The sequence below is a fragment of the Pangasianodon hypophthalmus genome, chromosome 1, assembly GCF_027358585.1.
Source record: "Pangasianodon hypophthalmus isolate fPanHyp1 chromosome 1, fPanHyp1.pri, whole genome shotgun sequence".
In the NCBI taxonomy this organism is placed as follows: domain Eukaryota; kingdom Metazoa; phylum Chordata; class Actinopteri; order Siluriformes; family Pangasiidae; genus Pangasianodon; species Pangasianodon hypophthalmus.
This window is the reverse complement of record NC_069710.1, coordinates 25,113,729-25,231,475: the sequence shown is the minus strand read 5'-3', so window position 1 is coordinate 25,231,475 and position 117,747 is coordinate 25,113,729. Positions and strand designations below refer to the sequence as shown.

At 38.9% G+C, this 117,747-nt stretch overlaps 4 protein-coding genes across 11 annotated transcripts; all 4 read left to right on the top strand.

Moving 5' to 3' along the window:
* Positions 1-4,164: 4,164 nt before the first annotated feature.
* si:dkey-92i15.4 (aquaporin-10) lies at positions 4,165-32,823 on the top strand. 5 transcript variants are annotated; one of them, XM_026940206.3, is made up of 8 exons: positions 4,165-4,266; positions 9,415-12,759; positions 13,294-13,498; positions 14,021-14,119; positions 14,375-14,609; positions 15,521-15,637; positions 16,070-16,284; positions 30,112-30,238. In XM_026940206.3, the coding sequence occupies exons 2-7, from the start codon at positions 10,040-10,042 to the stop codon at positions 16,225-16,227; spliced, it is 3,534 nt and encodes a 1,177-aa protein (XP_026796007.3). In that variant the 5' UTR covers positions 4,165-4,266; positions 9,415-10,039; the 3' UTR covers positions 16,228-16,284; positions 30,112-30,238. The 5 variants fall into 5 exon arrangements, with proteins under 5 accessions (XP_026796007.3, XP_026796008.3, XP_034161051.2 ...); XM_026940207.3 differs by lacking the exon at positions 4,165-4,266 and adding an exon at positions 7,974-8,091; XM_034305160.2 differs by lacking the exon at positions 4,165-4,266 and adding an exon at positions 8,126-8,580.
* A 1,149-nt stretch (positions 32,824-33,972) lies between these two features.
* atp8b2 (ATPase phospholipid transporting 8B2) lies at positions 33,973-76,575 on the top strand. 3 transcript variants are annotated; one of them, XM_026940079.3, is made up of 29 exons: positions 33,973-34,186; positions 40,622-40,689; positions 48,883-48,941; positions 49,126-49,239; positions 50,213-50,311; positions 50,916-50,977; positions 51,104-51,176; positions 51,497-51,567; positions 52,269-52,348; positions 53,176-53,334; positions 53,431-53,519; positions 53,642-53,838; positions 54,475-54,683; positions 55,583-55,617; positions 56,050-56,218; positions 56,579-56,767; positions 57,368-57,483; positions 57,905-58,069; positions 63,215-63,326; positions 64,366-64,471; positions 64,598-64,805; positions 64,919-65,102; positions 69,358-69,581; positions 70,133-70,216; positions 70,314-70,559; positions 71,833-71,971; positions 72,216-72,346; positions 72,805-73,289; positions 73,826-76,575. In XM_026940079.3, exons 2-28 carry the CDS (start codon positions 40,659-40,661, stop codon positions 73,282-73,284), a joined length of 3,831 nt encoding a protein of 1,276 aa, XP_026795880.3. In that variant the 5' UTR covers positions 33,973-34,186; positions 40,622-40,658; the 3' UTR covers positions 73,285-73,289; positions 73,826-76,575. The 3 variants fall into 3 exon arrangements, with proteins under 3 accessions (XP_026795880.3, XP_026795879.3, XP_053090631.1); XM_026940078.3 differs by lacking the exons at positions 33,973-34,186; positions 40,622-40,689 and adding exons at positions 42,762-43,796; positions 43,913-44,237; XM_053234656.1 differs by lacking the exons at positions 33,973-34,186; positions 40,622-40,689; positions 73,826-76,575 and adding an exon at positions 42,762-44,237 and having other exon boundaries at positions 70,314-70,389; positions 72,805-72,937.
* A 304-nt stretch (positions 76,576-76,879) lies between these two features.
* Positions 76,880-88,292, top strand: LOC117599025 (interleukin-6 receptor subunit alpha). Its single transcript, XM_034310455.2, has 10 exons — positions 76,880-77,162; positions 78,556-79,227; positions 79,345-79,468; positions 80,376-80,548; positions 80,659-80,813; positions 81,045-81,198; positions 84,426-84,466; positions 85,281-85,335; positions 86,828-86,936; positions 87,454-88,292. The coding sequence occupies exons 1-10, from the start codon at positions 77,075-77,077 to the stop codon at positions 87,644-87,646; spliced, it is 1,764 nt and encodes a 587-aa protein (XP_034166346.2). The 5' UTR covers positions 76,880-77,074; the 3' UTR covers positions 87,647-88,292.
* A 7,362-nt stretch (positions 88,293-95,654) lies between these two features.
* il6r (interleukin 6 receptor) lies at positions 95,655-112,499 on the top strand. Of its 2 annotated transcripts, XM_053236953.1 has the most exons (11): positions 95,655-96,011; positions 96,655-96,726; positions 97,694-98,365; positions 98,483-98,606; positions 99,838-100,010; positions 100,221-100,375; positions 100,546-100,693; positions 107,764-107,804; positions 109,889-109,940; positions 110,330-110,438; positions 111,113-112,499. In XM_053236953.1, the coding sequence occupies exons 3-11, from the start codon at positions 97,786-97,788 to the stop codon at positions 111,303-111,305; spliced, it is 1,575 nt and encodes a 524-aa protein (XP_053092928.1). In that variant the 5' UTR covers positions 95,655-96,011; positions 96,655-96,726; positions 97,694-97,785; the 3' UTR covers positions 111,306-112,499. The 2 variants fall into 2 exon arrangements, with proteins under 2 accessions (XP_053092928.1, XP_034166377.1); XM_034310486.2 differs by lacking the exon at positions 96,655-96,726.
* The last annotated feature ends 5,248 nt before the right edge of the window (positions 112,500-117,747 follow it).

Sequence of the window (117,747 nt, the reverse complement as noted above, 5' to 3'; positions counted from 1 at the left end):
GGCTGTGGTGATGACTTGTCACACAGTGGCTTATACCCTGCTTATACAGAAGAGCAGCCTTGTGTTTTGGCATTGTAACAGATGAATCACCGCTTTTATGACTACATAGATGTAGTGTTTCTGAAGGCTGACATTTGTAGACCAAAAAAAAAGGGCTGTCTACAATGATACCCATTCCAGATGAGTTCCCTGAATGGCTCCATACAGAGAGGTCTTAAGGGACATTTCCTAAACTGCAATGACATAGTCATTACCAAGGGGCCAAACCCATGGGCGCAGATAGCCTGGCCAGGATTACCACACTTTTCCAATCGTCTGTGACAATGAGGCCCTCTTCATGCCTTGCATTAAGATGCATCCTGTATGATCTGATCGTAAGTGGACAGCACTAAGTACAGGTGTGAATGGGATCCAGTTTGTCTCAGAGACCTTTGGAGGTGGTCTGGGATGCATGCATGACAACATAAGATTTGTAGTGAGAATGCAAGAGCATCCTGATGCATCCTGGACAGCAATAATGGACCACCTAATCAACTGCATCATTGCCCTAGCTGGAAAGTATGTAATCCCTGCAAGACTGTTTGGAAATTGAATAAGAAGAACTTGAGGGCCAGCCAGGCCATCCTCAATTCTAACAAGTTGATATACACTCTTTCCTCCAGACAGTTTGGAGTTTGTGTTCTTCTCACTTCCTTAATTCTAACAGCCCCTAGGGAGGCCTACTTTTGCAGCTGCAGTTAACAGTCCAAGCATGCTAGCAAGAACTGGAACTACCCATAATATTCTACCTAAATTGGCTGGCAAGCATGTTAAAATATGGATGACCTGCTCCCTGGTGGAGGCCCATCAGAATCATCCAAATATGGCAGTTCCCTTATGCATCAGAGGCCATCATAGACTTGAGTCACTGTCTGCTTGCATTCCCTGGACACCCTTAGCTCTAGAGGCAGGCTAGAAATTTAGACATTGAATTGGAATGCCTGCTGTTGAAAGGCAACCAAAAAAAAAAAAAAAAAAAAAAAAAAAAAACTGTTCCTGAATTATGAGGGTATGAAGAGTGCATCACACAGCAGGCTAATCAATGTGACCCAGTCTGTAGCTGCACAGCATAGTTAACATCTGATAGCTTACATATGTAATGGAAGGGCTTTAAGGAATCAGACAAAGAACACCATTTTTCTGAATTAAGAAGTATGTGTAGTAGAGCCCATTGTTCTGATTATGTGAATGTGCCAGCTATGTCACAGACATATCAGTAGCTGCAGATTGGAATGATCACTCCAATGTGACCAGCAAAATTGCAGTGAATTGCCTGTATGCATCATGAATGAGGCCATGTCGTAAGACGTCACAAGAATATTGCCATGCAACCACATTCAGTGTTTGGGTATGAGTGCTCCATCCAGTTAAGCCACCAATGACTCACTGCAATTGTATGCGGATCAATTGACACTGGTATGCAGCCCAGGCCAACCTGTTAGCAATCCATCCTGTTAGCTATAGAACGTGCAGTGCAGTATACAGTTTAAAAAGCCTACTTGAATGCTCTCATTCATACATTGAGGCACAGTGAATTTCCCTGTGGCTGGGGCTGTGCAGAACAATGCATTCTGTACTATGAGCTGCTCCACTGCCTCTGGTCAACTCTACGCCATTTCCCTCATCATTGCTCATTTGGCCCATGAATAACACCCATTCTGACCATTTTCTCTCTGAGATGATCAATGCAGAGGTATCAAGCACAGAACTGAGGCACGTTTTCAGCTCCAGAGTGTTCAGGTAGTTATCACACGAGTACAAATACTGCATTATCGCTGGTTATTCCTTTGGAGCCGACCTTATGTACAATATAGTGGGAACCAGCAATTTGGTGATTTACCACAAGGAGCACTATTTTGAGCGAAGAAGCGAAACAGCGTGAAGAACAAAGGGACAAATAGCACCCCCACAACATGATGCTGCCATTCTCATGCTTCGCAGTTGGGACGGTGTTCTTCGGATTAAAAGTCTCACCCTTTTTTCTCCATACATAGCACTGATCTTTATGGGCAAATAATTCAATTTTAGTTTCATCTGGCCAGAGAACACTCCTCCAAAAGGCTGGTGATCACCTGCTGGTGATCTGGCTTTTTTATGCCAGTCTTTTAGTAGGGACTTCTTCCTTGAGCGACAGCGTTTCAGGCCATAGCCATGTAGAATTGTGTTAATGGTGCATGTACATTCCTTGGTACCTTATGCTTTCAACTCCTTCACCAGTTTCATTGTTGTTGTCTCAGGGTTCAGTTGAACTTTTCAGAATGAAGTTCATTCATCCCTGGGAGTTTGCACCTCTTTCCTAAACGGTGCAGTGTGTGTGTGTGTGTGGTCTGAAGATTTTTATATTTGCATACAATTGTTTGTACTGATGCCTGTGATACCGCCAAAGTTTGTTCATCCTTGGGAGTTAATTTGTGCCTCTTTCTTTTTTGTGCCTGAGTTATGAGGTGTCTGTGTGGTCTCGGGAGTTTTATATTCGCATACAGCTGTTTGTAAAGATGCTTGTGATACCGTAAGTTGTTTGGAAATTGCTCATAATTGGACTTGTGGAGGTCCACGATTTTTTGTATCAATGGCAAAAAGGCACTGGCTGTAAAGATAGGCCCATTTACAACCACAGGTGTGCTCCCATTAATTCCTAATTATGACAAATGGCCAATGAAAAGCTTCTAAAAGTCATTACATCAGTTTCTGGAATCTTCCAGACTGATTAAAAAGAGAGTCATCTTGCTTGACTCACTGGAATTCTGATATAGTGAATTAAATTTGATATATATCTGTCTCTAACCAATTTTAAATGACTTCTGATGTGAACAAATTAGAGGCCCTAATTGACTTGCAAAGAGAAATGTAAGGTAACATGAAATATGTGGAGTTGTGAAAACCGGAGATTGGGTATCTTTAGACTAGGTGTCTGCAAACATTTGGGCTCAACTGTACACAAGAAGTCCATGTATTTAAACACTGCAAAACATTTATATTTTAAATAATAAAAAAAACTGTAAGAACATTTGATTCTGAAATAATTTTTTTCAGGGGAACCGTTTTAACTACACTATTTACTTTTGACAGGTAGTGTACATGCAAAATTTTCATCCAGCAAGTCGAGATACCTCCTTGTCCTCACTGATTAGATAGTATTTCACCTCAGTTTTGTGATCATCAGTTTTGTGAGCACATATTTGTATTGACAGCTGCACAATATGAGAAGAGTTCATATCACAAAAAAGCATTCTGATTATTAATTGCTTAGTCAACCTTTCAATGAGGTAAAAGGCATTGGCCTTCAGAGAATTGGACCAAAACCCCTTTGTGTAGCTTTTTAGCAAAAACGTGTACTGTGGATTTAAGTTTGTATGATCAAAGTTCTGGTTTCTAGCAGGTTCTGCAGTAACTAATCTTATCTGCTACCCCTAAACCATATTATTTAAAGAAAGTAGGTCATCTGCTTTGGGTGCGAGTCCAGCAGATGGGTGATTTATCTGCTCTGGCACACCTAACCTGGAAATGAGCTGACAAGTTTAATCGTGTGTGTTAAAGCAGAGTAAGCAAATTATGATCATCTCTGGCCTGCAGAGCCACAGTAGTGCAGGAGTAGTTACCCATAAACCAGTATTGTGCTGAGTTTAGCTGTTTGAGTTGAGCTGAACAGAAAGGTAACAAAAAGATATTTGGGTTATAAAAGGTTACATATATTATGAGTTATCTTCTTGACACAGATATTTTTCTTTTGCTTTGTTTGTTTTTAATCTGTCATGTCTATAAATCCTCTCAGTTTAATCATTTTTATATAGCTTACTTCAACTGAAATTTGACATACTATAAGTATCATTTCACTAATAACCTGCACAGAGTGTCTTGTGAGAGAGCTTTCGTTTTCACTAAAACCACATCCAGGCTTCTGCTTCTCCACATGGCAGTGTATTGAACAGTATGGTGTGTGATGCAAACACAAAGCCCCAACTGCCCAAACTATGTTCAGGTAACTCTGCAAGCCTCCCATGTGCTAAACTAACAATGATAGCTAAAAAGTGTATAATTCAATGCCATAAATGATCGCCATGTCTTAGTTTTTATAGTGGTATATGTCATATCTCTCATCTTCATTGTTCTCTCTCTCTGTTTCTCTCTCTTCCTTTCTCTGCCTAGTGTCTCACGTTTGTGCATGTTTTGCAACTGCAGGAAGTTCACATCTGAAGTAGGCTCATCGAGACGTAGAAAACCGCCAAGGTAATTTTCCTTAATAATTACACAATGATTTGACATGCTCACTTTTATTATTTGTTAGTAGAATGGTATTAGTTAAAATTAATTACATCACCATTGTAATACTGAAAAAAAAACATTGTAAAGAGGTTAATTCTGTGATTAATAATTTTGATAATATTTTGCAGGCTGTGCTGGTGCTTTGTCACCTTGGCTAAAATAAGACTAAAATAAGACAGTTTGGAAATGAAATGTACTCATGTACTCATGTCATGTTTTTGTAAAGTTAGTTAACTGTTAACAAAAAAGTCATGTTTCTGTTCATTTTAGATAGCTATTCAAGTTGGCTAACTATTTAGCTAAAGTGTTGGTGAGTTAGCAAACATAAATTGCTAGGACTACGTTCGTCTTCAGGTAGATATAACTGCTTGTTCTGGATTGTTGGGTGAAATGTTGTAGTATATTGAGTGCACATGGTCAAGGGTCAGAATACTTGTCAGATTCCAGTTAAGCAGCAGATATTTAAGGTGTAATCTTTCTTCTAAGACTCAGGTGCCAAGTCAGAAGGACAAATTTTAGCGTAAAGCAGAGAAAACCAACCGAAAAAAAAAAAAATAATCAAATAACCAAAAAAGAGATATTAGTACAATGAATGAGTTTTATTCAGTGGTATGGTTGACTTGGAGTTTGAGTAAGAAGCTACATAAATAAATTTTTTTTTTAATTTCTTATTATTAGTATTTGCAATAACTATTTTTCAATTTTGATATTTTTATTTTCTAAATACTTTGCTGTTTTATACTACTTTGCTTTTGGCACACCAGAGCGTGTAGTGTTAAGTGTACCAGCTCAAATATGAGTAAAATAAAATCATCATGTTTTTAGAAGAAAAAGAAGCCTTTATTACATTACAGCACACTGAAGTTCCTCTTTCACGTATCCCAGCAGAGGTCAAAGCACAGGGTCAGCCATGATATAGCACCTTGCTCAAGAGGCAGCTTGGTGGTGCCAGGGCTTGAAGCCCTGACCTGCAGTATCCAGAGTTGTCCATCTGTCTATGTTCTAGTGCTCAGCGCTCTAATGTTGTTATCTTTTGTGCCGATCAAGTGATTTGTTGCAGTTACACCGAGTTATGAGTTTATTAGGTACACCTACCTTCTAGCCATACTTACTTTTCAAGTATGCCTTCTGTATTAGTGCACTTTGTAGGGTTACAATTACTGACTGTAGATCATATGTCCATATACATAGTTTGTCAGCTCCCCTCTACACTATGCCTCAATGGAAAGGGACCTCCACAGGACCACCGCTGACCTGGAGGTGGTTATCTATTCTCAAACCAGCAGTGATGCTGACAGGGTAGTGTGTGTGGCGCTGGTACAAGTGTATCAGGCACAGCAGTTTTCCAGGTTTTTTAAACATTCCGTAATAGGGATGTAACTGGATATGAAAACATTATTTGGAATGAACAGATAATGTATTCTAAACTAATACAAATATATACACTATATGGCCAAAAGTATGTGGACACCTGACCATCACACCCATGTGTGGTTCTTCCCCAAACCGTTCCTGCAAAGTTGAAAGCCCAAAATTGTAATGGATGTCTTTGTATGCTGTAGCATTACAATTTCCTGTCACTGGAACTAAGGGGCCCAAGCATGTTCCAGCATGATAATGCCCCTCTGCAGAAAGCGATGTAGACATGGTATGCCAAAGTTGGTGCGAAAGAACTTGACTGGTCTGGACATAGCCCTGATCTCAACCCCACTGAACACCTTTGGGATGAACTGGAACACAGACTGCACCCCAAACCTCCACGCCTGACATCAGTGGCTGACCTCACTAATGCTCTTGTGACTAAATGAGCACACAGCAACATTCCAAAATCTAGTGGAAGCCTTCCCAGAAGATAGGAGGTTATTATAACAGCAAAGGGGGACTAAATCTGGAATGGGATATTCAACAAGCACATATGGGTGTGATGATCAGGTGAAGCCCAGATATGAAGATATGACAGATATGATGCCCACAGCAGTCCTTAGCAACTGCCTGGTCCGGGTAATGTTTAAATTAGGCTACTATTGTCTTTATGTTTTAGGAATTAGACTCAACTAATTCTGTTATAAAATAACATGGGTAGTTACAAACAAAAATAATAACCCTGTGAGTGGGATTAAAAACAGTCCCAAGCACATCTCTCAAGTGATATGAGGTTGAGGAATTGTCAGAACCAGACTTGACACACCATGCTGACTGTGCTAGCATTTCTACCTCTATTTTTTTCAGTGTTTTCTGGGGCATAGCGGAAAAGTTAATGTTTAAAAAAAAAAAACTCTTTGGGTACCTTCTGTACCATGCCCACCTCGGGTTTAAATCCAGTTACATATATGACTATTTTGAGCACAAGACAGATACAGTTACATCTACTGTAACTTTTGTAGTGACTGACTGCTTTGTGACTAGTGTAACACTTCTTAGCAGTAGCAGTTACTTCCACATTCTTAAATGTCAATGCAAATGAGTCTGCATTACCTCAACACATCAATCTAGCCTCTGGATGTCTAAGTTATAGTCTTGGTTATAGTATAGTCCAAAAGACTGTGCATGATTCCCAATACCAAGTGGAGCAGTGATCATAAAAACCTCTCTCCAACATTCTTGCACTGAAATTCATTAATATAAAGACAGGTTACAGATTTAAAAAAAAAACAAAAAAAAACAGTGCCTCTATTATGCCATGGGGGCATTTCTTTATGTTGTTGGCATGGTTTGGATCCTTAGAGGGAAAAGTCACTGCACATCAATACAAAGTTCAGACTGATGACCTTTTTCCTATGAAGAAACCTTTCGATGTGAGTGGACTTTTCCAGGATGACATTCACAGGATACGAGGGCTCACTGAATGCTTTCATGAGAATAACTTTAGGAAGAATGGTTTTAATTGCTCTAGTATAGCTCCAGAGAATCTTTTAGAATCTGTGCTCATGTGCCTTGCAGTGACCCAACACTTTACTAAGGTGTTGTTTTGATTTGTCTTTCATGTGTCACCCATCTACATTTGACTGCAGTGAAGGTGTCTACATGCTTGAGATTTCTGTTCACAAGTATCACAAGATGTGACTACAGTAATGAATTACTGAGAAAACAAGTCAAGAATGCTGCCATGATATGTTAGACTGTTACACCATCCTGTGCATCTGTGCTCTCACAGAAATGTGTGTGCATGCTAGTAGTTACTTTTCCCTTCATATATGAAAATGAACTGAAGGAAGGAGGAAAGTGGTAGATAATGGGTGGGGAGACAGAGAGACAGAGAGATGGAAAAAGAGAGAGAGTAAGAGACTGGGAGACAGAGAGAGAGAAAGAGAGAGAGAAAGATATACAGACAGACAGACATGAAGACAGCGTCAGACAGAGAGACAGCTAGCGAGAGATAGAGTTAGACAGAGAGAGAAAGAAAGAGAGAGAGATACACAGAAAGACAATTAAAGAGAGAGATAGGCAGACAGACAGACAGAGAGAGAGACAGAGAGGCACAGAGAGAGATAGATAGAGAGAGAACTGACAGAGAGTGAGAAAGAAAGACAAAAAGACAATTAGAGAGAGAGAGAGAGAGAGACAGGCAGACCGAGAGAGCGAGAGAGCGAGAGAGCGAGAGAGAGAGAGAGAGAGAGACCAGGCAAGGAAGGGAAGGTGTAACAATGAGAGGGGGTGGGTGAGGGTGAAAAGGAAAAACCTGTCAGGCAAGTTGGCATTGCAGATGAATAATAGTAAAATAGAAAAAGAATGAGCACAAGACAAGAGGAGAGGAAGTATACTGAACATTTGCTGTGATTTTCTTTAAAGGTATGTCTGTTTTCAACTAAATTTGAGGTCTGACTAAAATGCTTGGTTGATTGGTCTGTCATTCATGTGTCAAATGTACAGTGAAAATATGTGTAAGTATGTGTGTGTGTGTGTGCATGTGTGTGTATGTGTTTCCATGCCCCATGAGAGCAGGTGAACCTGTAATCCAACACGCACCTGTTCTCTCACTATACTGACTGTGTAAAGTCACACAGGCTATCTCACCACTCTTTCTCTTCACCCTGATCAACTATCAATCAATTACACATCTACTCCTTTCCTAATCCGCATTTGCTTTTTTCACAGCTCACTTTATTTTTCAGTCAATCATGTTTGTCATCTTTACCTGCTGGGGTGTTGGCTCCTTTGAATGGTTGCACAAAAACACACCTCGTTTTATATTCTTGCCTCCCTCCCTGTCTGCTCCTACTGTGTTTCTGCTTCAACAATACGAAACTCTGGACCTGTATTTTCTCAGCTGATCACAAGGTATTTACTTTGCAGCCACATTAGAGTATTACTGAAAGGATAAAACTAGGAGCATTAGACGTATGATGTACGTTGTGTTTATCAGGTGAGTTCTTTATCATGCGTGGTTTATCGGGCCTCACTCATGGATGGACTGGCTTCCTCCAGCATGTATGTAAATTAGCGCTTGTGTCTGCAAGGCTGATTTTTGTCTCATTCGGAGGTTTTATCTGCTTTGAATGATTACAGGTGTGTGACCAGCCCGTGGAGCTCTTTCCTGGTTGTTTGGTACATTTGTTGATTTCTACAACAAATCTGCTGAAGTATATTTCAATATGCAGACAGAAAGATACATTTTTAATTTTAGATCTATGTTCATTACATGTGTACTGTAGTGTATTTTCTACTCTGCTACAGTAAACAACATCTGTCCAGATTGCGGTCTGGTGTGTTTGACCTGTTATTTGCCTGCTGATCTGGTTTGGTTTAAGCTCAAGAGAGTGACGAAGAGCTAAAAGCATGTTGGTAATGTAAACATAGACTGATACAGTCATTCGATTTACTTCAGGGTGCTATGTATATATAAGTATTTGCTGTAGCTCTCTGAGGAGAATTTTTTTGGTTTGTTATGACGCTTTCATGAGTAGCGTAATTTGTTCCCTGTCGTTAATAACATTTTGGCTTTCTCTGTATCTTTACCTCCATTTCTCACTACAGAATCTAGATTACATTTGCTTAAAGCCTGCCATGCTTTATGATATCTCGTAATTGGGTTTCTCATAATTAGGTTTATCCTTATTACTGTAGTTTTTACAGTAAGGAAATATAATATAATTATATCTATCTTTTTTGTAGGACTTTGGATTATTGGAGTATCTGAAAAAGCCAGTTGCAGAAAGAGGCAGAGAGCCAAAAGATCAGCCAGTGAAACCTGCAGAACACAACACAACATTCTGTAGAAGAAAAAGAAGCAAAGAAGCATACTCGGGCTGAAAAAAATTTCCTGGAAAAAAAAACAGAAGAAAGCTTGTCCTGGGAAAAAAAACAGAAGAAAACAAAGTGTCCTTACAAATGAACAGCTAACTTCCAACATGAGCAAATATAAACAATTCTGAGTACTAAGGACACAAAGGGAGCTGACTTTTTTGGTCTGTATTTGTTATATATGGTTTGTACTTTGCTGGACATTTTATTACTTTTACCCGAACATTACGGCACTGCTGAAAAGCCACACCTGCACCCTGACAAAAAATCTTTTTTTTGTTTATGGATTACTTAAAAAGAATGCCATGTCGACACTTGGACACCTTTGATCACACTGTGCAGGTTGAATTACATAGCTGACAACCTACCCACATTCGGTATGGACATGCAAAGCCATTTATGTGACAAAAATATGAACATGAATTGAAGTACTAAAAAGACAATCACACTGTAATGCACGCACAGTTCCTCAGTTCCTCAATCCCTGTTGTAGAAAATGGATATCTCTGTTAGATCTACTCGTGTGCCTGAATACTCTGCCTATCGATCAGAATCAGTCCCAAGAGTTGGAAGTAGAGAATCTTCAAAATGTTCTGAAGAACAAAACCAAAGTCAGCCAGGCACAGCCCCAACACAGCCTCCTGTTAGGTTCAAAATCCGCTCTGCTAAAGAAAGACAGCAGTCGCTCACCCAAGTCAGTAGTTTTAAGTGCGGGACATTTGAAAATGCAAGCAGAAGCATCAAAGATTGTACAGAAGAGATGCCCAGAGTCCACACCATTTCACCTACATCTCCAGATACTGATATGATTGACAAAATAAGACCTAGAGCTCTGAAACAGCTCAGCTTGACAAAGAAACCAGAACTGTCCATTGGCTCTGAGACAAGCAGTGCCACTCAAAAGAAGCCAGATTGTGTTGAGAGTCCCACCACTAAAGTGAGGGGAAGAACAGAGTGGAGACAAGAATATCTGTCAAACAGAAGTAAGAGCTTAGACTGGGGAGGATCAAAAAGTGAAGGAGGACAAAAGAATCAAACGGATGTTATCAGAAATACTAAGGATCTTGAAGGGAGAGCCATACGACGTTCTGAGAGTTTAGAGAGAAATGATGCATTCAATAGACCAAACTCAAGTGAACTGGCCCGCCCATTAAAGAAAATATCATTACAAATTCAACCATTCAAAGGAACTGGTCAAAGAAAGCAGGACAGCAATGGACTTATCTCCTCAGCAGTACCTGGAACATCACCTGTGAGAACGGTGGCTCTTGCCCAGTCTTTCCCATCCAGAGTAAACACAAATCAAATCCAGGACAGGACAGAGGAAAGAAAAAGTCCCTGGCATTCTGGACATAGTGGTACCAAGCCAGATCAGGCAGAGCACTATCTCAGATCTCAAGTCACTGCATCAAAGGTCAATGAGATCACTGGGAACCACACAAGTCGTAATGTATTAGAAGATAATAGTGAAGTAAGTTCAGGCGTCTCACTTGGAATCATAACCCCTGCCCCTTTTTTTGGTGTCAATGCTACTGATTCAAATTTAAATAGCAGTAAGCCCACTAACAGTTCATTGGATGGATGCTCATCCTTTTCTTCTTTCAGTAAAGTGAAGACAGCGTCATATAAACCAGAAAAGTGTGGTACCTTCCCAAAAACACCCTTCAAAAAGGAGCAAATGAATTTTACTCCCTTGCCAGACACTTCATTTGTTTTCCCCAATGGAAAAGATAACTTGGTTACAATGTCAACATGGTCTAAAGAGAAACCCCAAGATTCAGTATCTTTGGTGACCAACAATAGTATATATGATGAGAGAAGACAGACTTGGCACTCTATAGGACTAGGAACTCATTCTTTAGGCAGAACAAGATACAGACATTTTACAGCTCCGATTTCATATTCAGCCTATGGTCTGAGCAATAGCAATAGTAACCAAATAAGCACCAAGAAAGAAATAGAGAGGCAAGTAGAAAAAACAACTAGTAATTCAAAACACACAAAAGACATAGAGACAATTCCAGGAAAACAACCACATAGCTCACAGGAAGGAATAATTCCTCAGACCAAACCTCAATCATCCCAAAGTATGACAACAGACAGTAAAAAACATTATCATCAAAAACATGGGGTTGGTTTGGAGTTTGGCTCCACAGGAAATCCAAGCAAGAAGAGTGAGACCTTGTTAGAGAAAGTCCAAGAACCACCCTTGGATTGGGTGCGAAACACAATTCACAAATTTGAGGCTCTTGCTCTGCAAAGCCAGAGTTTATCACAGATTCAGCATCCCAGAAGGGCTTTGTCAGTTACAGAAAAGCCAAAAGTGGTGGCCAGTGTGAATAAGACATATTCAGATAGGTCATTAGGTATGAGGTGGGGTGACTGGAATAGAGAGTGCTTGAGAGAGAATCTTTTTAGTAAGAGTGATGTCAGCAACGAGGTAGTGAGTATGCATGATCTAAGTGGACCTGTACAGATCACAACACAAGATAAAGAAGGATCAACAGTGAAAACCCAAAGCAGAGGAACTAAAAGTCAGGAGCCTGGAGTTGTGCAGACTTTGAAACTACTGGATGAATTTCCATCTGACCAGAAGTATGAGGTTACTAAGAATAAGCACGTGGATGAGCCAGATTTCTCTAACGGCAGTAATCTTAAATCTTATCAAAAGCTTAAAAACATTGAATTAACTAAAGAAAAAGTTAAGAATTATCTCAGTTCTACAATGTCACACAACTCCAAAAAGTCCAGTGGGATCACTAATGTATCCCACTCTGATCTTAAGGACTTCTCTCCTAAGCCAGAGAACAAATGTTCAAAGTCTACAAAAGATAAAGCATTTCTAACATCAGAAAGCTCCCCCATGTTACCAAATTCAGATTCATCCATCACAGTAAAGTCAACACAGTTAACAGGCAACAGTGCTCCTTCTAAATCACCATCCAATCTCCTTAGTGACTCAGTAGTAATTCCTCCTATCCAAGACTTCTCTTCAGCTACAGGTGATCTCAGTAATCCCTACAACACAATAAAAGATGAAAAAGTAGCTGCAAAAGTTATTAGTTGGATTATGGATAAAGCTGTTGATGATGAGAATGGTGAAGATGATGACGATGATGAAGACAGCGAGGGAACAGAGAGAGAATATGACTCTGACTCAGGAGAATCATCAGTAACCATCACAAGCAACATGAGCAGTAGGAGTTTTTCTATGAGGTATGATGTTGCAATTACATCAACTTTTTTTCCTGTCTGACAATAGCCAAGATAATGTTTTTGCTAGCATCTTAGCTTTACAGAAGCCAGGCTACAGTTTTCATATATGGTCTTTGTGTTGCAAAAATGCTTGATAAAAACAGAAGCTTATCAATAATCTAAACTAATTGAGATGTAAAATGTCAATAACTAGCCCTGTGGTAAACAGCAATGGAAATGTGTTTGCGAAATTATTAATATAATTGTGGTTTATGTAAGACATCTGCCACCACCAAATGTCAAGTTTCATGATAGCCGATGCATCTTGCCTTCCTATACAGGATAAACGTGGTTATTAGCTTCAACTAAAAAGAAATATTAAACTTACCATATGTTAATAACTTACACTCTGTCCAAAATTCTATAGTAAGTAAAGTGTTCTGTTTTTTATTTATTTATTTTTTTTTTTTTTGTGAAAATCACATATGATCTTCTTCTTGCTTTTTCCATTCCTCATGGTTAACTTCTCCTACTTTTCTTTTCTCTCTTTCACAGCCTTGTAGAGCTACGCAGTCTGGGTGGGCTGGACCTTCCACCCTCAGATGGCAGTGGGTCAAAGGATGACGAGAACTGGATGTCCAAGCGTACAGTGTCCATGAGCTCAGACGTTTCTGCCCTGTCCTCTGTGACACTGCTGGACATGGACGAGCTGGACTGCTTACTGAATGATGTCAGGGGTTTGGAAGATGATGCCATAGAGGTACTAGGAATCCTTTAAAGGTCCAAAAGACATATGTGGCAAGTGGGGGCGGGGTTTAGCAGGAGTCTGCAATGGGAGTATGTGGGAATGTCCAATTACTGAAATCTGGTCATTGTGATAGTCATATCATATGATTTACATTATTTTCATATTCATTAAACCATTCAGTGAGCCCTCATGCCCTGTGTATAGGGACATGGATTTCTTGGAAGAGACCACTCCCATCAGGATAGAAATATTTCATTATAGGATAAAAGTGATCAGTCAAAGCATAACAGAGATGCTTGATTTTCCCTTAATTTGTCACCCATCTGTATTTGCTATCTATAAGTTTGTTAACAACAGGTTCTATAGGATGGATCTTCTGTATACTCAGGAATTATATGCCTTTAGAAATTTAAGTAAAAAGAAGTAAAGCTTTTCTTATATATAAAATTGCTATAGAGAATAGTATATTTATGTCGAATATGGGTATATGTTTTTCTACTACATCTATATACATATATTCTTTATTTATTGCAGAACTGTGAGGATGTGCATGTGGTTGTCCTACATAAGGAGGCAGGAAGTGGACTTGGTTTCACTGTGGCTGGAGGAGTGGATCAGAATAAACCTGTGACTGTGAGTGTTTATTGCATGTGAACAAACATCATGTGAACAAACATCTTAACCTGAGACATAAGTCACAAAACAACAAAATGACTTTTGTACTTTGATAAAAGCGCATTTGATCCTGAAAATAACTGAGGTATAGATTTTTAATATAGAGCTATTTTGGTACCCCTGCCAGAGGTCTCATAACTTGGCAAATATATTTTTTTTTTGCTCTGTGGCTGTGAACAAGCAAGCACTATCTCACTATCTCTCCTCTCTCAGGTTCACAAGGTGCTACGCAATGGCATAGCAGCCCAGGAGGGCTCCATCCATGTAGGTGACCAGGTGCTGTCTATTAATGGCACTTCTCTACATAACTCCACCCACAAGGAGGCGCTCTATACTATGAGAAAAGCAAGAGGGCGGCCCATGGCAGTGGTGGTCATCAGACGAGGTGATGTCACTGAAACAAGCTACAGTATCAAAGACAGTCCACAGAAAGCAGCTGTGAACCCAGGTGCGTGGCAACACATACAGAACATTATTCTTATTTTGCTGTTATTTTTTTGAATCTGTATATTATTAAGTCAGTTGTATTTACTAGTATTAACATTTGATATATAAAATAAACAAAAGATACAATTTTCTCCAAAACCACAGCTGATGTTATCATAGTTGTAATGACAGCTATTATGTAGGCAATGGGCACACTCAGTTCATTGCTAAATAATATGCTATGATTCACTGCCATCAAAAATATAATCAACTAAACTATAACAAAATAGCTTTGTCCCAATTGTATTATTTTGAAATCATATGCTAATGACTATATTATTTTATTTAGATTACTCCTAGTCCATTACTACTATGTAAACTTCAGTGGAGCATGAGTAGATTCATATTTGTAGAAATGATCCTTAGGGAGCAATCTGTGAATTAGTCACCTATTTAGCTCTAGAGACTTAGATGCTGACTTAGAGACTGTCTTTATTTTTTATGTCTATTGAGTACCTCTCACAGAACAGAATTGCCATTTGTGTATAAAGTCAACCTGACCAAATATCTCGTGGTATACAGGATGTTTTAGCCTTTTAGCGCAGGGACAGCAAGTAGCAACAGCAGTGATAGCAATGCTTAATCCTGGTGTCTTCAAATGTGACACTAAAATCATTTTATTTGTAGTATAGAATTATTGTGTGTATGTGTGTGTGTGTGTGTGTGGATAGGAGGATAAGAATTTATGATAATTTTGACCTTGTAAGGATATTTGGCCGCTTTTTTAAATAAAAGTGTCTAACTGTTCCCTTTTGGTTACTGAGGTTACGGTTTTGGTTAGGTGTACGCATAACATTGATTAGCTATATTAATAATTATGTCAGTGGAAGGTCCTCACACGGATAGTAAGACAAACATATGTTTCTTCTACAGGCAGCAGAGTGCGAGTGACTTTGAATAAGTCCAGCTCTGACCTGGGCTTCAGTCTGGAGGGAGGAGTGGGCTCCAGCTTAGGAGACAAACCCCTCACTGTACAGAGGCTCTTCCAGGGTAAGATCAAAATTTTGTAACTTTTATGACATAAAAGTCCCGATCAGAATGTTTTTTCACTTAAATTCAGTTCAATAAAAATGGCAATCACCCACATCAACATGTTTCAAGTTGATTTTATGTAGTGTGTCACTAAATTATGTGTTAGTATAACATAAAGCAATTAGCAATTAGTTTATTGTATAGTCAGTTTAAGATAACATAAAGTTATCATAAAGTAGTCATAAACCAAAATTATGATGAGGATGGTTTCTCTTTTGAGTCTGGTTCTTCTCAAGGTTTCTTTCTTATATCGTCTCAGGGAGTTTTTCCTTGCCACCATTGCCTCTATATATTGGCTTGAAATCACCAGGGTAAAGATGTTGAGATATGTAGTTCTAAAATATTTATAGTAACGTATTCAATAGTAAAGCATCTTTCGCTGTTACTCAGGTGGACCAGTTGGGAAGGTTTTCCCGGGAGATGAACTGCTGGAGGTTGAAGGTCAGAGGTTGGAGGGTTTGAGACGGCTTGAAGTCTGGCACCTGATCAAGAGATTGCCCTCTGGCCCTGTGGAGGTCTTACTGCAACGTCCTCACCAGCGATACTGACAGCATCTCCTTTGTAGCCACTTCAAATATGGACTTAAGGGCTGTATTCAGATTTGAGTTAAGTGTGCACAGTTATGAATTAATATCAGAATTGCACACACTAGTATTCAGACCTCAGAATTACCCTCAGACGTAGGCTCTACTTGGGCAGTGGGTGAGCATGGTTGCCAAAAACAAAGGCATGTCTCAGCTGGTCACTATTCTGACCTTAAATGTAAGTGAATTTTTGTTGCAAGATTTCCAGGGAAGAGCTGTATTTTAACCCACACCATAATCTCATGTCTGTTGCAACCACTATGTTTCTGACAATAATGTTTAAGCTAATGTAAATACACACAAAAAGATGCTGAACTGCAGGCAGTTTCAACAGTCTGAATGGTCAGCTCAGAAAATCAAGCGAAGCACTTGCATAGCAGAAGTGTGAATATGGATAACTTTCTGTGTATACACTGACATAACTTTGGGGTTTTTGAAGTTGCTATCTCTACATAAAGCCCTAAGAAAATATATTAACTCTATAAGAGATTTGTAAGTAATGTTGTTACACAATTACACATTGGTTTCTGGCTTATTTTTGAGTCCAATGTGTTGGATCGAATTCACTATTCTTAAAAGTATTTAGCAATTTTGGAATATTAAAAAGGTAATCATATTCTATGTAAGATTACTATGGCATGCTTTCAGGGGATGCACTAGAGGTTTATGCAACAATTAAGAGGAGATGCAAATAGTTTTCCTGTAAACTAGAACTAAGTACTAGTTTACAGTGTGGCCTAGGTCTTATGTCTTATGCTTATAAAATGCATATATTTAACTTTCTTCTTCTTAATAATAATAATAATAATAATAATAAACTTTATTTTATATAGCTTTATTTTTTACTAAAGGTTAAAATGAAATTGACTTTATATAATGACTATCATATCTGTTTTATGACAGGCCATTTTGACCTCATGAAGAGAATTAATAAATAACTATATTGCACTGCAATGTTCTTTGAAGCACTTCACAGCAGCTAATTGCTAATACTGGTTATATATATACACATACACACACACACATATATATATATATATATATATATATTTATATATATATATATCTCATTGGTTATCAGCAGGGTTGTATAAAGTATCCAATAGCCATATATGAGCAAAAGTAAAGATACTTTGACTCTAATTCATCCCCAGATCTCTCTAAAGCTGATTTTTTTAACCATTTGATTTTTACAGAATGTCTAATATTCGATGGTGCAAAATATTTTTTATTGTGACACACTTAAACAAAAAATCTGACATTTGTTGAGTTCTTAAGTATTGATCACCCTAGGTCAAACCTCCTTTTGATGCAATTACAGCTGCAAGTTTTTTCAAGTTTTGTTACAGATTCTCAGATGGATATGGATTGAGATCTGGGACATTCTAATCCAGTGTAGCTTTGGCCATATACTTAGGGTAATTGTCCTGTTGGAAGATGAACCTCTGCTCCAGTTTCAAGTCCCTGGATCAAGACTGGAACAGGTGTTCTGCTAGGATTGTCCTGTATTTGGCTCCATCCGTCTTGGCCTCAACCCTGTTTCCCAGTCTCTGCTGATGAAAAGCTTTTGCACATGATGATGCTACCACCACCATGCTTCACTGTTGGGATGGTATTATCAGGATGATGAGCAATGTTTGGTTTCCACCAAATGTAGTGCTTTGTGTTAAGGCCAAAAAGTTCAATTTTGGTCTCATCAAACCAAAGAACATTTTTCACGTTTGCTGAGTTTCCAACAGCATTTTGGCAACCTCCAAAAGAAATTTCATATGAATTCGTTCTCTTCCATAAAGCCCAGCTTGATCGTCCTGTGAACAGCTTTTTCCATCTGAGCTGTGGATTTCTCCAACTTTTTCAGCGTTACTTTTGGCCTCTCACTTGCTTTTCTCAGTAATGCCCTACTTACCCAATCACAATCTTTTGGTGAAGGGCCTCCTCTAAACAAAATCACAGTTGTGCCATATTCTTTCCATATTTAAATAATAGACTTAGTGGTGTTCTGTGAGATGTTCAAAGTTTGTGATATTTTTTGCGACCAAACCCTGATTGATACTTTTCCAGAACTTTGTCCTGGACTTTTTGATAGCTCCTTGGTCTTCTTAGTGTTGTTTGTTTAGGTATGTTCTTTAACAAACTCTAGGGCCTTCCAGGAACAGTGTAATTATATTGAGACATTTCAGTCCATTTTAGTTCCAGGTTGTAACACTACAAAATGTGGAAAATTTCAAGGGTGGTTGTCATGTATGAGGAGGCTGAGATGGATGCAATTTCAGTAAAGTGTTTTAATGAGAGATCGGCAGACAAATCAAACACAAGAGACAAGATCAGTGTCAGAAACAGGCTTAGGTCAGGCGATCAACAAATAGGATATACTAGGCAAAGGCAGAGCATGTAAACCAGGAAACAAAGTCAGAGTCAAACCAGAGTAGTGATAGCAGGCAAATACATGCTTGGTAATATCAAGCCCCCAAAGGGCTCACTCTGTTCTTTCTGGGTTCCCCCCTCTGTCGTGGAACAGGGCATTCAGGATGACTTGCTTAGAATTACTGGCACAGTTTTGTGTGCTGGGGCCCAGCATGGTTCCTTTGGTCCATACCCGTCCAACTTGATGAGGTATTCTAGATTGCAGTTTCGGCAACAGGAGTTGAGGATTGCCTTCACCAGGTATGCAGGCTGGCTTTCGATGTCTGGAGGAGTGGGTGGGGTGGTGTGCAGGATGTCTGTGGCTAGGGGACTGGGTATGATGGGCTTCAGGCAGGAGACAGGAAATGAGGGGGCTATCTGGCAGGGTCATGGTAAGTCCAGCTTACCACCTCATTAACCTGTTTAAGGACCTTGAAGGGGCCGATGTACCTGGGGATTAATTTCTTGCAGGGTTGGGGTTGTCTCAGGTCTCTTGTGGTGAGCCAGACTCCCGGGTGATGGCAGGGGCTCTCTCCTCTATATCGGTCAGTGTTCTCCTTGTTAGACTGGGCCACTTGTTCGAGATGTTGGTGGGTGCTTTCCCAGACTTCGCTCTGTTGGAACCAGTCATCCATGGCCGGCAAGTTGGTGGGGCTGGAATTCCAGGGGAACAGCAGGGGCTGGTACCCAAGCACATGCTGGAATGGGGTCAGTTGCGTGGCTGAGTGACGTAGTGAGTTCTGGGCATATTCTAGCCATAGCAGGAACTGGGACCAATTCTCCTGGTTGTCCACTCCACCTGCCAGTTAGCTTGTGGGTGATACCCTGAGGTCAGGCTTACCGTTACCCCCAGTTTTTCCATAAAGCTGGGCCACACACGGGAGGTGAATTGAGGCCCCACAATGTCCTCTGGGATCCTGAAGTACCTGAACACATGGCCGAAGAGGAGGTCTGCTGTGGTGAAGGCTCTGGGTAGGCTGGGGAGCGGGACGAGGTGTACTGATTTCGAGAAGCGGTGGATGATATCCAGGATAAAAGTGTGATCACGGGATTCTGGAAGTTCACTGGGGTGTGAGCAGAGGAAGGAGTTGCCAGCTGGCAGGGTTTGTGGCACCTTGGCTTGTGCACAAGCAGTGCAGGAAGAGACGGTGCAATGCACGTCTGCAAGCATGTCCGGTCACCAGGTTTTGTTCCACAGCAGGTGATATGTGTGTTGTGTGCCAGGGTGACAAGGGACTACAGAGCTGCAGAGGTCCAGCTTAGTGAAAATTTGGATGGACCGGAGCTGCTCAAGGGCTGCAGGGACTAATGGCAGAGGGTACTGGTACTTGACAGTGATTTGGTTTAACCCCAATAGTCAGTGCAGGTTCTGAGGCCGCCCCATTTTTTCTCCATGAAGAAGAACCCAGCTGAAGCTTGCTGTGCTGCCACGGACAGGGGGTAAATCCGGTTGCAATAGGGAGTGGCGCTGGGTAGCATCTCAATAGTGCAATCAGAGGAGGTAGCCCACTGGCCTTGGCCTTACTGAAGACCTCCTTCAGGTCAAGGTATTTGGAGGGAATCATGAGGGGAGTGTGTTCTTCAGGGCTTTCCACCGACATAGATGAGTGAGCTGAGGTGCCTGGAGACAGTGGTGGTGGCAGTAAGAAGACCAGTGTGTGATTTGCTTGTCTGAACAGGAGATCTGGGGGTCATGGAGTTGTATCCACGGGAAGCCTAGGATGATGGGGTGCTTAGATGTAACAGTGACCAGGAGTGAGATGCCAACTCGTTGGAGGAGGGGCTACATGCAGCGGGTGATGGTGCCGCCCCGACGGGCCTTCCCTCGATGGCATGGATACAAAGGGGGTACTGTAGGGGCAGAGTTGGGATGTTCAGGTGGTTTCCTAGTCAATGAAGTTACCAGCCGTCCCAAAGTTGATCAGCGCTGTCAAAATAGAGACCACACCTGAGTGTTGTACCATGACTTGGAGCGTAAGTGACTGGTGAGATAAAGAATGGTATGGACTCACTTTGTCGGGGTGGGGGGTGGAGCACCTGTTTGAGACTGAACCAGACTTGGTGAAGAAGGGACACTGCCTGATGAAGGGGTCAGGTCCGCCACAGTAGAAACTTCTGTGTTCCTGGTGTCGTTTCTCCCTCACTCCCTCGCTGAGCTTGGTGCACCTCAGTTGCTCAGCAGGGACGATAGTCCCCAGAAAACGTCCTTCTACCCTGTGGGGGTGATGACTGTGGAGCAGGTGTTTGCGGTGGATGGTGAGGTCGATGAGGGAGTCGAGCGAGAGTTGGTCATTGCAGCAGGCCATCGCTGTCAGGATCTCTGGGTTAAGACCCCAGCTTTCAGGGCCGTTTTGTTCCATCCTCTGCCAGCCGCAATTGTGTGAAACTCAAGGGTGTGAAACTCCGCAACCCGGGGGGAACCTTCTAGGTCAAGGTCAAGAGTAGCTCCCCAGCCTCCTTTCCCTGAAACAGTTCCATGAACTGATCGTATTAGCCGGTGGGCTCACTCCACTCTCTCCCACACCACCGAGGCCTATTTCAGTGCTTTGCCAGTGAGGAGATTCAGGAAGTGCATTTTCTGGTGCTCCGACATCATTTATGGCTGACAAAATACAAAGAACAATTCAGTAAGAACCCCTTACGTTGAGATGCATCACCTGTGAACTTGTCCGGTGTCAGCATCGGTGGGCTGGTTGTCGGAGCTAGCCTGCGGAGTGACGCATTGGAGATGAGAGCTTGGGATAGGAGGTTAACTTTGGCGTCAAGGTTGGCCAATCACTGCCACTGTTATGTGTGTTCTGGAAAATGGAGTTCATTGACTTACAGAGTTGATCTGACAGTGGTTCAATACTTATGCAAGACATTGTACACACCTTTCCTATTAGTTGGAAGTTATTGAATAATATGCTTTAATATGAAAAACTAAATAATGACATTATTATATAACTTTACTGCATTTGTGTAGAAGTTTAAAGTGTCTGATTTTATATGTACTTGGTAACAGAAGTACCTAGGTATCTTCGTTCCATGTTGTTTTTCATGTTTTATGTCTTACAAATAGTGAACTTTGAATAATGTGTTGTTATAGTAAGGTTACCAAGTCTATGTAACAAAAGCGGCCCACTGGCCATTCAAAACCATCCCAAAAACCTGCCCCATGATTAATAAATGCAGCCCAATTCAATATTCAAAACTCACTTCCAAAACTGAAGAGTGTAGCTATGAGAAGGCATAGAACAATTCACTGACAAATAGAATGATGTACAGTATGTACATGCTGACAAATACATAGAGAGGAACTATAGTAAAAGTAAAAGTGCTTAAAGGTAATATATAATTATAAACCCTTTAATATAATATTTTCTTGTCATCTGCACAGAGAAGCATGTTACACTACAAATGGCTATACGTACAATAATAAAGAAACAAAAGCTTAAAAAAAGTGATGACTTCTATATGTGCATGTTGAGATGAATATAGGCTGTATATAGGAATATTAATGTCCAAATCAGCTGTTATGCAATTCATGGTGGTAGTGTGGATGAGACTTTGCAGAGTAAAAATGTTTGAAGCCTTTTCTTGAAATCAAGTACCTGTAATGACTGTTGAAGGTAGTCATTAATATTAATGCAGATTTATTCCTATTAATATGCCTTGATGCTTGCTACCTATGTAGTCTTATAAGTCAGCTGATGTTATAAGACAGGGCTTTATATGTTCAAAGGTAATTGTAAGGAAATGGTTTGAGATGGACATTGAAATAGTATGGTAGAATGGTAGAATATCATTATGTTGCCAGGTTACCGACATATCACTTATCACCTGTCGATCTGGTGTGAAGGAAGTATTGTTGTGGAAAACTGTTATGCAGTACAGTAATAAATTATCCTTTTATCCATAGTCTGGCAGACTCTAAACTGATAAGTTTATAGAGGAGTGAACTTGAACTTGAGCCCTGATCTGATTATTTTGCTCTCGAGAGCTATAAAATTCAGCAGCACAATTATATACAATTAGGCCTATGTATATTTTTACTGTGAGCATTGTGTGAAACACTCTGACATGATATACATACTGTATACATGTGTTGGTTTGAAGGTCTAACGCTTTTTGAAATTACGATTTTATGGTATATATAAATCACTGTTCTGTCACAACCACTTTCAAATGTAGCAATACGGTTACAGTATTCATGCTTTGTACATCCCTTGATATACACTATATGATCAAATTTTTGTGAACACCTGACCATCACAACCATATGTGGTTCTTACCCAACCTGTTGCCATGTAGTTGGAAGCACACAATTGTATAGCATGTCTTTGTATGCTGTAGCATTACAATTTCCCTTCACTGTAACTAAGGGGCACAAACCTGTTCCTGCATGACAATGCCCCTGTGCACAAAGTGAGCTCCACGAAGACATGGTTTACCAAGTTTGGAGTGGAAGAATCTGAATGGCCTGCACAGAGCCCTGACCCGAATCCCACTGAACACAGCTGGGGTGAACAGGACCTCGAATCAGTGCTCGATCTCACTAATACTGTTGTACAACGGGCACAAATCCCCATAGCCACATACCAAAAATTTTGGAAGCCTTTCCAGAAGATTGGAGGTTATTATGACAGCAGAGGAGGGACTAAATCTGGAATGGGATGTTCAGCAAGCACATACAGGTGTGATGGTCAGGTGTCCACAAACCTTTGGCCATATAGTGTATTCAGTGGCGGACTGGGACAGTAAATCAGGCTGGGAATTTGACTCCACCCCAGGCCACCTTTGGCTTTCACTGTCTCTATCATCTTTCCCTGAATCCCTCTCTCTCTCACTCTGCACATCTAGTTGCTCTGCAATATGAAATAAGCACGTTCAATAATCTATACTTATATTAATTGTGCAGCCATCAATTGTATGTCCCCATGATCACAGTCCTACTACTGATGATCTTATAAATCATAAAAGCACATATTAGTATAGCCTGCATGTTTAGTTTTGCTTAGCTTAAACTTTACCTGAAGGTTCCTGCTCTGACTCAAAAGCTGAACTGTCCACCCCCTCTAGTTCAACAGCAGGAGCACTTGCAGCACTAGTGCTACTGTTGCTTCCTTCGTCACCTTTTCAAAATAAATAAATAAACATTGTAGACTACATATTGTAGGCTAGAAACGGAAAATCAAAATTTCTGGTCAAATCTGGCACTAAAAAATACTGTATCCCCATCTGTAAAACAGTGTGCTAGTTTGTCATTAAGATGTTGCAACATGTTCTTTTAAAACTTCTATCATTATATATATAATATTTTTTTTTAGAATAGATTTTATCTATTGTAAGTCGTTATGGATGAAAGCGTCCGTCTGCCAAATGATTACGTAAATATAATGTAAATGTAATTCTGACCGACCTGCTACCTTACTGGCGAACATGGCTGGGATTTTGCAGCAACTTGCTGCATCTATGGCCAGGGCTTTTCTCCTTTTTATACGTTCCCTCTCTGCTCCTCCTTTGCGTTTACGCTCCATTTTTGCACGATTTTCTACGATATAGCCAGTTAGGCAGTTGGTCGCTGATGTTGGGTCATGTGGTGGCGTCACGGTGTCATGCATAGCAGCCTATCGCACGTCAGGCTGATCGACTTCCCGATGGCCAGTCCGCCCCTGAGTGTATTATAAACTGATATCTGTTAGTTTAGTTTCTCTTATTTACAGTTTTAAAAGCTCTTATGTCAAGTCTTTACAGCATGCAGCACTAACTACCACTAAGTGTCTGAAAACCGCAGCCCTACAATTTTTCATGCAGCTAAATGACCTGTGTTTTCACAAAGGCTAACTGCAGTAAACATTTCTCGAATCAAACAGCACAACTTCATCGACTCTTTGACTTGGATATATTAAGACGTCTCTTTCAGGTGTTAGTTGTAAGCTAACTTGCATTCTCGTTGAGTCATTTTGGTGACTGGACAGGCAATGAGTAATAGTAAAAAAAATGGAAATTTATTCTTGAAAATAGAATGAGCTGGACAAAAATGATTAATAGCCTATTCTGGTAAGTAATAAATGTGTCTGGTGAAATTTATCTGAGTAAATACAGCTATTTCCTTTTGAAAATGTGGTGAAATAATAGTTAAAATTTACAGAAACATGTATATTTGTGTGAAGTAGAAATATTCCTCTTTTAATATCTAATAAATATTCCTCTTTATTACTCAATAATATCTATTGCTCCTTCTCTACTATACACCACTGGTATTCAGGGAAAGTATATTTCCCTCTCTCAGCCTATTATCTATATGTGGATCTCTCTCTCAGCCTCAGTATACTAAGTTATTAATGATGTTACATTTATCAGAGCAGTGGAGTCCAAAGTGTACTGGCTTACATAAAGGACGGCAAGTAAAAAAAAATGTGAGCAGCCTCACAGCACTTGAGAGCAGCAGAGAGGCAGCACGGACAGCTGGAGAGATCTTTACACCACTGGTATTCAGGGAAAGTACATATTATCTTATCTCTCTCAGCCTCAGTACGCCAAGTTATTAATGATGTTACATTTATCAGAGCAATATAGTCCAAAGTGTACTGGCTCACATACAGGACAGCAAGTCAAAAAAATGTGAGTAGCCTCACAGCACCTGAGAGCAGCAGAGAGGCAGCAGGGACAGCTGGAAACATGCAGAACAGTCAGGTGAGCCGCATGAAGAAAATGATGCTGAGGATGAAGATACAAAACACCTTAGTCCGACAGTGTCTGGGAGAGATCATTGGCACCTTTGTTCTTTTGGTGAGTTTTAGCTCTACTGTGTTTATTTGTGATAAAAGTAGAAACCCCTTTTGAATAATAAGTAGTACACTTACACTTATTCTAATCAGCCAAACTAACAAATATGTGAAAAAAATTCTATACTTTCATGTTAAATTTATTTCTCTGTACAGCCCTATGAAAAGAAATTATGCACACTCAGCTATCATCTCAGGTAGACCATCCTTCAGTATAATGGGCTAAATATAAAGAAGAATCTCATGTTGTGTTATCACTGTTTTCATAACTTATATAAGACGAATATAAGACAAAAATATAGTATCACATTTACAATACACAGTATGTAACATGTTATGTAGGTTTACTAACAATTTCCCAGCAATATAGTATTGTTGATTAAAAAAAAAAACTGTTTGGTATTTTATTTAATGTCTACAAAAATAATTTATTTTTATTTTTTCTATTTAAAATTAGCATGTTAGTTTAAAACAATTAAAATAACCCCTGTGTGGGGAGAAAAAAAATTATATAAATCTTCAAAAAGTACAAACCTTTGACATCAAATATGTTTGCAATTAGTTTTTAAAAAACCGACATAATTTATCTATAACAATATCACATTTTCATATCCCCCAGGCCTACTTACCAGCAATGGTAACTTGGTAAATTCATGAAAAAATGATGGCACTTTTCTCAGACTATCAAATGTTGCTGCAGCATTTGTTCCTACAATTAGCTGACTTTAGAAACTCAGCATTTTGGCAGTAATGTATTCTTGTTATTGATTACCCATATATTAGGATATGGCGTACACGATTATCACTCAGTACACAACTTTTCATTATGGCTCATTATAAAAAACATAACAACTTGGCAGCTAGATATGGCAACATGCCAAGGTTTCCTCTTATGGAGACCAAATGTCCTCAAAGAAAAAGACAGCGGAGTCCTCCATGAAAAAGCAACTTTCAGTTAAAAAGTACATTTTGTTTAGATTTATTTTTGGCAACACTAGTGTACCTGTGTGTGATACCAATTGTGTGTGTGATAACAATTCAATTCAATTTTATTTGTATAGCGCTTTTAACAATTCACATTGTCACAAAGCAGCTTTACAGAAATATATAAATTCAAGATATAAATTTTAAATTTATAAATTTATCCCTAATAAGCAAGTCAGAGGTGATGGAAAAACTCCCTGAGATGATATGAGGAAGAAACCTTGAGAGGAACCAGACTCAAAAGCGAACCCAATCCTTATCTGGGTGACAGCAGATAGTGCAACTATAAATAATTCCCTTCTATAACTGTGTACTACATGGTCAAAAAGTGCAATTTTGTAACCAGGAAATTCATTATAGTGTTCACATGAAGTCTATTTTGTTATCAACTGTTCACTTATGGAGACTTGAGTGCAAAATTGCAGTGGCATTTGCAGTCCTAAAGCTATTGTAGCAATTGTAGTCGTAGGCCATCGTAGCAAAACTGTTTGTATCAGTTGCAGTCCAAAGATGTTATTAGGTGTTATCTACTGTATATTACACTCCATGAGAGTTATGAGAATGCAACTCTAAATGTGAAACTCTATTACATACCTACGGAAATATATACTAAACACTTCTGGTAATCAAGTCAAGTGGGTTTTATTGTCATTCCTGTATATAGCTTGTATACTTTGGAGCAAAATGTTGTTTCTTCAGGACCATGGTGCAACACATAACACTATGCAAAACTACATAAAGTGCAAATACACAACTGGCTGAGATGAGTGCAGGAAAAAGAATACACAGAACAGAACAATAAATACACAGGACAATAAATACACAGAACATAGCAGCAATGAGTATAGCGTTCCATAAATATAAAGTGTCTGAATATACTGTAATATACAGTATACAGTGTACATTATTAATTATACAGTATTGTGCATCACTTCACTTTTTTAAGAAAAGAAAATGTACCATCCACTTTATTAGGAACACCTGTACACCTGCACATTCATGCAGTTATCTAATCAACCAATAATGTGGCAGCAGCAAAATGTATAAAATCATGCCGATACAGGTCAAGAGCTTCAGTTAATGTTCACTTCAAACGTCACAATGAAGAAAAGTGTGATCTTTATGACTTTGATCTTGCCATGGATATTGGTACCAGACGGGCTGGCTTTAGTATTTCAGAAACTGCTGATCTCACTGATCTCTTGGGATTTTCACAAGCAACAGTCTCTAGAGTTTCACAGAATTGTGCGAAAAACAAAAAACATTGAGTGGGTGACAGTTCTGCGAGTGGAAACACCTTCTTGATAAGAGTGGTCAGAGGAAAATGGCCAGATTAGTTCGAGTTGCCACGAAGGATATAGTAACTCATATAAGCACTCCTTACAACCGTGGTGAGCAAAAAAGCATCTCAGAATGCACAAACCATCGACCCTTGCGGTGGATGGGCTACAACAGCAGAAGACCACATCAGGTTCCACTCCTGTCAGCCAAGAACAGGTTCCATGTACAGTTCCATTTTTTCATTTGACAAACATTTCTATCTTAGTCAACATGTGCTGCAAGTGATATGAATCCGCATTGTTGAGCAGTTCAGACTTAAAGAACAGCTCCACGCGATCATGCGATCATGCAACCGTTATCACGCGATCACTCACACCCCACCCCCATCTCATGTGTTACCAGCCACTGGGCACAATGTTGTAATCTCAGGCAGACCAAATATAACAGGTCAACAGTGCACTATTTGGCAGTGATTGCATACTGGTGAAAGATAAAGATCTGCATTTATGTCATTTTGACAGTTTAACTACACTATTCAAAAAAGGACTTTATAATCTTTTTTGTGTGTAGTTAAAGGTTCTCAGCTTCCTAAAAAAAAGGTTCTAGTTTGGAACTCTTTCTGATAGGGAAATATTTTGTTGTAGTTTCTCCTAAAGTCACAATCAAATTAGTTTTAAGGGTACTGGATTTATTTTTTCCAAATGTGTACTGACAGAGAAAATTCCCAAGTATTGATCCTGACTTTATATACCTCATTGTGTTCACAGTCTTCATGAAGCTTAATGGTCGTTGACTCTTTGCTGTGTTGTCTGGTTAGGTCAAAGTGTGTTTAAAGTAATGGCACACTGTAGTAATGTTAAAAGCCCACTGAATCTGTAACTACACTGCTTGCATTCCTATGTTAATCAATATAGCATTTTAATACAACACATAAAACTTAGTGTAAGATAAGGTCATTTTGTTGGGCTAATAAAGTATATATGACAGTATACAGTGGTAGCACATGTTAATAATAATCTGCATATTATATTTCTGCATTTGTGGTGAGAAAGGACAGAAAATAAGTAGTGTGCAGTGTGACCTGAAAAACTGCACAACAAATAAAGATTACACTCCATTTCTGTTGGGATTTACTTTTTGTAGTTTGGTACTGGATCTAAAAGGTGTTTGAGGAACATTTGTGTGGAAATAAATGCCAAACGTGTATTAGTTTTGTGTGCCGCATAAAGTAAAGAATAAAACATGAGGGAGCATGCTGGTATAGAAAAATAATCAATGACAGAGTGGTGTGATGCGACACAAAGCAAAGGGTCATTACCACCCAGAAGTTATTCCTCTTATTCCACAGCAATTTGCCAACAAAAACAAATTTTTATTTACTGAAAAACAACTTTATAGTTACATTTAATGTTGTGGAACATCCTCAAAACAATTTAACTCCTGTTATCACTTACTTTTATAATAGCTATAAACAGTTGCTCCATCACTAGTGTTTCTTTCTTCTCTCACAAAGTTAATAAGAAAAAAAAATGCAGCTTGCTTGAATACATCTTAAACAGCTTCAACTGTGACTGTTACAAAGTGCTGACACTTTCCATAACTAGTAATTAAATGTCTCCTCAGAAAATTTCATCATAACAACAATTACACATGGTTTTTAATCCATTTATGTGGAGCATCCACCAACATATTAGAAAGAGTGCATTAATATAAACTTTGCAGTCTGTTATAGAAAATTAATGAACAATCAGATTCTGACCAATCAGGTTCAAAAATTCAGTAGCATAAAACAAAGTAAAACCTGCTGTGAAAACAATGGAAATAAAACAAGTGAATAAAAACCAACCTCAAAGCACTCAATCTCAACAAGTTATGTTTAAGACAAAGACATAAGTGGCCCTTGTAGTTGTCAAATTTCTTCTGGATTCCTGTTTTTACCAGTAAACCTCCCACCACTACCTGCCTCTCCAACAATAATAGTAAAATTTTAATACCTTTTTTTTTTTTTTTTTTTACATTTATCACATTTTTAATAACATTTTTTTCACATTTATCACATTTACAGGATCTGTTTTTTTTTTGTTTGTTTGTTTTTTTTGTTTTGTTTTTTTTTGCTCATCTCTCACTAGCTCACTAGTTCACTAATTGATGTCTGTGTCACACAGACAAGCACAATAGTGTGTTTTTACAGCTTGCCAATCGATGCTTTGGGTCTGAACAATCTGACCCAAATCCCTTATCTGAAGAGATAAGGTTTTGTTAATTGTTTTACATTTATTATGAGATATATGACCACACTTGTGTTGCCATTTAATCATCTTTCTCATGAGCCCACAGTGGTTTAAATGAGATGGCTTCTCTTTCTTCTTTGACATTTTGTTAACCTCTCGCCTCTTGGTTTCTCCTCAAGTTGTTTGGCTGTTCCGCGGCAGCTCAGGTGAAGACGAGCGATCAGATGAAGGGGCAATATCTGTCAGCCAACCTTAGCTTTGCTGTGGGGGTCATGTCTGCCATGTACCTTTGCATGGGAGTGTCAGGTGAGAATAAAAAAATTGAAAAAATTACACTAAGGTCATACACTGAACATTAAGTAGTTGCAGTCTTAGCTCAATAGTTTTTATTATTATTATTATTATTATTATTATTATTATTTCCTGGTTTTGTGAACTCTAAATGTTCTATAATGCTGGTTACTACCTCATCCTGATATCCTTTACTCTTTCCCCACCCTTCCTCATTCAGGTGCTCATCTGAACCCTGCAGTGTCTCTGAGTTTCTGTGTGTTGGGTGATCTTCCCTGGCACTGCTTTCTGCCCTACTCTCTGTCTCAGGTTCTAGGGGCCTACCTTGCCTCTGGAGTTGTCTACACCATGTACTACGGTGAGGCCACAGGCACAACTGAAAGGAACCATGAATTTTTAAATTAGATTAAAGATTACCACCAAAATGACTGATTTGCCAATAGTACACTGATAATACTTGGTTTCTTTTTAAAATTTGCTATGATTAGGCAACGTTAGGAAGGGCAGTATAATTTATTTTTGTGTACCCTTTGCTCTAGATGCTATAATGAACTACAGTGGTGGGGTTCTAACTGCTTATGGTCTAAATGAAACTGCATCTATCTTTGCCACGTACCCCACACCAGGGACATCCCTACAGACCAACATCTTTGATCAGGTCAGTGCAAAAGGCTGAATTATGTAATGTGAAACAGACCAATAGACCACATGGTCCCACGCTCTCAATCAGTAGTTAGCAAAGCAAAGAAGACAATCATTTCGATCCAAAACACAACATTAAAAATTATAAGTTTTTTAAAAATGCTTACAGTGTAACAGAATATTAAGTAACAACAGCAGCATTACCTCACAGCATTAGCAGAAAACAAAAACTCACTTTAAGTCACTTTAAGACCAGGTTAAATCACTCATAATGGAAGTGATCGACTCACCTAGGGCAGTGCATAATGGAAATCATTTTTGGGTGGTGTGAAAAAAAATCACAAAAAATGGCACTTTTTTTTTGCTTTGCTAATGTCATTGAACCAGTTGCAGAAATACTCAGCACTTTAGTATTGTGGCTGAACTTTTCATTGTGGCTGAAAAGTACCCTGGACATGATCTGATCAATAATATTCTCCTCTCTTCATGATGTTATGGGCAGGTGGTCGGCACTGCTACGCTGTTGTTGTGTATCCTGCCCCTAAGTGATAAAAGGAACAGACCCGCTCCTGATGCCTTGCTCCCACCCATTGTAGCAGCTGTTGTTTTAGGAATAGGCATGGCCATGTCCTCTAACTGTGGTGGAGCAATAAATCCAGCAAGGGATCTTGGGCCTCGGCTCTTCACTCTCACAGCAGGCTGGGGTACTGAAGTCTTTACGTAAGTTTGAGATTGTTGTACGTTTAACACTCACATTCTGTTCTCTATTTGGTTGTACCCATAAATGATGAACATGTCATGAACATTTGATTTATTGATATTTCTTATGTCTCTGTTACTCACTTAGGTGCTATGATTACTTCTTCTTGGTGCCACTTGTGGCTCCTCTGTTTGGGGCTTTGCTGGGCTGCTTTTTCTACCAAGTCTTCATTCAGTGGCACCTCCCTAACCCCGATCCAGATACAGTCGAAAGTCAATCTCAGGACACGGAAATTCAGTTAAAAGTGGTTGCCCTGTAATGAAAAACGTAAACAGTGGCAGCAAACCTTTCTCTTTTAGCTTCCAGTTTCCTGCTATCTTTCATCATTATGAAGCAACTGTTTATGGAGTAGTCCATTGCAGGGCATCTCACATGCAGAAACACACATAAGCACACATTTATTCACATCTCTGGCCAATTTAGCATTATATTTAACTCCTTTTGATAAATAAATAAATAAATAAATAAATAAAGCTGATTCGTGGAAATGTAATGAGGAGAGCTATTTCTGCTATATGTAATATCTACAATGTTCTACATTGAAATGAAAATGTTTGGCCACAATATGACTAGTTTTGGTTAGTAGACTGGAAGCAACTGAAGTTACTGAAATTCCACAGTTTTATTGAAGCCTGCTTTATCCCTCTTTAGTCTCAATTTTGCTTTTCTACATGATCTAAATTATACCTTTATTTATCTTTGTAAAGAATGTTTTATCCTGCCTTGCTAACGAGGTAAAACTGATTCTGAGCTAATAAATGCAGCACTTCACAGAAACAGAATACGAAACTCACTTTTCTTTCGCCTATGTTTCATTAAAATACTACACAGCCAATTTGCATTCCAAGTACTGAAGATGTATGTCCCATTCATTACCACACATTTTCAATAACAGCTTTCTCCTGGTCAGGGTGAAAGTTAGGAGACTATCCTGGGAACACTGGGCGTGTGGTGGCAATACCGTGCACACAAACATTCACACACACACACACACACACACTTAGGGGCAATTTAGTGTGGAAAATCCACATCCCAGTATGTCTTTGGGCACTGAGAGGAAGACGGAAACCCAGGTTCTGGATCAAAGTTATAGGAAATCAAGGAGCTGTGAGACAGCAATGCAACCTGCTGTGCTACTGTACCACCACCTTACTTGGTTCCTGTAGGCCTATACAAAATAAAAGCAAAACTCAAAGTATGTTTGTTTGCTTCTCTCTGTCACTCTCTTTCTGCTCATTACATCCAGACATATTCTGTATTTGTGCCAGTATAATGCTATAATTACATTTCATATAATTCTACTGTCACATTTTAAAGTCCATATAATGCTATAATTACATTTATATTTATTCATCTGGTAGTTAATGTAGCTTATTAAGATACAAGTGTTACAAGTTACCACCAACTAATAAGAAACAAGTTTAAGATAGCTGGCAGAGGATCAGAGACTTGTACAATTAATCACAAGTTTATTGAAGTTTAGTGCACAGATTGAACAATAAACTTATAAAGATCACTTTGATGTAGCAGCACTATAATTTGGTTATATATATATATATATATATATATATATATATATATATATATATATAAGACACACACACACACACACACACAGATAGATAGATAGATAGATAGATAGATAGATAGATAGATAGATATTGTTCTGGGCAGGCTCTGAAACAGAGAAAAAAATTGCACTTAACTCTATAAGGAAGCACTGAGTAGGCTTTTACTTTGTGTAAATTTAATGAATTTAATGTCATTCAGATTCTGGCCAATAGAGGGTGAACAGAAACTAGTCACAGAGTAATATTTGATATTTAGAGACTTGAAAAGACGTATTTCTACTGTAGGTAATAAGATAGCTGTATCAGTAAAATAGGCTAACTTTCCCTTATATCAAATCTTCATAAATAAGATAAAAATGTTATTTATTATTATATAAATAACATTAATATATTCAACAGCAACAACAACCATTATTATTATTATTATTATTATTATTATTATTGTTGTTGTTGTTGTTGTTGTTAATACTACTACTACTACTACTACTACTACTAATAATAATAAAAGGCAATACAAAAAGACACTCAGTTCAGGAATGTCTGAGGAAAATTAGACATTGAATAGTCAGGATACATACCGTTATGTTACTGATTCATCTGGTCAACTAAAACCAATTTCATGTGTACTGTAATAAATATACATGATTTATTAGTTGCTGAATTATTTTTATATCTAAATAAGTGGCGCATGTGTCAGGTGGGGGGCGGAGCCTTAGACACTGAGGCCACGCCCTGTCCCTCAGCCTCCAGTCACTGCGCGCGTCACTGTGGAGCGGAGACTGTCTCTCACCTGCGGCACGCGATGCGCTAGTGACTGCAGGGGAAAGAGCATGTCACTGCTAATGCATTCGGGCTGAAACTCAAAGGGAAACCGTTAAAATAACAGGATGAAGCTCTGACAGAAATGACGATGTCCTGACACATGAGTGCCTAGAAAACGAAAAGAAAGAAAGAAAGAAAGAAAGAAAGAGAGAGAGAGGACCTGACAAGGTAAATTATCCACCCGTTACCTTTTCAAACAAATACCGTTAAACTTTTGAGCAGCTGTGAAAACATCCGGCAGAGATGTGCAGCGCGCTTACTCTTACCATCTCCACAAGTACAACTGGGTTAGAAACAGCGCGTAAAGAAGCATTCAGAACTCAGGTGGTCATTAGATATCTGAGTTTGTGTCCAAAACAAATGGAAAATGAGTTATAGTGTTAATTAATACTGTATATATGTAGTTAGAAGGAACCCCTTTAATATAGTTGAGTATAGTTGGTTTGTTTACTTCGTCGCGCGCCTTCACTAATCTTATTACTAAGCGGCTCTAATGCTTCTCCAGCTTGGCAGGATTGTTCTAATGCGTACCCAAGACGACTGAACAGCAGGAGAAATGTGGACCACTCAGGCACCAACAATTTTTTTTTCCCCCAACACACCACATTCGGCCCATGGAGACTTTGCTTTTAACTCATTTGAGTGAAACTGCTCGATTCTGCAGTGCTGTGACCCTGGACTATAGTCTAATAACCCTGATATTACCCTTATAACGCAGGCTAGGGATTTCTATTATCTGTGTTTACACTCACTGACCACTTTAAAAGGAATAGCTGTACCCCTGCTCATTCTTCCAAACAGCCACTCATGTGGCAGCAGCTCAATGCATAATAACATCCTGGATACAAGTCCTGAGCTTCGGTTAATTTTCACATTAAACATCAGAACAGGAATCAGAATGTGAGTCTCAGTGACTCTGACCGTGAAATAGTGGGCTGGTTTGTGAGCTATCGTAGCCTTCCTGTCAGCTTGAACTTGTCTGGTCATTCTCCTCTGAGCGTTTCAATCAACAAGGCGTTTCTACCTGCAGAACTGTCGCTCACTGGATGTTTTTTGTTTTTCACACCATTTTGTGTACAGACTGTTGTGTGTGAAAATCCCAGGAGATCAACAGTTTCTGAAATACTCAAATTAGCAAACATGCCACAGTCAAAATCACTGACTGCATGAATAGGCAGATGTACAGGTGTTCCTATAAAGGTAGCCAGTCGATGTATGTGTCCTTGAAACTACAACAACTTTGAGTATTTAAAAATCATTTGTCAAGGTAATTGAACATTTGACTTAAGCTGGACTTTGACATTCCTTCAAGAGTGAAAGAATTTTGACTTTCAGCCAAAATATGTGCTTTGTTCAGCGTTGCTTAGAGAACAAGCAAGTGTATAAAGCAGGAAACAATTGGCTGTATGAAATGATATGAGTATTAATAAATGAAAAAAGAAATGGCGACAGAAGAAATTTCCTGTAGCAAATGTCATTATAAGGCTTCTTGTCTGATGTTGGCTTCCTGTTTTGGCCTTTTGAAAAGAAAGAAAGGTATTAACCAGGTAGGATGATGGGTTGGATAATTAGCAAGTGATGCAAGTACCTAAAACACTGAAAGAGAATCAAGTTAGATGGTAATTTACTTTTTATTCCCCCTTTCCCCAGTATTTATTATGTTGATCACAATGACATTGCTATCGGTGTCCATCACTGAGGAAGAGAAACATACATAGTCAGTCACGTTCACCACTGTTCACCACCAAGCCACTGTTGCTTTCTAAAATAAAATATTGCAAGTAGCATGGGCTTAAACAACTCAATTCAACACACGTCTGTATATAGCGTTATACATATTAAACTACTGGTTGGATGTCTGATGTTTATCTGTTGTTAGGCCTCACTTAATTTCTCTGAATCGTATGACCTGCGGCAACTGTCAGATGTTTGTTGGTCAGTGACTTTCTGACCATCGTATTGATTTTGAGTTACTCCAGGTAAAAATAGCATGTTTCTAAAATGTCTGTGAGAGATGAGCTTTTGCAATCCTGATCACATAGCCATTTGCGCATTGCATTAAAAATCACGAGTTTGTCCTTGTCTGTGATGTGATCACATTTCCATTTTCCTTGCAAGTTTCTACTGATGCAAGCAGTTGGAAAAAACACAGTTGAAAGCTGAATACATTAACACTTGGCCTCAGTAGAACCTTGGAATTTTATTTTACATATGTAATAGCCTTGAACTTAAGAAATTTTCTTTGAGGGCGCATTGTTGTAATGTATGCATTGTTCAAGTTGATCAACGTGAAGCAATGACATCGATGCACGAAGTGAGCTACATCCATCAAAGTCCTGAACTTGTACTTTCTTAAATGTTTTTTCAATGTGCACATACAGTGAAGGGAAATAAGTATTCAGACACTTTTGTTTTTGTTATTTAATATACTTCTAGTGCATATAATTTACACAAATAATATCTTTTGATGTTGTACTTACATATATGAACCAAAAATGTATTCATAAACATAAACAAAGATATGTTTAAAAAACTAACACTACAAGTGAAGAGCACTAGTACTTGTTGGAAATTACTTCGAGATGTCTATGATAAGAGGTAATTAGCTTTTTGCAACATTGTGGTTCACTGTTGGCCCGTCCCTTTTGGCAAATTGTCTTCAATTTCCCAAGGTTATGAGGGTGCCTGTAATGGACTTGCAGTTTCAAAAACCTTCATAAATTTTCAATGGGATTCGAGTCAGGAGATTGGCTAGGCCATGCAAGGTCTTCTTGAGTTGTTTTGGCTGTATGTTTGGGTTTGTTGTCTTGTTGAAATGTCCATCTTCTCAGCAGCTTCAGTATCGTGGCCGATACTTCTAATACTGTATGTTCCGGTACATCACTCCATTCATGTTTCCTTCAATCAAATGTCATTCTCCAGTAACGATTCCAGAGGTATAGTGTTCTGGGGATCATACGTGCAACCCTTCTTTATCCAAGATGAATTGCCAAAGAGTTCTAGTTTTGTTTCGTCTGACCAGAGTATACAGGGTGTCCCAAAAGTCTCCATACATATTGGAAATTACCATTTTTTAAGCAAAATGTCTTCCAAAATTTTTCGTACTTAGTTTATATATATTTTTTCAGATAGCCTTTTAGAATGCCTTTGACAAAAGAAGAACATACTAAAATCATTCTCATGGCTGGATCGGGAGGATGTTGCAAGGTTGCGATGGACATGCAGTTACATGCATAACACCAGATGTATTATCATGAGTTCATCATGAGTGGGAGAGACGACTTCATGTGTTTACAAAGAAATGGCAATCATGTAGAAGGTGTTTTGTAAATAAAGTTACATTTTGCTAAAAAGTGTTAATTTCCCCTATTTATGGAGACTTTTGGGACACCCTGAACTGTTTCAAAAAATTCAGATTTTTAGACGTGCATCTCTTTCCTTCTTTCTTAGATGCAGTTCATTGCTTATTGTCCTCTGTGTAACTGTTGGATTCTTTCTTAGTCTGAGAGTGCATTGTAAAATCTTGCGTGGTGCACCTGTCGATGGACAAATATGTGTGTATATATATATATATATATATATATATATATATATATATATATATATATATATATTTACATATACATACATATACTCACCGTCCACTTGCACATTCATGCATCTCATCAGCCAATTGTGTGGCAGCACTGCAATGCATAAAATCATATATCTATATCTATATCTATATTTCCTCTCTTGAGATGCTTTGCCAGGCCTTTACTGCTGCTGCCTTCAGTTGCTGCTTGTTTGTGGGTCTTTCTGCCTCAGTTTTGTCTTCAGTAAATGAAAAGTATGCTCAACTGGGTTGTGGTCATTGGCCATTTAAGAACATTTCATTTCTTTGCCTTAAGAAGCTCTCAGTCTTTTTGGGTAAGAATCTACCATGCTTCCTTGCAAAGAGTGTTCCATTCTTCCTTGCAAAAATGCTCCAGATCTATCCAATTGTGAGGGGATCTCCTGTGCACAGCCCTCTTCAAGTCATTCAAAAGGTTTTTCATAGGATTTAGATCTGGGCTCTGACTGGGCCACTCCAAAATGTTGATCTTGGTGTTCTTTTGGTGATAAGCTGTCTTGTGAATCAAACACACTTGTGGATTAACATCACAGTGTTATACTGTACATCTAATTCTTTTAAACCCCTCTCTTGATAACTTTCAACAGTGAGATCCCATAAATGCTTTGCGGACCATGGCTTCAGAAGTCTATGAAACAAAGAACAAATCAAGAAAATCCTAGAGAAACAGCTGATCTTTATTTGGGGGTTAATCAGAATCACTTTTTTGATGACAAGTGTATGATAATTACTTTTAAACATGAGTTTAAATGTGAGTGCCTAATTCTGAGTACAGTCACATGCCCCAATATAAAAGGGTGTGCACACTTTTTTATTTTAGTTTTTTCCTTTATTTTTTTCTAAAATGTTTATTTTTGTTTTTCACTTGAATTTTGTTGGTTACTATATATCTTTGGAACTAGAAAATAACTTAGATAAAAGGTATATCTTTAGTGGTACCACTGTTTTTTGCAGAGAAATAATTACTTTCTGTACGACATTCGGCAGAGGGCTTTTTGCTGTTAACAACAGTTTTGCTGTTAAACAGTGTTTGGCTCTGCCCTCAGCCTGAAACATTAACATTTATAAGAGGGGCAATGTTGTGTGCTTGTGAGACTCACCTAGGGCTGTAATTGGCTGAGTGAGTGTTTGTCTCTTCTGCTCTTTGTGTGAGTTTCGCTGCACTCCATTTTTAGGCGTGGAAACATGGCCTTTGGAACTGGCTCAGGAATGGAGCCTTTTTGGAACAGGGTGAGGCTGATGTCTAGCTGGTGTGTGGCCATTGTATAGCTGGTGTCTGGTTGGGCCTGCATGCATCCCCTATCCTGCCAGGTGCACTATGCTAGGTTATGCATCTCCTCTTCATTCCCACCCGAGTGTGCAGAGGGGAAGGCAGGCTTCCTTGTGGCATGTTGAGACTGAAGGATTCTTAGCCTCCCTTAGGACTCAGGAGGTTTGCTTTGGCCCTCGGTGGTGTGTTAGGACTGTGGTTGGTACCAGTAGCCGTCTATGTTTTGTTGGAAAGGCTTGTCATGTTGAGCCATCACGCTCTCATCAGCTCTCCTGGATGCTTGAACTGTGCATCTGTACATTTCCCAGTCATGAGAGAGGAGACATCCTGGTTGGGAATGCCACGAGGGGTTCCACTAGGGGCAAGTGGTCAAATCCACTGCCTTTCCTACTGACCTAGTCAAACACTTACCCTTCCTGGATGGAGAGTGGTAAGTAGATTGATCCATGAACAAGCATCTTCCTCCAGGCAGTCTGGAAAGAGAGCTGTTCTGCTGAGCACTTTGCTTTTGGCAGCTGTTTTTCCTCATACTGAATGTGGTGGTATCTCTAAGGATATCTGGCCAGGGAATGCCGATCTTTTCAGCTGCTTTCTTTCAGGTCTCATACTGGTTCATATTGACAGTTGGGTGTTGTGAAAAAAAACCTGATTATTAATGAGTGAGAGGAGAAAAAAATAGCATTTGTGACAACAGGATTGTTATTTACAGGCCGCGATGTGTCAGGGATGCTAGGTTGGAACTGGTGGGAAATTTGTATGCATTCATCATACACTGGCTCAAAGAGTTAGATGCCATCACGGTCCCCAATTTCAGACACAAAAGAAGTCCAGCTACATAGTGATTGGCAGGAGCTGTAGCCAATCAGAAGAGAGAGTGTGAGAGTGTGTTCGAGTGTAAACAAAGCAAACAAATGTGAGAGAGTGAAAGAGTCGGATACACTACACTATACGAGGAAAAAGGATTTAGGGCTGATGGAGTTGTAGTGAGTTTTTTTGCTGAACAGGTAAGGCATTTATTTGTTATTTATTTTGGTGTCTTGCTTGCTGTATGTGTGGGCAAAAATCAGTTCAGCACCTTTTGTAAGCTCTTTCGATAAAAATGGAGAAAGGTTGAGAGCGTTGCAGTTCTCAGGGTCATCTTCAGAGGACAACCTACAGACAAATAGAAGCACTATGATCAAATGACATAAAAGACAGATGCAATAGAGTTTTTTTTTATTTTGCTATTGTAAAATAAGTGTTTGCTTAAAAAATAGGAGTGTCTATTGTAAAATTGTGAACATGACACAATTTTCTGTATCCTCATTGTTTTCATTAATCTGATGGCAAGGTGTTTTTGAGGTATTTTCTTTTTATAAGCACAAGAAAAGCTTTAATGGATCAGCACTGCAACAGTAATGAAATGCCGTAATAGACAAAAGAGTCAAGCCATACTTTTTTAAAACTCATTTTTCTCTTTTATTGCATATAAAGCCACACATTTTCTCATATAAAATCATGGTCTAAAGAAATGGCAGTCAGCCCATTAAGCAGTGGCTTAGACTGAGACTTCGCTGACCAAACTATGCTGTAGCTCTGGGGATTATATATCACTATATTCCCTTAGTGAGCAGTCATTTGTCCGCTGTTTTATCCTTGAGATCCTGTTGACGGTGTGTTTTGTTTTTTCTGTGTGTGTGTGTGTGTGTGTGTGTGTGTTTATGCGTGTGCGTGTGTTTAGATTTTCCCATGGGACGGAGCAGCAGAACATCAGAGGCATGGCAGTGTTCAGAAAGAGGCCTTCCCCAGGTAATTATGTGTAAAATAACTTCTTTTAATGAGATTTATTGTTTTATTGTAGTGTGTAGTTGATATAAGTGTCAAAGATGAATGTGCAAAAAATAATAATAAATAATAATAAAATAATAAAATAATAAAAATAATAAAACCTCCATATCTTCCCCAAGGGTCTTCAGCATATCCCTCTGAGAATTTCTTTACTTTATATGCATCTTCTATTGGGGGGGGCTTTTGGGTTGTCTGTCCATCTGTCCAAGATTCCAATTAGCACAATATCAAGAACAGGATGGTTGAATGTTTGTAGTACTTATACGGAATTATCATCATAAACAGCAGATGAACTGATTCGATTTTGAAACCAGTCCAAACGGTCAAGGTCACAGCAAGGTCAAATGTCTGAAATTGTTTTTCTTTAATAGCTTCCTTCATGTTTGTAGTATATTTTAAGGGTAGTTCCAGCATATAGATTAGTAAAAAGAAGGACTAAACTTGTTGGTGGTAGAGACTTCCCCACTGACACCATTGGCATCGAGTTCAACTTGTTTGTAATGTTTCAGACAGGTAGTGTAAGTGCTAATAACTTCATACCTCTTCTGCCAACTGATTCTCAAACTGCACTGTTTTGCTTTTGCACTAGTTCTGTTTTGGGTTGAGTATTGTTTGGTTCTTGTCAACCCCAACACTAGTAGCAGTTTTGGAGAATAATCTACTTATATGTAAAATCTGCAGTTAAACAGTATAAAAAGTGTGACACCTGTAACATTTGTCTACTTAGCACAGTCCAGGTAAAGGAGGCATGTCAGAATACTCCTGTTTATTATGTTGAATTTCTTAGATGACCTCCCAGAGCCCTACTTCTGTCAATCTGTTTCAAGCTACAAATTATATGAGACATTTATCTTCTTACAAATAAGTGAAAATTGGGTGTGTTATGTCCCATTACAAAGAAACAGCAAAAGCATCTTTTAATTTTTGCATGGTTTGCTTAACTACTGTATATACAGGAATGTACATAGAAATGTAGCTAGTGAGTTGCCATTTCAACACTGACTGCAGTAGCAGATTTCTCATGAGTGACCAACCATTTTACAGTGCCCTCAATTCCATCACAGGGGGCTTTTACCATAGCTGATTTCACTCACCTGCAAGAGCAAAATCATCATCATGATGAGCCACGTTTGTGAAGTTCTTATGATTCTTATATTGGCTTGCTGCACCATCAGAGAAGTAATGCACAACTTCAAATTTGGTAATAAAACAAGTTAACAATTCATGATAACTTCAGTAAACTTATTAATAGCATTGTTTTCCAATTCATCAGTAACAACCTAAAAAACCTTTGCAACTAAATGAACCATTATCTACAATACCATCCCTGTCGTAAACAATGACAAGATGCAACCTGGGATGTATCCCAAGAAAGCTCCTGCACAGTGCCCTGACACACAACAATGAGTAGTTTTCTGTCCATCAAAATGAAAAAAGCTTCCTCCTTAACAGGAAGCTTCTCCTTCAGTTCTGTCGGATATTCAGCTTGGGATTTTGCAGTAAAGTCATGACTTGCAGATATCACAAGTCATCATACCGATTTTGACTATGAATACTCCAACTTTGGGTGCAGAGCTTAACAACTATCAGATATTTCAGCTTTTAAGCTAAAGACATCATCATCTTCAGCTAATCCTGATGTCACTGGCTTCTGGTTCTTCTTCAGGCACATGGAGGTTGAGAAACTATATGTACTGTCTGTACCTTTTAACCTTTTAACTGTACTTCATGCATTTCTAGATACATACATATTTTGGTAAATGTATTTTTTTTTTTTTTGGCTATTTCTTTGTAATGGGGCATAACACACCCAATTTTCATTTACATGTAAGATGAAGCTAAATGTCTTATAAAATTTGTAGCTAGATACAGGTTGATAAATGATAAGAAACAAAAAAATCACTCTTTGGGGGTGCCCATGAAGTACGGTTCTGGGTGGTCAAACATGGGCACCCCCAAAGAGTGTTTTTTTGTTTCTTATCATTTATCATTGAAATCATAACAAATATGCCCATTTTGATTGCTGATTCTACATCAAAAATTACATAAATATACCGAGATTTATCTTCATAGCATGTATACTTTGTGAGTTATTAAGGAAAAAGTGTTTCCAAAAGGGGGCACAATAAGTCGCAGAGCACATGTGGGGCAAATTTTGAAATGGCCTCCATTTCTTAACAAGTGAGAGCTGACTAAAAAATTTGGGGTTTTCATTCTCAATCATGGACTAGCAAATGATGAAAAAATGAGCAAAGTCTGAGATGGAGTGGTGGAAAAGTACTCTGCCACTGTTTGATTTGACATGGAATCACTCTCTTTCTTATTCTCCTACAATACTTATTCTTTTGCACAGTCCTACCTCAAATGTGTGTACCTCAAATGTCTGAGGGGAAAAGTGAACTTAAGTTTTTCCTTGTACATTGTGGTTAAATTGCACAGGTTCAGGCTTGTATGCCAGTTTTGTTGGTAACATGCAGATTGTATGTAGATTGCACAAACACCTTAGTACATCAGTCTCTAAGTGTCTAAAACTGTGTTCAAAGGCCATTTGGCTCTGCTGTGAAAGTGTGTGTGTGTATGGGAATGTTTGCTTGCACTGTGCAACTGCAAGCAAAGGATGAAAGACAAGCCTACGAGGCCTAGCTGCATGTTCATCTGTGTGAGGAAGATGAAACAGTTAATGATATTTAGCAGGCGCACACACACACACACACACACACACATTTCTATACACAACAGGTTGAATATCCTGCATCTGTATCATAGCTCTGAATCTTAAAGCCTCATGTGCATACTGCATTGCCTCTGGAGCAAGTAAAACCTTCTCACGTTTATAGTGCTAGTTGTCCTGGCAACCTCATCAGCTAATTCCTATTGGTTAGTCCCACAGCGAATCAGAATGCGAACTGATTATGTCATATAAAAACAGCATGGTGCATTAAAAACAGTCTGAGGGCGCCGTTCTGTGACTCGAGAGAGGCAGGTGTGAGTGTCATTTGAGCCGCAAGTCATTTTATAATCAGGGTTTTTTTTCTGTACAAATCAATAAGTGCTGTGTAAATGGAGAGGTAAGACCTTCTTTACAATAAGAGGATACATGCAAGATCAAATGATACCTAAGACAAATCATTTTATTTGGGAAATTCAGACTTTATGTTAAATTGACTGCATTAACCTTATGTAGGTATGTTGTTAACCAAGACGGTATCGTCAAGCTGAATGACCTTCACTAATGCGGCAAAACAAACAGCAGCGAAGACCTTGATACTGTCACTCAAATGGTGCTGCAGTTTACAGACTGTCATGCTCTGCTACTGACTGCTTACTCGGTTTAGCCTGTGTGTATCAATCTCTCAACATCATCTCATCCAGTGGCTGGGTTATGTAATGTAACAAAACCTCAAAGGAACATTCTCAATTCAAAATGACTATTCCTAAAGACTTTCCAGGGAAGTTGTTTCCTATCATTCCTCCACTGAAATGGACATCAGCAAAGATAAGACAGAGAGGTAAAATTACTTTAACGTTGTTTTTTGTATTCTTACGCATTTCATATTCTTTGTTAGATTGTTCCTATCTCCATATATTGTATGTAAAATGATTACAAAATTAGATTTTGTGCTTTATAATGTTATTCTTTCCATCATTTTGTACTGCATATCTTGTTGTCATTGTCATTACATAAAAATCACTCCCTCTCTCTCTCTCTCCTTCTCTCTCTCTCTCTTTCTCTCTCTGTCTCTCTTTTTCTCGGTCTCACTTTTGTTTTTTCCTCCCCTGACCTTTTATGTGATGGCACTATACTATGTGACCTGCTTCTTCCAGTATTACATCTTCAATTCATTTTTGTCAGTATTAACCAGGCTCTTGAACTGTGCAGTCATGATGTCGCTTCACCTCTGACCTGGTGACTGAGCTTTTCTTACATATTATGCGTGCATTTGCTGACCATGTATCTCTGTCTGGATGAATCACAGACTTGACACATGACTCAGTAAGACACAAATACAGTATGTCTTATTCATATAGACTGAGACTTGGTTAGTAAAAGTGATCACGTCATGTGTGACAGTTTGTCATCAAGATAAGCAAATTGTCAAAGGCACATATTCCTTTGGCTTCTAGCAGGTTATGCAGCATGGACAGCAAGGCTGCGTAGACTGTATGTTACAGTTTAAGCATTAGTCTAATTGTAGGAGGTTTAAAGTTCAGATACATTAGAACTGATTGTGAAATTACCCCTTCAGCATATTGCAGCTGTGACATCTAAGGTCTCTTTGGTGGCATTTATACATTAAATATTGGTTTTGTTCTTTTTATGGTACATATATCTGTAAATTTCATTTACAGAGTAGGGCATTGTCTTGTGCCTTCTCTTTTAATCAGTTGCTTTTTTTAAAGCAGAAAACTTTTCTTCTTAGTATACATATACCACTGCTCTTCTCAAGTTTACATGAGCTTTTCTCTTTTGCACTAGCTAGTCAGATTGCTTCTTTACAGTACCACAGTACTGAAAAAAAATCCCCAGAGTGAGCTTACTAATGCTGTTACTTTCACAATGAATAACATCACTATTTCTCTTATCTGTTACCGTCATTACAAGACTGTACTGAGTAACACCAGTGATGCACTTCTGAGCTAAGTCAGCTTTTTTGATTTGTACAAGTCATTCCAGCTGAGATGAGAAACAGTGGAGATGGACAGAAGGATGCTGAGGGAAGAGGATACAGGAGTCAGGCATCATCTGTAAGTGGATGAACAGGAAGAGATGAGTCAGGACAATGACACACAGGCACATCATCAACAGAGCGAGATGAAAAGTATGACAAAAGCAAGCGCATATACCAGCACTGTGTCTGTGTAAATTCCGACAACGCTTATCATAATGTGAAATCATAATGTGTGCATGGAATTTATGTTACTTTATCACATTTTTAATTTGCTATTTTGATTGTCAAATTAATAAAATAATGTTCTGGTTATTTTAATAAGCTGTCCAAGCACTCATCTGCTGAATGTTGTGGTTCATAATTTTAACCATAAAAAATTTGATCCTCAAGATAAGCGATGACTCTGGTTAAGGTACTTTCTCATCAAATGTCTTTTGCATGGAAAAAAAAACCCTTTTTGTGGTCTTTAATGAACTTCAGTTGATTAAGTAATAGTATGTATTTGTGCATTCAATATTAGCCTTGAATGGCGTAGGTTTCTTGAGTGTATTCACAGCCCAAAACATAAATTTCAGTGTGACATATTGTGATTACATCAAGCTGTTAGACAGTGGCACTGGACGTAATGCTGCTTTTCACTCAACCAATATTGTGTAAGTTCAAGGTCAAGGTTTTCAGCAACCTCCTCCCCAAACACAGTATCAAAGTTGCATGTTAAATCCTTAGTTGCGTCTTAAGTCTGAATACTGATGTGCACAATTTTGTTATTGAATCCTCACTGAGTGTGCTTAACTTGGAATGTGGCCCTATGTCATCTACAGCCAATAGGCATTTGATACATGCTGTTGTGCTCTGTTGTGCTTCTGCTTTTTGGCTATGGAGAAAGGTACAGATGTTTTGTGCTGGAATAACTTATAGTCCTGTACCATTTAGTGCAAAACAAATGTTGGGTGCAAAGGAAACAAAAATAAGGCAGCAATGCCAGTTCAAAACGCAGTCTGGAAGTTTACATTGTAGTGTCTACGCAGGATGCATATATATATATGTGTGTGTGTGTGTGTGTGTTTGTGTGTGTGTGTGTGTGTGTGAGAGAGAGAGCACTGTAATCTATGTGAGTGTTTTGTCAGTGTAAAGGAGATCACAGAGTGGCCTTTTAACAGGAAACCACAGAGGGTGTGAGTAATTTAGAGAGAGCAGGACCAGTCGAGGTGTGAGGAAAGCAGAGGCTGTTAAAGGTTGTGCGTGCATGTGTTTGGCCTTTTTGATGCACTGATCTGGTGCACATCTGGCCTTTTGGTCAGTTGTTTGACTTCAATTCTACACAATAAGATGTTTGTGCAGGTGAACCTGTTGGCTTTAAGTTGTAGTTTAGGTCTAGTCTAATTTGTTTGCTGATTTTTTTACTTTTACATTTGGAACTTTTATGTTTGGAATGATATTCATTACTAAAATTACTAAAATCTGTTGATAGTCATGTACTGAAATTTGAAACCTAAAAGCTAAACTAGATATGTACTACAGTAGATATGAGTAGATTTGTATGAGTGTGGATTGTATTACAGTGAGAGTTTCTGAAGCAGTTAAAAAAAAAAAAAACAGGAAAAGAGAATCTGAAAGTTCTCAGAGTAACAGAAGTGAAATTAGCAGGTGCCAGATTCTGTTCTCCATATAGCAGTCACCTCAACATGCTAGTGTTAAATAATACCATCCTCTGCAAACCACAGTGAGCTATTTCCCATTCACAGGTGCAGGAAGCATTTATACTTGACCACGTGTAAAACTGGCCATGTGGTACAGCTGGTCTATTGAGGAAAGTAGGACTTTCTATTTTAACAGAATCTGTGTCTTTAACTGTAAATGTGTCCTACGTCTGTACGGCCACGAGTCATATATATTAGTAGGTATTTAAGGTCAGTAAGGGATTCAATTCAACACACTCACTCACTGATGCATGCACAAAACATACTTCTTTTTTTATTTATTTATTTATTTATTTATTTATTTTTTGTTATCCTTTACATAATTTATGTCTGGTTCATAATTTATAATAATAATTTAAATTCATAATTTATAGCTGTTTCTTACATGGGTATATTCTTCATACAAACAGCATATCAAAGTTAATTAAATGGGTACTAGACTGTGTGCCAGTGTTTGTCAGTGATTTGGGCCCAGAGATGCCATTAATTCACATAGTCCTCTGTGTTGGGCTTGCTGGAAAACTAATGTGACTTAGTCCAAACCAGCCCATTGGTTATGACACTGCCAGACAGCATTAGCTGTGAAATGGTTGTCCTTTGTTATTTAATGATTTATTGTGCAGAAATCATTTAAATCCAGTGGCAACCTGATTTCAAATGATTTGTCATTAAATAAGCATTTGCCAGTGGGAGATGCAAGAAATATAACTACAGTTTAATTATAACTAAAAGCTACAAAACACTTTCTTCTGCTTAAACAGAACTGCGTGAGTGTGTTAGATCACAAGTGATTGACAACTGCATCTCCCCATAGTGCAACGTAAACAACTCCTGAAGTGCTAGAGTAGAACCTGCTCATACTAAAAAAGTGTGGTGGAGTGGAGTTTCCACAGCACTTGCAAGAAAAATGCAAATCATGAACATATTTTTAGCCCTCACAGACAGTGGCAAAACCAGGCTATATTGTGGTTTATGTACAGTATATTCAATACACTGCTGCTTCTTCCTTCTAGATAATTTAAAAAGCTAAAGTGATTGACACAGCATGTCATTGCAATGTGAAAATGCAGTGTACATCCTGCATCTGATTTATAGATTAAAATAAACTTTACTGTTCTCTTGTCTATCTGGCTACTATCACTCAGTGGCAGGTGGCTTATTAACACTTTAGGGTTGTGAGTTTTGCTGGTGAAGCTTGGCAAGTTCAGATTAACTTTGTCATTTTCGTTTAAAACGTCATGAGATTTTTATTGTACAAACCCAAACAAACATTGTCAGAAACTGTAGCCTTGGCTATACAGTGTGCCCATGTGTAAGTAATGACTATGGTAAAATGTGTTAATTAGATAAAAATATAGCTTGTCTAAAAATATAGCTTGTTTTTGTAGTACTAGGTGTTGATGATTATCTTAGTCAAACTGCATCTAATACTCACCAAAAACAGCGGAAAAAATCAATTTAGTACTCTCTTTGCTGAAAAAACAACAATGTTTACCACATAAACTATGCATAACAGTAAGAAGCTAATTATGAAAATGAGGTTATAGAGGCATTATAGGTGCAGGTTGTGCAGTTTAAGTGTTTTTGGACCTATAATAATTCTATAATTTCAAAGATAAACTAGAACATGCAATATAATCTTTCAGTCAATATAACAATAAATCTTTTTTTTTCTCCATTTCAGGCTTCTGTTAATGTAAATATGGTCAATGCTTTCACTGATCTAAAAAACACTCTGCTTCTTTAATGTTCTTATTTTCATGTACATATGTTTTCTCTCGCAGAAGAGGAAAGGAGGGTCCGAGCCAATGACAGGGAGTACAACGAGAAGTTTCAGTACGCAGTAAGAAAGATTACTGAACCACATTATGAACCACAACATATACACAAGCTTTGTACCTACATTGATCAGCTCCATCATCAAATTTTCTAATTATAATGTTCTGTCTGTGTACATTGCCACAGTATTTAATAATGTTTAATTTGATAACGTGACCTATTATGTCTTCCCCTCATGATTTGCCCAGAATAATTGCATCATGACCTCAAAGTACAACATCATTACCTTCTTGCCAGTCAACCTCTTTGAGCAGTTCCAGGAAGTTGCCAACACCTACTTCCTGTTTCTTCTCATTCTCCAGGTACCATCAGGTCTATTATTATTTAAGTAAGGTGTGGTGTGGCCTGTCAGGAAGCATTACCACCCAGAAGTGTACTATTTTCATATAACAGCATGAACATTGTGTTATTCTGCTTATTCCACTGCAGTTTACCAATGTACATTTTACATTTTAATGTTGTGGAACATCCATGAGCCAAGTTAGTTCCTGTTTTTGCTTACGTTAAAACAGTGATAAACAGTCGTTCCCTCGCCTGCCTTTGCTCTTTTTCTCTCTCTTGAAGTTGATAAGACAAATAAAAGCGGCTTGACATTTTACTGAGAAACTGCAAAGAGTAAACTCCTTCTACCTCTCTTATACTCCTTGGTCTGTTACTGTAGTCTTTCCCATGCTGGGAAACTTTGCAAAGCACCATGACTGTTACAAAGCACTGACACTCAAGACTCCTTCCATAAAGGTTACTTAAGTGTCTCCTAACAAAAAACTTCACCACACCAATGATGATACATTTTTCTTTGTTAATGTTTTTTTTTTTTTATAATCTATTTATTATTTAGCTTAGATTATGTGGAGCATCTACTGTACAAGTACCTGCAAATGAGTTGTTACTATTGAAACAATAATGTATTGGAATGAATGCATCAGTATTAACCTATTGTTCAGCCAGAACTACTGTCTAAGTGCTGGTATATTCAGACATTACTTATATGGGGTTAGGTATGTGTGTAAAGACATTGTTAACGACAGTGTTATCTTAGTCAAGAAAAGACACTGTGTATTGTGTCATTCTGTGTCCATAATGAAGGAGAAGGCAAAAGAGGACTGAGGAGTAAAATGTGAATTAGAGTGTAGAAAGTACATTGTTCTAAATATTAGCTTCTTCACGATAAAAAATACTTTCCTCTGATGAGAGGCTTTTTTCAAGTCTAAGATGTTAGTTCAGTGCACCTCTTAAGCTTTCTGTTCTTTCTCTCTCTCTCTCTCTCTCTTTCAGTTGATTCCTCAGATCTCCTCTTTGTCCTGGTTCACCACCATAGTGCCTTTAGTACTGGTGCTGAGCATCACTGCAGTTAAAGATGCCACTGATGATTATGTGTGTATCTCTCTCTCTCTTGCTCTGTCTCTCTCACACACATACACACACATATGTGTGTGTGTGTGTGTGTGTGTGTGTATATATATATATATATATATATATATGTATATATATATATATATACATATATAGTACATATATAGTTTTGAAGATGGCCTAATGATAATAATGTCAGACTTTTTTTTTTTCCAACCAGTTGTTGATTTGCTATATTTTGCTAGATATGGGTCTAGTCACAACCCTAACGCTATAGAATATACTTTATGACATGCTTCAAAAATTAATGTTTTCAATTTGCACAGCACTGAAGGTTTACACAACATGTAGTAGATTCTATATGTCAGTGCCATTCTCTCTGTGTCATAGCAAAATATTATAATGTACATGTTTACAGAATTATGAATCAGCTTTCAGTCCCTTTTATCATATAAAATGCATGATATTTATGAACCTGTGGCAACTTCCTGCACTCCTGTGATTCATGATCAAAAAATGGCACTACAAATGAAATGATACACAATGACAATTTTGTGTACATACCATAAAACCCATTAACACTGACCAAGATGAAACACTTAGGCCTGTTTTTCCTCCTCTGTAGTTTCGTCACAAGAGCGATAGCCAGGTGAATAACCGCCAGTCTCAGGTGCTCATCAATGGCATGTGAGTCTCAACTCCCACGGATAAATGAACATTTAATAACATTTACATGTTTTTACATATGCATTATTAGGTGATAACATGTTGTATGGTTTCTTATATCCTTCTTTTTATCTGTCTGTGTTACAGTCTTCAGAAGGAGAAGTGGATGAATGTGACAGTGGGGGACATCATCAAACTAGAGAACAACCAGTTTGTTGCAGTAAGACATTCTCTCTGACTCTGTCTAATGACATAACCATGTTCTCAACTTTTCTCAACTTGATTTAAACCATAACATTTAATTAAACAGTAATGTGTGAACAGTAATTGGTGGAATCAGCAATTAACATTTGATAGAGTTGAATACTGGATAGGTCTTGAGAACGAACAGATGTGATATATGGAGAGGTGCAGTCGTGATTGTGATGATTTGTAGTAACTCTTCACAGTTGCAGGTCTTGTTCTAGTTCACTTCCTGTGGTGTAGCTTGCTACAGTTTTAGTATATTTTAATTGTAACTGGTGTGTGTGTGTGTTACAGGCTGACCTGCTCTTGTTGTCTAGCAGTGAACCGCATGGTTTGTGTTACATTGAGACTGCAGAACTAGATGGGTAAGACTTTGTAACTTGAGGCGTCTCATGAAACCACTACTGAAGATAAATTTGTTTAGATATGACAGGTTTTGGTACATCATATCACATTCTCGAAGAAAACCACAGCAGCAGTGCAGATATTATTTACTCTTACAGTATTTAGCAGATGGTCTTATCCAGAGCGACTTGCAGATGTGCATTGTAGTCGCTATGAAAAACACATTCTCATGGTAGTTCTCTAGGTCAGGGACTAAGAGTACCACCAATAAGCTAAAACTCTATAACATAACATATAACATAACTTAAGTTTTTTTTTAATCAATTAATTGCTAATTTGGTTGGGGAAACTGCTAAACCCATATTGGGTACAGCATGAAAAGAAAACACACAAGACAAGTGTTTCATAGATTGTCAGTGTGCTAATTTGGTTGGACTGCTGAGTGTAGAGTGTTTATGAAACAGTGTTTATGAATGTTTAGTTTATGATACAATGCAGAAAATCAAGTTTTTGCATACTTTCACCTTCGGTGGGTGACACTGTTTTAAACAAAATTGTATTCTGAGTTGGAATTACCTATACAGATATAGTATTGTATAGTATAGATATAGTATAGTAATGATATAACTATTTCAAATGTCTTTATCACATCTTATGTGCCATATTCTGGTGTATTGTCACAGCCCTGGTCGTAATGTGTGCGTGTGCGTGTGTGTTGCAGTGAGACGAACATGAAAGTGCGTCAGTCTCTGCCTGTTACTTCAGAGCTAGGAGATCCTACCAACCTTGCTCGATTTGATGGTATGTGTGTTGATCTGTGAAGTCTGTGTGTGTGTGTGTGTGGCAATAAGTATTTTAGAACTATAAGGAGCACAGTGACCTGTTTACTGTGAAACTGCCTTACTGCTGACAGTGACATCAGTGTGAAAGGTGGTGTGCGTTTGTGTGTCTGTGTGTGTGTATGTGTGTATGCACCAGGGAGAGAGAGCACTTGTCTTCACCACTTTCTGCCCTCATTCAGCAACTCTGAAACCTATCTATTATTATAAATAAACACTAGTCACTATCTTGTAGTTAGAAAGACGTAAGATTTGCACATAAAATGTGCACAGTATAAAGCCATTAATGTCTATAGAACTTTATGATGTTATTGCTTTTCATGCAACTTCAGATTGTGTTGTGTTCCGGTAAAGTTATAGAAGGTAACATTTGGTTTGCAGTATGAGCATGTTTAGTCCATAGGTTTGTAATGATCTCCCTGATTGTGGAAATATGGATATTTGTGGGTGTCATTAGGGTATAAGGCCACAAAACCAGTAATGTTTTTGGTGTATGGTTTGTGCAAACCCAGGGGCCACGAGGTGCCTGTTCCCGTTTTGTGCTGCGCTTATGCAGCTCTGTGGCTCCATGGCGTAGTTTTAGAGCAGTAGTGCCTGGTGCTACTGTGGTCATGTGAACTGTGTATCCTGTGTTAGTGTCATCCATCAATTCTTTGGTTTGATTTTAGCACTAGCTTTTTTGTTTTTGTTCTGTTTATTGGTATGAGAAAGGTGATATTATTTTATTGGTGATGGCTGTTGTTGACTTATCCATATTCCTACCTTATGATCCTCTCTCTCTCTTTGCAGGAGAGGTGGTGTGTGAGCCTCCTAATAATAAGCTGGATCGGTTCTGTGGAGCTCTTTACTGGAGGGAGTGTAAGTATGCTCTGACCAATCAGAATATGCTGCTGAGGGGCTGTGTCCTACGCAACACTGAGAGCTGCTATGGTCTTGTCATATTTGCAGGTATGTGTATGTTTGTGAGTGACCCTCAATTTAAAAATTATGCTGTAAAATTATGCATTTGATCCTGATAATTTCTAAATGAGTCCACTCCCACAGGTCCAGACACCAAGCTGATGCAGAACAGCGGATGCACAAAGTTCAAAAGGACGAGCATAGACCGCCTGATGAACACCCTGGTTCTATGGGTACGAGAGTCTTAACGCATCTACCTGTGCACATATCATATGCAGATCTTGATTATACAGTATCTGCTATACTTTATCTTCAGCTGGTCTCTCCTTCTCTGTCCCTCTCCTCTCTCAATCAGATATTTGGTTTCCTGGTGTGTATGGGGGTAATACTGGCTATTGGAAATGCCGTGTGGGAGAAAGAAGTGGGGTCTCTCTTTCAGAGCTTTCTCCCATGGGATCCTCCTGTTGACAACTTCCTCTTCTCGGCCTTCCTCTCCTTCTGGTCCTATGTCATCATTCTCAACACTGTGGTGCCAATATCCCTGTATGTAAGGTAAACAAAGTTGAGAAAACAAGGCAGGGAGAGATGGAGAAACAGGTGTTGTATCTTTTTTCAATAATTTGAATATTCTTAAGCTGTATTTGAGCAGGATTATTTTTACATGGGGAGCTGGGGTAATTCCCTCTTTTACAGTTGCTAATCTATGATTATACTGTCATTGGCAGTGTCAGTCTCCTTTCTACCATGAAAAAAATTCCAGATTAAATTAAACACTGTTTGTCATAAACTCAATATTCAGATAGACATCTCTGAGAGGGAGACCTCATGTTGCATAAGAAAAAAGTTTTTTGATCTCCACTAGTCAGTGTATTTAGTCATTTTCAACATTCAAGAGAGAATGTCTCGAGCAATAGCAAAACAATGGATGATTTGGAAGAAAAAATTGTAAATTTTTTTTTTTTTTAAATTGCTGATATGGATAGTAGTCTAAAAAAACTACACTGTGTATATATAATATATAAAACATAAATACAATTTTTTTCTTTAAAACAGAAGAGAGGGCTACAATGTGTTTTATGTTAAGCATTTGATCCACAGCTTTGTTTGTTTCATGTTTTGGCACTATACGTTTTGTAAAATTAATTACAAGGCTTAGAAACTTTTTTGCTTTTTTTCTCCCTTTGTCAGTGTGGAAGTGATTCGGTTGGGTCACAGTTACTTCATTAACTGGGACCGGCGGATGTTCTGTAATCGTAGTAACACAGCAGCAGAGGCTCGGAGTACGACGCTGAATGAAGAGCTGGGTCAGGTGGAGTATATTTTCAGCGACAAGACCGGAACCCTCACTCAGAACATCATGACCTTCAACAAGTGCTCCATCAATGGAAATACTTACGGTAAGACTCTGTTAATGTTTCCTGTAGCAGCAGATACTATTGTATTGCCAAAAATGAGGTAAAATCTTGCATAAATCTACTGAAAAAATGTAAATAGCCATAAAAAACTAACATATTTTTTTATATCCCTAAATTTGATTGTCTTAATTTATCAATCAAATGCATCATGACTGCTTTCTTTTACAACTCTTAGCCAAAGGTTTACAGTTGTAACACCATAACTGATACTGATAATCACTGAAAATATACACAAGCAGAATGCAGAACCTAATAGCTTAAATGAGGTAGTGTTAAATCATAGCTCATATAATGATTCACCTTTTTTGAGTTTGCAAGAATATTTATTAATGACAACATTCGATAGGGACTAAATCATTACATTTAAATTTAGTGAGTAGTGATTATTTTCCAATTAAACAACTAAAGTTTCCCAAATACATTAATTAATGTCTCCCTTCACATTCAGTCAAAACACACCACACATGTGTACAGATGTATACACATACAATGTATAAAATGTATACAGTAATATAATAATAAATAACCAAATTAGCAATAAATAAATACACATAACTATATACAGGAAATCTATGACTAAATCAAGTATTTAATAAATAATTAAAGCCCTAAATATTATTTTTTTTTACTCATCACAAAATATTTTTTCATTAATTTATTTATCTGCATATTTAATTATTCCCCATTTCCAATAATATACATCTAACCATACAGCCAAATACACATAACCACTTTATAGCAGCATGTTATGCATTAACTTCCCAGTGTTGTAAATCACAGATGTTAACCCTGAGGAACGAACAATGCACAAGACTGAAAATGCTTATATGTTGTAAATTGCTAAAGGTCACTAGATACTGTATCTCTCTTCTTACTCACAGGTGAAATAATGGACATTCCAGGAGTTCAGCATAAAGTGAGTGCTGCTTTACAAAGGCAGTTAAGGTGATGTAATTACAAAAGTATTACAAAAGTGAGGAGATTTTACATTACTGGGTGAAAGCACAAAAATGATAAATGACTCTGTACAGATATTTGACCTTTTACCTTCAGACACTGTAGTCACACACATTCAAATGACATTTTGGCAAATAAAATTTTGTTCTGGGTGAAATTCTTCCTTGATGTCATCCATAGTCTTGGTCTGCAGACTACCTTTAGACACCTTTAAATATGTATTTTTGACTTGTTTCTATGAGCTACAAGTGAGAAGCACTTTGTCTGTTATTACTACTTGTGGTTTATTGACCATGACCTCAGAGTATTAACTATTTACCCAAATGCGTAAAGATGAGTTTAAGGGATATTAAGCTTTATACAGTCTTATGATATAATGGCTCTTTGTCAGAGGGCTCAGCCTCTGGATTTCAGCACGTGGAACTCGCTGGCTGATCAGGACTTTCAGTTCTACGACTCATCGCTGCTGGAAGCTGTGAAGGTTGGGGAGCCAACAGTGCACGAGTTCTTCCGTCTGCTGTCTCTATGTCACACGGTCATGAGTGAGGAGAAAAGTGAAGGTAATAACTCACAAATCCAGGCCTGGCTCTTGTTAATAAGGTTTAGAGGCATTTGGCTACCTTCCTCTCATTTCTATTGTTCTAATGAATAGAAGCCCAAAATCCTTGTGTAAGACAGGTTGTAGCTATTAAGTTTGAGCATTATACACTTTACAATCCAGAGGGACAATTCTGTACTCCTAGACCTTGCAATATGAAGTGGGAAAAAGGTTTAAAAAAGAAAATATAATTATTTTTTTCATAATAAAATTAGAGGGAAATGGGCCAGCAGATTCTGCACAGTAATGCAATTATATCCAACTCATAATCATGTTGCTTTGTTTCCTCAATTTTATCTGCCGTTCCTTCTCCTGTCTGTAGGAGAGCTGGTGTATAAGGCTCAGTCCCCTGATGAGGGCGCGTTGGTGACAGCAGCACGCAATTTTGGCTTTGTGTTCCGTTCTCGTACGCCTGGTACAATCACTACACAGGAACTGGGCAAAGCTGTTACATACACACTCCTTGCCATCCTGGACTTCAACAACATCCGAAAGAGGATGTCAGTCATAGGTATCCCACTCACAAACATACACCCCCTTAAATATGTATGCTTACTATGCATATATACCTTGCGTTCAAAGTTTTAACATCCACAGAGCACAAAATCTTTCAAATGAAAGTGAAATCCAAGACCAACTTTTCACATATCCAAACACACATGTACCCGCAAACGTTGTAGAGGAAAAGTTGTAGAGGAAGAAATGTTGACAGGGTAAGGGACTAAGATAGGTTTGATGCATGGCAATTACCAATTTGAGCTTATTTTCTATTAAAAGGAAATGGGAAGTGAGGATAATTATGTCATCCAAGCCTAGTTTGAATATGTGTGTGTATGTGTATGAGAGAGAGAGAGAGAGAGAGAGAGAGAGAGAGATGCTGAAGTCTGCATAAAGATTTCCTTGCCATGCTGCAGAAATATTGATAACATTACTTCTGCTACAGAGTGTTACTGAATTTTGTAAAGTCACTGAAATATGAGCTTTCATTATCAGATAATGAGACTTTGGCAGACAGATTTATTCATATATTATTTAAAAATATCATTTTTGTCATCTGTGCATACAAAAAATCATTTACTTTTGTGCATGCGCATGTCCGTGTGTGTTTTAGTAAGGACTCCTGAGGGCCATATTCGTCTGTACTGTAAGGGGGCAGACACAGTGTTGTTTGAGAGACTTCACCCTTCCAGCCATGAGCTGATGAACATAACCTCAGACCACCTCAATGTGAGCATGCTGTTGTTTGTCTGTTTGTTTGCTTGTATATTTGTATGGGTTAAAGGCTAAATATAGTCAACTGAAGAATATCACTTCACAATTTTTTTTTGTTTGTTTCTACTGCAATGTATTACAGAAAACAGCGTGGGGTAATGATTTTCATTTCCTGTGCTTTAGGCTAAGCTACAAGAATTCCACCTTTTGCTGTAGTTAGTAGTTAAATGCTGCCATCTAGTGGGCTTGTTCTGATAGTGAGTGTCTGTTACTCCTCAGTTGCATCTTGTCTACTATAAGTTTATAGCTCACAGTGGAAGACATGCTCTGAATAAAATTAATTTGTAGTAAAGCAGTAAAATTTATGTCTACAGCAGTGACTAAATTATTAGGATTTGAATCAACTGTGCAGATGTCTGTGTGGGTTTGTTAATAGGAGTATGCATGTGATGGGTTACGGACACTGGTGCTGGCCTATAGGGATCTGTCTGAGGAGCAGTGGGAGGAGTGGGCAAAGCATTACAGTGGTGCCAACAAAGCTACAGACTTCAGGGAAGATCGTCTGGCTGATGCTTATGAGGAGATTGAACAGGACATGACGGTACTGTATTGTAATGGATGGTTTCTTTACATACACTATTTGACCATGGTTGAGCAAAACAAAAAGAATTCCCTTAAAATTTATTTTGCTAAAATGCTGAGTAAGAGGTCTCTGCAGACAAAATTGGATTTTTTTTTAAGATTTAGGTGTTACATCATACTTATTTGGACACCTTTTCTGGGTGTTGGACATAACTGGCAAGAATCTACACTGTTTACTTCACCAAGGAAAGAGGAAGGTAGACTCAGCTGAAGTAACTCAGTTGACTCTATTGAGCAATGTTGAACAATTTTATTTTCGTTTTCATTTTATGGAGAGACTTTTGAGCTGGGGACAAACCTATTTTGCGTAAAAGGCCCACTTACACTAAGTCTAATGTTAATTCCGTAATTCCATAATTTGAATTCCATATTATTTTTCCGTATATACAGTATACACAGTGGCTTGCATATGTATTCCCTCCATTGAATTGGGATTATACAGTTGAGGCAAAAAGTTTACATACACCTAGGCTAGGCTACTAAGATATTAAATCTCAGTTTTTGAAAACTCCACACACTTCATGTTACTTTAAATTCTTTTGGCAAGTCAATTAATTCATCTACTTTGTTCACACCAGACAATTCATTAGAGAGTAACTTCTTCCAGGTTTAATTCAAAGAATTAAAAGAATTCCATTTGGTCAATGTTTATATACACCAAGTTGACTGTTTCTTTAAGAAGTCTGGAAAATTCCAGAAATTGATGTAATGACTCTTGAAAGCTTCTGATTGGCCAGTTGTCATAATTAGGAATTAATAAGAAATGTGTCTGTGGCTGTATTTAAGGGCCCACCTTTAGGTGAACGACCTTTGGTCTGAAAGGTTCAACTGGATCCCTAAGACAACAACAAGGGAGCTGGTGAAGGAGTTGGGGGCATCATGTACCAAAGAATATACATCCGCCATTAAGACAGTGCTGGTCTGAAAAGCTGTCACACAAGAAAGATGCCCCTACTCCAAGACCAGCATAAAAAAACAGTTTGTAGGTGATCACCAGCATTTTGAAGGAGTGTTCTCTGTTCAGATGAAACAAAAATTGAACTGTTTGGCCATAATAATCAGCGCTATGTATGGGGAATAAGGGTGAGGCCTTTAATCTGAAGAACATTATCCCAACTGTGAAGCATGGGGGTGGCAGTATCATATTGTGGGGGTTTTGCTGGAAAAGGAACTGATGCACTTCAGAAAATCAATGGCATCATGAGAAAGGAGGAATATCTAGAAATACTGAAACAACAACTCAAGGCATCTGTCAGAAGGTTAAATATTGGTCACAACCAGGTCTTCCAGGAGGACAATGAGATTGAATGTCTTTAGCCGAGGTGTATGTACACCTAAACCTACAGAGAAATAGACCATAAAAAATGTAAAAGCTGTGATTGCATAAGTATTCACCCCATTACAGTGAAACCCCTAAAATTTGTTCTTTGGAATGAGACATGGTTACAAAATGCGCTCCTTGCATTCAATGCTATGTCGCATTTCCGTTTTGAAATACTGTGGCTCTCGCATTTGCGGCAGCATTGTTTACATCAGGGTTTCTCAAACTTTTCACAGCCAGGAACCCCTTTAACAATAAAATAAATTCCCTCTCAGTACGGATTTATTTCAGGAACATTATTTAAATGTGTACAATAATATTTGTTTTTTTTTTGTTCGATCCGTAGGGCAGAACATTCTACAGACAGAAAGACATTAGGTACATGATGACATTATGTATAGGCCAACATGTTTTTGTGTTATTGAGGTTTTGGATTCAAACCGTTCAATTTAAGGGACCAGTCAAACTGGCTAATAACTAAAAGAACTCGGTAATAAATATAACTTTCATAATTGTGGGTTCTTATTTCCACTACTATAGCTAAATTAAAACATCACGGCCCCCCTGGCTATGCTTAATGGACCCCATTTTAAGAGCCACTGATTTATACTCATCAGTAAAGTGAGACAGCAACTTGTCCTTCAGGTTTCTCTAACGCCACATTACAATGAGTGTCTGCCATAAGGTATTTAAGACAGAACATTTTCAGAAACAAATAAAGAAATATTCTGAGCACGGTACCCCTCTGTGCACAGAGTGACCTCTTACAAAGTTCTGCAGCAGGCATTTTTACATTAGATCAGCTAGTTGTATTGTGTGGGCTAAAATGAAATACAATATTTGCTTGGGTGTTTCTTTCTGTTGATAGGGATTTTCCTACCTTACATAGTTGTGTATGTGTGATGAAACATACAGTTTGAAGCCTTATTCCAGCCTGGTGGAAGGGGCCTTGCAATTATTCTTACATACATGGAAAAAGTATTTGCCCCTTCCTAATTTCTTCTATTTTTGCATATTTGTCACATTTAATTGTTTCAGATCTTTACACAAAATTTCAAGAAAATAAGATAAAGACAACCTGAATACACATAAAATACAGTTTTAAAACAATAATTTCAAGTATTGAAGGAAAAGGTTATACAAAACTTATATCATCTTATGAAAATATTGCAGAATTGCATTAATTCAGCCACATTAGAGGGCTTTTGAGCATGAACTGCCTGTTTAAAATCCTGTTACAGCATCTAAATAGGGTTCAAATCAACACTGTGGGCCACTCCAAAACTTTACATTTGTTTCTTATGAGCCAAATGGAGGTGAACTTTCTCATGTGCTTTGAATCGTTGTCTTTCTGCATAACCCAATTGCACTTCAGGGTTTTCCGGTGGAGAGCAGAATTCATAGTTACGTCAATTATGGCAAGTCGCCAGGCCCAAATCACCCGCACACCATCACACTACCACCACCATGTTTGACTGTTTGTATGATGTTCTTATTGTTGAATGCTGTGGTAGGTTTACGCCACATGTAACGGGACCCTTGTCTTCCAAAACTTCCACTTTTGACTCATCAGTCCACAGAACATTATCCCAAAAGGCTTGGTGGTCACCAAGGTGTTTTTGGCAAATATGAAATGAGTCTTCATGTTCCTCTTGGTTAGCAGGGGTTTGCACCTTTCAGCTGGATACCATTTTGCCCAGTCTCTGTCTAATGGTGGAATCATGAACACTGATCTTATCTGAGGCAAGCGAGGCCTGCAGTTCCTTAGTTGCTCATCTGTATTCTTTTGTGACTTCCGGGGTGGGTCATCATTGCGGTCTTGAAGTAATTTTTGTAGGCTGGCCACTTCTGGGAAGATTCACCACTGTTCCAAGTTTTCTGCATTCAGAGATAATACCTCTCAGTGTGGTGCATTGAAGTCCCAGAGCTTTAGAAATGACTTTGTAACCATTTCTAGACTGATGTATTTAATTATACCACAGTGTAGTTGAATGCTTGAATCTAACTGGTCATAAGATGTCTATTATTTTCGTATAACAGCACAGGTAGTTCTGGCTGTAACATGAACAATAGGTTAATGTTAATGCACTCATTCTAATACATTATTGTTTTCATAGTAACAGCTCAGAGAGAGAGAGAGAGAGAGACAGAGGCTAGTGAGGGAATGACTGTTTATCGCAGCAGGAACTAACTTGTCTCTCAGACATTCCACAGCTTTAAATCTAACTGTGAACAGTTAAAATGTGCGATGTATCATTCATTAATAAATTAAACATTGTAATTATTAGCATTATCATTGTGTTATAAGCAGAATAACAGTCCATGCTCTAGACCATGCTGTTATACACAAATAAAAAATATTTTAAAAAATAGTGCAACAGCACGGTCTGTCGTGTGTTAGTCCTTACATAACCTTCTTTCTCATCGATTGACTTTTTGAATTTCTTTTGACTGTGCTGATTGTTGAGACTCTTTCACCTACTTCACATTGCTAGAAAGGTTTTATTGAAGTGATGTTTAGGGCTAGCAATCAATTAAATTGTAAATATAAAGTATAAAAGTATAAATACTTTTTCATACACAGCCAGTTGGTGTAAAATAACCTTTTTCCTTTAGTAAATGAAATGATCACTTAAAAACTGTATTTTGAGTTTACTTAGGTTACATTGTCTTATATTAAAATTTATTTGAAGAACTGAAAAAATTAAGTTTGGTAAATTTGAAAAAGAAATCAGGAAGGGGCAATTACTTTTCATGGCACTGGATCTGTTAAACCTGATTGGCGTTCTTCTTCAGGAGCTCTTGTAGACACTGTAAAACACTACCATTGCGAGAATAGTGAAAGGAACCCAGGAGCAGTACTAAAAAAGGTGGAAGCCTATTGCAGTTTACAAGATAACTTTAATTTAGAACACCGACTTTAAAATCACTTGGCAGGCCAAATTATAACCTTTATGGGGTCAGTTCCTACCCATGGGCTGTATGTTTGACACCCTGGTCTATACTCTGTATCTGCCAAAAGTTATGTCAAGAATCTAGGAGTAATTTTTGACAGTGACTTCAGTTTTAAAGCCCATATCAATAATGACTGTAAAACAGCATATTACCTTTGTCGAGTAGAATGGAAGATAAAATTACTCTCTTATCTGCTTTACCCAAAAGCTCACTACTACTTTACAACATGTTCAGAATGCTGCTGCCAGAATCCTGACACATATTACTCACATTGCTCTCTAAATTCCTTCACTGGATACACAAGTAGTTTAGGAATATATTTTTTAAGATTCTTTTGTTATATTTGGAGCACCTTATTAGTGAATTACAAGTTTTGAGCATTAATCACTGCTACTTAATGACTCCTTCATAAAGTTGTACTAACCTCAGAACGATATTTTGAGAACTAAAAGAGGCATTATGGTGGGACTGCAGCAAAGATGATAGCATTAGAGGTCTCTGAAGTGCCATGTTAGAGTAGAGTAAAATAAAAATGCATTAATGAGACTCAAACAATAGCAGATATTGATTTGTTTCTGTAAGCAGACAGCTCACTGTCTGCAAATTACAGTATATTAGAGGTATATCACTCCATTACTGTTAATAGCTTAGAATTTTCTGCTGACTAAACTATTGAGCTACTTGCTAAGCACTTTTTGAGATCAGATCAGATCAAGCTCCACTCCAGAGAGTAAAGAGGGGACAGACTTGGTGTCAGAGCTTGCATAAGGTATATTTTATATAATGTCTGTGTATTGCTCATGTATTATTTTAAATTATATATTGTAGCTTTTGGGAGCCACAGCTATAGAGGATAAGCTGCAGGAGGGTGTGGCTGAGACCATCGCCATCTTGTCACTGGCTAACATTAAAATCTGGGTGTTAACTGGAGATAAGCAGGGTGAGTGAGAACCACATTATCAACAGTCCACACAAAGCCTGTACTACAATAATGATATGACATTATGTCCATTCTAAGAGAATGAACAACCTGTACAGAACATATTTACATATGTACAATGACAGGTGGTTATCTTTACTGTACCAGCATACAGCGCTTTTCATAAGTATTCACCCCAATGATTTTCCACATTGTGTAGTGTTATAACCTGGAATTGAAATGGACTTAACTGGGATTTTTATTAATTGATTTACACAGTATGTCTAAGATTTGAAGGTACAAATTATTTTTATTGTGACACAAAAAAGTAGAAATTTGTTGTTTGCAAATGTATTCACTCCCATGGATCAATACCACATTTGGCTGCAATTAAAGCTGCAAGTGTTCTGGCATATATCTCAGTTAGCTGTGCACAACTAGATTCTGATATTTTTGCCCATTCTTCTTAGCAAAATTGCTCAAGTTCTCTCAGATTTGATGGAGTCCTTTGGTGAACAGTGATTTTCATGTCTTGCCACAGGTTCTCAATCGGACTGAGGTCTGGGCTTTGAGTGGGTTATTCCTGTGTACAACTCCAGCTTTGACAGTATGCTTAGGGTCGTTTTCTTGTTGCAAGGTGAATCTCTGCACCAGCTTAAAGTCTGTAACAGCCTGGAAACGCTAGAGCCTTGGCTCTATCGATCTTGCCACAACATGATGCACCGTGCTTCACTGTGAGGATGGTGTTCTCAGGGTGATGAGCAGTGTTGGGGTTCTGCCAAATGTAGCACTTTGTGCCAAGGCCAAAAATCAGATTTTTGGTCTGCCCAGACCAGAGAACCTTTTTCCACGTTTACTGAGTGTCCTTTAAACAGTATCTGGGCAATTTTATGTAGATTCATGGCATACAGTCCCACTTTTAGTTCCTGGTTGTAACATTACAAAATGTGGAAAAGTTAATGGGGGGCGAATACTTGTGATTTATTTATTATACTTCTCATACTTATTTTTTAACATACAAAATATTATTTTAATATGACATCATTTGGCTCTCTTGTAGAGACAGCAGTTAATATTGGCTACTCGTGTAAAATGTTGACTGACGACATGACAGAGATCTTCATTGTTAATGGACACACCGTCCAAAGTGTTCGTGCGGACCTTAGGTATGGTACATTCTACCTGTTCTGCAGATTCATCCCCTCATCCAGCTATCAAATGGTCAGTTAGTTATTTTCTGAGCTGTGCCTCTCACATTACCCACTTGGTTGATTCTCTTGTCTTTTCTGCAGGAGAGCAAGGGAGCGCATGATGGAGTCTGCCCGCACAAGAGATGGTGGGAAGGAGGCAGAGACTCAAGAACTAGGTAATGGATTTGAGACAGATGCAGCTAAGCAGACGACTAATCTGGAGAAAGGTGCCCAACTCCAGTCCCTTCCTACCTCAATGCTGGAGTCCATCAGTGGAGAGTTTGCACTTGTTATCAGTGGACACAGCCTGGTAAGTGACAGTTGCTTCCTGGAATCTGATTGGTGACTTTGTGAAAAAAGGCACCTTTAATCATTGGTTGAACAGAACCATTAAAGCACGTTTAATTTTTGTCTCTGTGGCAGGCTCATGCACTGGAGTCAGACATGGAGCAAGAATTTTTGGAGACAGCATGTGCATGTAAGGCAGTAATCTGCTGCAGGGTCACTCCTCTACAGAAAGCTTTGGTGGTTGAGCTCATCAAGCGGCACAAGAAGGCCGTCACCCTCGCCATCGGAGATGGAGCCAATGACGTCAGTATGATCAAGAGTGAGTTAAAGAGAAATGAGATCTGGTATAGAACGCATGAAGTACTCATGTTAAGGACAGTCATAGCTTCCATATTTGACACTGACAACTTAAATCTAGTAAATGTGCAATGTAGGCCTTAAAATAATGCCATGTGGTACATGTAATGCACAGTCCATTTTTCCATGCTATATATACATATTAGAGCAGGTAAGAGAGAGAGCAGTACAGAGGGAATTCTTATATCTTGAGCAACTTGTGTAAAATTCTGGAAGCCGGCCTCTTTTTAGGGAGCTGGAGATTTCGGCCTCTCCACCTTGCTGCACCATTTCCCTTTCCACTAAATGCAAATGCTCACCAGTGTAAATAAAACTGACCTGCATTGTTAAGTAAGCACAGAAGTGCTGACCCCTGCATCACAATTCGCCAGGTTTCTGGTCTGTTATCAGGAAGATAGCTGCTGCCTGTCCAGGTTTGTATGGGCTTGCTGTTTCAATCAAGGAACCCCGACTGTTTATTGTTAGTCTAAGAATATGGAAATTCTAACACTGACCCTAAAGGCCATATCTACTGGTCCACATTCCACTTGGACTAAGGAACCCAGCCAGGAAAAACAACTCTTTCTGATTTGAGTGTGTGTGTGTGTGTGTGTGTGTGTGTGTCTGGGGGGGCTCTGAAACATAAAGCATGCAAGTATTATTTTTTGTTTTTTAATACACCTGCCAATGCCTTTTTATTTCTACAGTGGATATAAAAAGTCTACACACCCCTGTTAAAATTAATGTGATATAGCAACCAACAAAATTTAAGTGAAAACAAATAGAAATGTTTAACCTGGTTACGTAAGTGCGCACAGTCTTTTATAATGGGGCATGTGGCTGTGCTCAGAACCAATCACATTCAAGCTCTTGTTCAAAAGTAATTATCATACACTTATCATCAGTGAAGTGATTCTGATTAATTCCAAATAAAGATCAGCAGTTTCTGTAGGATTTTTTTGACATCTTCTTGGTTTCATCCAACTGCTGAAGCCTTGGTCTACAAAGAGCTTACAAAGCATGCACAGAAAATCACTGTCAAAAGGTAACGATCAGGAGAGTTGTACAAAAGAACTTCCAGATCATTAGCTGTACCATGGAATCCAGTGAAAGCCATGATGAAAAAATGAAGAAAATGGGGCACCACAGTGACATTACCAATAGACAAAAGCACAAGAAGAAAACTTATCAGGGAGGCTGCTAAGAAACATACAGCAATATTAAATGAGCTACAGGAATATCTGGCAAGTACTGATCACTCATTGCATGGGACAACAATCCCTCATATTCTTCTGGGCTATGGGGTAGCCTATATCACCACAAACTGTGAGGCAAAATGTATTATGGTCCAAAGAGACCAAGGTAGATATTATTGGGCATAATTCTAAAAGATCTGTATCACCGAAAGAACACCATACTCATGGTGAAATATGATGGTGGTGGCATCATCCTATGGGGCTGCTTCTCTTCAAATGGGACTGGGATTCTAGAGGGAATCATGGATAGCTCCAAATACCAATCTGTTTTGGCACAAAACCTGCAAAGACAGCAGAAAATGAAGAAGAATCTCACATTTCAGCATGATAAGAACCCAAAACACAAATCCATGTCAACAAAAGAATGGCTTCAGAAGAAGATCAGTGCTTTGGAATCCTGTGGAATGACTTGAAGAAGGCTGTGCACAGGAGATCCCCTTGCAAGTTGATAGATCTGAAGCATTTTTTGCAAGGAAGAGTGGAATAAAATTGACAAATCAAGATATGCTAAGTTGGTAGACTCTTAGCCCGAAACAAATGAGTGCTGTGTTACAAGCAAAAGGTGTTTTAACAAAGTATTAGTTAAGGTGTGTGCACACTTGTGCAACCAGGTTATAGTTTTTTCTTTTTTCTCCTAAAACATTTCTCTTTGTTTTTCACCTGAATTTTTTGGTTGCTATATCACATTAAAGGTGGAAAAAGATCTGACATGATTTATCTTGGTTTCACAAAAAAATTTTAACAGAGGTGAGTAATGTATATCCAACATGGTAGTAGGTGGATTGTCTACGATAATTTGCCCCAAATTGTGAATGAGTGTGTGAATGTGCTTGTGCATGGTGTGCTGCGACAAATTGGTGACCTATCCAGGGGGTATTTCTGGCCTTGCACCCATTGTTCCTGGGATAGGCTTCATATCCCTGATCTAACCCTGATCAGGATAAACCATTTGCTGAACTTGAGTGAATGATAAATCTATAAGAAATTAAAATTATAGTTAGGGCAAAGTAGGTTAGGGCAGGGGAGGAAAATGTTTATTACGATACTGGGTTGTAGATACATGTAGGGGTTTGTGTGTGTGTTCATGTTCCCATGTTCTGCTACTGTGTATGTTTGTATACAAGAGAATGTCTGCCACTAAACCCCATCATGTCACAACTGGCGGCACTGGAAAAAAAAAAAGAAGAAGAGTGTGGGAAGCAATTGTGTTTATGACCAAATCTCCTGTACGCCATCTCGTAACACATTTCTCAACATATTTCCTCAATCACTGACTCACCCACTTGTTTTTTCCTTTAGAGATGTCACAAATTCTAAGGTGGATGTAAGTCCAAGTATAAGTGCATGAGCAATTAGAGCAATGTCGAAAAAACACAATCAAACCCAGAATTGAATTTGAAATCAACACCAACACCATGCTACATATGATTGAAAGAGAGCTGCTCAAATAGACTGAAAAAATGAAATGATGTGTGATGCAGAATTTTAATGTCCTGTCCAAGGCACTGGACCATTCTAAAGTTATCATAATTGTGCCCGGGGCACAATTCAAGGCAGAATACTCTTGAAGCCAGCCTCTTTTTTTAACCTGGAACTGAGAAATCAGCCACTGTCCTGGACCAGTACTATGAAAAAGTATTGATGGCTGAATACTGAATGTGCCTTACTAAGTAGTAATGTATTCTGTTACAATACACGTGCCTCTGTGTTACTGTCTCACAGCTTTCTTTATGTTATGCTTCTGAATGATGAATATGGTGATTACATTTTACTCTTTACATAAAACAGTCAGGAATCAGGGAACATGAATGGCTTGGAAATGAGAAACTACTTTAAGCTATTTACATAACTTTTCTTTTGTTGTACCACCAGTATATCAGACTGATCTAGCCTAATTTAAATCAGATAACAGAATTAAATTTGTCAAAAAGCATATCAAAAGCATATGCTTGTTACATTCATAGGGCAGTGATGGAGAAATATTTCCTATTTAAGTAGTCAATATCTACTCAATTATACATGTTTTAACTGGTAAACAGTAGGGGTGTAATAATATGGTGTATTGTATCCTGTCATTCGATACGAGACTCTCTATTTAATATGTCAGGCTGCAGGCTGCATAATCAAGTAGGCTATTCCCGATAAAATACTGCTTGAGGTGTAATAAATATTTAAACTTAATCAAGCCCATAGTGAACAAGATGGTACAGGGCTTAAAAAAATCACACTTCTCCAAAGCACGCTGTTTTTCACGCGCATACAAGACAGCACTAATACCATTGCACCTGCGCGGACATCACAAAAAAATGAATGCATGCATGTTTCCCAGCTGATACAATCCAGGTTAAAGAAATAAGGTCTTTTGTGCAGGTTTGGAGAAGTAGTTGATATGGAAAATTTGGACAGACCTGGCAACCCTGTACACCACTGAAAGTTTGACCATAGAGCTAATTTCTTAACTTTGTAAATGTTATTTTATAAGGCTGAATGGGTCCCTGGTGGTCTAGCAGCTAAGGATCCCGTGCTCTCACCGCCGTGGCCTGGGTTTAATTCCTGGGCAGGGAACCAACCCAGCCACTAGAAGTGTACTCTCAGTGCCAGTCCCAAGCCCGGATAAAATGGAAGGGTTACATCAGGAAGGGTATCCAGTGTGAAACCTTTGTCAAATCAAACATGCACACCAGTGATCCACTGTGGCATCATTTTATAAGGCTGAATCCAATATTTTTAAACTCACAATCACAGTTTAAAAATAAACAAATAGACTAAGTAATAAAAATAAAATGGTACTGTAGGGAACTTTCAAAGCTTATTTTATAAATTTAGAGGCATGCAAATAAAAATGTCTGATCTATGAGCTGTTACCTGAGCTAGTGATAAAATACAAAATACAGTTGTTTTGCTCTAAAATTTGGGTTTTTTGTAATAACCATACATCCCACATAAACAGGTGCACACTCAGTTTTTTTCTTCTCTGTCCAGCGGCTCATATAGGCGTGGGCATTAGCGGACAGGAGGGCATCCAAGCAGTGCTGGCATCAGACTACTCCTTCTCCCAGTTCCGCTTCCTGCAGCGCCTCCTACTGGTACATGGTCGCTGGTCTTACCTGCGCATGTGCCGCTTCCTCTGCTACTTCTTTTACAAGAACTTTGCCTTCACCATGGTGCACTTCTGGTTCGGCTTCTTCTGCGGCTTCTCTGCCCAGGTCAGAGGGTTGTGGCTACAGGCAGTGTAAAGTCATCTGAATACTCAAAAGACCTCTCTCTGCTAAGCTTTCACATCAGTACAGCACTCCAGTCCTCCACCCCAATGTAACTAATGAGGGCCTGAGTCAAAATGTGGAAAAACAGAGTCTCTCTATTCGGCATTTTCAAAAACATTTTTTCATAATCCAAACAAGGAATCAAAATGAGGCAGAAAAAATCTTTGAGATGTGAAAACAGGGAAAACAAGGATCTAGATTTGGAAAATATTAGTAACAAGGCTTAGAAATGCAATATATAAATGCAAGACTTTATGACATAGAAGACTTTATAAGACAAAAAGTGTCTATACATTGCCTGGGGTAACATCACAATAAAACAGACTCAACACAGGTATAAACAGTGACCAAGAGATGTGGCTATACAAAGCTGAAGCAAGAAGAAAGTAATATTCTGTGACAGACTGTATCATAAAATAGGTACTCTGCTATGGCATATTACATTTATATAAAGTGTATTCCTAAGCTGACCTTTGTTTTTCTGTCTCATTTAGACAGTATATGACCAGTACTTCATCACCCTCTATAACATAGTGTACACATCATTGCCTGTTTTGGCCATGGGCATCTTTGACCAGGTATTCACACTACAAAGAAGTGACTCTTGTAGAAATCTCTATTGAAAGTTTATTTTAGTGATCATGAAACTCTCACACCATCCTTTCTTTCCCACAGGACGTCCCTGAGCAGCGTAGTCTGGAGTGCCCGAAACTGTATGAGCCAGGTCAACTAAACCTGCTCTTTAACAAGCGTGAGTTCTTCATTTGCATTACTCAAGGTATCTACACATCTGTCGTGCTGTTCTTTGTGCCGTATGGCATTCTATCACGGGCAACGCAGAGCAACGGTGTTCCGCTCGCTGATTATCAGACCTTCGCTGTCACCACCGCCACAGCCCTCGTCATCGTTGTCAGCGTCCAGGTCAGTTACAGCTGATCTGACTCCTCAAATTAGCTTTTTTAACACCAAGGTAAAAGTATAGGCAAATATTTTCTGATATTCTGTAACATCAGTTGTCATCCAACTTCTGCCCACTTTATTAGACTGGTACGCACTGTAGATATACAGTCAGAGATTATAGCATATCTTTTCCATGTACAAATTTGTGTTATTACTTCATCAGTGCTTAGTTTCTGACCGCAGGACTTTTGTAAGTTGGATATTTTTGGTTTGTGGACATAGAACATGGACATGGCTTGTAGACAGATTACATAGTAATGCCATGCAAACTCAGTGTCACTGCTGTCCTGAGAATGGTATAATACAGTGAGGGGACATAAGTATACAGGCACCCTTTTTTTTTTTTGTTTAATATACTTTCAGTGCATATATCAACTTTAATTTTACATACAGCATTTCTTTTGACTTTGTACTTATAAATAAGAACAAAGAAATATGTAATCATAAACGTAAACAAAGATATGTTTAAAACCAAATCTGATAGGGAAAAAAGTATTCAGACATGACAAATTACCAACATCAGTACTTTACTGTACCTTACTGCAGTTGGCAATTACAGGTTTAAGATGCCTACAATAAGCAATAATTAGATTTTTGCAGCATTTTCCCATTTTTCATGGCAAATTCTCTTTAATTCCTCAAGGTTATGAGGTTCCCTCTGAGGGACTTGCAATTTCAAAATCTAAATTTTCAATGCAACCAACATGACCATTTTTTTTTTAAGAAACCAGTCTTATTTTGGCTGTATGTTTGAGGTTGTTGTCAAGTTGAAACATCCATCTTCTCCCCAAATACCCCAGAAGTGGATATATTCACTAGAAGTAGTATATTAAATAACAAAAACAAAAGTGTCCGAATACTCATTTCCTCTCACTATATATGGCCAATTAACTAATAACTAATAAACTGGCAAATTGGCTTTGGTTCAAAGTAGAATGACACAGGGGTATGAACGATCAAATCATCACCTTTTGATTAATTAATTTTTGTTAACCGAGGAAGGTTGCAGATAATTCAGTCTTTGATTTGGTGAATGCACAGAAGATAAACATTTTGACTACTTCAAGAAAATAATCTTCAATACAATAATCTCCAAGCTGAAAAGACATAACTAAGGCACCTCTGAATAAGATTCTAAGATTAAAAGATTCTAAGACTGTATAGCAACATGACATTAATCCTGAGTTTGTAGCTGTTCATAAAGGTTTATGTGTATGTATGTATGTATGTATAGATCTCTCTGGACACAGGATACTGGACAGCTATAAACCATTTCTTTGTGTGGGGTTCTCTGGGGGCTTACTTCACTATCCTCTTCACCATGCACTCCAGCATCATGTTCAACTTCTTCCCCAAGCAGTTTCACTTCCTGGGTAAGGCTGCACTGACCCTCCAAACCATCCAGGCTCCAGTTATAAATATCTAAGCACAGAATTTGTGAGATACCTATCAGTGAACTTATAGCTGAACACAGATTACATGATCTGTTTTTTTTTAAGGCTTTTTTTATTTAAAAAAAATAGATGGTTTGTCAGTAGATCTAACTGGGAAGTGCATTTTTTACTTGAGGTAAACATGTAAGATTTAATGGTGTAATGTGTATTTGTTTCTCCACAGGAAGTGCACAGAACACATTAGCACAACCAGTGGTGTGGTTGACTATTGCTTTAGCTACAGTCATTTGCATTGCCCCTGTGGTCGCCTTTCGCTTCCTCAAACTAAACCTTAAACCCCAGCTGTCAGATACTGTAAGTCAAAACATGTTTACAATAATTACAGACCAAATGCAGTGTTGAATCGTGTGTGTGTGTGTGTGTGTGTGTGTGTGTGTGTGTGTGTTTGGGCTGTGGATTTAAATACCTGATGTCCCCACAAGGAGAGAAATATCTGACAGTTTTGACCTTATGGCGAAATTTGGGTGGTCCCTATAAGGAAAACTGTTTTTTTGTTGTTGTTTGTTTGTTTTTGTACAAAAAAGCAGCTTTTATTTAAAATCCTAAAAGAGCCTAAATGTTTTCCTTTGATTGCTCAGGTAAAATGTATATTTAGGTTTTGGCATAGGATTAATAAATTCCATTAAAAATTATGTCAATGGAAGTTCCTCTCAAGGATTGTAAGAAAAACAATGTGTGAGTGTGTTTGTGTGTTTTCCTCTGTTTGCCTTGGCTTATTTCCTGATTTCACCTGTTTTCACATTTCCCTCAAGGTGCGCTACACTCAGCTTGTGCGCCAGAAGAAGTGGAAGCCCGGTGGGCGTGCCGGGTCTGGTGCAGGTGGGATGGGTGCCTCAGGGGGTGGAGCTCTTGGGCGTTCATGTCATGGTGGCTCCCGTCGATCAGGTTATGCATTTGCGCATCAAGAGGGCTTTGGAGAACTGATCACATCAGGCAAAAATATGCGTCTGAGCTCTCTTGCTCTTGCTACGTTTGCCTCGCGGCACAGCACCAGCTGGATTGACACACTCCGCAAGAAAAAACAGACAGCGGCCTCCACGGCTCAGAACATACCGTCCAACTCGCAGGCCCTACCCCTCTCCACATCTTCCTCTCGGATTGGCCCCCAGGAAACATGTCCAGAGAGCATAGGAAAAACAAATTTGAACACTGTTCCCAGCAGCAGTTTTAGTGATGTCCAGTTAAGCATGACAAATATTGCACAAGTGGAGATAGAAGCTACAGTCTTATAGTGAAGGTAAACACAGGCATACATTTTCATATAGAAAGCTTTGCTTTAAAAAGTCACACAGCCATGTACAAATGGACTATACTGTATATACATTGTTGATACAGAACATGTTATGTAAATGTATATGATATATTTTTAGTATAGCTTGCACAGTGCATGTGTAATCACCCATATTGTAAACATGCATAAACACTTCCCTTCAGTCCAATGAACCCGATGCAGTTTTTAAACCAATGCTTGCCCACTCAGGGAAGACTCTGAGTCTTTTTGAACAGAGTTGAAGCACTGTATAAACAAGCACACGCCTTTTGTTAGCCAGGGTTTTATGAATTGCAACAGGATTTTAGTAAACTATTAGAGACATTTAGCTGTATTTAAAAGACAGATGCTGTAATTAGGGAAAATATTACTCTAATAAAATTCCCCTGTGATCCTTAAAACACAAGAGAAGCAAATCGCAGGATGCATCTGCTTAGGGGGCACTTCTGCCTTTTATTCAGTGGGCAACATTTCATAAGCATTACCTGCGCTCTCTTTTATAGGAAACACTGTTTGGCTGTTGGGGGAACAGGAGCACGGCACAGTGGAGCCAGCAATCTTTCATCACTTAATTCTACGGGGAAACTCCTGTGAACTCCTCTGTATGTCCTTGAATTTCACTTATCTTACATCTAACTGAGTACAAGACCTTTGCTGTCAAGAACTCATCTGTATTTTCGTAAAGACTGACATACAGCCTTAAACAAAAGACCTATAAGAGCAGATACAGCAAAAGCACTGAACATGGTAAACTTCACAAACACACATACTATTTCCTGTCTCTGTTGTGCTGTGTGATCATTTCATTGCAAAACATTTTAATTCAAGCAAAAAAAAGTGTTCAATTATAAGAGGGAAAAATAGAAATGAAATGTCATTGTGCAGGTTAACAGTCCCAGGTTCAAATAATTATAAGATAACTGGAATTCCTCTTACTATTCACTGCGGTTGAGTTTTTGAAAGTCTGGTTTCAGTTAAAAACAGTTTTAAAGCAGATGAGATGTCAGAGAGGGAAAGTACCTTAGATATGGCAAGGATTTTTCCTGCATCTAAATACTACATGGCTTTACTTTGCCATTACTATCACGGGGGTTTATATCCATTTCCTTACGTCTTTGTGGCAAATCTCTAGCAGTGAAATTGTAATGTGAGCAGTTACCTGATATAGATGTTTAGAGTTGCAGTATATTCCTGTCTGAGGCAAATTATGTGCTTCAAGGTTAGTTGCCTTGACTTAATATTAGACAATACTACTAGACAATGCAATGACCTGTAAATCCTCTATATACTGTATCTAGACAGTCATTAGTTGCACTAAACTATCTTAGATATCCAATTTCTGATTATTGAGCCTCATTTGGAAATATTGGAAATGTCTTTACCTCTCTTTTTTCATTGCAAAGAGCTTATTTATGATAACTCAGATAAACATAATGTAGAATAATTCCTTAGTGCTCTTTTCTTTCGTACGTTTGTGTTAAGATATTCCACATTGTCTTTTAAGGAATTATGATTACTGTGATTAAGTTACTTTGGTGCCTGGCAATACCTTCCCTTTGGGGCTGTATTTTTCACAGAGAACTGCCACCTACTTGAGTATGGATTAGGGGTCTGCAGTATGGCAACTCATGAAACCAAAATACTTTAAAACATTTTCATGATACACAATATACACTTACTGGCTAGTTTAATAGGAACACCTCTACACCTGCTTATTCATGCAATTATCAGCCAATGATGTGGCAGCAGTGCAGTGGATAAAATTATGCAGGTACGTGTCAGAACTTCAGTTAATGTTCACATTAAACATCAGAATGGGGGAAAATGTGATCTCAGTGACTTTGACCATGGCATTGTTGTTAGTGCAAGTCTACAGTAACTCAAATAACCACTCTTTATAGTTGTGATGAGCAGAAAAGCATCTCAGAACGCACAACATGTTTAACCTTGAGATGAATGTGACACAACAGCACCACTCTGGGTAAACTTTAGAGACAGTTGTGTGATGTGAACATTAACTGAAGCTCTTGAGCCAGTACCTGCATAATTTTATGCATTGCCCAGCTTCCACATGATCGGCTGATTGGATAATTGCACGAATGAACAAGTGTACAGGTGTTCCTAATAATGTGGATGGTGAATGTATATCATGGAATTTACGTTTGCTAACAGAGTACTAGGAAAGGGAGGGAAAATGAAACATTTGGCACCAAATATATTTAATATCTAATTACTTAATTTTTATTGTTGCAATGAAGGAGATGGTCAATGTTATAGAAGATACCTGCGATGTTTTAAACTAGTCTACTGTGCCGTAATTTATCATGGTATGGATTATATACTGTCATATGCGTAGGAACTTATACATGGACCATTGGAAGATGTCTTGATTCTGTGGATAATGGAATGGATAAAGCCTATTATCCGGCTCAAGTAAAGACACTGGACCAATGTGTGAAGCACTTCTTGTGTTTGTGTAAATACTAAAGTTCTCCATGAGAACGCAATATGAACTCAAATGGAATAAAACTCTCGCTCAGCTTCCCCTTTTGCATTTATCACACCATATTGGTGTTCCAAGACTCTGAGCTGGACTACCGGAGTCATTTACTTAGAGCCATAAATCTGCTCTTTTGGATTCTACAGGAATGAACTGGGAAAGAACGTTACACATAAAGTTACCAAATGGATTTCTCCTCATGTCTACTGGACCAGTGAGAGTCTCTGTCTAAAAGTGGCCTTAGATACATGTACTAACATGAGTTTTATGCACGGGTGAATACATGGCTGTATGTATTGTAAGACATAACCACACAACATTACCTGTTTCTTTGGGTTTGGGATAAATCTAAGCCTCATACCTCCTACGGGTGAAACATTAGTGATTCACTACAAACAGCAGTGATTTGCTTTTAAAGTTGAAATGTAGTGATGTTGAACCCCTGTTTAATAATTTGTTTATTGCAATAAGAGACAAGCCCTTGTGTTACTTTGTGAACCAGCATCTGCCATTTTAATCTGTTATATTACCCTTACATCATGGGGGTGTGGAGTCTGGTGTAATGAAAAAAAATGGATGAATATGATTAAAATAGTATTTAAAAATGTACTGTATTTTTGTGTCTATCATATGTCACACTGACAGTAATGATGAGATTAATTCCAACACGTTTGTCAATACTCCTTTATGAAAAGAAGGTCCAGCTGAAATGTCTTTTTATTTATGTATTATTATATATTTAATTTTTACAAATATTTTTATATCTTAGAAATTGCTTTTCCATTATCCATCATATTCTGTGAACTCTGAAAACATTCTATAGGTCTGCAACGTATTTCTAGTTTATTCCAATGCCACATCAACCTTCCCATCCTGTTTCCTGCCTCTGCACAGCCTATTTGTCTCATCTGTGTGCTTAAGAGGGGTGACCCTGCTTCGTTGTTATGCAATTTATCAAACACACAGTTAGCAAGAGAATGAGAGAGAGAGAGGGAGAGAGGAGGGGAGGAACTTTAGGGAAAACAACCGCCCAACTACCAAATGCTATTTTTAAGAACTGTCTTGAACTTGACACAGACTGAGCTGGATTTTAAACATAGCAGTTTGGACCAAAAGCGAACACCTAAAAGGATAACATGAGGTGACATTTAATGATCTATCTTTTATTTTTCTCATGATGTTTGTCTTGTTCCTGTTTGTGATCTTCACAAAACTCTTCATCAACTGCAATTATTTGGTGAACTACTGAGCCATGAGCGTCCCGATTGCACTTACTCTTCTTGTGCTGTGTGCGGCCAAAGTCCATTGTGGTCAGGAGAGTCCAGTATGTCCTCGGAAAGGTAAGTGAACTATAGCCTTCATTTCAGCTGCTAGTGTTAAAGACAAATGAGGAAGATGATCAGGCTGTTTGGTTATAGAATAAACAAGTATTAATATAACTTACAACAATCATTTCTATTTCACAAATTTGAGCAAATAGTGTGTGTTCACATATGATGAAATTACTCAAATATGATCATTTTTTAATACGCAAGCTAATTAGATTTCAACTGCCTTTTTCTAAAATTGGCATAGCATGTGGAAATAGTGTGACTGCTAATCTGTCTATGCCACTTGTAGTGTAGCTGTAATAACTCAGTAAATGATTAAGTAAATGTTTTAAACAATACATTGGTATTGTGACAGGTTTCAAATGGTTGGATTGGTAGCTTCTGTTACTGGCTTAATCAGATGATTTACATTGCTGCAAGTTATGTTTCATGCTGTTTGTACTCAGAAGTCCTAGTTTCACTTATTTTGCATCTAGGGTTTTCCCTGATACTTTTAGCTGCTCATCATTCAGTCTGAATGTCAGTGGAAACCTGTGTATTATACTGACTTCTGTGTTTTCAAAATCTGTTAAATATGGAAAATCAGTATTAAAAACCTAAGACAGGACTTCAGTACTCTTAGTAAAAGTCTCTTTTATTTTTTATTTAATCAATAACAAGTCCAAGAAGAGCAAGAGAGAGAACATGTGAATGTGAGAAGGAGCAAATGGAGAAGAGTCAGACTTACATTCAGAAGAAGGAACTGAGACTGTGGTGCTTTATTGTGCAATTTTGCAGTTTATCTGTACAAATCAGTCAACCGCTGTACACACAAATTCAGGAAACTGGGGGACAAGCACGCGGGTTATTGTAATACCCCTCCAAATAACGGCTCATCTCTATTCCTGCTTACAAGCTGATCATTAAAGTAGAATCATGGAGAAAGGTTTCACAATATCAAGAAGGATATAAGTTCAATTTATTTAGCTTAGGGCAACTGATTGACCTGATTATGTGTGTGTGCATGGTGCCCTGCGATGGACTGTTCCTGGATATTCCAAGGTGTATTCCCACCTCGGCATTATGCAGTTATTGAAGATGAATGAATGAATTAATTAATGAATATTCATCATCATCAACACAGTAGCAGAAGCATGCATGAAATTAACACAACTATCACAACTGTATACAACTATCACAACTAACAACTGTAGCAACAATGTGAAAAAGACATGGAAAGTATTCAAGAAAGGTGAATGTAAAAAAGTATTAGAAAAGTAAAGCAGTAACAATTATTAATAAGTCTGATGGTCTTGTGAACGAATGTTACCTTATTGCAAGGTATCTGATATCTGGTTTTCCTTTAACAATACACACAACTATATTAAAATTTGACTAATTTGAAACATTCGTTTTCCCTTAGAATCCTATCCTGGTGTGCTGGCCTTGAAAGTGGGGTCAGAGGTCATCCTGGGTTGCAGGGGCGATGTCACTGTGGATAGCATGCCATTAGTAATGAGTACAAAACACAAAGAGAGACTCGAGAGAAGAGGAGATGTAACTAGCCATTGGACAACCCAAAAAGCCAGAGAGAGTCCTGGTACTATTGGAATACACCAAATTGAGAACTTTGCCACGACTGGAAAATTTAAAATTAAAACTGCAACTGGAATATATGCTAAAGTCAGTGAATCTTTAACCACTGCTAACCCGGCTATGAGCTCAGCAAAGGAGCAAATGGGAAGTGGGCAAGTTTTGCCTGCTGTCAATCAATCCACTAAACCCAACAGTGTGAGCAGAGTTACAGAAGAAGGAGGGGTTTTTAGTGTAACCATGGAAATGGGGTTGAGCATTGAGAGAGGCACCAGCATAGAATATGAAGAAGAAGAGGACTATGAAGAGAAGGTGGAAGGATTGAGAGTGACCAGGTCCATTAAGAGGCAGGCACGATGGACTTGGAATGGTCAGCTCATGCGAGGCGCTATGGAAAATGGCGGGGCTTTAAGACTTCCTGCTCTTCGGTTGACTGACTCAGGGAACTACAGCTGCTATAGGAGAGGCAAACTAGTTTCATCTGTTAAAATCAGTGTTGGCAGTAAGGAGACATATACACACGCACACACACATTGCAATATTGAAGACAAATACAAAAATCATGCATAAATCCTCTGGTGACAAATAAACTAACCAAGCACTCTTATATCTCTCTTAGGCCCTCCAGAGAACCCTACCCTGTCATGCTACAAGAAATCCCACATCAGCAAAATCCGGTGTGAGTGGATATCTAGACAGCCCATCATCCCACAGCCTCAGTGTTACCTGCTCCTCAGGAAAGGGTAAGTAAGTGTGTGTGTGTTTGTGTCTGAGTGAGAGAGTGTGTCATTCTGAGTTAAGAATGAGAATGAGTCAGTTCAAGTTTGAAAGCTCATAACCTTCTGATCATTATTGTAGAATTTTACTGCCCATTCAACCATGTTGGGAAAAAGATACAGGGTGCAGGTGGTGTCCGTTGACTGTGAGTAAGATGATGATAAAGCCCCCAACAGGCTATTTGCATATGTTGCACCAAGAAACAGAAAGAGAAGGTTTCAGGACTCAATGGTCAGATGCACATAGACAAATCTTTAAGATGTAATCATTGTTAATCATTGCCTGATTTTAAATGTTCTTCCATTACTGTAATACACATCACAGTAAAGTTCACCACAGTCGCCAGGTCAACCTGGATATCTCTGCCAACAAACTGCTATGTGACACTGTCTTCTAGTGAACGTAGCTCAAATAGAATTGACAATATATTATTGCCACCTTTGGCCATCCTTATATTTCAGATAAGGGATACTCAACTACAGTGCTGGAGACTGATTGTGCTACACAGATTCAAGTTTTTTTCTTATCTCAACTCATGAAGGGCTTAATTAGTTGATGAGCTAGATCAGGTGCCTTGAGCACAGAAAACTGGAGACTGGAGTTAAGAACTACTGTTTAGATTAAAGAGGTTAGATCAGAATTCTTAAACACTCATTTAGTGAAGAGTCCAAAGCACCCTCTCAATAGAACATGCTCTAGCTACTAACACATAATTTTTATAGGCCTCTGGCCATTTTTATTAATTTTTTTATTTTATTCATATAATAATACTGTATTCATATAATAAAAATGTACAGTGCACCTCCCTAAAGGTACTGTACTTTTTGTAGGGTGTCTTTTTGAAGAATTACGATTCTTTCTCTTTCTTCTTAGATTGGAGAAGATCTCCCGTGTGAATTGTTCGTACTCTGCTACGCGCTCCCGCTGCTGGTGTGTGTTGCCCAGTGAAGGGAGTGACAGAAAATCCTATACTGCTAAACTGTGCGTGACTAACACAGCAGGCAATGCCACAAGCTCTCCATATAACTACATTCCTCAAAACATCAGTGAGTGTGTATGCATGTCTTTTTTTAAAATATTTTTTATTCATAATCTAGATATGATTATAATATTATTGTATTGTATATGGAATAGGATTATTCTCTCTCTCTCCTAGTTAAGCCAGATCCTCCAGCTCGAGTTGTAGTAAAGCCAGTCATGGGTGAGCCTCACACACTGAAAGTCTCCTGGTCTTTACCTGCCACCTGGAGGCAGAGCTTTTACTACATCCTTCACTTCCAACTGAGATATCGTCCTCTAAATGCCAAAGAGGTAGAGAGAGACTTGTGTGTGTGTGTGTTTTTCTCATATTCTGCTTCTGTGTATATTTGTATATACAAGAGAATGTTCTTGTGGGCAAGACGTATCTTGACATCATAAAATGTAAATGAGACATTGAGGTTTCAGTATGTACAGTATATGGCCTTAAATCACAAATTGTAGTAAATGTACATTTCACTCTGAAAGAACCACTATGTTTTGTGTGTGTGTGTGTGTGTGTAGTATCAGCAGGTGGACATAGACGATACAGAGCTCTTATGGTTGATTTCAGACGCTCTGCCACACATTCAGTACGAGATTCAGATTCGAGCAAAAGATGAGTATGACGGGCAGTGGAGTGACTGGACCAGTCCTGTGCATGCATACACATGGACAGGTAATTACAGTGCCACACACGACTCCAGAATTATGACACCTTCAAGGAAGTTCAAAATGGTTGTATAGAATAAACAGAATAAACTTTACACACAAGGATTAAATTATGCATATCCACACAGGAGGTTGTAGAAACATAAAATCAGTGTTTTTGCAGAAAAACGTCATACAGCTATGTTTTTTCTTGCAACTTCTCACCAAGCTCTCGCCTGTCCTGAGTGACAAGCAACCCTGGTGGTGCCTCGGAACCACAGTTAATCACAGAATCATAGTTACGTACATTACTAGCTTTCTATTTCAGCCCTTCCTGAATAAAAATTCCATGTAACAATGTCATAGGAACCAGCTTATGCTACTAGGAAGGCAATGTTTACCTTGTACAACCTGGAGAAGCTGCCAAGTTGCAGCCTAGTTGTGGTAGAAGTGAAAATCCATACAGTAGAGGACAGGGCCAGTGCATTCTACCCAGCAGGTTCTACTAGGGAGAACCACAATCGTTAATGTGTTCGCCTGCCGTCTGCAAAATGGTCCATCCTGAGCCTTGCCAAACTATTTCCAGATCCAGGAAACATGTTAGCTGAATCATTGTACACTCCCAGTAGCGCACAGGCTCAACCAAACTGGACAGTTGAAAAAAAAAAAAAACCTAGAAAAAAAAAATCACCTGGTCTTTTTCCAGTCTTCAACTGTCCAGTTTCTGTGAGTCTGTGCCCATGAGAGCCTCAGACTCTTGTTCTTGGTTGACAGTAGTGGAACCTGATGTGGTTTTCTGCTGTTGAAGCTCATCCATCTCAAGGCTTGATGTGGTATGCATACTGAGATGCTTTTCTGCTCGCCACGTTTGTACAGAGTGCTTACTGAGTTACTATAGACTTCTTGTCAGCTCAGACCATTCTGGTTATTCTCCTCTGATCTCTCTTATCAACAAGGTGTTTCAGCCTGCAGACCCTCCGCTCACAGGATGTTTTTTGTTTTCCACATTATTAGGTGTAAATATAAACATATACTTTACAGTCCAAGCAGCCCAGTTCAGTTATCTCTCACCAGATGTTGGCACATTCTATTCCCAGAGTGCACATGATTTGTGGTGCCTAGGAGTCCCTTGGCGATGCACCAGGAGACAGATGGAGATAATCCTTAAATGAAATCATGTTATGGAAAACGTGCAAGCATGCTATTTCTCAGTAGTGTCTGATATGCACCAGTTATATTACATAATAATAAAAATACATACAGAAGAAGAAAATAAGAAAGAAAACTTTTGGTAAAATCAAACAGATACTGCTAATTAGGCCAGCAAAACCACTGCAAAATGAACCCATTTACCCTAGTATTGCACATATATCCAGTCAGGTCCATAAATATTTTGACATTGACAAAGTTGTTATTTCAGTTGTTTTCTACAGTATATTGGAGTTGAAATTAAATAAAAATTAAATAATGAATATGACCTCATCAAATGACCTTAGCTTTAATTTGTTTGTTCTTGGGGCGTTTGGCCTTTGGTTTTGCCTTCAGCATGTGAAATGCATGCCTAATTGGATTCAGGTCAGGTGATTGACTTGGCCATTTAAGAATGTTCCATTTTTTTGCCTTAAAAATTTATGGGTGGCTTTCGAAGTATGGTTTGAGTCATTATCCATCTGCAGTGTGAAGCGCTGTCCAATGAGTTTTGATGCATTTGGATGAATCTGAGCGATAATATAGCACTATACACTTCAGAATTCATCCTGCTGCTTTTGTCAGCAGTTAGAACATTAATAAATATGAGGGAACCAATTCCATCAGCAGCCATACATGCCCAAGATGAGGTGTTATGCTTCGGATCATGAGCAGTTCCTTCCCTTCTCCTGGTACAAGTTGATCTTTGTCTTAACTGTCTATATGATGTTGTTTCAGAACTTTCCAAATTTTTTTAGATGTGTTTTGGAAACAGAAGTCTAGTATTCCTGTTTTTGATGGTTTACATCTTACAAACCCTCTGTAATTATTCTGGTGAAGTTGACTTTGACACAGACACACCTCCTGGAGAGGGTTCCTGAGCTGGCCAACTGTTGTGAAGGGGTTTTTCTTCAAGAGGGAAAGAATTCCTCTGTCATCTACCACAGTTGTTTTCCATGGTCTTTCAGGCCTTTTGGTATTCCTGAGCTCACCAGTGCGTTCTTTCTTTTTAAGAATCTACCAAATAATTTATTTGGCCACACCAAATGTTTTTGCTATCTCTCTGATAAGTTTGTTTTGATTTTTCCCCATAATAATGGCTTGCTTCACTTGCAGTGACAGCTCTTTGGACTTCATATTGAGAGTTAACAGATACCAAAGGCAAATGGCACACTTAAAATCAACTCTAGACCTATTATCTGCTTCCTTGTAAGTGAAATGAGAGAATAACACACACCTTGCCAGCTGAGCAGTCAATTGTCCAATTACTTTTGGTCCCCTAAAAATCGGGGAGCAGATATAAAATGTGTCATAATTCCTACACCATTCATTTGATTTGGATCTAAACCTTAAAGTAAAGCTGAAATATTCATTATTTAATTTCAGCTGCAATATACTGTGGTAGACAGCAAAAATAGCAATAATTTTGTTCATGTCCAAATATTTTTGGACCTGACTGTGCACTTACCATCCACTTTATAAAGAACACTTGTACACTTGCATATTCATGCAATTATCCAATCAGCCAATCATATGGCAGCACTGAATATAGGATAGTTGTTGATGCCAGATGGGCTAGCTTGAGTATTTCAGAAGTTGTTTGAAGTCCTGGGATTTGCACATCAGTCTCTAAAGTTTACCCCGAATGTTATGAAGAACTAAAACCATCCAGTGAATGGGGGTTCTGAGGGCAGAAACACCTTGCTGATGAGAAGTCAGAGGAGAATAGTCAGACTGGTTCAAGCTGCCAGGTAGGCTATTGTAATTCAGATAACCACATGTTCCATCCATGGTGAGCAGAAAAGCATATCAGAATGCACAACACATTGAACCTTTAGGCTATAACAGCAGAAGGCTACATCGGGTTCACTCTTGTCAGTCAAGAACACGAATCTGAGGCTACAGTGGGCACAGACTCATCAAAACTGGACAGTTGAAGATTAGAAAAAGAAAAGATTACAAAATTATTGCATATAGTAATCAAAATGGGGACATAAGATACAAATTCAAGCCCAGAAACAAAACAAGCCCACTTTATAACATAAAAATGTGTGTCTGTCTTCATAGCTCCTGAAACCACTGTTGCCCCTGACATTAATACCAGTCTGGTAAGTTCTACCTCTCCAAACACACACACACATACACATAGGGGGGAGGAAAAAAATCCCCAAGGATCACAGTTATAGAGTTGTAGAGGTTTTGTTATCAGTGCCTCCAACAAGCTATTGACAAAAAATGTCAGTAGTCTTTTCTAAACCGTAAATGTAGTGATCATGTCACAATCTTTGAGTTGTAGGAGGAACTGAGTGGTTTAATGATACATTTGTGTTTTGATATTACTAGAAGCTCCTGAAAAGGCTTCCAAATAACATGTTGGCATGAAGGTGTGCTATGTTATCAGTTTTGAGAACCGTGAGATCTATATTCTGATGTTTTCTGAATGTGCATTATCACTACTCTCATTTTAGCACTTCCTCTAAACCTTAATTGGGATACCAGACACATATTCACTTAATGACACATAGGAGCAATTTAGAATAGACAGTCCACCTACAGGCATTTTTTGGGAGGTGGTAGGAAGTGGGAGAACCCAGAGGAAACACACAGACACGGGGAGAACATGCACAGAAATTCCACACAAACCTTGAACTGGGAACCCTGGAGTTGTGAGGCAGCAACAGTACATGTTACATAATCCAGATGGAGAAATTAACTCTGATCACACTTCATCAGACATTATAGTAAATGAGTCCATGTCACTTTGTTTGAAAGGGAGAATGTATTAAGATTTAAATGTGCACTAATAAAAGTTCAGTTCATTACAGTTAAGTGTATACTGCAATTTCTGTTCAGATTAATTGCTGAGGACAGTATATACATGCCCTGTCACTTAAGAGTTCTTTTATCTGCACACTGTATTAGGGGGTGGTTTGGACATTTCCTGAAGGTTCTGGGGGGTCAGAAGATGGAGAAGTGGGTGAGTATGTGCTTGTACAAAGGCACATGTTTGTGTCCATATTTGCTCAGCACCAGTAGTGGCTTGTGAATATAGATGTTGGTGGTTCAGGACATCATTAATAACGACATATAGTATACATAACCTATATAGTGTAGGACAAATAATGACATATAACTTATGCTATAGGATATCTAATGAATTTTTAGAGTAACCTCATCTACAATATACAGTCTAACAGCTCATTTGAGTGGTTTTATTTGCGGTAATATCATTAACCAGAGCTGACAGTGTAGAATATAGTGTGTGTGTGTGTTTCATGAAATTCCTGTTATTCCTGTTATATACTCGTGCTCCTGAGTGTGTGTAAATTTACACATAAGACGATTAACAAATGTAAACCTTGATCGACTTCAAATCATATATATAATTTGCAACATTTATATATGGAATATACTTTCAAATTTCAGTTGCTTATTTTTATTACGTTTACAGCATTTGGCAGACACCCTTATCCAGAGCAACTTACAGAAGTGTTTTTTAGTGTCTCTCAAAAACACATCCTCATGCTACGTCACGGATTAAGAATTTCATCAAGAAACTTTTGTGAAACCCAGTCGTTTAATTGGCATTAATTAAAGAATATTAAAACTAAAAATTATTAAAAATTAAAAATTTAGAAAGTGGGCCAACACAAACCCATAAATTAAGACGAATAAAACTAGTCATTCAATTATAACAAAAGAAATGTATAAAGAGTATATAAACAGAGGATGGGCCGGTCTGTCTGCACATAGCTGTAAGCCGTAAACAAATGCCTCAGCTGAGGGAAGATTAAGGTTATGCTTAGGAAATGACTGGTGTGATTTTTTTCGGAGGATGAAAGTTGGCTTGTAAATCGGTTCCGCCTGCCACAGCATCTATTTTTTAACACTGTACAACACTTCTAGCATGTCGACCGAAACAATTTTAAAATAGCAATTTCCCTGTGTGATGTGCTTGATCACCTGGATACAGTGTAGATCTTTTTTTCTCCTCTGTTTTCATGTCACACCATTTTCTTGTCACCTGTGTATGGAGTTGTAAAGGTTTGTTGAACGCCTGATATAAATGGTGGGTCAGAACCCCACCTGTCCCTTTGGACAGGCCACCACTGCTAAACACTTATGTTAGTGAAAAGTCTCAAATAAAACTAACTTGTGAGGTTTTCCCCTTGGAAATATGATTTTTATAAGAATCTAAACATTATATCTGATCTGAAACACAAGTAGATCCAATACAGGTATTATTTTCATTTGTGGTACTGAATGTGGTACAATATGGGTTTGTGCTGAAGCTAATTTTAAGTTAATTGTGTTATTTTTTTGTGTGTCATTGTTCAAGAGAGTACTACACTGAAAGGAAAATGACATCATCAGTAATGTAACCATTTATGTGAGCTTGTATCTTTCCTCTACATCTCACAATCCCTCTCTCTCTTTCCGTCTCTCTCTCTCTCTCTCTGGTGTGATAGAGATTAGGCCTGCTGATGACAGTGATGGTGTAATGTGGGTGTATGTGCTGTGGGTGGTGGGAGTCTGCCTTCTTATCACCATCATTGTGCTCTCCGTCTGCTCTCTCAGGTACTTCTGCCCTTTCTTAGTTCAGTTTCTGCTTCATAAAACTATTCTTTCATGTTAGAGCACAGGCCAGTGATAGAGCTGAGCAATAGTGGGGTTAAAGGAGCCCACACATGGCCCACTGGTAGTCCTGGGATTTGAACTTACAATCATGTTTTCTCCAGGTACAACCTTAGGCTACCCCTTCTCACAATTATTATTTCCTGCTATGTCTTTCCATATTTTTTCCCTAAAATATTCCAGGACATCAGATTAATATATGTATTCCTAATATGCCTTATTTATACAACACATTTTGTACACAATACAGCTCAAAGTGCTTAAAAGTGAAAACAGAGCATAGTCATTTAAATTATCACAAATTAATGATGTATATCTCAGGTGTAAAGTGAATATGAAGAACAATAAAATAACCCAGAGGAAGATCAAATATTAATAAATAAAAAGTGAAATGGTTTGCAGTGACCTTGTTAAGCCATATTGTTTTCCTCATGTTTTTGTCTCTGCATTTTTCTCTCAGACACAGAATGCCATTCATGCCTAAAAAGAGCAAGGAGAGTGTCTCTTCGGCCTGCTCTTGTTCCTCTCCTTCTCCTCTTCTTCAGCAGCCCCTGATGATTCAGAAGAGCAATCATCAGGAAGGGGAAGGGGAAGGCATCCACTTACACAATGTGGACTACTTTTTTCCTCCCTGTGAAACTTATAGGTCTTGAGCAAACAAGCTGTTACAGTGCCAAGGCCAGTGTTCTATGAAAACACACACACCAAACACCCGCCCCCCCCCCCCCCCCCCCCCACACACACACACACACACAAAACACACACACACACACACATTTGTCTTACTAAATGTCCATTGATATCATTTTTAATACAGCTAATTAATGCTATGTCTACACCTAAACCAATTCCGAATATTGACCTCATCTAACAAAAGGAAATCTTTTGGATCTTTTTTTTTTTTATTAAAAGATGCAGTATTAAAAAAACACCCACAAGGTCAAAACAGCAACATATTCCTATCCATGTGGGGTCATTTGGTCCCAACCAAGATATAAAAACATGACCATCCCCCCAACACCACACACTTTCCATATCTCTCTCTCTCTCTCTCTCTCTCTCTCTCAGGGCCAGTTTAGCGCTGACTGTTTATTTAGCTGCTATAGTATGCTGAGATTCAGACCACTCACCTGTGACTTGTTAAAATTCTACTGTTGTCTTATGTACATAATTTTTTTGTCTGTAAGCACCCTTCTTTCCCAGCATAACCCCATTAAGGTTTTGCTCATTATCTGTACATTTGGATTTGATGTGTTTAGCTTAATAAAGAGTGCCTTATTTTTGTGACATAGCAGTAAATTACTGTATTGGGTGTTTATTTTCATATATTCTAGTATGACTACATTTTAAGTCTTCATCTTCCAAGTGTAATGTTCTCTGGATTAGTTTACAGTGGATTTGGTAAATAGGTGGAGGCACAGTATAACCTGAAACTGTGAATCAGTGACATTGACCTAAACTTCCAATTCCTGAAACACTGGTGCCTTTAAAAGAGAAATATTCAGTTCAATTCAATTTTATATACATAGAGGTGACAGTGGCAAGGCAACCCCGGGGCAAAAAGGCAACAAGAGGAAGAAACCTTGAGAGGAACCAGACTCAAAAGGGAACCCATCCTCATCTGGGTGACACTGGATAGTGTGATTATAAATCATTTCTCTTCTATAACTGTAAACCATAAAGTCAAACAGTGCTAAGTGTGTCAAATGGAACTTGAAATGAGCATCATTAGAGTTGCATCAACCTGAAGTTATCAACTGTTCAATTATATATACACTATATGGCCAAAAGTATGTGGACACCTGACCATCACATCATATGTGATTCTTCCCCAAACTGTTGCCACAAAGTTGGAAGCACACATTTTCTAGAATGTCTTTGTATACTGTAGTATTAAGATTTCCCTTCACTGGAACTAAGAGGCCTAAAGCTGTTCCAGCATGACAATGCCCCTGTACACAAAGCGCGCTCCATGTAGACATTGTTTGCCAAGGTTGGAGTGCAGGAAGCCCTGACCTCAACCCCACTGAACACCTTTGGGATGAATTGAAATGCCGACTGTACGTCCGGCCGTCTCATCTGACATCAGTGTCAAGCCTCACTAATGCTCATGGGGCTGAATGGGAAATTCCCACAGCCACAATCCAAGATGTAATGGTAACCCTTCCCAGAAGAGTGGAGGCTGTTATAGCGGCAAGGGGGCAACATTGGAATGGGATTTTAAACAAGCACAATGTTACAAGAAGCTTTTAGAGACCTTGTGTCAATTTGAAAATGAAAACCATCAATATGTAGGGTAGCTGAACTTTTGTGCAGACAGTTTCTCTCTGTTATATGAGACATGGACATTAATAAATCCAAATAACTGGTTTAGACAAGCAACTGACAGACAATATACCAAAAGTAAGACTGAGAAATTAAATATATTACTACATTAAGTACAAGCAAAAGATAAAATAGCTCTTTGAAAAGCAAGTTAAATAAGTAAAACCATTTAACAGTCATTCATTCAACTTCAGTAAATTCTTTGTCCTGGTCAAGGTTGTGGTGGTTTTGGAGCCTATTCTGGGACATTGGGTGCATGGGATATTATATCTCTGTTATCACTCTATTACATCTGTATCTATTGTAGCTTTACTGTGTGTCTTTTACATGGTTATAGGAATGTAAAGTACCTTTTTCAAATGATTTAAGGTACATAATTGGACCTTAAGGACCAAATTAGGACACACTAAAGGGCACACTAATGGTACAAAAGATCCTTGTGACAAGGGGAAAGTACAGTTTAGTACCTCTTTTTCTGGAGAGTTCAGCACGATGGCGAACATACACTGAGTGATTAATGTTTCTACCTGTTTCTGTGAACTCTGCAATTATTTAGTTATTCAAAATAAAGTCAAACTAGTTTAGACAATTTTAAAAACTAATAATTGCTTAATCAAATTACAGTTTTTTTAACAATTAGTTACATGCATTTATCTATACTGTGTTCACATTACATGCATTTATCTATATTGTGTTCACATTTTCAGACCTCTTCACACAGTTAGCACAGTAGTCTATGTCTGCTGAACTGTGCATCACTTTTCTTTGCTTTGACACAAAAAGCATTGAATAACGTCAGCTTTCAAAATGAATTAATTCTTTTCTCACTCAAACTCAACCTCCAACAAAGCTCTGTGAATCTGCAGATCATTTTTCATGTTTACGGACTGTTTTCAAAACTAATCAGTGTAAGTTCAAAACCAAAAAAAAGTGGTACTTTTTTATAATAAAAAACAAGCTTAAAAACAAACAAACAAACAAACATGCCAATAGGACTGGCTTAGATAAAAGGCATGGTTCCTTACAATTGACAACCTTTGATCAATTGCCAAAATGCCCTGAGCTATCTCTATGACTGTATATAATTTGTTCAATCAATTTAGTGCATGACTTTTTTATTATGCTGTACATATTACATATTATACATTCATAGAACACTTTATTAGGAACACCTTTTGCTACAGGCTCACCAAAACCGGACAGTTGAAGGAAAAACGTAGCCTGGTCTGATGAATCTCAATTTCTGCTGAGGCACACAGATGGTAGGGACAGAATTTGGCACCAACAGCATGAATCCATAGACCCAACCTGCCTTGTGTCAACAGTCCAAGCTGGTGGAGGTGGTGTAATGGTGTGGGCCCATGCAAACTTTGGGCCCATTAATACCAATCATTGCTTGAATGCCACAGCCTATTTGAGCATTGTTGCTGACCAAGTGCAACCCTTGGCCACAATGTACCCATCTTCTAATGCCTACTTCCAGCATGATAATGCACCATGTCACAAAGCAAAATTCATCTCAAACTGGTTTCATGAACATGACAATGAGTTCAGTGTTCTTCACTGGCCTTCCCAGTCACCAGATCTGAATCCCATAGAACACCTTTGGGATGTGGTAGAACGGGAGATTCACAGCATGAAAGTGCACCTAAAAAATCTGCAGGAATTACGTGATACAATCATGTCAACATGGACCAGAATCTCAAAGGAATGTTTCCAACATCTTGTGGCGTCCATGCCACAAAGAATTTAGGCTGTTCTGAGAGCAAAGGGAAGTCCTATCCATTATTAGTATAGTGTTCCTAATAAAATGTTCCGTAAGTGTATATATTTGCCTGCTGTAACTGTTGCTGGGTGGATTATTTTGTTTGAAAGTATTAATGAAAATTGTAAACATGCTTAAACACTTCCCTTGAATCCAGTAACCCTGATGCAGTTTTTAAACCAGTGCTTGGACAGACTTAGAGAAGACTCACAGAGTAGAAGTATTAGCCAGGGTTTTATGACATAGAAGAATATTTGAGAAGCTGTTAAAGACATTTAGGTGCATTTTGAAAAAGATACTGTAATTAGAGGAATATTCCACTGAGATCCTTAATTCACAAGAGAAGCAAATCGCAGGATGCATCTGCTTAGGGAGCACTTCTGCCTTTTATTCAGTGGGCAACATTTCATAAGCATTACCTGCGCTCTCTTTTATAGGAAACACTGTTTGGCTGCTGGGGAGACAGGAGCACGGCACAGTGGAGCAATCATTCTACAGGGAAACATCCACTGGCAAGTGATAGATGTAGACATAGTGAGAGTTGAATGTTTCAATGATCTTACATCTGACTGAGGACAAGGCCTATGATGCCAAAAAGCTGCCATACAGAGGGTAAAGACTGACATACATAGTTAATCAAAAGATCTATAAGTGCAGATACAGTATACATGAAGGGCCTAACAGGATCTGAATTTATATTTATAAATCCTGAATATAAAGTTATAATTCTGAATATATAAATGTAAATCCGAATATATAGTTATAACTCTGAATATGTAAATGCAAATCTGAATATATTGTTATAACTCTGAATATATAAATGTAAATTGTGAATATATAAATGCAAATCTGAATATATATTGTCTACATCTCAATATAAATATATCTTTATGATCAGGCATGTCAACAGATAGATGTTCTTATTGAATTTTTTATAAAAATAGTAGGCCTATACATCCTGTATACATTTATTAGCACAAAAATAGTCTGTTAACAGTGTTAATGCTATGTAGCTTTTCTGCAGAATTCAGAAATTTGAGTTTCGAGAACATGGGCTCCAGACTTCAGGCAGTCATTGACTGCAAAGGATTTTCATCCAAGTATTAAAATTATGGTTATTTACAATTATGTCACTTTGTCCAAATACCTTTGAGCCCCTGAAAATGGAGGTACTTTGTTGAAAATGGCTGTAATTCCTAAATAGTAAATGCCATATTTTTGTGTTACCTCTTAAAATAAAGCTGAAAGTCTACACTTCAATCTTGATTGTTTTATTTCAAAGCCATTGTGGTGGTGTATAAAGGCAAAATCACAAAAACTCTGTCATTGTCCAAATACTTCCGGAACTGACTGTGCATATATATATATATATATACTGTATAAATGAAGTCCTTTGTTGTGTTGGCAGTGTTGTTACATACATACAACATGAATGAAAGGTTTATATTGATGCAATCATTCCAATATGTTATCGTTTCTACGGTAACAGCTCATTCACAGGGCCTTGTATGGTGGGCGCTCAACATAATCTAAGACAACTAATCATCTATTGAACACAGCTAATCATCCTTTTTTTGCTTCCTGGCTTTTGAATTCAAATCTTGGGCACTGTTCTGCCTTCTTGTTTAATTTTCAGTCTCTCCTGAAGAATGAGCATCAAAACACTTTTTTTAATATCAGGTCAATATTAGCAGTTTCTGCCATTTTGTGCCAATAAGCAGCTTAGCTGCTAGCTGAAGAAGGAAGTGGCAGCTAGCTAGCTAGACTTATGAACAACAAATTTCAGAAATCAATGCAAATAATTGAACTCAACTTTATACTTGCAGTTTATTTACAATATTTACAAATTACACCACTACTGCAGGCTCCAAGTGATGCTGACTGACGCCGACATGTTTAAGTTTGAGATATCAGCAATGCTCATTACCGTTTCAGTGATTGGCAGTTGGTTATGAGGTTTACTCCCAGAGTGGCTTCTAGGTGGGACTCAAAATGACATGTTAAAATCCTGTTGTTCTATGAGCATTAATCTTTTGTCCCATTAAAACACATTGTACTTGAAACTCACAGACACCCAGAGAAACATGGCATCTCTGAGAACAGGTTGCATTAAATTCAATGAAAAGTGCAATAATATCATGAGATATTTGATCATTTGATTCACTGAAATATTGAATGATTGATGTGTAGACATTTTTTATAGAGACTTTCACATACATTTCATTGCCACGTTTTAACGCAGATAAACGTAATGCAAAGTATCCATACTTTGGTGTTAGGATATTCTTCATTGTCTTTTAAGGATTCATGATAACTGAGCTACTGTGAAGTTATTTTGGTGCCTGGAAATGCTTTCCTTTTGGGGCTGTATTTTTCACAGAGAACTGCCACCAACCAATCACCCTTCTCCACATCTTCCTCTCTGATTGGCCCCCAGGAAACATGTCCAGAGAGCACAGGACAAACAAATGTGGACCCTGTCCCCAGCAACAGTTTTAGTGATGTCCAGTTAAGCATGACAAATATTGCACAAGTGGAGATAGAAGCTACAGTCCTGTAGTGCACGTAAACACAAGCATATATTTTCATATAGAAAGATTTACTTTAAAAGGTTCTTTGCTATTCTCAGTTATTTATAGCACACAGCTATGTGAAAATGGACTGTAGTATATATATACATTGTTGATATAGAACATGATAATTATATGATATATTTTTAGTTGCTTAATAGCTTGTAAAGTGCATGGGTAATCACCAATATTGGAAACATGCATAAATACTTCCCTATAGTCCAATGAACCTGATGCAATTTTTAGGAAAATGCATGGACAGACTCAGAGAAGAGTCAGAGAGTTAAAGCACAGTATAAACAAGCACACCTTTTGTAGGGTTTATGACCTAAAATAGGATTTGAGAAGTTATTAGAAATCTAAGTATGGGTTAAGGGGTATATAACCCCATGTTTTAGGCATTTACAGCCAGTAGTTTTTCTTTGACATGCTGGCTACAGACATATGTGCTGTCTCTTAAAATGCTTGTCCTCATTCTGGGGAATAGCACTAAGCCATTTTTTTCTCACAAGAACATTGGTGGGAAATGAGCCAAAGCTCAAGTCCAGATGTTTGCTTGATTTTTTTGTGCATTTAGAGATGCTGCAGAGAACTGTATTTGTGTATTTGATTCACTATCACGCCAGACGTTTTGAAACGCTACACACCACACTCATGCCTTTAAGTGTGATGCTTTTTTTTATACTAATGTTCACTATCCAGCTTCATAATAATTAAATTTCAGTTGGGTTGGGCTTTTTGTGCTTAGGTATTCCAGAGAAAATGGACAGGGAGAGTATATCATGGAATTTAGGTTTGCTAACTTATTTATTGTTGTGAGTGATGATGGAGTTGGTCAATGTGTTAGAAGAAGATAACTGCGATGTTTTAAACTAGTCTACTGTACCATGATACTACTGTATTATGGTATGGATGGCATACTGTCATATGCGTAGGAACTTATACATGGTCCATTGGAAGATGTCTTGATTCTGTGGATAATGGAATGGATAAACTCTATTATCCAGTTGCAGCTCAAGTAAAGACACTGGACCAATGTGTGAAGCACTTCTTGTGTTTGTGTAAATACTAAAGTTCTCCATGAGAACGCAATATGAACTCAAATGGAATAAAACTCTCGCTCAGCTTCCCCTTTTGCATTTATCACACCATATTGGTGTTCCAACACTCTGAGCTGGACTACCGGAGTCATTTACTTAGAGCCATAAATCTGCTCTTTTGGATTCTACAGGAATGAACTGGGAAAGAACGTTACACATAAAGTTACCAAATGGATTTCTCCTCATGTCTACTGGACCAGTGAGAGACTCTGTCTAAAAGTGGCCTTAGATGCATGTACTAACATGAGTTTTATGCACGGGTGAATACATGGCTGTATGTATTGTAAGACATAACCACACAACATTACCTGTTTCTTTGGGTTTGGGATAAATCTAAGCCTCATACCTCCTACTGGTGAAACATAACAGTATTGATTTGAAAGTTGAAATGTAGTGATGTTGAACCCCTGTTTAATAATTTGTTTATTGCAATAAGAGACAAGCCCTTGTGTTACTTTGTGAATGAGCATCTGCAGATTTAATCTGTAATATGACCCTTACATCATGGGGGTGTGTAGACTGATGTAATGAAAAAATGGCAAATATGAATATTACTTGAGAATTGATTGTGTTTTTGTATCTAACATGTGTCATACTGACAGTAATAATGAGATGAATTCCAACGAGTTTATTTATTTGAGGACTCCCAGAACAGCCTGTCACAAGTCTTAGAAATAGGTTTTCCATTATCCATCATATTCTGTGAACTCTGAAAACATTCTGTAGGTCTGAAACGTATTTCTAGTTTATTCCAATGCCACATAAACCTTCCCAATCTGTTCCTGCCTCTGCACAGCCTGTTTGTCTTATTTGTGTGCTTAAGAGGGGTGACCCTGCTGTTATGCAATTTATTAAACACACAGTTAGCAAGAGAAAGACAGAGAGAGAGAGAGAGAGAGAGAGAAAGAGGGAGGGAGAGGAGGGGAAGAACTTTAGGGAAACAATCCCCCAACTACCAAATGCTATTTTTAAGAACTGTCTTGAACTTGACACAGACTGAGCTGGATTTTAAACATAGCAGTTTGGACTAAAAGCGAACACCTAAAAGGATAACATGAGGTGACATTTAATGATCTATTTTTTGTGTTTCTCATGATGTTTGTCTTGTTCCTGTTTGTGATCTTCACAAAACTCCTCATCAACTGCAATTATTTGGTGAACTACTGAGCCATGAGCATCCCGATTGCACTTACTCTTCTTGTGCTGTGTGCGGCCAAAGTCCATTGTGGTCAGGAGAGTCCAGTATGTCCTCGGAAAGGTAAGTGAACTATAGCCTTCATTTCAGCTGCTAGTGTTAAAGACAACTGAGGAAGATGATCAGGCTGTTTGGTTATGGAATAAGCAAGTGTTTTCTCTAAGGTGTGTGCTCACTCAGCAAATGATAAATTAACTTTCAGTAGTCACATCCATTTTACAAAATGGAGCAAATTGTGTGTTCATTCGTGATGAAATTTCTATAGAAATTTTCCCCAAATACTATCACTTGGACTACTGATCGGAAGGTCATGAGTTCAAACTCCAAAACTACCAAGCTGCCACTGTTGGGCCCTTGAGCAAGGCCCTTCACCCTCAGCTGCTCAGATGTATAAATGAGATAAATGTAAGTTGCTCTGGATAAGGGCGTTTGCCAAATGCCATAAATGTAAATGTAAGATAAATACATACCTACTGCCACTTGTGCCACCAACTGTAGCTGTAATAACTTAATAAATTGATTAAGTGCATTTTGTATTTTGGGAATTTCCCTCTGACGTTAATAATCTATCTATTTTTAATACAATACATTGAGGTTGGTATAATGAGAGGTTTCATATGATCAGATTGGTGTTGTCTATTAGTAGCTGAATAAAATAATATACACTGTTATACCAGAGGTTATGTTCACTGTTGTTTGTTTTCAGAAGTCCTGGCTTCAGGTAGTTTCATCTAGTGTCCCTGATACTGGAACTTTTAGCTGTGCTCATCATAGCTGGGTCAGTCTTAAAGTTTTCCGAATTATCTTTTATATACTGGAAACTGTATTAAACACTAAGAAAGGACTTCAATACTATTAGGTTTAACGTCTCTTTCATTTTGTATTGAAATAATAACAAGTCCAGGAAGAGCAGGAGAGTGCATGTACAATCAGGTCCATAAGTATTTGGACAGTGACACAATTTTTGTAATTTTGCCTCTGGATTTGAAATGAAGCAATCAAGATGTTATTAAAGTGTAGACTTTCAGCTTTAATTTAAGGGGTTTAACAAAAATATTGCATTATCCATTTAGGAATTACAGTCATTTTTTTACAGAGTCCCTCCATTGGACAACTGACTGATAAGCAGTTTCATGGCCAGGTGTGGCCTGTTTCCTCATTATTTCATGACAAATTAAGGAGATATAAGGTCTGGAGTTGATTCTAAGCATTGAATTTGCATTTGGTAGCTGTTCGTCTGAACTCTCAGTATGTGGTCCAAAGAGGTGTCAATGCAAGTGAAAGATGCCATCATTAGGCTGAAAAAACAAAACAGACTTATCAGAGAGATAGCAAAAACTTTAGGAGTGGCCAAGTCAACAATTTGGTACATTCTTAAAAAGAAAGAATGCACTGGTGAGCTCAGCAACACCAAAAGGACTGGAAGGCCACAGAAGACAACTGAAGTGGTTTACAATGTGGTTCACCATGATCCTGACCAGCAGTGAGCGGTTGCTAAAGATGAATGAACGAATGAATGAAATACATGAAATTAACACAACTATCACACAACTACTGTAACAACGTGAAAAAGACATGGAAAGTGATTCAGTGAAAGCCATGGAAATTATAACTACTGAGGGGAGCCAATTATAATTCTGATAGTTTTGTGAATGAATCTTACCTTTGTTGCAAGGTATTTTTCTTTAACAATACAAATAGCTCTATCAAAATTTGACTAATGTGAAGAATTCGTTTTCCCTTAGAATCCTATCCTGGTGTGCTGGCCTTGAACGTGGGGTCAGAGGTCATCCTGGGCTGTAGGGGCGATGTCACTGTGGATAGTGTTCCATTAATAATGAGTACAAAACACAAAGAGAGACTCGAGAGAAGAGGAGATGTAACTAGCCATTGGACATCCCAAAAAGCCAGAGAGAGTCCTGGTACTATTGGAATACACCATCCAGAAATTGAGAACTTTGCCACGGCTGGAAAGTACAAAATTAAAACTGCAACTGGAATATATGTCACTGAATCTGTAACCACTGCTAACCCGGCTATGAGCTCAGCAAAGGAGCAAATGGGAAGTGGGCAAGTTTTGCCTGCTGTCAATCAATCCACTAAACCCAACAGTGTGAGCAGAGTTACAGAAGAAGGAGGGGTTTTTAGTGTAACCATGGAAATGGGGTTGAGCATTGAGAGAGGCACCAGCACAGAATATGAAGAAGAAGAGGACTATGAAGAGAAGGTGGAAGGATTGAGAGTGACCAGGTCCATTAAGAGGCAGGCACGATGGACTTGGAATGGTCAGCTCATGCGAGGCGCTATGGAAAATGGCGGGGCTTTAAGACTTCCTGCTCTTCGGTTGACTGACTCAGGGAACTACAGCTGCTATAGGAGAGGCAAACTAGTTTCATCTGTTAAAATCAGTGTTGGCAGTAAGGAGACATATACACACGCACACACACATTGCAATATTGAAGACAAATACAAAAATCATGCATAAATCCTCTGGTGACAAATAAACTAACCAAGCACTCTTATATCTCTCTTAGTCCCTCCAGAGAACCCTACCCTGTCATGCTACAAGAAATCCCACATCAGCAAAATCCAGTGTGAGTGGATATCTAGACAGCCCATCATCCCACAGCCTCAGTGTTACCTGCTCCTCAGGAAAGGGTAAGTAAGTGTGTGTGTGTGAGTGTGTGTGTGTGTGTGTGTGTGAGAGAGAGAGAGAGAGAGAGAGAGAGAAAGTGTCTTTCTAAGTAGATGATTAGGGGTGTCAGGGCTGATTTATACTTCTGCAAGTGCATCTCTGTGAGTAAGTCAGAACATTGTGTGTGGACATTCGCACAGAGTGAAGTTTTCACACTGGCACAGTGAATCACACCAGAATTTACTGAATGACAGTGAAGAAGAGCCAAAATAATGCAAGCTCTGTGTTTCACTGTAGGAATAATAAATGGAAGATAACATGAAAGTGCTAGGGAAAAAAGAAAACATGCATTATTAGCTTAAACAGAAAACAATTGAATTCTCACTGAAAGCATTTCTGAAGTGCTTTAACTCATCTGTATTCAGCAGTATGAGTGGCTCTTGAACTGAAGCACTTCAATTTAACTAATGTTTAAATCCACAATTCTATCGGTCACAGAATGACAATGCTTAAGTTTGAATTTTCAAAAAAAAAATATTTTATTTTAAATTTATTTTTAATTTAATTAATTTATTAATTATTAGGAGGCTATTTAGAAGACAACAGAGAGGACACGAAAAAAGTGGATTTACTGGATGAGGAGTTTTTTGAGGGTTGTTTATAGGGAAACTGTCAATATATCTTCAAAAAAAAAATCACCTATGAATACACTGGAAATAAACCAGTATGCACTCTTTGCACATTAGGAGAACTTTTTCTGTAATGTTTTCACATTACTTTTGGAACATTGGTAAGTTTTTTACATTACCTTTGGTACTGTTGATAGGTACTTAAATTTTGTCATCAATGTACAGCAGATTTATCTGTCCTGTTATGCTGTGATGTTCTACGCTTAGCTTCTGTTTTTATAAGAAAAAGGAAAAGAAGGTTTCAGGACTCAATTAACAGATGCACATAAACAAATTTTTAAAGTGTAATCATTATTAAAATAAGGATGTGTACAGCCAAGGAACTTTAAGCCTGCCAGCAAATATATAAAATATATAAAATATAAAATTTTATATAATAAAATTCACCATAGTCACCAGGTCAAACCCTGGATATCTCTGCCAACAAGCTGCTATATGACACTGTCCTCAAATAAACATACCGTTAAACAGAATTGAATGTTGGAAATGTACAGTCAGCCCACTAATGCTGCTGTACATTTTGACTTTTTGATGAATTACAACAATTCATTTTCTTCCTTTTTAGATTGGAGAAGATCTCCAGTGTGAATTGTTCGTACTCTGCTGCATGCTCCTGCTGCTGGTGTGTGTTGCCCAGTATGGAGAATGACAGAAATGTATATACAGCTAAACTGTGTGTGACTAACACTGCAGGCAATGCCACCAGTTATCCATACAAGTACATTCCTCAAAACATCAGTGAGTGGGGGGGGTGTCATATTTGTAGCTCTGATTATCATGTTATTGTATGTTATTGGTTAACCCACCCCTTTCTCTCTCTCTCTCTCTCTCCCTCTCTCTCTCTCTCTCTCTCTATGTATATATATATATATACATATATATATATATATATATATATATATATATATATATATATATATATATATATATATATATATATATATATAGTTAAGCCAGATCCTCCAGATGGAGTTAAAGTGAAGCCAGTTGAAGGTGAGCCTCACATGCTGAATGTCTCCTGGTCTTTACCTGCCACCTGGATGTGGGAGTTGTACTACACCCTTTACTTCCAGCTTAGATATCGTCCTCTACGTGCCAAAGAGGTAGAAAGAAGGTGTGTGTGTGAGTGTGTGTGTGTTCTCATATTCTGTTTCTGTGTATATTTGTATATAATAGAGAATCTTAAATCACAAACTGAGGTAAATGTACATTCACATTACCATCTGAAAGAACCAATATGTTTAGTTTTGTGTGTGTGTGTATGTTTGTGCAGTACCAGCAGGTGAACACAGAAAGTAGAGACTGGTTGATTTTGGATGCTCTGCCACACACTGACCATGAGATTCAGATTCGAGCAAAAGATGAGTATGAAGGGCAGTGGAGTGATTGGACCAGTCCTGTGTATGCACACACATGGACAGGTAATTACAGTGCACACATACACATGCAGTCAACCCCAGAATTATGGTATAAGTTCAAAATGAGAATAAACATTACACACCATGATTCAATTATGCATCCAAATCCACACAGAAACTGTTGTAAAAACACAAAATCTGTGTTTTGCAATGGCCATCTTTGTCTCTGAGTATATCATGAAATAGAGAGCTATAATGTATTCAAGGAGGGTGGATGTGCCCTGACAAATACAAAAACAGCAGCATCCTAATGCCTCTAGACATTGGTGGAGACGGGCCTGCCTGTATACTTTCAAAAACACCCATGGTGCTAGAGAGAGGCTGTAGTGAGAAACGTAGAACCTGGAAGACAAAACTCAAAAAGCACCTGTTCCCCTTCAGGAACTCGAGCTGCATCAAAACGCTTTGGGAACGCCCCTGGCAAGACCACGTTCTGAAGCGCGTGGGAAATCAGTCCAATGGAGAAGCGAAACGTCACGAGCGGGGTGACGTGAGCAACCAGGAAGCATAAAGCGCATCCGGCAAACGCACGTTAGCTTTTTGCTCTTCAGCGAGCATGTCATGTGGATGCGTGTGTGTGAGAAATCATGTCTAAACGCAAATCAAAGTTTGTGGCGAGTGGACAGCGTTTCAGGTCAAGTGTTCCTCCCTGCCCGTGCTATATCATGGGTGGGGATACACACGATTTGTGCTTCGTCTGTTTGGGAGCGGAGCATGCACGGTTAGCTCTCGAGGGGGCTAACTGTCATGCTTGTGAGCTTCTTCCACTCCAAGTGCTCCGCTCCTGCCTGACCGTCTTTGATGAAAGCGGCCAGGTTCGCAATCCCGCTGTTATCCTGGGGATCGCAGGTGGATTAAGCGGAGGGATCCAAGACGGGCTTGTCCTTTTCTCGGTCCTCACCTGCTGGCTCTGCGGCTCTCTCTTAGGGTTCGGAAGCCCGCTCTTCGGTTTCTTCCCCCCCAAGAGAGAGCCAGGCGCTTCATCTGTCTTCCTCTGAGGAGGTTGATGTGATGAGCGTCGATAATGAGGAGACTGTGAGCACACCACCACAGTCCCTCGCATATGGGGAGCTCGTGGACGTTGTGACTCGTGCCGTAGCCAAGCTGAATATCAATTGGCCGGCCGAGAAGCGGGACACTCGTCCCAAAAGCAAGCTGGATGAGGGTTTCCTGGGAGCTACATCGCAGCCTTCACGACGAGGCCTTCCGTTTTTCCCCGATCTCCACGCCGAGGTGTCGAGATCGTGGAGGAAACCATATTCTTCCTCAGCCCTACTGTTTCCAATTATTCAAACATCATCGGGCTGAATGAGAGTGGATACGGGGCGATACTGGCGGTGGAGCAGACGCTCGCGAACTATCTCTTCCCGTCTTCAGCATCGTCCCTGAAGGCCCCAAAGCTTCCCACCAGGCCGGTGAGACTGACATCCAGCCTGGATGGGAAAGCAGGACCTGCCCCCTTTTATACAGCGGCAGGTCAGGCCGGTGCGTTTCTGTACACCATGGCGCTGTTGCAGGACCAACCTGCTAAAAGACCTGGACCTAGGGGAGGATGGGGAATCCGGCGTGGTTACTGAACTGCATTCGGCCATGGATCTGTCGCTCCACCAATGCCGCCATTGAACGGCCAATGGCTCTGGCGGTTTCCTTGGTGGCCATGGAACGGCACCAATGGTTGAATCTATCTGAATTTAAAGGCACAGACAGATTCTTCCTGCTGGATGCCCCGCTATCGCCTTCTGGCCTCTTCGGCGGCGCAGTCGATGCTGTCGTCGATAGGTTTCAGGAGGTGAAGCAGCAGGCACCAGCATTCCATCGCGTCCTCCCTCGCCGTTCCCGGGTCTTTGGGGCTGCTGAGCGGGAGCAGCCCCGGCCGTCTAGCTCTTCGTATCGCCAGGCCCAGAGGCAGGGCGTCGCGACCCGTACCCCCCTGCAGAAAGAGCAGGGGTCAGGGCGGCACTCTCGATCGATGTCTTCGAAGCGGGGAACGGATCTGCGGACCGTTATTCTGGCTAAGAGGACCTCGGCCAAGCGGCCCTGACGCCAGAGCTGCACTGCCACCCCTGCCTCCCCCGGTGCTTCAGGGTTCAGGGAGCTCCAACGAGCTAATTTCCCGGCTGCCGCCCATTTGTGGTATGGCGCAGGAAAGCTCGTTCCCGCGAGCGAGGGTGCTAGAGTGGATAAATCGGCCATTCCCTGCCGGGCACCCGTTTCAGGTCGCTGAATTAGGATCTCTAGCAGGTGTCTGTCCCGAGGGGCTGGCGTCCTTAGGCCGGCTGACACCCCTGCCACCTTTGGTGCTTCAGGGCTCAGTGAACTCCAACAGGCTAATTTCCCAGCTGCCGCCCGGCCACGGTACAGCACGGGAAAGCTCGTTCCCTCAAGTTAGGGCACTAGAGTGGATAAATAGGTCGCTTCCTGCTGGTCATCCATTTCAGGACACCAAATTAGGATCTCTAGCAGGCGTCTGTGCTGAGGGACTGGCGTCCTTAGGCCAGCTGATACCCCTGCCACCTTTGGTGCTTCAGGGCCCAGTGGGCTCCAACGAGTGGAATTCCCAACTGCCGCCCAGTTGCGGTATGGCGCGGGAAAGCTCGTTCCCTTAAGTGAAGGCACCAGAGCAGTTAGGTCAGTCGTTCCATGCCGGTCATCCGCTTCAGGGCACCGAAGTGGCTCCTCTAGCTGCACCAGAGGCCAGTCTCGAAAGGCTGGTTCCCTTAGTAGACTTTCTGGCAGCATGGAAACTTGTCTCAGATGTCTCACGATGGGTCCTGCAGACTGTAGAAAGAGGTTACAGAATCCAGTTTGGCTCTTGTCCGTGGGGCCCGAGCAGGCTCTGGTATTGGAACAAGAAGTAGACACTCTCTTGAGAAAGGAGGCCATAGAACGTGTTCCTCCTCTTGAGAGAGAGTCCGGGCTCTACAGCCGCTACTTTATTGTTCCGAAGAAGGATGGGGGGTTGCATCCAATTATGGATCTGTGTCTACTGAACCACGCTATTAAATGGTTCTGGTTAAAGATGCTCACTGTCAAACAGATCGTGTCTCAGATCAGGTCTGAGGACTGGTTTGTTACGATAGATCTCAAGGATGCATACTTCCATGTATCCATCCTTCTTCAACACAGGAAGTTCCTGAGATTTGCTTTTGGGGGAGAAGCATACCAGTATGGGTTCTTCCGTTCGGCCTGTCACTCTCACCCTGCACTTTCACCAAGTGTGTGGATGCTGCCCTGGCTCCGTTGTGACTCCAGGGCATCCGTATACTGAATTACATCAATGACTGGCTGATTCTAGCTCAGTCAGAGCAGATGGCGGCGCGCCATCAAGATGTCGTCCTCGCCCATATGAAAGAGCTGGGGTTACGGCTAAACTCCAAGAAAAGTGTACTTTCTCCACTACAGAGGACCACTTATCTGGGCATGGTGTGGGATTCGACGACGATGCAGGCACAACTGTCTCCTGCTCGTATCGAAGCGATTCTCACAGCCGTGAGGGGAGTGAGAGAAGGCCAGTTACTCACTGTCAGACAGTTTCAGAGACCGTTGGGTCTGATGGCAGCTGTGTCCAATGTGATACCGTTTGGCCTGCTGTATATGAGACCCCTGCAGTGGTGGCTCAGGGCCAAGGGATTTTCCCAGAGGGGGAACCCGCTTCGCGGGATCAAGGTCACGCGGCGGTGCTTACGTGCCTTAGACATGTGGAAGAAACCTTGGTTCCTGTCTCAAGGTCCCGTGCTGGGGGCTCCTTGTCATCGTGTAACGCTAACGTAACATGAGTGGCCGCTCTGCCCAGGGTCTGTGGGAAGGCCATCATCTCACGTGGCACATAAACTGCCTGGAGATGCTGGCCATGTTTCAAGCTCTGAAACACTTCCTTCCAGACCTTAGGGAACATTATGTGCTTGTCCGCACAGACAACACATCAGTGGTCTCCTACATCAACCGACAGGGGGTCTACGCTCGCGCCCCCTATACAGGCTGGTGCGCCAGATCCTCCTGTGCGCTCAGGGAAAGCTCCTCTCACTCAGAGCGGTCTACATCCCTGGGCACCTCAATCAGGGAGCGGACATCTTGTTGAGACAGGGGCTGAGGCCCGGGGAATGGAGGCTCCACCCTGAGAGAGTTTGGCCAGGCGGAAGTGGATCTATTTGCATTGCAGGAAACGACACACTGTCCACTCTGGTTCTCCCTCACACATCCAGCTCCGCTTGGGCTGGATGCCATGGTGCAGACGTGGCCGAGGCTTTGTCTGTATGCTTTTCCCCCTGATCGCTCTGCTCCCGGGAGTTCTGGAGAGAGGTTTGGCTTCTGCTAGTAGCCACGTTCTGGCCGGCCCGAGTTTGGTTCTCGGACCTTGTGTCCCTCCTTGACGGCTCTCCACTGCAGATTCTGATCAGGAGGGACCTCCTCTCTCAGGCAGGGGGCACCATCCTTCACCCCCGCCCGGAGGGGGCACAGCTCCTAGCATCTGGTCTCTCAACTGAGGTTCTTGAGACCATACTCCAGTCCAGAGCTCCCGCCACGAGGAAACTGTACGCCTTGAAGTGGAAACTTTTCGCTTCTTGGTGCAAACAGTGAATGCAAGACCCAGTCAACTGCCCAGTTGGTACAGTTCTGGAGTTTCTGCAGGAGCGCTTCTCTGCAGGGTTATCTCCCTCCACTCTGAAGGTGTACGTGGCAGCCATAGCTGCTTGCCACGCCCTTCTAGGTGGTCAGTTGTTGGGAAGACACCCGTTTGTTACACGTTTCCTCCGTGGCACATGGAGGTTGAGGCCAGTACAGCGCACCAAGGTGTCCTCTTGGGACCTGGCGGTGGTTCTGGAGGCTTTGTGCAATGCCCCCTTTGAACCTGCTGAAGATAGTTCTGATAACCTCCTTATGCTGAAGACTATCTTCTTGCTTGCCATATCCTCTCTCAGGAGGATAGGGGATCTTCAGGCACTCCAGGGCATGGTTAGGGCATTCCTCTACCCGAGACCCGGGTATGTCCCTAAAGTGCCCACACTTCACCAGGCCCCGTGGTACTGCAAGCTTTTTCTCCTCCTCCCTTCCAGGAAACAGGCCAGGAAAGACTCAATCTGCTTTGTCCAGTGGCAGAAGGCAGATCAGTTGTTCATTTGCTTCGGTCCACCTAAGAAAGGGGTTCCAGCGACCAAGCAAACCATAAGTATGTGGGTGGTCGAGACCATCACACTGGCCTACGAGTCCTCTGGCCTCCAGTCCCCCATGGAAATCAGAGCGCACTCGACTAGGGGTATGGCGGCCTCCAAGGCCTTGTCAGCAGGCGTGGCCCTTCGGGACATTTGTGTTGCAGCAGGCTGGTCCTCTCCGTACACATTTGTCCATTTTTACAATTTGGACCTCTAGGTTACGTATGTAACCATGGTTCCCCGAAGGGAACAAGATGCTGCGTCTCTCTGCCGTACTCCCTGCATCCCTGCAGGCGCTCGCTTCAGCAAAAGCTAACACGTGTGTTTGCCGGATGCGCTTTATGCTTTGTGGTTGCTCATGCACAAACACGAATCAGTGAATTCAGTGCTCAGCCAGTGCACATCTGGGAATGGAGCTGTAACACTTTTTCAAAGGATATTATCAAACTGAAACTTAAAGTATTTGAATAGGTGAAGGTGAAGTGACTTGTGGCCAAGTATGGTGACCCATACTTGGAATTAGTGCGCTGCATTTAACCCATCCAAGTGCACACACACAGTAGTGAACACACACCCGGAGAGCAGTTGGGGGTTCAGTGCCTTGCTCAGGGGTCTCACCTCAGTCGTGGTATTGAGGGTGGGAGAGAGCGCTGGTCATTCACTCCCCCCACCTACAATCCCTGCCGGACCCGAGACTCGAACCCACAACCTTCAGGTTGCAAGTCCGACTCTCTATCGATTAGGCCACGACTGCCCCCTAAGGTGATTATTCAGCTACATAAACATGCACGTACAGAACAGACTTGGGTGTCAACCACCTTTATATATTCATAATACTAAGCTCTTAAATCAGCACTGTATATAAATACATACAGTATACTTTACATTCCAAGCAGTCCAGTTCAGTTCATACTTTTTTGTGTGTTCCTTAAAAGTTTGTCTCTGAAAGTAAGCAGTGTAGGATATCTCTCAAGAGATGTTAGCCTATTCCATTCCCAGAGTGCACAAGATTTCTGGTGGCTAGGAGTCCCTTGGCAGTGCGTCAAACGAAGATAATCCTTACATGCAGTGATGTAATGCAAGCATGACATTTCTCAGTCGCTTCTCATAAGATCTCAATACTCGAATCTGTGATATGCATGTTAAAATACATAATAAGAAAAAAACCTAAACAGAAAAAAAGTAAGAAAGAAAACAAGAACCTCTCTGTAAAAACAAACAGATAAAACTAATTAGGCTAACATGCCAGCAACTCCACTGCAAAATGAAGCAAATTACCCTAGTACTGCACATATACTGTATACATTCACCATTCACTTTATTAGGATCACCTGTACGCCTGTTCATTCATGCAATTCAGCCAATCATGTGGCAGCATTGTCTATGGCATGGTTGTTGATGCTAGATTGGCTAGTTTGAGTATTTCAGAAAATGTTAATCTTTTCATACACAATAGTCTCTAAAGTTTAAACAGAAAAGTGTGAAAAAAAATATCCTGTGAATGGTGGTTCTGAGCTCAGATAAGAATGGACAGACTGGTTCAAGCTGAAAAGAAGGCTATGGTAACTCAAATAACTGCTCTTTACAACACACTGAACCTTGAAACAGATGGGCTACAACATCAGAAGACCACATCGGGTTCCACTCTTGTCAGCCAAGTACAGGAATCTGAGGCTACAGTGGGCACAGGCTTATCAAAACCCAACAGTTGAAGATTAGAAAAAGACCAAGCAACATATTTTCCACAGACTTCAACTGTCCAGTTTAGGTGAATCTGTTCCCACAAAAAATAAAATTTCCTCATGAGATAAGCCAAATGTCCCCACAGAATTATTACATATACTAAACAAAATGGGGAGGTAAGATAAAAATTCACAAACAAAATAATCTCATTTTAACATAAATGTATGTCTGTCTTTATAGCTCCTGAAACCACTGTTGCCACTGACATTAACACCAGTCTGGTAAGTTCTTCCTTTCCTAATACACACACATACAGACACACACACACACACACACACACACACACAGTAGGGAGAAAGAAAAATATTCACAGTTAGAGAGTTACAGATGTTTGGTCATCAGTGCCTCGAACAAGCTATTGATAAATGAATGCCTCTAGTCTTTTCTAAAACATAAATGCACCAGTAAACTTCTGGAGTTTGCTGAAGATTATTAAGTATACCGTGACACTTTATCTACATTTGCTAACCACATTAATCTGATAGTGACACCATGCTACATAGCTAGCTTACATTTCTTCATAATAAACATTACATATTTTAAACACTGTAATTGTACATGAGTATGGTCTATTCATGGAAAAAAAAATACAGTACAGTAAGTACAATTAAACTAAGGTCCTATTTATTTAGAAATAGACATTTTTTCTTCCATCCTGCTTCAATGTGGGGTGAATGTTTAAAAAATGCCCAATATCCACGTATTTTTGTACGTAGCTGTACCAGTTGGAGTGCATCTATGGCTGTATGACTAATTGGCTAAATGAACCTAGGCAATACATTAATAAAAAACAAGACAGATAAATGTCCTACATCAACGTCCTACATGAGTTTAAAACTCTAGTGTACTATAGCTAGATAGCTACTTAAGACTGAAATTAAAAATTAAGATTCTTAAGATTCCATAAGTCTAAATATAAGTTTGACAAAATAACTACATAGACAAATGATAATTATTAAACAAAAATAACAGTTGTATTTCTTGATATCTAAGTTTAGGAATGTTCACAATAATTAGCCTAGTCTGTGGATTTTGTGATGGGACTTTGCTATTGATTGTGCTATTACAGCAACGCTAAAGAGACTGATGAGCTCTGTTTCTCTTTAAAACTTTTCACTGTCATCACAATTGTTTTCAAGAGTTGTGACATTCAAAACTATTTACTAATCTAAAAACTCCAGAAGACTGGTACACAAAACAGACCTTTCAGAAGGTTTGAAGACTACATGAGAGATTTTTAAAATTCAAACACTAGCTGTTATAAGAAAACCAGTTAGTGATTTGAGACACAATACAGAGGTAGATGGCCAGGAAAATTCTTTATATTTATTATTTAATTTCTACACTAGATTTCAAAACATTTCCTAATAGTTGCACACAAAATCTGTCTTGGTAGCAATATTTCTCATATTTATAAAATAAAATAAATGACTTCAGCAAAAATGAGATTGTGAGTTTCTCTCTCTCTCTGCTAAAATTGGATTGGTGCTAATGTAGATTCAGAAGGCATCAGAATATAAATCTCATCATTCTCAAAACTCCAAGACATCACACCTTCATGACAACATGCTCTCTGGAAACCTTTACAGAAAAAAGCTTCTAGTAATATAAAAACACAAATGAAGCATTAAATCACACAGTTCCTCCTACAACAGAGGTTCTCATACTAGGGGTCGTGGCCCCATGTGGGATTTACACATTCACACATAGGAGAAATTTAAAGTGGCCAGTCTACCTACTGACATGCTTTTGGGAGGTGAGAGGAAATCCAGAGGAAACCCACACTCACAGGGAGAACATGCACAGAAATTCCACACAGACCTTAACCTGAGCTTAGGCTTGAACCAGGGACCTGCTGCGTCACCATGCTAATATACAGTATAATGCACTATATGGTCAAAGGTTTGTTATTAAAACAACAAAGGGGGATTTAATCTGGAATGGGATGTTCAAAAAGCACATATGAGTGTGATGTTCAGGTGTCCACAACCTGGCCATATAGTGTATAAGCACACACTGAATTATAATGTGCACTCCTGATAGATAATAGATATTATAGAATTGAAATTGACTCAGATCACACTTCATCAGACCTTAAAGTGAAAGAATCCATGTTACTTTGTTTGAAAGAGAGAATGCATTAAGGTTTAAATCTGTACTAATAATTGTGTTGTCTATTTAAGGAGAAAAAAGTTCAGTACTTTATAGTTAACTGTATACTGCAATTTCTGTTCAGATTAATTGTTGAGGACAGTATATACATGCCCTGTCACTTAAGAGCTCTTTTATCTGCACACTATATTAGGGGCCGGGTAGGATATTTCCAGAAGGTTCTGGGAGGTCAGAAGATGAAGTGGGTAAGTATGTAACAGAGATTGTGGATACTGTGTGTGTTTGTACATAGGCACGTTTTTGTGTCCATATTTGCTCATGGGCCAAAATAAAACTAACTTTTCCCCTTAGAAATATGATTTTCTAAAAATATAATCTAAAACACAACTAGATCCAATACAGGCATTATTTTCATTTGTGCTACCCGAATGAGGTGCAGTATGGGTTTGTGCTGAAGCTAATTTTAAGTTAATTGTGTTATTTTGTCATTGCTCAAGAGAGTACTACACTGAAAGGAAAAGAAATCATGGCATCATCAGTAATGTAACCATCTTTGTGAGCTTGTATCTTTCCTCTACATCTCACAATCCCTCTCTCTCTTTCCGTCTCTCTCTCTCTCTCTCTGGTGTGATAGAGATTAGGCCTGCTGATGACAGTGATGGTGTAATGTGGGTGTATGTGCTGTGGGTGGTGGGAGTCTGTCTTCTTATCACCATCATTGTGCTCTCCGTCTGCTCTCTCAGGTACTTCTGCCCTTTCTTAGTTCAGTTTTTGCTTCATAAAACTATTCTTTCATGTTAGAGCACAGGCCAGTGATAGAGCTGAGCGATTGTCGCCCCACAAATACCCCACTGGTAGTCCTGAGATTTGAACTTCATCTTCTTTATGTCACCCCTAAAATATAAAATATTTTATATAAAATTATATATTTCTTACTTTCTTTCTGGATATAAAAAGTCTACACACCCCTATTAAAATGGCAGGTTTTTGTGATGTAAAAAAAAATTAAACCAAGATAAATCATGTCAGAACTTTTTCCATCCTCAATGTGAAATTACTAGAGTAGAACATGAGATTGAATGTGATTGGTTCATTCTGAACACAGCCACACCCCCAACTATAAAAGGGTGTGCGCACTTATGCAACCAGGTTATTGTAAGTTTTTTATTTTTCCTATTTTTTTTCCTAAAATGTTTAGGTAATATTTTGTACACAATATACTGTAGCTGACAGTGCTTAACAGTGAAAACAGAGCATAGTCATTTAAATGATCACAAAGGAATTACGTATATCTGAGGGGTAAATTGAATATGCAGAACAATAAATTTAACCAGAGAAAGATAATAAGAAAATATTAATAAACAGAAAGTGAAATGGTTTGCAATGACCATGTTAAGCCCTGTTGTTTTTCTCTAAGACACAGAATGCCATTCCTGCCTAAAAAGAGTAAGGAGAGTGTCTCTTCGGCCTGCTCTTGTTCCTCTCCTTCTCCTCTCCTTCAGCAGCCCCTGATGATTCATAAGAGCAATCATCAGGAAGGGGAAGGGGAAGGCATCCACTTACACAATGTGGAGTACTTTTTCTCTCCCAGTGGATCTGCTAGGTCTTAAGCAAACAAGCTGTTACACTGCCAAGACCAATGTTCTGTGAAAACACACACACACACACACAAACAATTTTGTCTTAATATACTTGTGTGTCTTACTAACCTTCCATTGACTTTGACCATTGACTGATGTTGTTAATGCAATTGACCTTGCATTAATTATTAATGCAGCAAATTAATGCTATACCTACACCTAAACCAAAACCTAATCTTAACCTTAGTTAAGGTAAGTAATCTCAGTCATACTGACATTATGATCTCAGTAACTAAAAAGAAATCTTAGTTTTTGTTTTTATTTATTTATTTAAATTATATACTGCAGTTTAAAAAAAGCTTGTGGGGACCAGCCACAAGGTTAAAACAGTCAGTTATTACTATCTTTGTGGGGACACACACACACACACACACACACACACACACACACACACACACACTTTCCATCTCTCTGTCAATTTTTGTCACTCTCTCTCTCTGTTCTGTTGTCTCACCTGTTTGATCTTTTTTAGTTTAATAGAGTGCCTTATTTTACTGAAATAGCAGTAAATTACTGTTCATTTTTATATGCTGGGATATGACTACATTTTCAGCCTTCATCTTCCCAGTGTAAATGGTGTAATGCATTGGATACTATTAGGCTTTGTTTAAATTCAGATAAAATGTTATTTAAGGCAGAGTATAACCTGAAACAGTGGCATTGACCTAAATGTCATCCAATTCCTGAAACACTGAATTGTATACACTTTCCGAAACTGCTGTTTTTGCTAATGCTGGTTAGATAACAGTCTTAAATTAAAGAAATATCTTGTTTTGGTTTGTTTTTACAATTACTTACACACATTTTTCAATACTATACTCACTTTTTAAAGATTACACAGTTGACACAGTTCTCTTTACCATCATGCAGCTCAACACAGCAGTTAACTTCACATCCAAAATGCAATAAAACTACTGAAACACTTCAGCACACCTCAAAAAGTAACTCATTCTACCAGAACATTAAGCTTCTATCTCAATAAGAACCCTTTATCATTCATAATGCACTGACCTGAAAAACACTAACATCAGATAACATTAACCGATTTATTTTTTTTTATACTCAACACAACATTCTGTTACAAAACAGGAACATGGTGCCTCTTTACTGTATAGAATGTACTGGAGTATACATTACAGGAATTAATAAAAATGCTACAATATACTTCAGTGTGCTTTGTCGTTTTTGCAGGGAGTAAGTACAATATAAATAAAAATTTAAACCATGGAAATCCAGAAATAAAAACAAAAATATGTACAGTATATTCCCTATATGCATGGAGTCTGCATGTTCTCCCCATGCTTCAGGGGTTTGTTCCAGGCACTCCCAGTCCAAAGACATGCGTTGTAGGCTGATTGGCATCTCTAAACTGTGTGGTGTGTGAGTGTGTGTGATTGTGCCCTGCAATGGGTTCGCACCCCATCCAGGGTGTCCCCTGCCTTGTGCCCCGAGTCCCCTGGGATAGGCTCCAGGCTCCCCGTGACCCTGTGCAGGATAGGTGGTAGAGAAAATGGATGGATATTCCCTGTACATACATATGTGAGATATCACATCAGCAAAAAATAAAGATTTTTTTTTTTCATGTACAGCAGAATAAAAAAAAATCATGCACTGAACTGATTCAGATGATCAGAAGGTGATCTGAGTTCAAATCCCAGCACTGTCAAGCTGACCCTTATCCTTCCTCAGTTGTATCCTGTTGCTTAGGATAACAGCATAAGCCAAATGAGGTAAATGTATGGATTTGGAGATATCCTAGAAACACTGGGCATAGGGCAGGAATACACCCTGGATAGTACACATGTCAATTGCAGGGCACCATACACACACACACACACACATAAGCATACCCAGTAGCAATTTATCTTACCCAGGCCATGTACTGGCATGTCTTTACAGTAGGAGGAAACCAGAGAACCCCCACATGGACACTGGGAGAACATGGTAGCCTGTGCTCAGAATCATCCCAAGGACCCTGGAGCTGTTGGGAAACAACACTACCCACTGCACCACCATGCCACTGTTAAATTCAAGTGCATTTCCCCTTGTGTATAGATGGTAACACAGTGCGGAAAAATACTTACAGACGTGGACAAATTTGTTGGTACCCTTCCACGAAAAAGAAGAACCCACAACTATCTCTGAAATAATTTGAAACTGGCAAACGTTAATGGCATCAATCACTGTTAATTCAAGGTTTAACACCAAATCAGACATTACTTTAGATTTTTGATTAAACTGAATATTTTACATAATGAACCAAATGAAAATGACATGGACAAAAAAGATGGTACCCTTAACTTAATATTTTGTATTTTGTATCACCTTTACCAGCAATCACTGCCAACAAGCAATCGTGATAGTTTACAAGGAGACTTCTGCATCGGGTAACAGGTATTTTGGCCCACTCTTCCTGAGCAAACTGCTGTCTGAGGTTTGAAAAGTGCCTTCTGCACACTGCATTTTTCAAATCGTTCCACTTAAAGATCTTTAAGATCAGGGCTCATAGAGGGCCATTTAAGAACAGTCCAATGTTTTTTTTCCCAGCCATTCTTGAGTGCTTTTAGCTGTGTGTTTCATTATCCTGTTGGAAGACCCGTGACCTGCCCATGAGGAAGAGCTTTCTGACACTGGGCACTATGTTTCTCTCCAGGATGCCTTGATAGTCTTGAGCCTTCATTGTGCCCTGCACAGATTCAAGGCCCCCTGTGCCAGACACAGCAAAGTGGCCCCAAAACATGACTGAGCCCCCTCCATGTTTCACAGTAGGTATGGTGTTCTTTTTTTTTTGAAAGCTTCATTTTTCTGTCTGTGAGCATACAGCTAGTGTGACTTGCCAAAAAAACTCTAGTTTTGTTTCATTAGTCCAAAGGACGTTCTCCTAGAACCTTTGTGGCTTGTCAACATGCATTTGAGCAAATTCCAGTCTGGATTTTTTATGTTTTTCTTTCAATAATGGTGTTCTCCTGGGTCTTCTTCCATGGAGCCTATTGTTGTTTAAAATGCGACAGATGGTGTGATCAGATAGTGATGTACCTTGACCTTGGAGTTCAGCTTGAATGGCTTTGGATGTTTTCCTTGGCTCTTTGTCTACTATCCGCACAATCCTTCTGATCGACCTGGGGTTGCATTTCTTCTTATGGCCATGTCCTGGGAGGTTGGCTACAATCCCATGGACCTTATACTTTTTAATAATATTTGCAACTGATTAACTAATTTTATTTATTTGTTTGTTTATTTGTTTATTTGTTTAGTTATTTGATTTTTTTTATTTGCTTACAAGTTTTTGAATTATTTTTTTATTATAACAGTACCACATTGTTTGGTTTTGAATTTAAAATGATTAGTTTTGAAAACTGTGCAAACGTGAAAAATGAACTTTAGATACACAGAATTTTGTTCAAGGTTGAATTTGAATGAGAAAAGTATTCATGAATTTTGAAAGCTCAAAGTGCACATAGACCACTGCTGTGCTAACAGTATTGATAAATGCGTGTAAAAAAAATAATAACTGCAAACAAGCATGTTTAAGTTGTATATACTAGTGACATGCAAATGTAACATGTGATCTCTTCAAAATTCAAAAAAAAAAAAAAATGCATTACTCACATTCATAAAAATGTAGCCAAGATACTGATGTCATGCCAGCTACATGCACAGGCTAATAAGAGCATAAACTGTTATAGAACACCAAAAGTCCCCAAATATACTGTGTCCTTTTAATACACCCACAAAAAATGCCTGTAATAGACTTTTCCTTTCATTGTTTCTTTCATTTCTTTGATGACGTCATTAATGCGCTGACACGTCATAAACGGACAGGCGTAATACACGTGTTCATTAGGCGCTAATCCTGCGTCATAGTGATGTGTAATAAACGTGTGAATTAGGATCGTTTTTTAAAGTCATGTTTTATTACAGCTCAGAATTAAAGTGTCAAAATTAAAGTCTCTTTGGGTTTGGTACACTCACAATTTATTTTTGTAAAATTATTTTACAAGTAATACATTTACAGTAATTGTCTTAAAAGCATTAATTAAGTACCTCTTATTATTAATATGCATAATAAAAAAATCATATTGTATTTAATTTATTTGTAAATGATAATTTTCTTTGATTATTTTAGAATATGACATAAAAACCAGTCTTTAAGGAAATAAATAGACACCTGCATAAGGAGTGTCAATTAGGCATGGATTCACAGTTATAGTCAGATAGATAGATAGATAGATAGATAGATAGATAGATTAGATAAATAAATAAATAAATTTTTAAAAGTGTTAAAAGTTATTGTATGTACACTATATGGCCCAAAATTATGTGGACCCCTGGCCCTTGGAAGCACACAGCTGTCTAGAAAAACAAATGTCAGTGTTGTTTCCCCTGTATATGCTCCCTTTGGTTTCCATTTTTAATAAGTACGGAGGGTCCTTTCACCTATACGCTGACGATACTCACATCTATCTTCCCTTAAAACATAATGATTTAAATGCTTTACAGCCAATGTTGGCCTGTCTAAAAGAACTAAAGCTATGGCTCTCAAGCAATTTCCTAAACCTAAATGAGAATAAAACTGAAATAATTCTATTTGGGGCTAAGAAACATTGGGTCGTTGGCCTTGACCTTGGTTCTCTTGCTCCATATGAAACTCACTGCACTGTTTGATCACAACCTAAAATCTGATAAACAGATTAGTACTGTTGTAAAGTCATGCTTTTTCCACCTTCGCCTCCTCACTAAAGTAAAACCCATTTTATCCAAGAGTAACTTTCAAACTGCGATTCACGATCTGCGATCTTTCGTAGCATCTCGTTTAGATGATTGCAGTTCGCTTTATTATGGTGTCTCTCAGTCTTCCCTTTCCCGTTTACAGCTGACACAAAACACAGCTGCCAGACTTCTCACAGGGACTCACAAGTATGAGGCTGTTACTCTTGTTTTAATCACATTGCACTGGCTACCTGTTAAATATAGAATCGATTTTACAATTCTACTGTATGTTTACAAAGCCCTCAACAATTTGGCCTCTCAGTATCTGACAAATCTGCTCTATCCGTGTACTCCCTCCAGAACTCTGAGATCTTGTGATCTTGGCTTACTTTCTGTTCCCAGATCCAGACTTCAAACATGAGATGATCACGCTGAAACTCTGGAACAGTCTACCTCTCCATATCAGATCAGCCCCTTCTAGTTCAGTCTTCAAGCCTGCTCTGAAGACATTTTTATTCTCTCAGGCCTTCAATATTCCATGAACATTGGTTTGATCACTGTTTTACTACTGTATTTGTGTTACTTTGTTGTCTGTGTTGTTTTTCTTGTAGTTTTACTTTTTGTATTTTTCGTAGTTTTATTTTTTGTACAGCACTTTGGTCAACCTTGGTTGTTTTTTAATGTGCTTTATAAATAAACATTGATTGATTGATTGATTGATTGATTGATTGATTGATCTTTGTTTGCTGTAGCTTTAACATTTCCTTTCACTGAAAGTTTTAAATAGATAATAAATTTTTAGACACTTACTGCAATATCTGGATACAAAACAGGTTTGATGCTGGATATACACATTTGTGCTCTCTGATTCCCAACTAGTGGCCAAATAAAACAACTTGATTTAAATATATATATATATATATATATATATATATATATATATATATATATATATATATATATATACATATGTGTGTGTGTGTGTTATGTTATATGTGTGTATATATAGATATATATATATATATATATATATATATATATATATATATATATATATATACATATATATATATCACAATGTACTGATATAAACATTCCCCATGACTTAAAATAAGTATAATATCTGATAAACTAAGAGTTTGTTTTCGAAAAATTATTTTTAAATTAATACATTTACAGTAATTGTATTGTTAGGCGTATCAGCAATTTAGACTGTACTCATTGGCATAGAGCTTATTTAATAAATTTATAATGATTTTTATTATAGCACATGGTATTAAATCTAGTCATTAAGGCATTAAAGAGACATGTGCAAAATGGGTGTCAAAGAGGCATGGATTCAAGACATTATGCTAAACAAACAAATAAACAAATATTATGAAGCAATATCAAGTTCTTACACTAGATGGGAGTCAAACACCACAATTGATTTGTTTGTTTGTATAATATGCAGGCTCAGTTAACGCCTATTGGACGCTGGTTTTACGCGTCACTCAAGGCGCGATTAACGCTTGAGGCACGTTTTTGCGCCTGTCTGTTCCTGACGCATCAGAAATGCCTCACCGACACGTGACTTACGCCTCATAAGGCTTGAAAAAAACGCGTGTATTATAAGGATATGGCGAGTTTGCAGGCGCTTTTGGTCTCTGTGAAGTTTGCACCCCATGAAAATAAATAATCCCCCAAAATTCTATGCTATTCG

Coding starts and splice junctions, on each gene's coding strand:
- si:dkey-92i15.4 (XM_026940206.3), top strand. CDS start 10,040: ATGGATATCTCTGTTAGATCTACTCGTGTGCCTGAATACTCTGCCTAT. Junction 12,760..13,293: donor AGTAGGAGTTTTTCTATGAG/GTATGATGTTGC, acceptor TCTCTTTCACAG/CCTTGTAGAGCTACGCAGTC. Junction 14,610..15,520: donor GAAAGCAGCTGTGAACCCAG/GTGCGTGGCAAC, acceptor TTTCTTCTACAG/GCAGCAGAGTGCGAGTGACT.
- atp8b2 (XM_026940078.3), top strand. CDS start 44,153: ATGACTATTCCTAAAGACTTTCCAGGGAAGTTGTTTCCTATCATTCCT. Junction 48,942..49,125: donor ACGAGAAGTTTCAGTACGCA/GTAAGAAAGATT, acceptor TGATTTGCCCAG/AATAATTGCATCATGACCTC. Junction 50,978..51,103: donor CAGGTGCTCATCAATGGCAT/GTGAGTCTCAAC, acceptor TCTGTGTTACAG/TCTTCAGAAGGAGAAGTGGA.
- LOC117599025 (XM_034310455.2), top strand. CDS start 77,075: ATGAGCGTCCCGATTGCACTTACTCTTCTTGTGCTGTGTGCGGCCAAA. Junction 79,228..79,344: donor TGTTAAAATCAGTGTTGGCA/GTAAGGAGACAT, acceptor TATCTCTCTTAG/GCCCTCCAGAGAACCCTACC. Junction 80,814..81,044: donor GTCCTCTAAATGCCAAAGAG/GTAGAGAGAGAC, acceptor GTGTGTGTGTAG/TATCAGCAGGTGGACATAGA.
- il6r (XM_034310486.2), top strand. CDS start 95,924: ATGAGCATCCCGATTGCACTTACTCTTCTTGTGCTGTGTGCGGCCAAA. Junction 96,012..97,693: donor TCCAGTATGTCCTCGGAAAG/GTAAGTGAACTA, acceptor GTTTTCCCTTAG/AATCCTATCCTGGTGTGCTG. Junction 98,607..99,837: donor TACCTGCTCCTCAGGAAAGG/GTAAGTAAGTGT, acceptor CTTCCTTTTTAG/ATTGGAGAAGATCTCCAGTG.